Raw genomic sequence first — 120,985 nt, 5'->3', positions numbered from 1 at the left:
TAATGGTCTCAGAAAGACACGATTTATAATGTAACGAGCAAGAGAAACAGCTTCGATCCCGAAGTGGGATGGTGCTTTGCTTTCAATTAACATAGTTCTTGCTATTTCTTACAAAGATCTGTTTGTCCTTTCAACGACTCCATTTTGTGGATTGTAAGGAGAAGAAAAGTTATGTTGAAAACCATTTTGTTCACAAAATTCTGCAAAATATTTGTTTTCAAATTCCCCACTATGATCGGTTTTGATGCCAAAAATTGAGTATCCTTTTTCATTTTGAACTTTCTTTGAAAAACTTTCAAAATATGAGAATGGATCACTCTTATGTGCAAGAAAGAGAACCCAAGTATATCTAGTATAATCATCCATAATGACTAAACAATACCTTTTACCACCAATATTCTGAGTTTGAGTGGGTCCGAAAATATCCATATGTAATAGCTGCAGAGCATGGTTAGTACAAACTTCATTTATAGACTTGTAAGTATTTATTACTTGTTTTCCAAGTGTACATGCTTCACAATGCTTTGTCTGTTCAAACTTGGCATTTGGGAATCCTCGCACTAGCTTCTTTCTAGAAAGCTTTGTGATTTGTTTGAGGCTTATGTGTCCCAACTTTCTGTGCTAAAGTTCTAGATTATCTTTGACAGACAGAAGGCATTTCACATCCTCATATGATGTATCCAAAAGATACGTATTGCCATGTCTTCATCTAGTGAATGAGCACTTGTTATCTCAGCTTACACTCGAGCATTTATCTTCTATAAAATATATTTTATATCCAATGTTGCATAGCTAGCTTATACTAATGAGATTGAAATTCAAGCCCTTGACCAATGAGACACCATTGATAAGAAGGTTGTCAATCTTCATAGTTCCTTTGCTCGTAATTGCTCATTTGTTATTGCTACCAAAGGAAAAACTTCCTCCATCAAACATTTCAAGATTGATGAACATCGTAGTGTCTCTAGTCATGTGTCTAGAACAGCCACTATCGAGATATCACTTATTTCTTCTTTTCATTGGTACCTGCAATCATCTATGAAGCTCAAGTTTTCTTTGGTACCCAAATCTATTTGGGTCCTTTGGGGTTAGAGGAATTTTTAAATCTAAGAATATCTCGAGTTAGTCTCTTGATTTAGGATAGCAACTCCTTGAGTGCTTTATGTCACTATAATTTGAGCATGTAGAGAAAATTTGTCTTTTGCCCTGGAAATTCAACATCCGTAAAATAACGGAATTCAGTTTATGGAATGATTGTGGATTCCAGTTTGTTGCTTGAAATTGGATTTTGAGGAATTAAGTGTCAAAAATCGGATATTTTCTGGAATCGACGATTGAATTAGTTTAAGTTTCGATCGTTAGTCTTGCGCTTTAGGATCAAAACCTCGCGCCCGAAGACTAAATTACCCTCCGTTAGATAGCCTAATATCCAAATTGCCCTTAGTGATGAAATGACCAAAATGCCCCCGCCCAAAACGTAAAATTATCAAAATACCCTTAGGATTTATGTACATCAAGATAAGAAAATTTATTGCCATGGGCCCCACCTTATCACTTAAGCCCCCAAAATCAAAATTTCCAACTTTCTCTCTCTCTCTCTCTCCTTCCTCTCTTCTCCTTCCCCCATTGCCAACCGACTCCCTCTCCCTCTGCTTTTCATGTACGATACTCCTCACCGAAGCCACCACCTCTCCCCTCCTCCTTGTATAGCTACCCCACACGTACGCCTCCACACCGTCGCACTGTGCTGCCCCCATCGAACCGTCGGGCAAACCACCGCAAGTTCAACACCTTCCACGCTCTGTTCTTGCCCCTATTCTGCCGTTACAAGTTGCTGCTGCTGCCTTGCCTCGCCGTCGTTGCTCCAACAAGCTCCACATGTCACCAGCTACCTCTGCCATCTTGCCCCAACGCCGGCAGCTGCCGCATATTACCATCGGCCACTGTCGGGCTGCGATCAGGTTGTGCCGACCCCGAAAGCAGCCCGCGCCCCTACTTTCGCTCGAATTGTTGCTGTTACTACTCTCTATTGCCGCCCCTGCCACCGCTATTCCGACCACTTATCAACAGCTCCGTCCACTTCATACCCTCACCATTGACTCGAAAGTCGACCATCGCCCGTAGCCCGTCGAAACAGTCGCTCCTCTGTTTCGAAACCCGCTTCCTTATTTCGGTGCCATGTTTCTATTTTTGCTTCTGTTTGTGGCTGCAAGTCACTTTCCGCCCATCCGATGGATGTCTCGGCCACCTCCAACCACCATGTACCTCCATACAATTAGCTAACACCTCGAGATCCCGTGAACCAACCCCGGTACCCCTATTTTGTCTCGATTTAGCCTTTTTCTATTAGGAACAGCCCTACCCCTATCGTTGCCGCCGTTCACCGGAGCTTAGCTGCCATCGGGTCATATTACTATTAAAAAATTGAGGAACCCATGAGGAGCCGTGAGTTTCGAGAACCGTCGTCGCCGCCACCGTCGTCATTTCGAGATCATTCGAACCATGAGTTAATCTCTAATCCTTGGTTAGGAAGCTAATTGTGTTTGGAATTAGAGGAGGTGGTGGCTAACGCACAACTAGGGAGGAGGAGGAGGTTCGGTCGGGGGGCCGTGAGAATTGAGAAGGAAAGGGAGAGGGGAATAGAGAGGAAGGGAGAAGAGAGAAAAAAGAGAGGGAAAAGGTTGATGTCATGGGTTGGCGGGTGATGTGAAGGTTGGAAGATGGATTTGACTAGAGAATAGGGCCCACCAAGATTTGAATGTTTTTGTCATATATGTATAAAGGTAGGGGTAAAATGGTAATTTACCATTTCGATACTGGCCGGACATTTGCCTCAATTGACAGAGGACATTTTGATCTTTTCATAGCTCGGGCTCGGTCATGGTTAGGCTCGAGTACGTGATTTTCGAAGGTACTATGCGACGGCCGGAGTAACAAAGCCTAATCTATTTTGACCAACGTCTCGAAAATAATCCAACTATTAACACCTAAATCCTCAAAGTTCAATATTATGCAACAAGCGGGAATTCACGGTTGGATCTAAACCGAGTCTAGTTATCTTACGGATGTGGAAATTCCAGGGCATCACAAGTTTTGTCATGATATATCCATGGCATTACATTACATTACATTTGAGATAGTGAATGAAAGGATGAACGCATAAGATGCCAGGATGAGAGATGCCTAGGATGCCTTGTGGGAGTTGGTGAAAGAGAATGAATACCTCCGATGTGTGTATTCGGAGATGACTCGTGCCTTGCGAATATAGGGATGTATGTATATCTATGGACATGGTGATCCGCAGAAGTCCGGAGAGTATACAGGAATGCTTGAGAACATGGTGACCCCATAGATTTAGGGTGTGCACTAGAAATGACCCACACGAGCCGATTAGCAAATCGGCGGTGACTTTAGATGGGTGTGAAATTTTTTAGGCCGTAACTAACAAGACGACAGGCATAGCATAACTAGTTGGCATTTATGAATGGAAAACATCATTGAGATGTGATAAGTGATGATGGATGATTTGATTGACATATTAGACATTAATGAGTTCATTATGACGCCATTTGGATTGGCAAGTTGTGGCAACGAACTCGAGTCGTTCGTTGTGCTATAGTGTATCGATCATTGATTTTGTCCATGATGGCATTGGGGAAATGCCGAGTGGTCTTTGACGTGCTAGTTGTGACTTGGTGGTGCTGTAGTGTGTCGATGGAGTACGCCGAAGATGATAGTCGAAAGGGGAACAGTTATGTTTTTGTGTAGTTTCCCAGCTGTTATTATTTTTTGAAATGATTAATATACATATAACATTGTGTGTGTATGTGTGTGTATGTAAGTATTTTCACAATTTGATGAATGATCTTATTGATAACGTGAAATAGGTAGTGAACTTGTTGAAGCCATACCCTTTAGGCATGCTTATCCTTAAATGAACTTGTATGATGGCTTGATGTTTGTTTCGTCTTCCGCATGTGCTAATATATAAATAATATCATATTAAATAAAAGACAAGCCAGTAGGTGGCACCCTATGACGTCACAACAAAATAGTGAGACCAATTGTAAGTGTACATTTTCCAAGGGACCCATAAAATCTTAATTTGGAATTTATCACATTACTTATATGTGTCAAAAATGCTTAACTTATTTTCTTTTTTTTTAATAAATTACCTATATATATGTGTACTCCATTTGTTTCGTGAAAAAAGAATATTTTGGAAAAAAAATTCCAAAAATTGATCACTTGTTTTCTTTAAAATAATTAATTAATCAAAAATATTTTTCTTATCGACAATAATTTATGTCTAACTATTTTCGTGGGATAAAAAAAAAAATTCATACCTTCATTTTTGTGAGGTATATAAGTAATTATTTTTAGGTAAATATTTTTCAAATCATATATTTTTCTTGGAACGAATGGAAACTTGTTTCAACTTGTCAAATTATTCGATAAATCAATTCAATAGACAGTGACCGGTGCTTCCATATCCCTAATATGTTAGTGCTCAAATGAGTCCACTAGCCAAAATAGAAAAGTCCAAATGGCCCCTTTTTTGGCGGGGGCACGAGGAGCCTTGAACTGTTTAAAAGGCCATGGATGGACAGCTTAAAAGACCTTGACGCACATATACACCCTAAAAGTCCACATAGAGGAAGGAGACATCTCCCACAAATTTGCCCATTTTCTTCGTTGGACGAGCTAAGGATGTTGCATCTCCTACTTCCATTGCTGCTGTTCATCTCTAACATTGTACAATCACATTCAGCCATCATTGAGAGCCTGCTAGGTTTCCTCGGAGATCTTCCCTTGAAACTGGAAACCAGGTCGATCTGTATTATTAGTGTTGGAGTACGAAGCCCATTTTATCTAAACATTCAATTTGTGGAAGCATGCCCAATGGATCGCTTGAATCATTGATCGAAGTGGATATATCACAAGGACATACCTTAATTGTCACATATTAAGTGCCTCTATGCGATCTCGGTAGTTCCTTTGTGTTGAATGCCAATCAATAGTGAGTTGGGAGAAAGCGTACATCGTTTTTTGTCTTCTTGAAAGCGACAGACTAAACATGAGGAGAGAGAATAGCAGTTTTTTACGTCATTTGAAGAAACGTGACTTATCACGTTTCAAATAGCAGATAACTACTAGTGGCCAGGTGATTGCTTTCATGGGCGCACACCGTAAGTCCCGCGCACCAATATCTCCTACTCGCCCATATAGGGCAAATAGTTCCCACATGCCCACGAAGGACCAACAACTCTCACTTGTTCACAGAGGACCAAACACAAACAAATTTTATCTTCGCAAAGTTCATATTGGCAAATAACCCATGCGACTAATATATGCTGAGAGCTCATTGTCATACATCCATTGGGAGTATATGACATCTCAAAATAGACATATTCAAGGATAGATTTTCGTATGCTATACCTTAGATTGATCAGTCACATATATATTCTTCTCTCTTTATCTCATTTAAGTATGATATGTTATATTCACAGTTATGATCACACTAAATAATCATAACTGATCGGTCCGTGAATATAATCCATAATGTGACTTAAAAACTCCAAATTAATCTTCCTCCTCCATTATACCTCTCAATCTCGGTTCAACTCGCTTTTCTAGAAGTGTCCCTTTAGATCGAATCAATTTCATGACCATAGGCAACACTCTAAGATACTGAACATTAAAAAGAAATCTAAAAAATAATGAAGAGTCATGAGGGTATGAAAATGAGGGATTCTTATCCTCGAGAGTCTCACACGATTTAGAAAAATTGAGATCTAAACTTTTGCCTACTCTCATTGGTCAATTCATGCATATGTAATATGAAATACGTATTATGGTATTTTCTCCTTCTCCATGGAGCGTATGTCTTTCTATTTTAATATCGTACGGATGATAACTTAGACATACTCAATATCTAACTCGAGTTCACGTAACAACTCCGGCCAAGAGTTTCCATCAGAACTCCCATCCGACAATAAAGATAGATAAAGTGAAATATGTGAGTTATTTCACTTGCGAACTTTAGGAATAATAAGTCCTCATCTTAACATTCTGTTGAGGCGGCTTAAGTACTTTAAGCTTGAGCTCTCAATTATCAACTAGAAAATAAGCTTAAAATTGTCTCATCTCTATTCAACACGCAATAAATAGAGACGATTACCCATGCGAGTGGGCTAATCTCTAATATGTCCAACATACCTTCTCAATATAATGCACAAAGCATTAATATGCATAAATATTAGATAGACTTATAGACATCCATATTGATAAACAACATCATCAACTATAAATATTCAGGAAAAATACAAATATTCAATACATCAACCTCTACGCAGTCCTAGAGTCTTTACATGACTTACGAAAACATCTCTAGGAAACAGCTTTGTCATAGGATTTGCTAACATTCTATGTGTAAATATATATAGTAGCTTCACATCCTTTCGTGCTACCATATCCTTAACATAATTATACTTAATGTCTATGTGTTTGACCTTACTGTGGAATTTAGGATCCTTAATGTGAGTTATTGCTGCCTAACTATCACAATAAACTTTTACAGGATTTGCAATATTTCTAGTGGCACTTAAATGATCCAAAATCTTCTAAGCCAAACACACTTTTGTATAGTCGTTGATAATGCTACAAACTCGGCTTCCATGGTGGACAAGGCTATACACTATTGTTTCTTACTATTCCACGATATATGCCATTATTTAGTAAGAATAAATTTCCAGAAGTGGATTTCCTCTCATCCAAATCTCATCCCTAGTTAGTATCAGTATAGCCCTCAAGGTGTATATCACTCCCTTGATATGTCAGCAAATAATCATCGATTGCTTTTAGATACCTCGGGTTTCTCTTAATAGCAATCCAATGTGCTTGACCTAGATTAGATTGGTATCTACTCATTAGTCCTACTACATAACAAATATCGTGTCCGGTACATATCATAAGGTATATGAGACTTCCAACAAGACTGGTATATGGAACGTTTTTCATTTGCTCTTGCTCATGTAGAGTTTTAGGACACATTCTACGACTCAATCCTCTACCTTTTGCAATAGGAGTATCAATGGGTTTACAATCTTGTACACGAAATCGTTCAAGAACTTTATTAATGTACATTTCTTGTGAAAGAAACAACAACTTTTTCGAACGATCTCTCGAAATCTTAACTTCGAGAATGTATGTAGTTTCACCCATATTTTTCATTTGAAAATTAGAAGATAGCCAACTTTTGATTGTTTTGACAAGCTCCGTATTGCTTCCGGCAATCACTAGATCATCAACATATAATGATAAAATTATAAAATGACTTTTGGATCTTTTGATATACATGCAATTATCTTCATTAATCATGTCAAAATCATATGTCACTATGGCGTTATGGAAGCGTATATACCATTCCCTTGAAGACTGCTTAAGGCCGTATATAGATCTCAAAAGTCGACATACTTTTTGTTCTTGGCCTTTGGCAATAAAACCAATAGGTTGCTCCATATAAATTTCCTCTTCTAATCCTCCATTGAGAAAAACAGTCTTCACATCCATTTGATATAACTCTAGATCCAAACTGGTCACTATTGCCGAGATGGCACGAATCGAAGTAAATCTAACCACAAGGGAAAAAATTTCCTTATAATCAATTCCCTCCCGTTGGTTGTATCCTTTCCCAACAAGGTGAGCTTTATATCTCTCAATTGAGCCATCAGCTCTACGATTTATTTTGAGGACCCATTTATTCCCAATAGCCTTACGTCCTTTTAGGAGATCAACCAAATCCCAAACTTGATTGGACTCCATTGACTTCATTTCGTTTTTCATCGCATCCATCCATTTTTCCTTATTAGGACGAGTTAGAGCCTCATTTACATTCCTTGGCTCATCCTCCTTAGTGGGGCTATCATGAAAGCTTCCCCTTCAATCTCAAAGGGTCATCGGGGAATGCTTTTACGACAAGTTCGTCATGGAGAAGATTGTACCCCAGGTATTTCATTCTCCATTACGCTCCACTCGGAACAAATAATAGTATCGTTTCATCGAGTGGTTGTAATTGAAATTGGCTTGTACTCAACTCCCCACTTCTTACATTGCTCCCACTTGGATCATTATATCCAACTATCTCATTATCCTAATCTAAGGTGTCAAATAGGGAATAGTCTTTACCTATTTCGCCCTTTTTTGGAAATTCATTCTCTATGAATATGACTTCTCGTGATTCAAATTCAGTCACACTTCCACTTTCTTGCTCCCCAATGAACACATACCCTTTTGAGTGTTCCGAGTATCTCACGAAGACACTATTTTTGCCTTTTAGTCCTAGTTTTCTATATTTATGAGTGGACTCATGAGTATAGGCAGCATAATCCCAAGGTTTAAGAAAGCTAAAATCAAGTTTTCGGCCTGTCCACAATTCATATGGAGTGGAAGGGACTGGTTTGGAAGGCGCACGATGTCAATAAGGCATCACCCCAAAAGGCGATCGATAAATTAGCTTGCATCATCATAGACCTAACCATTTCAAGTAAGGTTCTATTTCTTCTCTCAGCTACTCCATTTTGTTGAGGAGTATATGAGATGGATAACTGTCTATCTATACCCTTTTCATCACATAAATCTCTAAACCGAGCAGATAGATACTCTCCACCTCAATCGGATCTCAAAGATTTTATTTTCTTGTCTAACTAATTTTCCACTAAGGTCATAAATTTCTTGAAGCAACTCAATGCTTCCGATTTATGAGAAATCAAATAGACATATCTAAATTGAGTATAATCATCAATAAATGTGATGAAATAAATAGTATCATGCCTTACTTTCACATTCATTAGACCACATATGTTTGTATAGATTAGTTGCAAAGAAAATTCAGCTCTCGTGCCCTTTCCAAATGACTTTCGAGTAGTTTTCCCAGCTAGGCAATGTTCACAAACAGGCAAATTGACATTTTCAATATTGCCTAATAAGCCATCTTTAGCTAATCTATTCATTCCCTATTGGCTAATACGACCAAGCCTAGCATGCCAAATATTCACATCATTTTCACTAGAATTGAAAGATGCAAATAGGGAATAACAAATACTCACGTTAGTATTTTCCACATCCAACACAATAAAGCCATCTACAAAATAACTCGAACCATAAAAAGTTATACCTAGCAACAAAAATGTACACCATTGTTATGGAAATTCATGCTAAAATCGAGTTTAACTAACATTAACACGTAAACAAGATTTCGATGAATCTCTGGAGCGTACGGGACATCATGCGGGAATAAAGTGCGTCCACCACGCATGATGAGTTAGCAGGTGCCAATTCCTTTAATTTTCACTCTGGAATTATTTCCTACATAGATCCATCTCACTCCACTTGGAATTCGTCGAAATTCCACAAAAGTCCTATCTCTATCTACATGGTCTATAGCGCTTAAGTCTATAGTCCACAAATGATGAGATTCAGTTAAAAATACAGAACTTGATGCAAAACTAACACTTTTAAGTGTATAAAGGGTTTGTACATTCTTTGGCTCGCCACGATCACGAATGACATGACCCGTCTTGCTACTGTTGTAACATGTCATCCTTGAAATGTTTTTCTTCACGGGATGCTTCCCTTTTTCATGTTTCTCAAACTTCGGTTTCTTGCCAGATGGTTCCGCTCCTTTACCTGTCTTCTTCATGAACCCGCCAGGATACTTGTGCTTGGAGCTCGAAGCTCAATGTGAGCTAGAGCTAGCAAATTATACATCAGATTGTATTTTAGCTACCGGAAGGTGGTCCTCCTCCAGCTCCAAGTGACGCATAGCATCCTCGAAGGTCTTGACATTCTCGGTATGAGTCGGGTTAACTTTAATGTGCTCCCGGTTATGGGGTAAAGAGCAGATCACTGCTTGCACATGTTGTTCATTAGATAGTATGTAACCAGCATCCTTCAACTCACTAATCATGTTTGACATTTTTCTCAAATACTACTTCATATTATGCCCATGTGGCATCTTATATGTGTTAAATCTAATTGTAAGCAGTATCGGCTTAGTGACGAAAGTCTGTCCAAATCTAGGCTTTAAGGCGTCCCACATATCTTTCGCATTCTCATGCTGCCCGAACTCTTGCATGATATCATTGTCCGTGCTGCTCAACAACGTAATGCGAGCAATTGAGTTCTTTTTCTTCCAAGCAACTAACACTTCCTTATCTCTCCTATGTAGTGCAGTAGTTCCATCAATCATGATTAAGTTAAGAGCTTCCAAGGCCTCTAACTCTTCCAACACATACTGGATTTTTATATTCCAGATCTCATAATTTTCATCATTTAACTTCTCGCCCTTATTGAGCTCATCTACGATGTTCTTTGAAACCGTTGCCATTGTATCTGAATATAAGGTAATTTAGACATTTTTCACGAATCATTAAGTCTATTTGGATGCAACAAATGCATCATATTTATGTATTTTAATTGTATTAACATACGGTCTCACAACAAACCCTATAATTAACAGTTCACTAAATTCCTCATCATTTTCTGGGAATTCTAATTTGAAACTAATATCAATACAATTATTCCATTTGTGTTCATGCAAAGTTACTAAAACTCATGAACACTCTCACACAAAAAATATATATATGCAGAGAAGATATTGCATTGAATAATCATATTCCATATTCCAAAACAGAATATCCAACAAATATAATATTCTCAAAGAACATTAATTCAACGACAAAAATTTCAAAAAAGTATCTCCTAGACATATTATGGAATGAGACTAACATAGGAACAAACTCATATGTAATAACAAGTTTTGATCCATTTTCCGGTTTCAACTTCGACCCATGTTATTTTGCTCCTACAAGGAAATGATGCTTCAAGATCTCGAAAGGGATGTTCTATTATATTGGGAACCCATATCGGTGCCCTCGGATAACCCTTCTGAGGACCTTTGTTGATACGCTAAGGCGTATACTGTTTGTGCAAAGATCTGTTCATCCCGAGCGATGATGTCTTCGCCACCCCGTTCCTCATGTATTCGTGCAAGAAATGTAACACGAAATTCTTGTATGTGTCGTGCTCAATTATTGCACGAGTGAGCAATTCATGCCATTCCTCGGGCATAGAGTTCCTTAGTACATAAAAGGCATCTATAGATGATACTTCATGTCCTTCCCATATGATCTATTGGAGCATGTTGTTGACCCTCTTTACATGGGTTATAATGTCACATACATTATCCCATCTATAATGGCTCAATTGCTCAACCTTTTCATTCGGGGCTTGTCCTTGCTCATCTGTTCTTGGCCTTCTAGGCATTATTGTACTTCGCCTCACCTATGTAGTCACGGGGCTTGGTCATGATGACATTAGTCATGCAAGAAGTGCATAATAAAGTGGATTACAAAAAATCATCAATCATGTAATTATTACAAACATATTGCAACCAAGAACATGCAAAATCAAGTATTAAACAAACCCCTATAGGTTGACCAAACCCTCCTCTCTTTTTTTTGTCAAGGGTCAACGGTCAACGACAAGTCAACGGTCGGGCAACGAGTCAATGGTCAAACTCGGGTCATGGCACGGACCGAGCGGGTCGGGGTAAACCCGACCCGCCGATGTCGGCTTGACGTCGCCCAAAGGGCAACAGCTCACATGCGTCACGCGCACTAACGTCCGCATGACGTCGGCCACGTGGGTGGCAATTCACCCACGTGTAGAGCATGTGGTGCGTAGGTGGCGCGTAGGTGGCAACCATAAGCGCGTATTGGAGCGTGAGCCGCCATTTGTCCTCCTCCGACGTCCATACACCCACCAAAATTCTCGTCTTGTTGATACGATTCTGATGGTATATATAAACCTAATTTTTTTTCAACTAAAAGTGACGAAAGATCAACGAAATGTCGCGGCCTCGAGGGACTCCACACCGTCGCGGCGTGTAACCTATTTGTGACGGCTGCCGGCGTTGCCTCGCGACGTACGACCACTTGAAAAGATCATCTCGGTAAGCCCGTTCCGTTAATATATCTAGAAACCATTTTTGATGAATATAACTCAAACAATTACACACAAACAGTAACATCACAATTATGGCTAAAATCATTCAATAATACGAAATCATCAGGAAAAACAATCAAGAAAGAAGTAATCATGCTCTAATACCAATGTTGGAATACGAAGCCCATTCTATCTAAACATTCAATTCACGAAAACATGCCCAATGGATCACTTGAATCACTGATTGAAGCCGGTATATCACGGGACATACCTTAATTGTCACAGATTAAGTGCTTCTTTGCGATCTTGGAAGTTCCTTCGTGTTGAATGCCAATCCACAGTGAGTTGGGAGAGAGCGTATGTCATTTTTTGTCTTCTTGAAAGCGACGGACTAAATAGGAGGAGAGAGAGCGATAGTTTTTTACGTCATTTGAAGAAACGTGACTTATCATGTTTCAAATAGCAGATAACTACTAGTGGGCGGGTGATTGCCTGCATTGGCACACACCGTAAGTCCCAAGCACCAACAATTGACTTATGAGCAATTGCAGCGTAGCAAATGACTTGACTTGCTAATTTCTTTCTTTATTCTCAACAGCTATATACATGTGTTTTCCCTTCTTGATATTTGCTTGAACGGTGGTGAAACAAAAGTGGTGCAGATACGTAGGGGCAGGAGAGTTGGAGGAAGTGCAGCTATTTTACTACTTCTTAGAGTCCGAAAGGAGCCCCGAGGATGACCCTTTGTTGCTTTGGCTCACCGGTAGTCCCGGTTGCTCCGCTTTGTCCGGCCTCCTCTTCCAAATAGGTCCATTTCTTGTCATCGTTGCCATCGTCGTCATCTTCTTCTTTCTTCTGCTTCCTTGTGCCATTATGTTTCTGGTGACACGGAGCTTTCTTAGGCTTCTTTATTCTCTGTTTTCTCGAAGATTATTTAGAATATAATATGTTATACAGTACACAAATGATTAATAAGCATTGTGGTTGAACCGAACTTCCCACGAATTTATGATAAGATATTAGTGAGCTCATAGCAACTTTTTACGATATGATGTATGTATTTATCAATTTAAATAAAAAACAATATCAAATATTTATCCGATATCTGCTGCAAAAAAATCTCAAAGCAAATGATGTATCTACAAAAATATAGTACCCGAGTAAACATTCCTTATGCAAACAGTAATCAAATGTTAAATACTAAGAGTCCCATTGTCTCTTCTCTAATTTTTCTCCCCTTCTTTTTGCCAGGATTCCCTACCGAAATCCCTGTCGGAAAAGTATATATGCGTATATACAATATGCTATTGAACCAAGCATGCACATGTCCACGATAAATTAAATCACGTGCAATTAAGTCATAAAACTTTTAAAAAGTGCAACTAAGTCCTAAAATTTGTTAAAATGTGCAGTCAAATACTAAAACTTGTCAGATTTGTGAAATCATATCTTTCCTTTGATTACATATTTTGAAAGTTTTAGGACTCGATTGCACTTTCGTGACAGGTTTTAGGACTTGATTGTACTTTTTGAAAGTTTTAAGACTCAATTGCACTTTCATGAGAAATTTGAAGACTTCCAGTACACTCATTCCTAAAAAAATTACAACCTCGAACCTGCTTAGTGGCTCGGAAGCAACTAAGCATACAAGTCCTTCTTTGTCGATAATATTTAGGCATCAATGCTAAACTTATATTGTACTAGCGATAAAATAATAGTTGCGCTCCATTGAAAATAAGAGGATTTTCAATTACAAAAGGGTCCTATTTCATTCCAGCACTTACAAGTTGGTCCCATCTCAACCAAAACGACATATTTTTTTTCTGGGTGCGCTACTCTATTCCATTAAAGAAAAACGGTGAAATTTGGTCTGAGAAGTATATAAAAATGCTGGTAGGACGATGTTGGCCACCAAACCGTATTATTCTAGTATTCTTGTTGGCGTTAGGTAAATAAAAGAGGATTGGTTTTTTATTTTTTATTCTTTTCTAAAATAGAAGATTGGTTGAGAAAACGTACGATTGATGTTGTCTTGTCGCTTCTCGTTTTCCCTTGGCAGAAGATAGAGAATCAATCTCAAAATCCCATCTTTTCTCTCGACGAGAACCAAGGCGCTTACTTTAGTGCTAAATTATTTTCAAACCACTTAAGAGCCAATTTTTTTAAATGATTATATGAGTGCCAACTCCAATTTGCTTAGCTGGAAATCGGCTTAAGTACACTCCAAGTGCCATAAGTTGTGTACGGCGCTCATTTTAGTGCCAAAACTTTCAAATTGATCACTTTAGTGCTAAGTTTTTATAACTTCGATCACTTCAGTACTAATTTCTTTTAAAAATGATCACTTTCGTGCCAGAGCTAACGTGGCTTGCCGAAAATTCGACACGTGGTATTTTTTATAAAATTTGAGATCACGTGGCTCGGTCAATTTGACACTAAAGTGATCATTTTTTTTTAAATATTGGCACTTAAATGATCGTTTTTAAAAAAAGTTGGCACTTAAGTGATCATTTTGAAAGTTTTGGCACTCAAGTGATCATTTTGAAAGTTTTGGCAATCAAGTGATCGAAGTTACAAAAACTTAGCACTAAAGTGATCGATTTGAAAGTTTTGGCACTAAAGTGAGCGCCGTACACAACTTATAGCACTTGGGGTATACTTAAGCCGCTGGAAATCCTATGTGACATTTTTTTTAATTAATAACTTCAAGCTTTGTGGCTCGTCGGAGATTGCAATCAGCAATAAAAGCGATAAAAATTAAAAATATATTGAAAAAATTAAAAAAATTAGAAAAATTAGCTAAAAAGAAAAAGAAAGGACTTGCAGTGGGGAGGGCTTGCACAATCCTATTCTTTAGCGGGGATTTATCATTTTCAATGGTCCAAATTTAGTATAGCATATATATGTCTAACATTCACAACAAAACTTCTTGCTCTTAGACCAACTCTATTCTTTATTCGTGTTGCACCTACACGTCACACTTTCGCTTTATCTATACATATCCTAGTACTGGCGTAAATCGTGCCGCGCTTATGTATTGTTGTTGTGTGTGCAACGTGATTTTAGTTGGCATGTAATAGCAGTGCAAAGTTAAATTGGAAAACAGTTTTCTTGGGACTTTCGTTTGGGAAAGAGTTTGCGCGCGAGATTTATTATGGAGGAAGGCCCCATATCAACTAAATATCCATAGAACGGTCCGAAGATAAAACCTTTTAAATGGTTTCGATCACCGATGATGTTGATATTTCTATGTTTTTGCACAGGTCTGTTGCGGTTTGATTATTCAAATTCCAGCGGAAATAAACCGTTATTGAAATTAAATCTCTATTCTTGGACGAAGGTGAATTGCCTTTATTTTTTTGAGGTTTAATATTGTTTACTTTATCAACATCAAAAGTTGTCCCTTTTTTCCTACAACAAATAGCCAACATTATATTTTTGGATGCACTCGTGGGTACGGAATTTTCATACGCAACGACGGGGAGAGCATACAATAGTAGTGACACTTCCTCGCTAGCACAAATGTATGAGTTCTTAAGAAAGGTAATAATTTTAATTAGGGTTAATATCAATAAAAATTACAAATTGGTACCCGACATATTTGTCCTAAACTATTTACATCTCGCCAAAATTCTCAAATTAGTACCCCGTCACCTATTTGCACAAAACTAATTTTTAGCTCATGAAAACTCTCAAACTAGTATATCATGACATATTTACCCCTAATTAATTTTTGTTCACGAAAATTCCAAAATTGGTATACCTAACCCAAATCTACCCTCTTCAATATCCCATTAAAATGCATACATGCCTGCACACGTGGCAAACGACTACAAGACGAATCCAACATGGAGAATGGCAGATTTGATGTAGAGAATCTCTATGTAGTTGACACGCATGCATTTTGACGACCTATTGGATGGATTGCAAGTGGAAAAATTACCAAAAAGTTCTCAACTTATTGTACGACGTCCAATTCATCATAAACCTTTCAGTTGTGATTAATTTCATTCTAAACAATTTAACAATTTGCTAATGTAGTCCTCGCTAAATTTGGCTAGATATCGCTAATGTGGAAGCCATCTGTCTTATGTGGCATGTCCAATACTGATGTTATGACTTTGTTTTATTAATTATTTCTTTAATTTTCTTTTTGTTTTCTTTTTTTCCTTTCATTTCTTTTTTTTGACGGATGATAGGTGAGAGCCAGTGAGGACCATGCTCGCCGGCCGCAGGCAAGAGTCACCCTCATCGGCAATAGGCAAGCCTAGGGGAGGATGTTGAGGCCCTCTTTGGTGCTCACCCTCTCTAGATGCTTCTACGAACTCAACATGATGCCTAGGAGACTATCACCCTCTCTAGCTCTGGTGAGGTCAAGGGTCACGAGGGGCGCCCTCACCTAAGTGACTATCGCTCTTGCTGGCTACCCCTCGCCTAGGCTCACCTCCGGCCTAGGAGAGTGACCCTTGCTTGTAGTCGGTGAGCATGACCCTCCCTTGTATGGCCACTCCCTTGTTTGGCCACTCGCTTGTGCAACCATAGGAAAACAAGAAAATAAAGGGAAACAAAAGGAAAGTAAGAAAAGAAAAGAAAATAATTTAAAAATAATTAAATTATGATACTAGTTTGAGATTTTTTGTGGTATATAAATTCTTTCAATAAAAATGAACAGTATGTCACATCCGAATAACTATATGACCCTAAGGTAATTACCATGCTAATTATCTATACAATTCCTCATTTGTTTTCGCTTTTTTCTGATGCAGTGGCTTTTGGCTCACCCCAAATCCCTCGCAAATCCGTTTTACATCACCGGTGATTCTTATTTGTTGACACCCGATTTTTAATCAATTTTCTTTTAGTTTTATTTTCTAAAAATTCTCAAAAATTCACAAAAAATCAAAAATTAAAAATATCAACATTGAAAGCCTTGGCCAAGCATAAGGAACCAATTTTGAACAAAAAATAATTTTTCATATTTTTCACATTTTTTAATATTTTTGAAAAATAGGAAAATATTAGAAAATTCATAAAAAATACTTTTCGAGGTCGCAAAAATATAGGAAAATGTCCAATAGTTTTCTTTTTATTCCCTTTTCATATTGACCTCAAGTAAAATTGAAAATTAAATCCAATTTTAGGTGTTTCTTCATAATGCCTAGGGTTGAATTTGCACAAAAAATACCAATTGAGTCTTTTTATTTGCAATTTTTGCACATTTTAGGTCTAGACATTCAATTGCAATCCTTTCAAACTTCAATTTGATCAATTGCACCCTCAATTGCACGAATTGCACGAATTGGGCGAAATTTCTAAGAATCTTGCAATTTAGTCCCTCAATTTCTGAAATTACTTTCAATTGAGGGACCTTCGTAGCGAAATTGGACCGTCCCCCTATGTTTTCATGATTTCCAAATCGATTGGCATAGGTCTCATGGCCCAATTTGATCAAATTGACATCCAATTGAACTTTTCCCCAAATTGGGAATTTTGAAAAATTTGGGGCTTTCATAGAAATTAAAGTGAACTTTTGGGCAAAAACACTTTTTTATATAATATTCAGGCCCTAAAGTCCAATTTTGAGGTTTAATTGCAAAAATTCCCCACCAATTTTGATTAATTTCAAAAATTTTACAAAGTACACTGTCTGAACCGGTTTAGACCGATCTGACCACCGGTCGGACCGGTCCAAACAGTGTCGTCTTCCCCAATTCATGCGCGCGAATTGCAGGTTTGAGAGTTGGATTTCAATGGCCAAATTGAAGGTCAATTCGTGTATAATTGAGCTAATTGGTGTGGGGGTTTCCATGTGCAGGTCATGCTCCGTCGATTGCCACCGGCGGCACGGCCAATGGCCGCCGGAGCACGGGGAAATTGCAGGTCAAAGCTCCGGTGGTGCAGAAAGTCAACATATTCAAGAACGTGAGCAATTAGCGCTCGTTTTGTGTTCAACGGAGGTTCGACGGACTTGGACGGAATCCTAATGATTCCGTCACCGTCCGGCGAGCCAAAAATCATGTGATTGCACGTGAAAACCTCTCGGCCAGCTCACACCCGACGCGCCAAAATTCGAAAACCAAGTATAAAAGGCCGAAGAAGATTCTCGATGGAGGGGGGTTTCATTCCGCTCGCTCACACACCAGAATAGAGAGAGAAAGAGAGAGAGGAAGAGAGAGAAGCTCTCGCGCGAGGCTTAAGCTCGAGTTGCGGACGGAGAATCAGCAACTTCGCCGCCGCTGATCCAAGCCAAATCAAGCCACCGGATCGTCACCGGAAGTCTGCCCGAGCAAGGAGGAGTCGATCGCACCAGCTCAATTGCCTTCGAACCTCTTAGATTGGTAAGTCGAGCTTTACATCCTCCTACCGTACACGCATGGCATCTTACTTCTGCGAGCATGATTTCTTCAATTAATGTGGGCGATTTCATCTTTGTACATCACTAATCACGTTCGCATATCATTTTTGCATTGATTTCTCCCTAATCGCCCGAGTCGAACCTTCCACTCACGCCGGTTTGGCCAAACATTGGCCAGGCCATTCCAGCCACTGCGAGCTCAATCGGAGCTCAAGGTAAGTCTTCTAAACCTCCTATGATGCTCTCGTATGTATTAATTGCTTTGGTTTGTCCTTGATCCGCTTGATTGAACTTCAAGTTGATGCTCTGTGCATAGTTCATAACTCGAGATTAGCTCGGTGAAATCGTTCGATTTTTGGATATGTTAAAGTAGAGGTTGAAACGAGTCGATAGGAGTTGGTTTCGTGAGTTTTAGTCGAAGGTTTCGCCGTTAGATCGTCGCCGGAGGCTCTCGGCCGTTCGTCTACGTCGTCGCGAGGTAGACGACGATGTTGACGTGTCTTGGTCAAGTGGTCAACGAGCTGAGTTGTCGCGTTCTAATAGGGCCAGTGGAGCCCGAGTTAGCTCATCCGTTGGCGCAAGCGAGCCGACTTGGCTCGGATCTAATGGTTGAGATAATTAGGTAGATTTGATTCTCGGCCGTTGGATCGTATTTTTGTATTTTCAGATATTAGGTTATTAGATAGAAAATAGAAAAAATCAAATGCTACGTTGTTTTAGTTGGTAGTACACGACGTCCTTTAGGGTATATAGAGTAGAAGCGGCGTCGTTTTAGGCTTTAGAGGGAATGAACGGTCCAGATTGGTTCTTAGTTTTAATCGCAGCTGTCCATCTTTTTAATTCATACGGTGCCGTTTAGGCTTATGTGAGGTGAACGGCTTGGATCAAGTCCAAGGCTAATCGTGGCCGTCCATTCAGCAACTAGAAGCGGCGTTGTTTAGAATACATACTCGGATGCGTCATCGTTTAGGCTTTAATAGGGGCGAGCGGCTCGGATCGAGTCTTAGTTTAGATTGTGGCCGTCCATTCAACATTTAGATGCGGCGTCGTTTTATAAAGCGAAACCGGCACGGCGTCGTTTTTTCTAGTAAGGGACAAACGGCCGAGATCGATTCTAGGACTAATCTCGCTCGTCCATTTCTTTTTTATATATTTGAATATTAGGAATTTGTTTTTTTGGGAAAATAAAAAAAATCAAATAAAAGAGGTGCGACGTCGTTTTTGTGTTGAGCGAGTCGGGGGCGGTCTGGACCGGTTTGACCGGCCGTTGACCGGTTTGACCCGATCCGGAATATTAATAAAAAAATAAATAAAAATTTACAAAAAATCCAAAAATTCATAGAAAATTCATAAAAATTCCCAGATTTTCCCAGAAAAATTTCTAAAAAATTTCTAGATCGATTTGGGACTCTTATAGTCTAGATTGAGAATTTTCGAGGTTTCGAGGGTCGATCCGCATCGATTCGAAAAATTCTCAATCTTTTTAGAAAATAAATAAAAAAATCCAAAAAAAATTAGAAAAATTAGAAAAATTCAAGAAAATCACAAAAAATAGGAAATTGCCACATTCATCTGGCCAAATCGTAATTTTGTGATTTTTGGGTCCCGAACCCCCAAAAATGACCATTCTACCCTTCCCGGGCCTTTCGCCCCAAATTTTCCCGAACCACCCCGAAACTCAAATTCAACTTTTACGTGGGTCGATAGGGCCGTGCTAGACACATGTACATGATTGATTTTTTGAATTGACCGAGATTATTTTGATTGCGCACATTAATTTTCCGATTGTGACTTCGTTAGGGTAGAAAAATCCCGCCCGCACGACACCCTATATTGATAGAGCCTACCTCACCCAAAATTTTATCTGCATGAATTCGTAGGTTAGAAAATCACTCGACATCGGTAACCGAAAGGGCGTCAATGTAAATCTTGGCGTAACCAAGTCCCCGAACCCAAATCTCTGGTTCTCGTAGAACCGAATGGTTTCTCCCGACCGTTCGGTAGGGTTTTTCGATCATAACCTCCAATAAATTTATCGGTGGCGACTCCAAAATATATGTACACTATGCACATGCCACCCGACCACGAGTAAGGTCGATCTCGATAAATTTTTCTCTACATCGCGATTCGAGTAATGGGTCTTGGGAGAGACCCGCGATCCAAAAATCCCGCTAACAATCGAGGTTTTGAAAAGGATCGGCTCGTTAACCCCGCTCGCCTTGGGAACCTCTCGAAGAAGTTTTCCGGAGGGTCGCGACAGACCGGCGACTCCATTGGGGATGGAATGGTTGCTAAACCATTAAGAGGACTTAAGCCGATAAAAATGTTGAATGTTTTCTAACCCCATTTTCTACAGATGCTCTTGAAGGTGAGGTACGTCCGCCAACAAAAGTGTTAAATGTTGATGCAAATGGGAGTTATAAGGGGTGGCGTCTTTGCTAACCTTTTTGATGCGGATATGGTGTTTCGGGTGGTGTGTTTATTTGTGCACATATTGAAGCGGTGTTTTGAATATAAATTGCTGTGCATGTCTTGCATATTTTGAGGATCACGACGCTGCACACACAAGCGCCTAAACCCGAGCCGCGAATCACCCTTATAGGTCGCCATAGATAGGGATTGGTATGCAAAGCTCCCGTGTTTGATTGCACTTGGGTTGACCATATTTAATCCCGCTCGCTATGCGAGATTGATGATCCTACCCACTTATTGTGACATTCCGAATTCCGACCCCATTTCGAAGTTATGAATGAAATGAGTATCGATGTATTCTAGTAACCTCACTCAGAATTGATCACTCTTGAGATAACTGACCAAAGGGGAATGGCTAAATAGGATAGTGCGCAGACCATAAAGGACTCGACCGCGGATCGGTATCCCGACCATAAGGGTCGCCGAGGGTACATTCTAGGTCATTGCGGGCCGATCCAGGGTTGACGTCAGAACTATTTGCTAGCGTCGTGCAATTGGTTCGCAGGTGATCCGCTACGCCAAAGCATGATTTGTGAATAACCCTGAACCGATTCCCGACAATCGCGTCCCGTCAAGATTGACCGTTTCCCTCGCGATTACATGACAACCAGGGTCGCCGTGGTCCGAATTCTTAAAACGTGGTAACTAAAATCACGGGTCGATACGCGTAGCTCCCGAAAGCCGCCCGTCGGTTCGAGGTGCACCGAAAATGCGATCGGCCGATTTTGAGCGCGAAGCGGACTTCGAAATTGACGGCCGGGTATTCGAGAATTCCAATACAAATAAACTTGGATGTCGCCTTGCAAATGTTATTAAGGATATTTGGAAGCCATATAAGTTGGAAAAATGAGGATCGGATTTGCGGAACAAAAAAATCCATTCCGGTCCCGAATTCGTTCAGCCCTTGAGCGACCGCGAAGGAATTTCGGTCAACCCTTGTACCGCACCCATCAGCCCCTAAATCCCCATGTGGATAATGGAGGGACATGACACTTGAAGGGATCAAGTCCCCATGCAAGTCAAACCCCAAAAACCCCACCACCTACTCTACTATTCATGTCCTACACCAACCCCACTATCTCCCACCCATCAAGTCACTCACTCAATCACTCAAACTCACCCTCTCCCTCTCTTACTCTTGGCTGATCACTCACCCTCTCTCTCACTCCCTCATTTCTTCATTTTGAGCTCAACTCTCTCCCAAGAACTCTCTCTTTTCCTCTCTTGGCCGAGCACCCCTTCGGCCTCCTCACACCGCCGGTCCAAGGAGGAGCTCCACCACGCCACCGCCACTTCATCTTCCTTTCTTGGCTGTGAGTTGTTGCCGCCGCCGTGCCGTCCGTTTTTCTCTCTCTCGGCGCCGAACAAACCCTAGGGTTTCACCGCCGGTTTTGCTCATCCAACTTCAAGGTCGAATCTGATCGTGCGCGAAGGAAACGCTTTCGCCGGGTTTTTCTTCATCAAAAAGCAAGGGTAAGTGTTTCCTAACCCTTCCTAGAGCCCTAGGTTACTAAGAGACACTTGGGTTTGGCTAGATGGTGTGCTAAATGCTTGGGATAGTGAGAAATGCTAGAGAGGACCAATCTGGAAATTTCTGTGCAATTGGTATCAATGCTGGTCCTAGGATGTTTATGTGATCATATGGGTGGACATGAATGACTTGATGTGTGGATAGCACGTGGTTTAAGAGTAGACCATGGTTGGGGGCGATCGGGACCTAAAATAACTCAATTGGAGCAATTGTGCACTAAAACGGTTAGTGGGTGCTAAACGTTGTAATTCGGATGTGGGGCACTTGAAAGGTGTTTTAGAATGACTTTTACATGCCTTGGCATGTGTGAAGCCTCTTGGGATTAAGTGTGTGGCTTTGTAAGAGAAAACGTGGAATTCGCTCGAATGGGACCGTTGGTATCAAAAGTAGTAATTCTGAATTGGGGGTGCTTTAAATGCATTTTATGTGATATTGTGATGTCTTGGCTAGTGTGAGACCCCTTGTAATTGCATGATTGGCCTTGTGAGGCGATACGTGGCAATAGGCCCGATTCGAGCTCGTGATGGTATTGACATGCTAAATAGCCCAAGTAATTGTGGAATTGCAATATTGTGATGTTAGGGCATGAGGCCCTTTGTGTATGACCTATACATGAGATTACAAAGTCGTGTTCAATTGAGGCGTCCGAGGCCGTATAGTATGCCGTGTTCGCCCAATTGTCCGAGACTTAATCCGGTCGTGTTCCTAAGTGTCCGAGACCGTTAAATAAATGGGGCGTATTCCTAAGTGTCCGAGACCCCATGGGGCGTATTCCTAAGTGTCCGAGACCCCGGTGTGCACACAAAAATATCTCGTATTTATACGTACAATGCCGTGTTCCTAAGAGTCCGAGGCTTGTACTTGATATATGAGATTATGATACTAAATTATGGAGGTGGTATGTGAGCCCTATGGCGAGGATCGACTTGTGTGATTTGGCATGTTCGGGTGGTTCTCGTACATGATTGCTTTATTCGTGCACTTTGAATTGACCACTGTCTGCTTTGTTTGGATTGGATTGTTTGCATGCCGAGTTTTGTCCGGAGGTACTAGGACCTTAGGATAGGTTAGGCTTCGCTTACGAGATGTCGATCTCACCCCTCCGTGGGACCAACATTTTCAGACCCTCGACCACGATCACCGCGATGCCGCTACTTTTTGGACTACCGACTCGGTTTGAGCCCGTGATTACCGAGTATAGAGTGGGACCGGATCGGACGTATTATCGGGAGGGTTAGCACCTTGTGGATCGACGACGCGATAGGATACTTGACCCCTTATTCCTTCCTCTCTTGGACTTATAAGGATGGGGACTATTTATCCGGACCTTTGAGGGAGGAGGTGATTCCCGAGCACGTCTTGGATGCCGCCGGACCTAGACTCCCGATAGCTTCACCTTCGAGACTCCCCGTCCTTGGACCCGTAGTTGGACCGATCCCCGAGCCTCGTTCCGAACGTAGTTCATGTCGTGGATCCAGCACATGACCGGGAGATGGAGGAACCCGAAGAGGAGTCCGAACCAAGAAGAGCCGATACCCGAGGAGGCGTCGATCTAGAGGAGGACCTGGAAGATGTGCCGGAGGAGGAGCCATGGGAGGAGCCTGAGCGGGCGTTTAGTGGAGCCATCGTGACGAGTTTCTCCCCGAGTACGCTCCCCGCCGAGTTTACTTCGATGATGACGCCCGACCCTTAGGTGTGTAGAGGTCCTTATCCCTACTTTTGGACCCTCGTGTGTCGACGAGTGGTTATGTTTAGGGAGTTTCCTTTTGTGTCCCCGTGCCGTATCCTTGAGTCGTAGTCATTTTATTTCTGGCGGTCCGTATGAACCTTGAACTTATCGGGCTATGTTATATGTATTTTGGTGTTATGTTCTAAGGTCATTCTATATTCATTGTCGGGTTTTGTTTTCATTGCTTCCGCTTGCATTTGCATCTCGCGTGTTTTACGTCCGTTTGCGATCCCGGTGAGTTGCGAGATTTCTTCGACAACGAGGGATGTTGGCGCGCTTGGAGGACACGGGGCGTGACATCCTCCTACCGTACACGCATGGCATCTTACTTCAGCGAGCATGATTTCTTCAATTAATGTGGGCGATTTCATCTTTGTACATCACTAATCACGTTCGCATATCATTTTTGCATTGATTTCTCCCTAATCGCCCGAGTCGAACCTTCCACTCACGCCGGTTTGGCCAAACATTGGCCAGGCCATTCCAGCCATTGCGAGCTCAATCGGAGCTCAAGGTAAGTCTTCTAAACCTCCTATGATGCTCTCGTATGTATTAATTGCTTTGGTTTGTCCTTGATCTGCTTGATTGAACTTCAAGTTGATGCTCTGTGCATAGTTCATAACTCGAGATTAGCTCGGTGAAATCGTTCGATTTTTGGATATGTTAAAGTAGAGGTTGAAACGAGTCGATAGGAGTTGGTTTCGTGAGTTTTAGTCGAAGGTTTCGCCGTTAGATCGTCGCCGGAGGCTCTCAGCCGTTCGTCTACGTCGTCGCGAGGTAGACGACGATGTTGACGTGTCTTGGTCAAGTGGTCAACGAGCTGAGTTGTCGCGTTCTAATAGGGCCAGCTGGAGCCCGGTTAGCTCATCCGTTGGCGCAAGCGAGCCGACTTGGCTCGGATCTAATGGTTGAGATAATTAGGTAGATTTGATTCTCAGCCGTTGGATCGTATTTTTGTATTTTCAGATATTAGGTTATTAGATAGAAAATAGAAAAAATCAAATGCTACGTTGTTTTAGTTGGTAGTACACGACGTCCTTTAGGGTATATAGAGTAGAAGCGGCGTCGTTTTAGGCTTTAGAGGGAATGAACGGTCCAGATTGGTTCTTAGTTTTAATCGCAGCTGTCCATCTTTTTAATTCATACGGTGCCGTTTAGGCTTATGTGAGGTGAACGGCTTGGATCAAGTCCAAGGCTAATCGTGGCCGTCCATTCAGCAACTAGAAGCGGCGTTGTTTAGAATACATACTCGGATGCGTCATCGTTTAGGCTTTAATAGGGGCGAGCGGCTCGGATCGAGTCTTAGTTTAGATTGTGGCCGTCCATTCAACATTTAGATGCGGCGTCGTTTTATAAAGCGAAACCGGCACGGCGTCGTTTTTTCTAGTAAGGGACAAACGGCCGAGATCGATTCTAGGACTAATCTCGATCGTCCATTTCTTTTTTATATATTCGAATATTAGGAATTTGTTTTTTTGGAAAATAAAAAAAAATCAAATAAAAGAGGTGCGACGTCGTTTTCGTGTTGAGCGAGTCGGGGGCGGTCTGGACCGGTTTGACCGGCCGTTGACCGGTTTGACCCGATCCGGAATATTAATAAAAAAATAAATAAAAATTTACAAAAAATCCAAAAATTCATAGAAAATTCATAAAAATTCCCAGATTTTCCCAGAAAATTTCTAAAAAATTTCTAGATCGATTTGGGACTCTTATAGTCTAGATTGAGAATTTTCGAGGTTTCGAGGGTCGATCCGCATCGATTCGAAAAATTCTCAATCTTTTTAGAAAATAAATAAAAAAATCCAAAAAAAATTAGAAAAATTAGAAAAATTCAAGAAAATCACAAAAAATAGGAAATTGCCACATTCATCTGGCCAAATCGTAATTTTGTGATTTTTGGGTCCCGAACCCCCAAAAATGACCATTCTACCCTTCCGGGCCTTTCGCCCCAAATTTTCCCGAACCACCCCGAAACTCAAATTCAACTTTTCAGTGGGTCGATAGGGCCGTGCTAGACACATGTACATGATTGATTTTTTGAATTGACTGAGATTATTTTGATTGCGCACATTAATTTTCTGATTGTGATTGTTAGGGTAGAAAAATCCCGCCCGCACGACACCCTATATTGATAGAGCCTACCTCACCCAAAATTTTATCTGCATGAATTCGTAGGTTAGAAAATCACTCGACATCGGTAACCGAAAGGGCGTCAATGTAAATCTTGGCGTAACCAAGTCCCCGAACCCAAATCTCTGGTTCTCGTAGAACCGAATGGTTTCTCCCGACCGTTCGGTAGGGTTTTTCGATCATAACCTCCAATAAATTTATCGGTGGCGACTCCAAAATATATGTACACTATGCACATGCCACCCGACCACAGTAAGGTCGATCTCGATAAATTTTTCTCTACATCGCGATTCGAGTAATGGGTCTTGGGAGAGACCCGCGATCCAAAAATCCCGCTAACAATCGAGGTTTTGAAAAGGATCGGCTCGTTAACCCCGCTCGCCTTGGGAACCTCTCGAAGAAGTTTTCCGGAGGGTCGCGACAGACCGGCGACTCCATTAGGGATGGAATGGTTGCTAAACCATTAAGAGGACTTAAGCCGATAAAAATGTTGAATGTTTTCTAACCCCATTTTCTACGGATGCTCTTGAAGGTGAGGTACGTCCGCCAACAAAAGTGTTAAATGTTGATGCAAATGGGAGTTATAAGGGGTGGCGTCTTTGCTAACCTTTTTGATGCAGATATGGTGTTTCGGGTGGTGTGTTTATTTGTGCACATATTGAAGCGGTGTTTTGAATATAAATTGCTGTGCATGTCTTGCATATTTTGAGGATCACGACGCTGCACACACAAGCGCCTAAACCCGAGCCGCGAATCACCCTTATAGGTCACCATAGATAGGGATTGGTATGCAAAGCTCCTGTGTTTGATTGCACTTGGGTTGACCATATTTAATCCCGCTCGCTATGCGAGATTGATGATCCTACCCACTTATTGTTTGATTGCGCTTGTGGGCGGCTCATCAATTCGTATAGGGGGAGCCTTTTTCGGTCCATACCCAAGCCTTTTTGATTTCTTTAGAGTTGAACCTCACTTGTCTCATGCGCATGCAAAATGGACGGTTGGTATACCTAAAACCAAAAATCAAAAAAAGAGTAACATCGGTTGGTAAGGCTTTTTACCCTCTTTATTTTGAACTTGTAAATTTAAATTTCGCATATCATGCATTTCACGAGCATATCATCACAATTTGTAAGATCGTTTAAGTGATCGGGGTTGAAGGTCAATTTTCCTTTTTAGGATAGATGGTGCCCCGAAGTCATATTGATGTTCCCGATGTATTCACATGGGAGCGGAGGACCATTCGACGCAAGGACCGAGTGCCCGCTACTTTTCGAGTCTTTGGATTTGTCCATGGACGGGAGTTCAATGGACGGAATCGCACTCGTAGCGAGGGTTGCGATTATACTCGTTGTGGACAACATTTGGAACTCAAGCGCGAAAAAGAGAGAATTTGGGAGTTATACATGAAATTGGCGAGGCGACTTCGTGCAATCAAGACGACCCCAAAGCACTCCCCGATTAAGAAGAAGGAAATCATCACCATATCCTCCGATGATGAAGAAGATGTCAAATTTCCTGAGATAGTGGAAATATCATCCGATGAGGACACTACTTCGACTATCTAGTTTAGTACGACTTTGGGGCATTTCTAGGGTACATTACATTTTGAGTCGATTATGTATGTCCCATTCACATGTATTGATCGAACATCTTTAGATGCTTTCATATCCCATCTCTTTGGGTTTTATTGTATTAAATTTGTGAATTTCGTGGGTTGTCAAATTTGGAGTTGTAAAAGCGACTTTCTATCCCGATTACACTTAAACGATCCTAATCAATTACATGCCATCTTTGGGTGAGATTTGGTCCATAATTACCCTATTTGGCTTATTTGGGTCAAATGGGAGTAGTTGACCCTCATGTTACCAAAAGATGACATGGAATTTGGTTAGTATATTTGCATCACATTTCATGCATATTCATATTAAATCCGTGGTAATTGACTTTAGGATCATCATTTTTCATTTTTAGATCATGGGGAATGGAGTTATCAAAGTCATCCCGATATCGCGCAAGGAGCTTTCTCTATGGTGGGATCGCCTCGATATAATCAATAAAGCATACATTGAAGGGCGTTTGGGACGATTGGTGGACTTGATCAAAGTTGAATATCAACCGGCCCTCATTCAAGCGTTGGCCAAGGCATGGGATATGCGCACGATGACATTTAATTTCAAAGGTCTTGAACCGACTCCTACGCTTGAGGAGTATTCCGCTATTATTGGGGCTAAGTTTGATGATCATATAGCTCAACCCCCTCTTGACATGGATTCTACTCGTTCTCTATCGAGCTTTCTTCGTCTCAAAACCTCTGAAATAGAGAAAGTCTATAAGTCCAACTTTGGCAAATTCACATTCTCATTCCTTTTTGACGACTATTCCTCCCTACCCGCCGAAACCGATCATAAATCGGGAAAGGTGTTCATTTTAGCCTTCTTTGCATTCGCCCTATTCCCAACCTCTAGAACCACTTTTGACCCTTCTATAGTCCATATAGCCAGACAAGCATGTTGTCGTTGGAATTATTCATACATGATTTTAGCTGAGACCTTTCTCTTCCTAAACCGTTCCAAAACTTCCAAAAATGCAATTTTCCAAGCATCCAATGGACTACTCCACATGTGGTTCACTTCTCATATAAAAACCTTCCAACTCTGAGTGGGGTGTTATGAGATCAATGAACACGTTCACCCTCTTAAATCCTTCCTCAAGTGTCAATCCCTCGTACCCAAACACTCGTTTAAAAAATGGGTTGAGCTATTAGATAACTTGAAGCCCGAACATATTCGATGGCGTTTAACTTGGCCTAAGATTTTGGAGGCTCGTATTACTGGTGTTGAAGATAGCCCTATTCCTCTATTGGGGTGTACTAGCGTCGTGGCATATTATCCCATTCGTGTGGTGAGGCAATTTGGGATTTTGTAAGAAGTGTCACCGGATGTTTGTCCCGGGATTTTCTCGTTTGACTTGACACGGGGAAAGCTAACTACGGAGGCGAAAAAGTTGTATCGGGCTCGGATCAAGTTAATTCTACATGCTTTGAAGAACTCCCCATTACAACAAGTTGAATGGCCCGATTACTTAGATGATGAGATGAATGTCCATAGGGCCTCCAAGGAGTATATTCAGAAGTTCAGGGAGTACCGACAATCATTGGTTGAGCCATACGTACCTGAGTGCGTATCTCCTCGCATTTAAGAGGTAGAATCCTATAAGCTCGAGTACATAGTGCCGTATGTCCCGGGAGTGGAGCCGTACATTCCCGAAGATCCAGAGTAGTGGGTGTCTGAAGAGGGAGAAGGCCCATACCCGTGGGATTCCGATGGCTCAGAAGAGCAAGAAGAGTGAAAGCGTCCTCGACTTGGATAGATCTATTCCCCATTTAGATACTTGTTATCTTTTAGATACTTTCGAACAAGCTGGTCTGTAATAAATGCATATTATTCCTTTTATGAGCATTTCATGCATATATATAGAAAACACAATTACCACGGATCAATCCTCTCAAATTTTTGAATACTTTTAATACTGATTCGATGCTATGAAAAAACAGGTGATTGATAAACACGAGGACTCGTAGCAAGACGCGCCAATTAAGAATGGAACAGGAAGAGCTCGCACCTCGTGTGGGTAACTTGGAGAACCAAATGAATATGATCGCCACAATGGTGGCGGAAATGAAGGCGATGATGATTGCAAGTCAGGGGAGATACCCTGTTGATCCTAATACTCAAGCCCCTTCGGGCTCGTCCGATGATACAAATGCTAATCCGGCACCCGCCGCTAATCCTACTTTGAATTCGGAGCGACCGCCTAATGATCCTCCAATTGTAATAGACCTGGAAAAGAAGGAGAAGCAAGTCCTCAAAATGGAAGAGGAAATTAAAAGACTTGCCAAGATCGAAGAATGCTTGGCAAGCCGGGGATATGAACTCTCGAGGTTTGACAAAGTAGCGCCATTTGAAAAGATTGAGGTTCCCGTTGATTACAAAGAATCAGACTTTGTGAGGAAGTATAATGGGACCGGGTGTCCCAAGGCGCATCTGAAGTATTATCTGCGCCGAATGTCTCGGTTCTCGGACAACATCCCACTACTAGTCAACACTTTCCAAGAAAGCCTATCCGGGGTAGCCTTGGTGTGGTTCATTGAGTTGGAGCCAGAGAGGCTCGCCGATTGGGACAAGTTAGGCGACGAGTTCCTTCGGCAATACAAGTTTAACACCCTTACTACCCTTACGAGGGAGGATCTCCCGAGGACGGTAAAAGGAAAGAATGAGGCCGTTCGCGCTTACGCCCAAAGATGGAGAGCATTGGCCGTGCAAGTAAAACCGTCCGTCCCCGAAGAAGAACCGATAAACCTCTTTCTCAAGGCATTGCCCTTTGAGTATTTCGACAAGCTGAACACCTCTGGATGTCGGACGTTCGCGCACTTGATCAAAGTGGCGAAACGTCACGAATAGGCACCGAGGGAAAAGAAGATACCCGAATCACCTTTCGGGCGCCAATACCCTTTGAGAAGGGATAATAGGGAGAAAATTAGAGAACCGGCCTTCGTCCCAAACCCGCCTAAGTCCAAAAATTTCTCATTTTCTACCCCTACCCAAGGAGCACCTTCTCGGACTACTTCCAAACCATCGTAACCAAAAAGAAGAAACCAACCTATTTTCTCCCCACTGCCTCGGCCACTGTCCAAATTACTAACCATGTTGTTGGAGAATCGACTAGTTGCAAAAGAGCCACCTATAGCTCATCCTCCAAGATTTCCCGGGTTTGATGAGACCTAGACATGTGTATACCATATGGGAGAAAGGGGGCACAACGTGGACAACTGTCTCGCTCTCAAGTACAAGGTACAAGCTTTGATCGATGGTAAAGTCTTAGAGTTTGATAGGACTGAACCGAATGTACAATAGAATCCACTACCGAAACATCGCGAGGTGAACGCGATATTTGAAGGTGAAGAGGAGCAAAATCTGGAATTCATAATGGATGTAAACCAAATGCGAGACATCCCGACCCTGGTTGCACAATATCGCGAAGGAGGGAATATTTCTCGGGAGTAAAAGAAGGCATGTCTGGACCGACTAATTGATCTAGGTGTCATCGGGAAAATGGAAGATCCCACCTTTAAGGGTACTTACGTGACCATAGATATGGTAGCAGATGAGTTTATGATGAAAGCTACAAGGGGGAAGACCTGGAGAGTCCCTTCAGGATACTTAATTAATGTCCAAGGTAACATGGAGACAGAGGAATTAGACAAGTATGAAATTCGGCTTGAGAAAGCTTGCCGAGGTGATAGAAGATTCATGCAGAAAGCCCTTGAGAGAGGCGAAATAGTTGATAATCTCGGAGAGGATAGTGGCGGTTATAACTTCAAAGTCCTGTATTCGGCGCCACCAAGCTTTTTCGTCGATTCTGGAGATATAGTTCCCGACGGTTGGGGTGGCATGGATGATCCCGAAAGCGAAGAATTCGTCGGAACAGTTGATGACGCTAAAAATCAAGAAATTCCTCATGATGAACAAGGAAGTTAGGAGGTCGATATGCAGCTTTCCAATTTGGAAACTCATATACGTCATTTAACAAACATGGTGGCCGATTTGTCGTAGTTGATGGCCAAAAACAATAGCACAGCTGTAGAGGAGAATATGCAGATTCTGGAGATACGGTGGGCCATGGAGATGCAAAACCGAAAGATCGCCCTACTGCAAGAGCAAGGTGATGACGTGTCAAAGAAGATGGATGAGTTGAAAGAGCTGATTACGCCAATTACTCACGCAAGAAATGTTCCGCCTCAAGGCGCGAACCCGAAAGTGATCTTCCGCACGAAGTATTATGGTGCTGGATGTCCTCCGGCGCATATCTCATATTATCTCCGCCAAATGGTTAGCCATTATGAAGATGACGAAATGCTAATCCGGAATTTCGGACATAGCTTGACGGGCCCCGCACTAGTATGGTTCCAATCAATTGACTTAGGCCGGGTCCCAAGTTGGGAGGATTTATCATAGCACTTTATACAGCACTTTGAAGCTGGGATCAAAGGGTACTTTACCAAGGCTAATTTGTTGAACATCGAAAAAAGTGAAAACGAGAGTTTTGAGCTATTTGCTAGGAGATGGAAGAAACATGATGTGATGGTGCAACCGCCACTATCAGAAAGAGAGATGCTAGAGTTCGTGCTCAAGTCACTTCCGGCAGAATATTTTGATCGCATGTATGCGTACACGTATTCTTCATTCCAACATCTGGTGGAGATCGGCATGAGGATTGAGGGAATAATCCCGAGAGTTAGAAGGGAAAGGTAAAGGCGTGCGGATGAAGAAAATGCCACGCCCGTAAGGCCATGTCCGGAACATAACCTCGATGAAGTTCATGAGGATGAGATGATCGGGATGGTAGATACCCCGATTCGTTTCGTGATTGATTTGAACAAAATAGATAACTAGGAGGTTGAAGCTTCTAGCTCGGAAAAGACGCCCACACTAGAATCACCTTAGGAGGAAATCGGACCGGTGAAGATTAAATTGCCGCTTGTGGAAGAGTATAACTCGAAGGCGGTTCACCGGGATTACGGAACATGCGAGATTAATGCTATTATGAGATCGGGAAGATGTTATCCACCAAGAGAGGCGGAGCTCGAAACGAAAGTGCTAATTGCAGAAGAAGTTGAGAAGTTGCAATTGATCGTGAGAACTAGTGAATATGAGGTCATTGACCAACTGCGGAAAATGCCTGCATAGATCTCCTTATTAGATCTCTTCAAGAATTTAGAAAAACACAAGAATGCCCTCCCGAAAGTACTAGATGAGGTCCATGTCCCGGAGACCATTAACGAAGTTCAACTAGGGGATTTCGTGGGGGCTATCCTCTTGAAAACCAGATATCCTTTTCGGATGAAGAGTTCCCAAGGGAAGGGCGTGTGCATAATAGAACTTTCTATATCGTCGTAAAGTGCCATGGAAAGGAGGTACCTCACGTTCTAATTGACAATGGTTCGGCCTTTAATCTCTGTTCTTTGTGCACTTTGAGAAGCTTGGGAATAAATGAAGATTTCGTCAAGACATCTAAGGCCACTATCCGGTCATTTGACGGAGTCTCCAAGAATGTAGTGGGAGAGATTGAACTGGACATGTCCATTGGACCGGTAACCTTCTCTGTATCGTTTCAAGTGCTAGACATTCCTAGTGCATTCACCTTGCTTCTTGGAAGACCGTGGATTCACGTGTTTGGGGGCGGTACCCTCCTCCTTGCATCAAAAGGTAAAATTCGTGGTTAGGGGCCAGCTGATCACCATCCATGGCAAGACAGGGCATCGCGCTTCGTTAAAAGGGATGGTCCCATACATCGAACCCTCAAAGGAGGAAGAGCTGAGTTATCATACTTTTGATATCGTATCTGTCATGCATGTACCATCCGACGTGAGAATGACCACTCCAAGATTGTCGAAACCTGCGACTATGGCGGGAAGGGTGCTACTCTCAAATGGTTTTATTCCGGGGGCCGGATTGGGGAAGCACGGTCGGGGGATCCGTAACCCTTTGAATTTGAGCTCTAATGACCATAAAGTAGGTCTAGGCTATAAAGAGATAGTAAGGTGCAACACGGGTCGAGGTCGAAGTCGAAATAATTGTTACGGAGACCGAGGAGGCTGTGGACACCAAGGTGGCCGTTTTGTAGGCACCGATGCGTGGAAAGCTAGAGGGAAGATGTTCCTAAACCCCTTATTTGAGGTGTTCTCTAAAGGAGGCAAATGGCTGGAAGATGAGGATATTTCTAAAGATGCGGAATCGGACTTGTTCAATCCGTTCCTGGATAATCGGGTGCACATGATCATTGAGTGGCTGGAAGATGATTTCCCCACCCCGGAGTAAAAGGCTCTTTCTAAACTTTACCTTTTAAATGCATTTTGATTTCTGAATTTGTTTTTAAAGCTTTTCGCTGTTTTAGCACCCTTTGGGTCTCGTGTTGTGATCCAAGAAGTGCGATCTTGTATTACCTTTAGTTGCATCTATTAATGAAAGTCATCTCAAGTTTTATTACGGACATGTGGGATAACGGATTGGTCCGATGATGACAATTGCTTATCTTGTGAAACTTGAGGCCCGATCCGCTATGTGGTCTTGAGTTTTAAAAATGGCTTTTTGAGAACAAGGATGTCCAAAAAATTGTGGACTAGTTCTCTTTCCTTTTTCTTCAAAAACTGAATTCGAAAAATGTTTTCATGTTAGAAAAGATCATGCATTCGTTAATTTTGTTATCTTTGAATACTAACCTTTCATGATGCATTTCGGGCATGTCATCCCACCCATGCATAACAGGTTAATATGTGACTCAGATCAGCTCGATGACTATTGTCGCGACCCTCTCCTCCGTCCGTCCCGTCCGGCGGAAGGTAGGGTTAACGAGCCGATCCCTCTTCTTTTTATAACCCCGGTTGTCGGCGGGGTAATTTTTTAGGATCGCGGGTCTCTCCCAAGACCCATTACTCAAATCGTGATGTCGGGTAGAATTTATCAAATATCGAAATTGACCTTGTGTGGTCGGGTGGCATGTGCAAGGTGTACATGCAATTTGGAGTTGCCACCGATCAATTTATTGGAGGGTATGATCGGAAAACCCTACCGAGCGGTCGGGAGAAACCGTTCGGTTCCGCGAAAACCAGAGATTTTTGGGTCCGGGGACTTGGTTACGCCAAATATTGACGCCCTTTCGGTTACCGATGTCGAGTGTTTTTCTAACCTAGGAATTCATGCAGATGCGATATCGGGTGAGGTAGGCTCTAACAGTTCTAAGTGTACATGCAGATGGGAATTTTCTATCATAACAATCACATTCAAAAAAATCAAAAGCGCAATCAAGACAAACAAAATCAATCAAATCAATCAATCAATGCTCGATATGTCTAAAAATGGTCCTATTGACCCATACAAAAGTCAAATTTGAGTTTCGGGATGATTTGGCGAAAGTTTGGGGCGGAAGGCCCAGAAGGGTGGGATAGTCATTTTTTGGAGTTCGGGACGCGAAAATCACAAAATTAGGGCCGGGCCAGTTGAATGTGACCATTTCCCATTTTTTTGTGATTTTATGGAATTTTTCTAATTTTCTCTATTTTTTGAATTTTTTTATTCATTTTTTATTTATTTTCTAAAAATGTGGGAATTTTCCGGATCGATGTAAATCGACCCTTGGAGTCTCAAAATTCTCGATCCAGATTTTATGAGTCCCGAATCGATCTATAAATTTTTAGAAATTTTTTGTGAAAATCAGGGAATTTTTATGAATTTTCTAAGTATTTTTTGCAATTTTTTGAATTTTTTGGAAATTTTTATCTATTTTTTTTGTTTTTTATTAATAAACCGGACCGGGTCAACCCGGTCAACGGCCGGTCAACCTGGTCCGACCACCCACAAACTCGCTCGACCTCCAATACGGTGCCGTATACGTATCTATACTATTTATTTTTGATTTTTCTAAAATATTTTCTAATATCCGAATATACAAAAATGAAACGAACGGCAGGAGATCAATTGCGATTTGATCTCAGCCATTGACTCGTGCCCTGGCAAAAACGACGACGTTTCAGCCCTCGCCTACAAAAACGACGTCGCACTTGACGTCGGATGAACGGTCACGATCTCCTCTAAAATTGATCCGAGTCGTCTGTTCACTCGGGCGTAAAACGACGCCGCATAACCTTAATGAACGAACGGTCGAGATCTAACCTAGATCTAATCTCGGCCATTCGTCCTATCCTTACTAAAACGACACCGTATGAACTAAAACCTTGAACGGCCGTGATTTATCCTAGACTTGATCTTCACCGTCCATTATGTCCTACGCTAAAACGACGTCGCCCAGGCTTAAGCTAAACGGCACCGTTTTGCATTTTTTGTATTATTAACTAATAAACGAAAAATCTAAAAAAATAAAAATAAGGATCCGACGACCGAGAATTAAATCCACCGATTTATCTCGGCCGTCGGATCAGATCTAGATCGGCTCGTTCGCGCCAACGGCCGAGCCGACTCGGATCCGAGCTGGACCTATGAAATAACGCCACATCAGCTCGTTTGACCCGCTGACCTGCCACGTCATCGTCTTCAACCTCGCGCCCGACGATGCAATGAACGGCCAGAAACGCTCCGGCGAGATCTAACGGCGAGATCTCGCTGGAATGACACCAAACCAAACCTAATCTACTCGCATCACTTAGCAGATCAACATAATCAAAAATCGCACAAATCTATCCACAGGATCATCACTAATCAAGCTTGAACAGGTTCAATATCTCAGAACTCGATTTCACAACATAGAGCATAACTATCTAATTCAAGCTTCAAAATCATTCAAATGAGGTTAAGAATACTTACCTCGGGTTCGGATCGAACCCGTAGTTGCTAGAATAGCCTGGCCGAAGATCGACCGGACCGCGAGATGTTGGAGGTTTGATTGAGGCGACTCGGGCAAAATCAATGCAGAGAAAGGTTGCGATCGTGATCGGAGATGGAATAGAAGTAAAAGGAACACATTAATTTCACAAATCATGCTCAAAATATGAGGATGCCATGATCGCACAGTGAGGAGAATCGAAGTTCAACTCACCTAGTTTGGAGATCGCAGGCTAATCCAAGTGGCTCGGTCACTTTCTGGAGCTGCTGTGAAGCTTCTGAAGTGGATCGCGAAGCTCGATTTGCTCTGGATTAGCTTGACGAGCAATCCACGATCGCCGCTCGAACTCTCGTCAATGGCGGACATCGAGAGCGTTCCTCTCTCTCTAACTCACTCTCTCTCTATTCTGTTTACTCTCGCGAGCCAAAATGAGCCTCCCCTGCGTCGAGAACCTTCCTTGGCTTTTATACTCGTTTTTTTGAAAAAAGGGCGCGTCGGGTGCTTGAGTCGGTGAGGCAATCACGTGTTAGCCACGTGATTTTTGGTCGCCGGACGGTAACGGAATCGGTTGTGATTCCGTCACCGTCCGTTAGACCCACCGTTGAGCCAAAACGGACGAGAATTGCACTCAAACTTGGAAATATTGACTTTCGGACGCCGGCGCCTTTGGCCGGCGATTCCGGCGTGCTCCGGCGGCGACCGGCCCCGCCGTCGGTGGTGATCGACGCATCTTGGTCTGCAAAACAAAAGCCCCACAAGAATTGCACCAATTAGGATAGAATTGCCCTTCAATTTGGTCGTCAAAATCCAATGTTCAATTCTGCAAATCGACCTGTGCTCGTGGAGAAGAAGACACAGTTTGGGCCGGTTCGACCGGTCCGACCGTCGATCAGACCGGTCCGAACCGGTTCAGACAGTGTTCTTTGTACAATTTTCAAAATTAACCACAATTGATGGGGAATTTCTGCAATTAAACCTCAAAATTAAACTTAGGACCCTGGATATTATCTAGAAAAGTGTTTTTACCCAAAATTTCACATCAATTTGCACAAAAGCCCCAAATTTTTCTAAATTCCCAATTTGGGGAAAAGTTCAATTGGATGCCAATTCGATCAAATTGGACTATGAGACCTATGCCAATTGATTCGGAATACATAAAAACATAGGGGGACAGTCCAATTTTATCAAGATAGTCCCTCAATTAAAAGTAATTTCAAAAATTGACAAATTGAAGGACTAAATTGCAAGATTCTTTGGGGATTTGGCCTAATTCGTGCAATTCATGCAATTGATGGTGTAATTGATCAAATTGAAGTTTAAAGGGACCACAATTGAATGTCAAGACACAAAATGTGCAAAAATTGCAAATAAAAAGACTCAATTGGTATTTTTTATGGAAATTCAACCCTAGGCGTTGTAAAGGAACTCCTAAAATTGAACTCAATTTTTGATTTTTCTTGAGGTCAATACGAAAATGGAATTAAAAGAAAAATATTGAACATTTTTGTGTATTTTTGTAACCTCGAAAAGTATTTTTCATGAATTTTCTAATATTTTCCTATTTTCTGAAAATATTAAAAAAAGGTGAAAAATATGAAAAATTATTTTTTGTTCCAAATTGGTTCCTTATGCTTGGCCAAGGCTTCCAATGTTGATTTTTTTAATTTTTGATTTTTTGTGAATTTTTGGAAATTTTGGAAAATAAAACTAAAGAAAAAATGATTAAAAATCAGGTGTCAACAACTGCCCCTCTTTGAAAGTGATCTCGGTTAGAGGTTGCTTTCAAAGACAAGGTGACACCTGGATCCTTAATCGACTCTGCTGGGGAAAAATCTAAAGAAAATAAGTCTTGACATCCAATTGCTTCACCTTTGCCGTTAAAGTTCTAACTCCGTGGGAATTGTTTCAGTTCATGCTCATTTATATGAAAGAGAGATAAGAAGAGAGAGAGAGACTTACCCGTAGCTCACCTGTCTATGGTTTGAGATCCGTCGATCCGAGGTTGAAAGATTCAGCGTATGGAATTACCTTCGAATGAATGGTGTGACGAGATTTGCAATGGTCGGCGTCCGTCCGGTGTCGAGCGGTGGTTTGAAGATTTGGAAGGAAGGTTCACCCTTGTAACAAAGGGGTTTCACCTATTTAAAATGGGTTTGACTATCCACTTGGGATTCATCATTTAAAAAGGGGCAGATCGGCTTTCATCTAGGAAGCTACTCACCGTCTGGAAGGGAGGTTCACCCTTGTAACAAAGGGGTTTCACCTATTTAAAAGAGATTGGCTATCCTCTATGCGGGGACTCACCATCTAAAACGCAGATCGGCTTTCATCTAAGAAGCTACTCACCGTCCGGAAGGGTGCCATCCGAGGACCTAGGTTGACTAGTGTACCTAAGGAAGCTCAAACCCTATTTCAAATTTTCTAAAAAGCAGATCGGCTTTCATCTAGGAAGCTACTCACCGTCCGAGAGGGTGCCATCCGAGGACCTAGGTTGACTAGTGTAGCTACAGAAGCTCAAACCTTATTTCAAATTTTCTAAAAAGCATATCGGCTTTCATCTAGAAAGCTACTCACCGTCTGAGAGGGTGCTATCTGAGGACCTAGGTTGACTAGTGTACCTACGGAAGCTCAAACCCTATTTCAAATTTTCTAAAAAGCATATCGGCTTTCATCTAGGAAGCTACTCACCGTCCGAGAGGGTGCCATCTGAGGACCTAGGTTGACTAGTGTACCTACAAAAGCTCAAACCCTATTTCAAATTTTCTAAAATGCAGATCGGCTTTCATCTAGGAAGCTACTCACCGTCCGAGAGGGTGCCATCCGAGGACCTAGGTTGACTAGTGTACCTACTGAAGCTCAAACCCTATTTCAAATTTTCTAAAAAGCAGATCGGCTTTCATCTAGGAACCTACCCACCGTCCGAGAGGGTGCCATCCGAGGATCTAGGTTGACTAGTGTACCTACAGAAGCTCAAATCCTATTTCAAATTTTCTAAAAAGCAGATCGGCTTTCATCTAGGAAGCTACCCACCGTCCGAGAGGGTGCCATCCGAGGACCTAGGTTGACTAGTGTACCTACAGAAGCTCAAACCCTATTTCAAATTTTCTAAAATGCAGATCGGCTTTCATCTAGGAAGCTACTCACCGTCCGAGAGGGTGCCATCCGAGGACCTAGGTTGACTAGTGTACCTACTGAAGCTCAAACCCTATTTCAAATTTTCTAAAAAGCAGATCGGCTTTCATCTAGGAAGCTACTCATTGTCCGAGAGGGTGCCATCCGAGGACCTAGGTTGACTAGTGTACCTACTGAAGCTCAAACCCTATTTCAAATTTTCTAAAAAGCGGATCGGTTTTCATCTATGAAGCTACTCACCGTCCCGAGAGGGTGCCATCCCGAGGACCTAGGTTGACTAGTGTACCTACTGAAGCTCAAACCCTATTTCAAATTTTCTAAAAAGCGAGATCGGCTTTCATCTAGGAAGCTACTCACCGTCCGAGAGGGTGCCATCCGAGGACCTAGGTTGACTAGTGTACCTACTGAAGCTCAAACCCTATTTCAAATTTTCTAAAAAGCAGATCGGCTTTCATCTAGGAAGCTACTCACCGTCCGAGAGGGTGCCATCCGAGGACCTAGGTTGACTAGTGTACCTACAGAAGCTCAAACCCTATTTCAAATTTTCTAAAATGCAGATCGGCTTTCATCTAGGAAGCTACTCACCGTCCGAGAGGGTGCCATCCGAGGACCTAGGTTGACTAGTGTACCTACTGAAGCTCAAACCCTATTTCAAATTTTCAAAGTTGAGGGTGCCATCCGAGGACCTAGGATTACTAGAGAACCTACAAAGAATCCAAGTTAATCAAATTTTTAAAATACAACTTTTCCGAGGATTTGGGATCACCAGGGAACTCGCAGAAAGTCCAAGTTAATCAAATTTTTAAAACGCAACTTTTCCGAGGATTTGAGGTCACCAGGGAACCTACAGAAAGTTCAATCAAATATCATTAGAATGACAATTCTAAGTCCTGGGGATAAACTTTAGAATTCCAGACAAATTTTTCAAAGTATATTTGCGAAGGAAATGTGTCCATTCACAATTTCAAATTTCCACCGAGGATGGATTTTGAATGACATATCCTGAGTGTTCTACAAAAAGGTTGTTTTAAAAGTTTTTCAAAAGGGTTTTCCTTCATCCAAGAGGGCTTCTCACCATTTGGGAAGGCTTTTCTTGAAATTCAAATCCGCTCACAGAAAACCTAATCTTGAGGTTTCGGGATCATTCGAGATGTATACAATCTGACTAATCGGAGAAGGCATTTTAAAAGGGACCGTAATTCAGGCCAGGTCAAAGGCTTATAAAAGGATATTCATTTTGAGGTTTAGAAACTGAATTCTGATCCGAAATAGCTTCTTTGGGTTTACAAATCAAGAACCCTTAAGACATGATAAGACAGGATTGTACTTACCTCTTTAAGCGGTAGCTTCCTGTGTGATTTCTTGCGTCAACCTGAAACACCTCTTAGATCGAAAAAGTTTTGGTGACAGGTTGTATCTTGGCTTAAGGTGGGCTCTTTAAGAAAGGCCATATTTTCAAAAGAGGGGTGAATTTTGGTGATCACCTTAACATTTTTCAGCATTCATTTGCTTTTGCAATAGATTCATGATCGTTCTTTCTTCAATTGACTTCGAGGATTTTCCTCTTTTCATCTTGATTGTTTTTCTTCAGAATTTGCCCCTTTTGGGGTGCTCTTTTCATGGGCTTTGGCCTTGCTTTTACCAGGCACTTTGCTTTTTCAAGCCCTTTTGTTCCTTGTTATTTTGCGTTGACTGGCTCTTTTGGAGACCAACATCAAAAATTCTTCCAATCATACTTTTTAACTCATTGCTGGTAATTCCTTTGTTTGCCCCGGTGTGGGGAGGTGATCACCATCAAGGGTTTAGAAATGAATATTCAAAGGCTCAAATTAGCTCTTCAAAGGGTAAGTGTTTGGGGGTATAGAAATGAAAATACTTTTCTTCACTTTGAGGTGTTCCAAGTCTCGGCCAGAAATCACCTAAAGCTATCACAAAAAGATTAATGCAGGTTAGCACAATAAAGTCTTACCCGATCTTTTCTCCAAGGAATCATCCAATGAACCTCCAAATATGCCCTAGTGTGGGGTGGTTCTCGACGGGGTTATATTCAGAAAATTCTCCCTTTTGGCGCAGATTGGTTGTCAAGGGATATAAATGTGTATGGATAATTTTGGAATGGAAATGCCTTTCATCATTTCAATCCATGTAATCGCCGCGAATGATCCCTACGTCCCAAAATTAAGCTCTTTCCCTCTATCACTCTCACTCATCTCTCAAGTGTATCAAGGACGTGTTTAAGGACAATGTTTGCCTCTTTTCATCCGAAGGATCATTCTTTTGAAAAACTTTCAAAACATGCCCTTTTTATAGAAACTCAGGGCGTTTTCATCAAAATTCATCGTTTGCGAAATGTTCTCATCAAAGGATATATTCAAAGATGTCTCTTTGAAAGGGCCTTGTGGCTCTATAAATCCAAGTTTTTTCAATTTCAAGCACGACGGTGTATGAAAATACTTTGTAAAGGAGGAGAACCTCAAACTTGTCTTCTTCAAATATTGACCTTTATCCCCCGTAAAAAACAAAAGGGAACAATCAGTTCAAGATATTCAAAGTTTCAAATTCGGAAGCGATTTCTTCTTGTCTCCTTCGGATGTTGACTCCCGTTTCCTGTAAAAATAAAAGGAATCAATTAGTTAAAGATATTCAAAATTCCAAGTTCCGAAACGACTTCTTCATGTCTCCTTCGGATGCTGGCTCCTGTTTCCTGCATAAACAAAGGAAACAATCGGTTAAAGATGTTCAAAATCTGTAATCCAAAATAACAAATAACTTCCATGTTTTGGTCGACCACTCTGCAAGGTTCTTCATGATTCCCAGTTCACCTACAAAATACAGACATATGCAAATGCATGTATGCAAGTGTCATGCGAATGCAAAACTCTATGTGACTCAGATCTGCTCATCAATTGTTTTGAAGCTCGATTTTATTTCAAGGATAGTATCTCTTTACGGCATCCGAATTCACTGGACTCGCCAATTCTTCTCCATCCATGTTTACAAGTATAAGAGCTCCCCCGGATAAGACTTTCCGAATCACGTAGGGGCCTTCATAATTTGGCATAAATTTGCCTCTTGGATGTTGGGCATTTGGGAGCATTTTCTTCACAACTAGCATCCCTGTTTCAAAATTTCTGGGTTTGACCTTCTTGTTAAAAGCCCCGGCTACTTTCTTCTGGTAGCTTTGACCATGGCAAATAGCTTTCAATCGTTTTTCATCAATCAAATTCAATTGTTCATGTCTCTGCCGGTTCCACTCATCTCCCGAGAGTTCAACTTGAGACAGGATCCTTAAAGAGGGGATTTCCACCTCTCTTGGTAGGACTGCTTCCATACCGTATACCAAGGAATAGGGAGTTGCCCCGGTCGAAGTACGTATTGAAGTTCGATAAGCCATGAAAGCATATGGCAACCTTTCGTGCCGGTCTCGATATTTCTCAACAGTTTTGACCAATATCTTCTTGATGTTCTTATTTGCCGCTTCCACAGCTCCATTCATTTGTGGGCGGTAAGGTGAAGAATTAAGGTGTCGTACCCTAAATTGTTCCAATAGTTGATCGACAACCTTGTTGTTCAGATTAGAGCTATTGTCCGTAATGATGGCTCTTGGCACTCCATATCTTGAAATGATATCTCTCTTGATGAATTTAGCCACGCTGTTCGCAGTGACATTGGCATAAGAGCTGGCTTCAATCCATTTGGTGAATCAATAGCCACCAGAATAAAGCGATGTCCGTTGGAGGCCTTTGGGTTGATAGGGCCAATCATATCAATTCCCCACATGCAGAATGGCCATGGTTCTGACATTTGATGTAACTCAGTTGGCGGCGCATTTATCCTATCACCGTATACCCGACATTGATGACGGGATCTAACATGCTGGTTGCAATCCGACTCGATAGTCATCCAAGAATATCCGAGTCTCATAATCTTCTTGGCGAGGAGGTGACCATTCATATGCGGCCCGCATTCCCCTTCATGAATCTCTTTCATAATGAGATTTGCTTCTTTTGAATTCACACACCTCGGTAGGACTGAGTCAAAAGACCTCTTGTATAGGATCCGTCCGCTAAGGAAAATTTTAGATGCCATCTTACTTATGTATTTCTTAACTTCTGGTTGACTGTCCCGTGGGAATTCGCCCTTCGGTAGGTAATTCTTAATGTCATGATACCATGGTTCTTCATCGGGTTCTTCTTCAACGACCATGCGGTATGCGGGTTGCTCCAATATGTCAATCCTTAACGGCTCTATCTCAAGGCCATCTTGCACTTGTAACATGGCTGATAACGTGGCCAGAGCATCTGCGAAGTGATTCCGAGTTCTTAGTAGATACTCGAAAGTGATCTCCTCAAAATGTTGGATCAACTCTTCAAGATACTTATGATAAGGGATAAGCTTGGGATCCTTTGTCTTCCATTCCCCTTGGGTTTGTAAGATAATCAGCATGGAATCTCCATATACCAGCAGCTTCTTCACTTTCAATGAGATGGCCAATTGTAACCCAAGGATCCAGGCTTCATATTCAGAAATGTTGTTGGTGCATGGAAACACCAACTTAGCTGAAACTGGATAATGTTGATCTTCAAGGGATATCGAACTGCCCCGATGCACGATCCGATGAGGTTCACTGCACCGTCAAAGTACATTGTCCATTTGTCTTCAGATATGTTTAGAATTTGACCTCCCTTGTTTTGCTCTGAAACATCTTTAGGAGGATTCTCAGCCAGCATGTCAGCAATTGCTCTTCCCTTGACAGACTTTTGGGGAGAGGTTTTGATATCAAACTCTGAAAGCAATATTTGCCATTTAGCCATCTTTCCTAGCAATGTTGGCTTCTCCAAAAGGTACTTGATGGGGTCATTTTCGGTGACCGGTTCTATATGATAATGCAGCGTATCTTGCCTTAATCCGTGGAGGACCCAAACCAATGCTACGCAAGTCCTTTCCACTACTGGGTATTTGGCTTCAGATGTTGTGAACTTTTTGCTCAAATAGTATATGGCTCGCTCTTTACGATCCTTGGGGTTAGTTTGAGCTAGTAAAGCTCCCAAGGATTCATCATTAAGCATCAGATATAGAGTTAAAGGAACGTTAGGGATAGGAAGCACCAACACTGGAGGTTGTACCAAATATTCCTTGATCTTTTCAAACGCTTGTTGGCATTCCGAATCCCATTTCACCTTCGCACCTTTCTTCAGCAGCTTGAAGAAGGGTTTTGCCGTTCCTGATAGTTGGGATATGAATCTGGATATATAATTCAATCTTCCAAGTAGGCCCCTTACTTCCTTAACAGTAGAAGGAGTCCCTATTTCCCATATGGCTTTGATTTTGGAAGGGTCAATTTCAATACCACGATTGCTCACTACAAATCCTAGTAGCTTTCCGGATCTTGCGCCAAGTACGCATTTCGCAGGATTCAGCTTGAGTTTGTACTTTCTCAATCGATCGAATAACTTCTTTAACACTTTAACATGGTCTTCTCCAGGCTTGGACTTGGCAATCATATCGTCCACATAGACCTCAATCTCCTTATGTATCATATCATGAAAAAGGGTTACCATAGCCCTTTGATACGTTGCCCCTGCATTTTTCAATCCAAAGGGCATTACCTTGTAAATGAAGGTTCCCCATTGTGTAGTGAATGAGGTCTTGATCTTATCTTCTTCCTTCAGCATGATCCGATTATATCCCGAGAATCCATCCATAAAGGAGAATAATTCAAAACCCGCGATACTGTCAACGAGTACATCAATGTGCGGTAGAGGAAAATCGTCTTTCGAACTGGCTTTGTTCAAGTCCCGATAATCCACACATATTCTAATTCTCCCGTCTTTCTTCTTTTTAGGTACGATGTTGGCGACCCAATCAAGATATGGGACAACCTCGATAAATCCAACTTTAAGGAACTTCATCACCTCTTCCTTGATCTTATCTCGCGATTCGGGATTCATTCTTCCGGGTGATTGATTTACGGGTGTGCAAGAAGGATTGGTGGGCAGAGCATGCTCCACAATTTCACGATCTAAACCCGGCATGTCAAGATATGACCAGGTGAAAATATCTTGATATTCCTTGAGCAATGCCGTCATTCTTAAAACATCTGCTGCGGGCAGGTGTCCTTCTATTTTCACTTCCTTGACGCAATCAGAATCTCCCAAATTAATAGTGATAGGTTCTTCAGAGATAGGGGGTTCAGATTCTTCAAAACAATCCCATTCTTTCTTGATATCGCTCACATCAACCTCGTCTTTATCAACTTCGCACGCATAGTTATCGAGCTGATCCGAGTCACATATTAACCTATTATGTATGGGTGGGATGACATGCCTGAAATGCACCATGAAAGGTTACTATTCAAAGATGATAAAATCGAAGAATGCTTGTTTTTTATCATGAAAACATGTTTTTTTTATCATGAAAACATTTTTCGAATTCCAATTTTTAGACAAAGAAAGGAGAACTAGTCCACGATCTTCCGAACATCCCGGTTCTCAAAAGTTATTTAAAACCTAAGATCATATGGCGGATCGGGCCTCAAGTTTCATGGTAGAATCAATTGTCATCATCGGACCAATCCGTTGCTCCATATGTACGTAATCAAATTTGAGATGATTTTCATTAATAGATGCAACTAAGGGCAATACAATACCGCACTTCTCGGATCACAACGTGCGACCCAAAGGGTGCTAAAACAGCAAAAAGCTTCAAAAACAAATGCAGTAATCAAAATGCATTAAAAGGTAAAGTTCGAAAAGAGCCTTTTACTCGGGGGTGGGGAAATCATCGTCCGGCCACTCAATTATCACGTTCACCCGATTATCCAGGAACGGGTTGAATAAGTCCGGCTCTGCATCCTCAGAGATGTCCTCATCTTCCAGCCATTTGCCTCCTTTAGAGAATACCTCGAATAAGGGGTTTAGGAACATTTTTCCTCTAGCTTTCCATGCATCGGTGCCTATGAAACGGCCACCTTGGTGTCCACGGCGTCCACGGTCTCCATAACACTTGTTTCGACCTCGGCCTCGACCTGTGTTATTCTTCACTATTCCATTATAACCCGGACCAACCTTGTGGTCATTTGAGCCCAAATTCAAAGGGTTACGGATCCCCTGTCCGTGTTTCCCTAATCCAGCACCCGGGATAAAACCGTTCGATAGTAACACTCTCCTTGCCATGGTCGCAGGTTTCGAAAGCTCCGGTGCAGCTATTTTTGCATCCGGTGATACATGTATGACAGACACAATGTCGAAGGTGTGATAACTCAGCTCTTCCTCCTTTGAAGGCTCGACGTATGGAACCATCCCTTTTAAAGTGGCTCGATGTCCCGGCTCGCCATGGACGGTGATCAACTGACCCTTAACCACAAATTTTAACTTTTGATGCGGGGAGGAAGGTACCGCTCCAGACACATGAATCCATGGTCTTCCCAGGAGCAAGGTGAAGGCGCTTGGAATGTCCAGTACTTGGAACGGTATAGGGAAAGTTACCGGTCCAATGTTAATGTCCAGCTCAATCTCTCCTACAACATTTTTGGAGACTCCGTCAAATGACCGGATGGTAGCTTTAGATGTCCGGACGAGGTCTTCATTTATCCCCAAGCTTCTCAAAGTGCTCAGAGGACATAGGTTGAAAGCGGAACCGTTATCAATCGGGACGTGAGGAACCTCCTTTCCATGGCACCTCACGGCGATGTAGAGAGCTCTATTATGTACATGCCCCTCTTTTGGGAAATCCTCATCTGAGAAAGATATCTGGTCTTTTAAGAGGATAGCACCTACGAAGTCCCCTAGTTGAACCTCGTTGATGGTCTCCGGGACATGGACCTCATCCAGCACTTTCAAGAGGGCATTCTTGTGCTTTTCAAAATTTTTAAAGAGATCCAAGAAGGAAATCCGTGCGGGCATCTTCCTCGGTTGATCAACGACCTCATATTCACCGGTCCTCACTACCGATTGCAACTTCTCAACCTCTTCCGCAGTTGGGACTCTCTTTTCGGAATCCGCCTCTCTTGGTGGATAACACCTTCCCGATCTCATTATGGCGTCGATCTCACTCGTTCCATAATCCCAATGAATTGCCTTTGAGTTATATTCCTCCACGGGCGGTAACTTAATCTTCACCGGTATGATTTTTTCCGGTGGTGATTCGGATGTTGATGGTTTTTCCGAACTAGAAGCTTCCAACTCCTAGCTATCAATTTTGTTCAAATCAATCACGAAACGAATCGGGGTATCTACCATCCCGATCATTTCATCCTCATGAACATCCTCAAGGTTATGTTACGGACCCGGCCTCACCAGCGTGGCATTTTCTTCATCCAGACACCTCTGCCTTTCCCTTCTAATTCTCGGGATAATCCCCTCAATTCTCATACCAATCTCTACCATATGTTGGAATGACGAGTACGTGTATGCATATATGCGGTCAAAGTATTCCGCCGGAAGTGACTTTAGCACGAACTCCAGCATTTCTCTCTCCGACAGCGGCGGTTGCACCATCACAGCATGTTTCTTCCACCTCCTAGCGAAGAGTTCAAAACTCTCATCTTCACCTTTCCGGATGTTCAACAAATTAGCTTTAGTGAAATAACCTCTGATTCCAGCTTCAAAGTGCCGTATAAAGTGCTCTGACAAATCCTCCCGGCTCGGGACCCGGTCCAAATCGATTGATTGGAACCACACCGGTGCGGGGCCCGCCAGACTACGTCCGAAATTCCGGATCGGTGTTTCATCATCCTCATGATGGCCAACCATTTGGCGAAGATAGTATGAGATATGCGCCGGTGGATACCCAGCGCTATTATACTTCATGCGGAAGGTCACTCTCGTGTTCACGCCTTGGGGCGGAACATTTCTTGCCTGAGTAAGTGGCGTAATCAGCTCTTTCGACTCATCCATCTTTCTCGACACGTCATCTCCTTGCTCTTGCGGTAAGGCGATCTTTCGATTTTGTGTCTCCATGGCCCGCCGCATTTCCAGAATCTGCATGTTTTCCTTCACTCTTGTGGCGTCATTCTTAGCCAACAACCGAGATAAGTCTGCTACCATAGTCGTCAAATGACGTATATGCGTCTCTAGATTAGAAAGTCGCATATCGATCTCTTGGTTCTCCCGTTCATTCCGAGGGACCGCCTGGTCTTTAACTTCATCGACCGTTCCGACAAATTCCTCACTTTCGGGGTCATCCACGCCACCCCACCCATCGGGGACTATATCTCCGGAATCAACAAAGAAACTTGGGGGTGCCGAATATAGCACTTTAAAGTTATAACCGCTACTATCCTCCCCAAGATTGTCCACTATTTCCCCTCTCTCAAGAGCTTTCCGCATAAATCTTCTATCACCTCTACGTGCTTTATCCAGACGGATCTCATATTCGTCTATCTCTTCAATTTCTTGGCCATCTTTAATGCTCATCAAATATCCTGAGGGTATTTTCAAAACAGCTCCCCTCGTAGGTTTCATCGCAAATTCCTCAGACAGCATGTCCACCGCCACGTAGGTCCCCTTGAAAGCGACATCTTCCATTTTTCCTATGACGCCCAAGTTAATAAGCTTTTCTAAGCAAGCTTCCTTTTGCTCCCGGGAAATACTTTCTCCTTCCGGGTATTGTGAGGCCAATGTCAATACATCCCGCATTTTACTCATGTCCACTATGAACTCCAGAACCTCTTCCTCTTCACTTCCAAAAATCGCGTTCACCTCGCGATGCTCGAGTAACGGGTTACATTGCACATTCGGTTCGGTTTTGTCAAACTCCAAAACCTTACCGTCGATCAACGCTTGTACTATGAACTTGAGAGCGAGACAGTTGTCCACGTTATATCCCATTTCTCCCATATGGTATATGCACGTCCGGGTCTCATCAAACCCGGGAAATCTTGGAGGATGAGCTCTAGGTAGCTCTTTTGAAACTAGGCGGTTCTCCAAGAGCATGGGTAATAATTTGGATAAGGGCCGGGGTAATGGGGTGAAAACAATTTGGTTCTTTTTTCTGAATTCCGATGGTTTGGAAGCGGTCCAAGAGGACGTTCCTTGGGTAAGGATTGAAGGTGAGAAATTTCTAGGCTTTGGCGGGTTAGGGACAAAGGCTACTTCTCCAGTTTGCTCCCTATTATCCCTTCTCAAAGGGTATTGGCGTTTGAAAGGCGCCTCGGGTATCTTCTTCTCCCTTAGTGCCCACTCATGGCGTTACGCTACCTTGATCGGGTGCGCAAACGTCCGACACCCAGAGGTGTTCGGTTTGTCGAAAAACTCAAAGGGAAGGGCCTTGAGAAACAGGTCTATCAGTTCTTCTTCCGGGACGGGCGGCTTTACCTGCACAGCCAATGCTCTCCATCTCTGGGCGTAGGCGCGAACGGCCTCGCTCTTTCCCTTTACGGTTCTCAGAAGGTCCTCTCTAGTGAGGGCGGTGAAAGTGTTAAATTTGTATTGCCGAAGAAACTCGTGCGCCGGTTTGTCCCAATCGGCGAGCCTCTCTGGCTCCAATTCAATGAACCACGCCAGAGCTGCGCCAGATAGGCTTTCTTGGAAGGTGTTGACCGGTAGTGGGATGTTGTCGGAGAACCGGGACATTCGGCGCAAATAATACTTCAAGTGCGCCTTGGTACACCCGGTCCCATTATATTTCCTCACAAAGTCCGGTTCCTTGTAGTCTACAGGAACCTCTATCTTTTCGAATGGTGCTACCTTATCGAACCTTGAAAGTTCATATCCCCGACTTGCCAAACACTCTTTGATCTTAGCAAGCCTCTTAATTTCCTCCTCCATTTTAAGGACCTGTTTCTCCTTCTTTTCCAAATCTATCACAACAGGAGGATCCTTAGGCGGTCGCTCCCGGGTTCGAGTGGGATTAGCGGCGGGCGCCGGATTAGCGTTCGCTCCATCGGATGACCCCGCAGGGGCTTGAGAATTAAGGTCAACGGGGTATCTCTCCTGGCTAGCGATCAACATCGCCTTCATCTCCGCCACCATTGTGGCGATCATATTCATTTGGTTCTCCGGATTACCCACACGAGGTGCGAGCTCTTCTTGTTCCATCCTTAATCTGCGCGTTTTGCTACGAGTCCTCGTATTTATCACTCACCTGTTTTCAGAACATCGAATCGGTATGGGAAATATTAAAGGATTTGGAGACATTGATCCGTGGTAATTGACTTCTCTATATGTATGCATGGAGTGCTCATAAAAGAAATAATATGTATCAATTACAAACCAAATTGTTCAAAAGTATCTAAAAGATAACAAATATGCAAAAATCTAAATGGGGGAATGAATCTATCCAAGTCTAAGACGCTTCCACTCTTCTTGTTCTTCTGACCCATCGGAATCCCATTGGTATGGATCTTCTCCCTCTTCTGACATCCACCGCTCCGGATCTTCGGGAATGTACGGCTCTACTCCCGGTACGTATAGTACTATGTACTCTGGCTCGTAGGACTCCACTTCTTCAATCCGAGGAGATACGCACTCGGGTACATATAGCTCGACCCTTGATTGGCGATACTCTTTAAATTTCTAGATATACTCCTTGGAAGCTCTATGAATGTTCATCTCGTCATCCAAATAATCCGACCATTCAACTTGTTGCAACGGGGAATTCTTCAAAGCGTGAAGAATGAGTTTGATTCGGGCCCGATACAACTCCTTTGCTTCCTTAGTGAGCTTTCCTCGTGTCATATCAAACGAGAAGATCCCGGGACGGACATCCGGTGGTATCTCTTGTAAAACTCCAAATTGCCTCACTACTCGAATGGGGTAATACGCCACAGCGCCAAGACATCCCAATAAGGGGATAGGGCTATCTTCAACACCTGTAATGCGAGCCTCCACAATCTTAGGCCAAGTCGGACGCCATCTAATATGCTCGGGTTTCAAATTGTCTAATAGCTCAACCCACTTTTTGAATGAGTATTTGGGTACAAGGGATTGACACTTGAGGAAGGATCTAAGAGGGTGGACGTGCTCATTGATCTCATAGCAACCCACTCGAAGTTGAAAAGTCTTTATATGAGAGGTGAACCACAAGTGGAGTAATCCGTTGGACGCTTGGAAAACAGCCTTTTTTGAAGTTTTGGAACGGTTTAGGGAGAGAAAGGTCTCAGCTAAGATCATGTAGGAATAATCCCAGCGACAACATGCTTGTCTGGCTATATGGGCTATGGAAGGGTCAAAAGTGGTCCTTGAGGTCGGGAATAGGACAAATGCAAAGAAGGCCAAAATGAACACCTTTCCCGATTTATGACCGGTTTCGGTGGGTAGAGAGGAATAATTGTCGAAAAGGAATGAGAAGGTGAACTTATTAGAATTGGATTTATAAACTTTTTCAATCTCGGAAGTTTTAAGACGGAGAAAACTTGATAACGAACGAGTGGAGTCCATGTCTAAAGGGGGTTGAGCTATACGTTCTTCAAACTTGGCCCCGATAATAGCGGTGTATTCCTCGAGAGTAGGGGTCAATTCTAATCCTTGGAAGTTAAATGTCATTGTGCGTGCGTCCCATGTCTTGGCTAGTGCTTGGATGAGAGCCGGTTGGTATTCCACTTTGATCAAATCTACAAGTCGTCCCAAACGTCCTTCCACATAGGCTTTGTTGATGACGTCGAGGCGATCCCACCATATAGAAAGCTCCTTGCGCGGTACCGGGATGACTTTGATGTCTCCATTCCCCATGATCTAAAAATGCAAAAAATGATGATCCTAAAGTCAATTACCACGGTTTTAATATGCATATGCATGAAATGTGATGCAAATGTGCTAACCAAATTCCATGTCATCTTTTGGTAACATGAGGGTCAACTACTCCCACTTGACCCAAATAAGCCAAATAGGGTAGTTACGGACCTAATCTCACCCAAAGATGGCATGTAGTTTGATTAGGATCGTTTAAGAGAAATCGGGGTAGAAAGTCGCTCACAATTTGACAACTCATGGAATTTACAAGTCTAATACAATAAAGTCGAAAAGGATAGGACATGATAGCATCTAAAGATGTTCGGACAATAAATGTCGATGAAAATACATAATCGACTCAAAATATAATGAAACCTAGAGAATGCCCCGAAGCCGCACTAAACTAGACAATCGGAATGGTATCCTCATCGGATGAAATCTCCACTATCTCGGGAAGCTTGACATCTTCTTCATCATCGGAGGATATGGTGATGACTTCTTTCTTCTTGATCGGGGAGTGCTTTGGGGCCGTCTTGGTCGCACGAGGCTTCTTTGCCAATTTCATGTACAACTCCCAAATTCTCTCCTTTTCGCGCTTGATTTCCAAATGTCGTCCACAACGGGTATAATCGCAACTCTCGCTACGGATGCGGTTTCGTCCATTGAGCTCCCGTCCATGGACAAATCCAAAAACCCGAAATGTAGCGGGTACTCGGTCCTCGCGTCGAACGGTCCTCCGCTCCCATGTGAATACGTCGGGTACATCAACATGACTTTGGGGCGCCATCTATCCTAAAAAGGAAAATTGACTTTCAACCCCGACCACTTAAATGATCTTACAAATTGTGATGATATGTTGTGAAAATGCATGATATGCAAAATTTAAATTTACAAGTTCAAAATAAAGAGGGTAGAAAGCCTTACCAACCGATGTTACTCTCTTTTTTTGGGTTTTTGGTTTTAGGTATACCAACCGTCCATTTCACATGCGCATGAGACAAGTGAGGTTCAACTCTAAAGAAATCAAAAAGGCTCGGGTATGGACCTAAAAAGGCTCCCGCTATACAAATCGATGGGCCGCCCACAAGCGCAATCAAACAACAAGTGGGTAGGACCATCAATCTTGCATAGCGAGCGGGATCAAATATGGTCAACCCAAGTGCAATCAAACACAAGAGCTTCGCATACCGATCCCTATCTATAGCGACCTATAAGGGTGATTCGCGGCTCGGGTTTAGGCGCTTGTGTGTGCGGTGTCGTGATCCTCAAAATATGCAAGACATGTACAGCAATTTATATTCAAAACACCGCTTCAATGTTTGCATAAATAAACAAACAACCCGAAACTTCATATCTGCATCAAAAAGGGTTAGCATAGACATCCCCCCTTATAACTCCCATCTGCATCAACATTTAACACTTTTTGTTAGTGGACATACCTCATGTTCAAGAGCATCTGCAGGAAACTAGATTAGAAAACAATCAACATTTTTATCGGCTTAAGTCCTCTTACGAAATTTTCCCCGGTGGAGTCGCTAGTCTGCCGCAAGCCTCTCCTCCGTCCGTCCCGTCCGGCGGAAGGTAGGGTTAACGAGCCGATCCCTCTTCTTTTTATAACCCCGGTTGTCGGCGGGGTAATTTTTTAGGATCGCGGGTCTCTCCCAAGACCCATTACTCGAATCGCGATGTCGGGTAGAATTTATCAAATATCGAAATTGACCTTGTGTGGTCGGGTGGCATGTGCGAGGTGTACATGCAATTTGGAGTCGCCACCGATCAATTTATTGGAGGGTATGATCGGAAAACCCTACCGAGCGGTCGGGAGAAACCGTTCGGTTTCGCGAAAACCAGAGATTTTTGGGTTCGGGGACTTGGTTACGCCAAATATTGACGCCCTTTCGGTTACCGATGTCGAGTGTTTTTCTAACCTAGGAATTCATGCAGATGCGATATCGGGTGAGGTAGGCTCTAACGATTCTAAGTGTACATGCAGATGGGAATTTTCTATCCTAACAATCACATTCGAAAAAATCAAAAGCGCAATCAAGACAAACAAAATCAATCAAATCAATCAATCAAGGCTCGATATGTCTAAAAATGGTCCTATTGACCCACACAAAAGTCAAATTTGAGTTTCGGGATGATTTGGCGAAAGTTTGGGGCGGAAGGCCCAGAAGGGTAGGATGGTCATTTTTTGGAGTTCGGGACCCGAAAATCACAAAATTAGGGCCGACCCAGTTGAATGTGACCATTTCCCATTTTTTTGTGATTTTATGGAATTTTTCTAATTTTCTCTATTTTTTGAATTTTTTATTCATTTTTATTTATTTTCTAAAAATGTGGGAATTTTCCGGATCGATGTAAATCGACCCTTGGAGTCTCAAAATTCTCGATCCAGACTTTATGAGTCCCGAATGGATCTAGAAATTTTTAGAAATTTTGTGTAAAAATCTGGGAATTTTTATGAATTTTCTAAGTATTTTTTGCAATTTTTTGAATTTTTTGGAAATTTTTATCTATTTTTATTTGTTTTTTATTAATAAACCGGATCGGGTCAACCAGGTCAACGGCCGGTCAACCCGGTCCGACCACCCACGAACTCGCTCGACCTCCAATACGGTGCCGTATACGTATCTATACTATTTATTTTTTATTTTTCTAAAATATTTTTTAATATCCGAATATACAAAAATGAAACGAACGGTCGAGATCAATTGCAGATTTGATCTCGGTCATTGACTCGTGCCCTGGTAAAAACGACGACGTCTCGGACCTCGCCTACAAAAACGACGTCGCACTTGACGTCGGATGAACGGTCACGATCTCCTCTAAAATTGATCCGAGTTATCTGTTCACTCGGGCGTAAAACGACGCCGCATAACCTTAATGAACGAACGGTCGAGATCTAACCTAGATCTAATCTCGGCCGTTCGTCCTATCCTTACTAAAACGACACCGTATGAACTAAAACCTTGAACGGCCGTGATTTATCCTAGACTTGATCTTCACCGTCCATTATGTCCTACGCTAAAACGACGTCGCCCGGGCTTAAGCTAAACGGCACCGTTTTGCATTTTTTGTATTATTAACTAATAAACGAAAAATCTAAAAAAATAAAAATAAGGATCCGACGGCTGAGAATTAAATCCACCGATTTATCTCGGCCGTCGGATCAGATCTGAGTCGGCTCGTTCGCGCCAACGGCCGAGCGGACTCGGATCCGAGCTGGACCTATGAAATAACGCTACATCAGCTCGTTTGACCCGCCGACCTGCCACGTCATCGTCTTCAACCTCGCGCCCGACGATGCAATGAACGGCCAGAAACGCTCCGGCGAGATCTAACGGCGAGATCTCGCCGGAATGACACCAAACCAAACCTAATCTACTCGCATCACTTAGCAGATCAACATAATCAAAAATCGCACAAATCTATCCACGGGATCATCACTAATCAAGCTTGAACAGGTTCGATATCTCAGAACTCGATTTCATAACACAGAGCATAACTATCTAATTCAAGCTTCAAAATCATTCAAATGAGGTTAAGAATACTTACCTCGGGTTCGGATCGAACCCGCAGTTGCTAGAATAGCCTAGCCGAAGATCGACTAGACCGCGAGATGTTGGAGGTTTGATTGAGGCGACTCGGGCAAAATCAATGCAGAGAAAGGTTACGATCGTGATCAGAGATGGAATAGAAGTAAAAGGCACACATTAATTTCACAAATCATGCTCAAAATATGAGGATGCCATGATCGCATAGTGAGGAGAATCGAAGTTCAACTCACCTGGTTTGGAGATCGCAGGCTAATCCAAGTGGCTCGGTCACTTTCTGGAGCCGCTTGTGAAGCTTCTGAAGTGGATCGCGAAGCTCGATTTGCTCGGGATTAGCTTGACGAGCAATCCACGGTCGCCATTCGAACTCTCGTCATTGGCGGACATCGAGAGCGTTCCTCTCTCTCTAACTCACTCTCTCTCTATTCTGTTTACTCTCGCGAGCCAAAATGAACCTCCCCTGCGTCGAGAACCTTCCTTGGCTTTTATACTCATTTTTTTGAAAAAAGGGCGCGTCGGGTGCTTGAATCGGTGATGCAATCACGTGTTAGCCACGTGATTTTTGGTCGCCAGACGGTGACGGAATCGGTTGTGATTCCGTCACCGTCCGTTAGACCCACCGTTGAGCCAAAACGGATGAGAATTGCACTCAAACTTGGAAATATTGACTTTCGGACGCCGGTGCCTTTGACCGGCGATTCCGGCGTGCTCCGGCGGCGACTAGCCCCGCCGTCGGTGGCGATCGACGCATCTTGGTCTGCAAAACAAAAGCCCCACAAGAATTGCACCAATTAGGATAGAATTGCCCTTCAATTGGTCGTCAAAATCCAATGTTCAATTCTGCAAATCGACCCGTGCTCGTGGAGAAGAAGACATTGTTTGGACCGGTTCGACCGGTCCGACCGGCGTTCAGACCGGTCCGAACCGGTTCAGATAGTGTTCTTTGTACAATTTTCAAAATTAACCACAATTGAAGGGGAATTTCTGCAATTAAACCTCAAAATTGGACTTAGGACCCTGGATATTATCTAGAAAAGTGTTTTTACCCAAAATTTCACATCAATTTGCACAAAAGCCCCAAATTTTTCTAAATTCCCAATTTGGGGAAAAGTTCAATTGGATGCCAATTCGATCAAATTGGACTATGAGACCTATGCCAATTGATTCGGAATGCATAAAAACATAGGGGGACAGTCCAATTTTATCAAGATAGTCCCTCAATTAAAAGTAATTTCAAAAATTGACAAATTGAAGGACTAAATTGCAAGATTCTTTGGGGATTTGGCCTAATTCGTGCAATTCATGTAATTGATGGTGTAATTGATCAAATTGAAGTTCAAAGGGACCACAATTGAATGTCAAGACACAAAATGTGCAAAAATTACAAATAAAAAGACTCAATTGGTATTTTTTATGGAAATTCAACCCTAGGCGTTGTGAAGGAACTCCTAAAATTGAACTCAATTTTTGATTTTTCTTGAGGTCAATATGAAAATGGAATTAAAAGAAAAATATTGAACATTTTTGTGTATGTTTTTGACCTCGAAATGTATTTTTCATGAATTTTCTAATATTTTCCTAATTTCTGAAAATATTAAAAAAAGGTGAAAAATATGAAAAATTATTTTTTGTTCCAAATTGGTTCCTTATGCTTGGCCAAGGCTTCCAATGTTGATTTTTTTAATTTTTGATTTTTTGTGAATTTTTGGGAATTTTGGAAAATAAAACTAAAGAAAAAATGATTAAAAATCGGGTGTCAACAACTATGCATATGAAATCAATATAGAAGAGGCTGATGTGAGCGATATTAAGAGGGAATGGGATTGTTTTAAAGAATCCAAGCCTCCTATCTCTGAAGAACCCATCACTATCAACTTGGGAGACTACGCTTGTGTCAAAGAAGTGAAAATAGGAGGACACTTATCCAGAACGGATGTTTTAAGAATGACGGCATTGCTCAAAGAATATCAAGATATTTTCGCCTGGTCATATGCTGACATGCCAGGTTTAGATCGTGAAATAGTGGAGCATGCTCTGCCCATCAATCTTGCTTGCACACCCGTTAATCAGCCATCTAGAAAAATGAATCCCGAACTGGAAGATAAGATCAAAGAAGAGGTTATGAAGCTCCTTAAAGTTGGATTTATCGAGGCTGTCCCATATGCTGATTGGGTCGCCAACATCGTGCCGATTAAGAAGAAAGACGGAAGGATTAGAATATGCGTGGATTATCGAGACTTGAACAAAGCCACTCCAAAAGATGATTTTCCCCTACCGCATATTGATGTGCTCGTCGATAGCACCGCAGGCTTTGAATTATTCTCCTTCATGGATGGTTTCTCGAGATATAACCAGATCATGTTAAAAGAAGAAGATAAGATCAAGACCTCATTCACTACACAATGGGGGATCTTCCGTTATAAAGTCATGCCCTTTAGACTGAAAAACGCAGGGGCAAATTATCAAAGGGCTATGGTAACCCTCTTTCATGACATGATACATAAGGAGATGGAGGTTTATGTGGATGATATGATCGCCAAGTCCAGACCTGGAGAAGATCATGTTCAGGTGCTGAGAAAATTATTTGATCGATTGAGAAAGTACAAGCTCAAGCTGAATCCCGCGAAATGCGTATTTGGCGCAAGATCCGGAAAACCGCTTGGATTTGTCGTAACAGGTCATGGAATCGAAATCGACCCCTCCAAGATCAAAGCCATACGGGAAATAGGGACTCATTCCACTGTTAAAGAAGTGAGGGGTCTACTTGGAAGATTGAATTATATATCCAGATTTATATCGCAGTTGTCGAAAACGGTGAAACCCTTCTTCAAACTTTTAAAGAAAGGCGCGAAAGTGAAATGGGATTTCGAATGTCAACAAGCGTTTGAAAAGATCAAGGAATACTTGGTACAACCGCCGATCTTGGTACCTCCTATCCCTAACGTTCCTTTAACTCTATATCTGACAGTTCATGATGAGTCCTTGAGAGCTTTATTAGCCCAAACCGATCCCAAAGATCAAAAGGAACGGGCCATCTATTATCCGAGCAAAAAGTTCACAACATCTCAAGCCAAATACTCGTTAGTGGAAAGAACTTGCGTGGCATTGGTTTGGGTTCTCCACAGATTGAGGCAGTATACTCTGCATTATCATATCCAACCGGTCACCGAGAATGACCCTATCAAATATCTCTTGGAAAAACCAGCATTATTGGGAAAGATGGCCAAATGGCAAGTGCTTCTTTTAGAATTTGACATTAAAACTTCCCCTCAAAAATCTGTCAAAGGGAGAGCGATTGCTGATATGCTAGCTGAAAATCCTCCTAAAGACGTTTCAGAGCAAAACAAGAGAGGTCAAATTTTGAACATATCCCAAGACAAGTGGACAATGTACTTTGACGGCGCAGTGAATCTCGCTGGATTAGGTACCAAGGCGATTCTGATATCCCCCGAAGATCAACATTATCCAGTCTCTGCTAAGTTGGTATTCCCTTGCACCGATAACATTTCTGAATATGAGGCTTGCATACTGGGGTTACAATTAGCTATCTCATTAAAAGTAAAGAAGCTATTGGTATATGGAGATTCCATGCTAATCATCTTACAAACTCAAGGAGAGTGGAAGACAAAGGATCCCAAACTTATCCCTTATCATAAATTCCTCGAAGAGCTGATCCAACACTTTGAGGAGATCACTTTCAAATATCTACAGAGAACTCAAAATCATTTTGCTGATGCTTTGGCCACACTATCAGCCATGTTACAAGTGCAAGATGGCCTTGAGATAGAACCGTTAAGGATTGACATCCTTGATCAACCCGCATACTGCATGGTCATCGAAGAAGAACCCGATGAAGAACCATGGTATCATGACATCAAAAATTACTTGCTGAAGGGCGAATTCCCACAAGACAGTCAACCAAAAGATAAGAAGTATATTAGCAAGATCGCTTCTAAATTCTTCCTTAGTGGACAGATCCTATACAAGAGATCTTTTGATTCGATCCTACTGAGATGCGTAAACTCCAAAGAAGCAAATCTCATCATGAAAGAAATTCATGAAGGAGAATGCGGGCCACATATGAATGGTCACCTCCTCGCCAAGAAAATCATGAGACTCGGATATTCTTGGATGACTATCGAGTCGGATTGCAATCAACATGTCGGATCTTGTCATCATTGCCGGGTATACGGCGACAAGATAAATGCACCTCCAAATGAGCTACATCAAATGTTAGAACCATGGCCATTCTCAATGTGAGGGATTGATATGATTGGCCCTATCAATCCAAAGGCCTCCAACGGACATTGTTTTATTTTGGTAGCTATTGACTATTTCACCAAGTGGATCGAGGCCAGCTCATATGCCAACGTCACTGCAAACAACGTGGCTAAATTCATCAAGCGAGATATCATATCAAGATATGGAGTTCCAAGAGCCATCATTACCGACAATGGCTCTAATCCGAACAACAAGGTAGCCGATCACTTATTAGACCAATTTAAGGTACGACATCTTAATTCTTCACCTTACCGCCCACAAATGAATGGAGCCGTGGAAGCGGCAAACAAGAATATCAAGAAGATATTGGCCAAAACTGCTGAGAAATATCGAGACCGGCACGAGAGATTGCCATATGCACTTATGGCCTATCGAACTTCGATTCGCACTTCAACCGGGGCAACTCCCTACTCTTTGGTATACGTTATGGAAGCAATCCTACCAGTAGAGGTGGAAATCCCCTCTTTAAGGGTTTTATCTCAAGTTAAACTCTCGGAGGATGAGTGGAACCGGCGGAGACACGAACAGTTAAATCCGACCGATAAAAAGCGATTAAAGGCCATCTGCCATGGTTAGAATTACCGGAAGAAAGTGGCCAGAGCTTTTAACAGGAAAGTCAAACCCAGAAATTTTGAAGCGGGGATGCTGGTTGTGAAGAAAATGTTCCCAAATGCTCAACACCTAGGAGGCAAGTTTATGCCAAATTATGAAGGCCCCTACGTGATTCGGAAAGTCTTATCCGGGAGAGCTCTTATACTTGTAAACATGGATGGAGAAGAATTGGCAAGTCCAAGAAATGCAGATGCCATGAAGAGATACTATCCTTGAAATAAAATCAAGCTTCAAAGTGATTGATAAGCGGATCTGAGTCACATAAAATTTTGCATTTGCATAACATTTGCATATATGCATTTGCATATGTTTGTATTTTACAGGTAGACCTGGAGTCATGAAGAATCCTGAAGAACAACGAATCAAACGAGGGAGTCATTCCCGATTCGAAATTTTGAACGTCTTTAATTAATCGATTCCTTTTGTTTATATAGGAAACAGGAATCAACATCCGAAGGAGATAGGAGGAAGTCGCTTTGGGATTTAAAATTTTGAATAGCTTTAACTAATTGGTTCCCCTTGTATATGCGGGCAATGGAAATTGATATCCGAAGAAGACAGCAGGAAGTCACTTTGGGATTTAAAACTTTGAACATCTTTGAACCGATTGTTTCCTTTTATTTACGCAGGAGACAGAAGCCAACATTTGAAGAAGACAGGTTTGAGGTTCTCCTCTTTTATGAAGTATGTTCATACATTGTCGTGTTTGAAATTAAAAAAACTTGGATTTGTAAAGCCATAAGGCCCTTTCAAAGAAACATTCCTTTCAAGTTTCAGAAACATCTTTTGAATACACCTTTTGATGAAAACTTTTGGCAAATGATGAATTTTGATGGAAACGCCCCGAGGGTTCTAAAAAGGGCATGTTTTGAAAGCTTTTCAAGAGAATGATCCTTCAGATGAAAAGAGGCAAACATTATTCTCAAACACGTCCCCGATACACTTGAGCGATGAGCGAGAATGACAGAGAGAAAAAAGCTTAATTTTGGGACGTAGGGATCATTCGCGGTGATTACATGAATTGAAATGATGAAAGGCATTTCCATTTCAAAATTATCCATACACATTTATATCCCTTGATAACCACTCTGAACCAAAAAAGAGAGAATTTTTCTGGATAAAACCCTGTCAAGAACCACCCCACACTGGGGCATATTTAGAGGTTCATTGGATGATTCCTTTGAGAAAAGATCAAGGTAAGATTTTTTTTTTTTTTTGGTAAGGAGGGTAAGATTTTATTGTGCTAACCTGCATCAATCTTTTTGTGATAGCTTCAGGTGATTTTTGGCAGAGACTTGGAACACCTCAAAGTGAAAAAAAGCACTTTATTTCAATATCCCCAAACACCTTATCCTTTGTTAAGCTAATTTGAGCCTTCGTAATATTCATTTCAAAACCATTGTTGGTGATCACCTCCCTAAACCGGGGCAAGGCAAAAGGAGTTACCAGCAATAAATCAAAATGCATGATTAGAATAATTTTCGATCCTGGTTTCCAAAAGAGCCACTCAATGTAAAAATGGCAAGAAATCAAAGGGCTAGAAAAAGCAAAGTGCCTGGTAAAAGCAAGGCCAAAGCCCATGAAAAAAAAAATGCAAAAGCGTCCCGAAAAAGGGACAAAGTTTGAAAATTATGATGAAAAGAGGAAATTCCTCGAAGTCGGCAGAAGGAAAGAATGATCATGAATCTTTTTCAAAAACAAATGATTGCTGGTTAGAATATTAAGGTGATCACCCAAGTTCACCCCTTTTTTGGAAAATATGGCCTTTCTCAAAAAGCCTACCTTAAACTAAGTTACAACCTGTCACCAAAAACTTTTTTGATCTAAGAGGTGTCTCGGGTTGATGCAAGAGATCACACAGGAAGCTACCGCTTAAAGAGGTAAGTACAATCCTGTCTTATCATGTCTGCATGGTTCTTGACTTGTAGACCCGAAGAAGCTATTTTTGATCAAAATTCGTTTCTTAGCCTTGAAATGAATATCCCTTGACGGACCTTTGACCCGGCCAGAATTACGGTCCCTTTTAAAATGCCTTCTCTGATTAGTCGGATTATATGCATCTCGAATGATCCCGAAACCTCAAGGTTAGGTTTCCTGTGAGTGGATTCGAGTTTTGAGAAAAACCTTTCCAAATGGTGAGAAGCCCTCTTGGATGAAGGAAAATCCTTTTGAAAAACTTTTAAAACAACCTTTTTATAGAACACTCGGGATGTGTCATTCAAAATCCGTCCCCAGTGAAAAGTTGAACTTGTGTTTAGACATGTTTCCTTCACAAATACACTTTGGAAAATTTGCTTGGGATTCTTAAGCTTCTCCCCAGAACTTAGAATTATCATTCTTTTATATGACATTCAAGGGTCTCAACCCATTGAATTATTCTAAAAGCCATTCTAATGATATTTGATTGGATTTTCTGCAGGTTCGTTGGTGACCCCAAATCCTCAAAACAGTTACATTTTAAAGATTTGACTAACTTTGATTCTCTGCAGGTCTTCTGGCATCCACAAGTCCTCAGAACCTCACTTTTGAAATTTAAAAATCGGGTTTGAGCTTCTGTGGTACACTAGTAAACCTAGATCCTCAGATGGCACCCTCTCATTTGAAATTTGAAAATCGGGTTTGAGTTCTATAGGTACACTAGTAAACCTAGGTCCTCGGGTGGCATCCTTTCCTCCGAAATTTGAAAATCAGGTTTGAGCTTTTGCAGGCACCTTAGTAAACCTAGGTCCTCAGATGGCACCCTCTTCTTTTAATAGGTGAATCCCCAGTGGATAGCCAACCCATTTTAATCAACGAGTCCCTTCCTAGAGGATAGCTGACCCATTTTAATCAACGAGTCCCTTCCTAGAGGATAGCCAATTTCATTTTAATAGGTGAAACCCCTTTGTTACAAGGGTGAACCTTTCTTCTAGACGGTGAATCCCTTCATACAAGATAACCGGTCTGTATTTCAAATGGTGAATTCCTTTTTACAGGATAACCAATTTCTCCAGATGGTAAGTCCCTCCCTAGAGGATAGTCAATCTCATTTTTAATAGGTGAAACCCCTTTGTTACAAGGGTGAACCTTTCTTCCGAATGGTGAATCCCTTCCTAGAGGATAAACGGTCCGTATTTCAAATGGTGAATTCCTTCTTACAAGATAACCAATTTCTCCAGATGGTGAGTCCCTTCCTAAAGGATAGCCAATCTCATTTTTAATAGGTGAAACCCCTTTGTTACAAGGGTGAACCTCTCTTCCAGACGGTGAGTCCCTTCCTAGAGGATAACCGATCTGTATTTCACATGGTGAATTCCTTCTTACAGGATAACCAATTTCTCCAGATGGTGAGTCCCTTCCTAGAGGATAGGCAATCTCATTTTTATTAGGTGAAACCCCATTATTACAAGGGTGAACCTCTCTTCCAGACGGTGAGTCTCTTCCTAGAGGATAACCGATCCGTATTTCAAATGGTGAATTCCTTCTTACAGGATAACCAATTTCTCCAAATGGTGAGTCCCTCCCTAGAGGAAAGCCAATCTCATTTTTAATAGGTGAAACCCTTTTGTTACAAGGGTGAACCTCTCTTCCGGATGGTGAGTCCCTTCCTAGAGGATAACCGATCTGTATTTCAAATGGTGAATTCCTTCTTACAGGATAACCAATTTCTCCATATGGTGAGTCCCTTCCTAGAGGATAGCCAATCTCATTTTAATAGGTGAAACCCCTTTGTTACAAGGGTGAACCTTTCTTCCAGACGGTGAATCCCTTCCTAGAGGATAACCGGTCTGTATTTCAAATGGTGAATTCCTTCTTACGGGATAACCAATTTCTCCGGATGGTGAGTCCCTTCATAGAGGATAGACAATCTCATTTTTAATAGGTGAAACCCCTTTGTTACAAGGGTGAACCTTTCTTCCAGACGGTGAATCCCTTCCTAGAGGATAACCGGTCCGTATTTCAAATGGTGAATTCCTTCTTACAAGATAACCAATTTCTCCAGATGGTGAGTTCCTTCCTAAAGGATAGCCAATCTCATTTTAATAGGTGAAACCCCTTTGTTACAAGGGTGAACCTCTCTTCCAGACGGTGAGTCCCTTCCTAGAGGATAACCGATCCGTATTTCAATTGGTGAATTCCTTCTTACAGGATAACCAATTTCTCCAGATGGCGAGTCCCTTCCTAGAGGATAGGCAATCTCATTTTTAATAGGTGAAACCCCTTTGTTACAAGGGTGAACCTCTCTTCCAGACGGTGAGTCCCTTCTTAGAGGATAACCAATCTGTATTTCAAATGGTGAATTCCTTCTTACGGGATAACCAATTTCTCCAAATGGTGAGTCCCTCCCTAGAGGAAAGCCAATCTCATTTTTAATAGGTGAAACCCTTTTGTTACAAGGGTGAACCTCTCTTCCAGACGGTGAGTCCCTTCCTAGAGGATAACCGATCTGTATTTCAAATGGTGAATTCCTTCTTACAGGATAACCAATTTCTCCAAATGGTGAGTCCCTCCCTAGAGGAAAGCCAATCTCATTTTTAATAGGTGAAACCCTTTTGTTACAAGGGTGAACCTCTCTTCCAGATGGTGAGTCCCTTCCTAGAGGATAACCGATCCGTATTTCAAATGGTGAATTCCTTCTTACAGGATAACCAATTTCTCCATATGGTGAGTCCCTTCCTAGAGGATAGCCAATCTCATTTTAATAGGTGAAACCCCTTTGTTACAAGGGTGAACCTTTCTTCCAGACGGTGAATCCCTTCCTAGAGGATAACCGGTCTGTATTTCAAATGGTGAATTCCTTCTTACGGGATAACCAATTTCTCCGGATGGTGAGTCCCTTCATAGAGGATAGACAATCTCATTTTTAATAGGTGAAACCCCTTTGTTACAAGGGTGAACCTTTCTTCCAGACGGTGAATCCCTTCCTAGAGGATAACCGGTCCCGTATTTCAAATGGTGAATTCCTTCTTACAAGATAACCAATTTCTCCAGGATGGTGAGTTCCTTCCTAAAGGATAGCCAATCTCATTTTAATAGGTGAAACCCCTTTGTTACAAGGGTGAACCTCTCTTCCAGACGGTGAGTCCCTTCCTAGAGGATAACCGATCCGTATTTCAATTGGTGAATTCCTTCTTACAGGATAACCAATTTCTCCAGATGGCGAGTCCCTTCCTAGAGGATAGGCAATCTCATTTTTAATAGGTGAAACCCCTTTGTTACAAGGGTGAACCTCTCTTCCAGACGGTGAGTCCCTTCTTAGAGGATAACCAATCTGTATTTCAAATGGTGAATTCCTTCTTACGGGATAACCAATTTCTCCAAATGGTGAGTCCCTCCCTAGAGGAAAGCCAATCTCATTTTTAATAGGTGAAACCCTTTTGTTACAAGGGTGAACCTCTCTTCCAGATGGTGAGTCCCTTCCTAGAGGATAACCGATCTGTATTTCAAATGGTGAATTCCTTCTTACAGGATAACCAATTTCTCCATATGGTGAGTCCCTTCCTAGAGGATAGCCAATCTCATTTTAATAGGTGAAACCCCTTTGTTACAAGGGTGAACCTTTCTTCCAGACGGTGAATCCCTTCCTAGAGGATAACCGGTCCGTATTTCAAATGGTGAATTCCTTCTTACAGGATAACCAATTTCTCCAGATGGTGAGTCCCTTCATAGAGGATAGACAATCTCATTTTTAATAGGTGAAACCCCTTTGTTACAAGGGTGAACCTTTCTTCCAGACGGTGAATCCCTTCCTAGAGGATAACCGGTCTGTATTTCAAATGGTGAATTCCTTCTTACAAGATAACCAATTTCTCCAGATGGTGAGTTCCTTCCTAAAGGATAGCCAATCTCATTTTAATAGGTGAAACCCCTTTGTTACAAGGGTGAACCTCTCTTCCGGGACGGTGAGTCCCTTCCTAGAGGATAACCGATCCGTATTTCAATTGGTGAATTCCTTCTTACGGGATAACCAATTTCTCCGGATGGTGAGTCCCTTCCTAGAGGATAGGCAATCTCATTTTTAATAGGTGAAACCCCTTTGTTACAAGGGTGAACCTCTCTTCCAGACGGTGAGTCCCTTCTTAGAGGATAACCGATCTGTATTTCAAATGGTGAATTCCTTCTTACGGGATAACCAATTTCTCCAAATGGTGAGTCCCTCCCTAGAGGATAGCCAATCTCATTTTTAATAGGTGAAACCCCTTTGTTACAAGGGTGAACCTCTCTTCCAGACGGTGAGTCCTTTCCTAGAGAATAACCGATCTGTATTTCAAATGGTGAATTCCTTCTTACGGGATAACCAATTTCTCCATATGGTGAGTTCCTTCCTAGAGGATAGCCAATCTCATTTTAATAGGTGAAACCCCTTTGTTACAAGGGTGAACCTTTCTTCCAGACGGTGAATCCCTTCCTAGAGGATAACCGATCTGCATTTTTAAATGGTGAATTCCTTCTTACAAGATAGCCAATTTGTCACGCCCCGTGTCCTTCGGGCGCGCCAACATCGCTCATCTTACGCTTATTTCTCCCCGGATCAACACGACGATAAACTTAACGTAATGCGATATGCACATGCGGAAGTGATACAACACCCAACCAATAAAACTCAACAGAATGACTTAAGAAACCGGAGATTCAATAATATAAAAGCATAACATCCATACATAGAATAACATAGCAATGCATCAAAGAGTTCGGGAGAGGGGTTAGTTACATCAAAAGGGGACGACCCAACTAGAAACTACACCTAGTCTATAGGTGCCCAAAAGACCCACAGTCACCTAAACCTAAAGGTCGGGTCCATTGCCATTTGACGGATCCTCCGCCTCGGGCTCTGACTCGGAATCCAGTGGCTCGTTGAACTCGTCCATCAATGCCTGCTCGGACTCGGTGGGCTCCTCCGACTCTGCATCGCCATCTACAACCTCTACTGCTTGAGCCTCCTCTATCGGCTCCGGGTCGGACTCCATTGGTTCTTCAGCGTCCTCCTCCTCCATCGATTCGGTGTCCGGGTTCTCGACTTCTCCATTCCAGGGCAAGCACTCGGTAGGGTCCAACTCCATGGGATCTCCTTGCTCGTCCTCGTCGTAGGGCACGCCATAAATTTGAAGGGGTCTACCCATTCCTTCTTCTGCTCCCTTAGTCCAGGCCAAAAAGGTAGACTCTTCCCAAGCTCCACCTCCTACGTCTATCCACACGGTGCTAAGGTTCCTATAGTACACCCTACCATCACCTAATACATATTTCGTCACTATGCGATCGATCCGTCTCGGTATCCCAAAAAGCGGCGGCGGCATCTTCGTGGTCGGTGGTCCGAAAAGTGGGTCCCACGAAGGGGTGAGATGAAAATCCCGAGTAAGGTGGATCTAAGCCGACCCTAGGGTATAGTACCTCCGAGCTAATCAAACCAAGATAAATAACCCAAGACACACAAACAACCCAAATCAATATGAAATCAATTCAAAACCGACGACACACACTCTCTTAATCCCGCAACAAACTTCTATACTATGGCACTTTAGACTTCAAGCATTACCGCAATTCGGTCACACGTGGTATCAACATCAAGTAGTCCATTTTCGGGCCCGCGTGTCAACGCTTCGGGCTCATAACACATCCTCTCAAACATCTAGCTCGCGTAACCACGCATCGGGCTTAAAATACGCACTTTCATAATCGGCCCGCGTAATAACGCATCGGGCTTAAAATATATTCTCGGTATGTATATATATACGTGTGCACACGGGTCTCGAGACACTTAGGAATACGCCCCATTAAGTCTCGGTCTCGGACAATCGACGAATACGGCATCACTATGGCCTCGACTGACTTGATTGAATACGACCTTTATATCTCCTCGGTCTCGGACAATCGGACGAATACGGCATCACTATGGCCTCGGACGACTTGATTGAATACGACCATTTATGTCATAGTATAATATAATCGACTATAAACCCCGCGTTTAACGCATCGGGGTACCAATACTCATAATTCACAACCAGAGGCTTTCATTAATAAATTTTATGATCGAGTATAACCAATAAGGCCCAATAGCACAACGTTCAATCGCGCTACCTAACACATGGTTCGCGCATCACAAATTTAGCCGATTCTCACCTTGACACTTTTAAAGGTTCGCATATCAATTTAGAACACTATGACACACCCACAATGCACCAATTCCATTCGGCCCCATCTAAGCCACATAACATCTCATTTTGCTCCAATCAAGTTCCCACCGATCCGGTACATACTCCAACATGTAACCTCACATTTCACTCACATGGCCAAACATATCATGGTCCCAACTCAAAAATTTTCCCTAATTTTCACAACAATTTCGGCAACAACAAACAACATCACAACGTGCAACAACTCACATCCAATTCACGCCTAAGGCCGAATCTATCATTCTCAACCCATAACCCTTATCTTAGACCATCATTTAACACCCAAATCAACCAAGAACATGCTCATTTATCAACCCAATTTTCGGATCAATAGCAGGTCAGAATTTCCAGAACCGGCCTCCCCATTATCACGCCCAAATAGCCCATAAATCCTCCTAATCCATAAACTACCAAGCTCCTTAGTAACCCATAGTCCTAAGGAAGGATTAGAGCCACTTACAAGTCCTTTTTGGCGAAGAAAATCCGGCGGATGAGCGGCGACTTCGCGTGACTAGATTTGAACCCAAGATGTCCCCTTTGGTTCAAACAAGAGAGCAACACTTTTAGTCCATGAAATCCTCCCAAAATCCACCAATGAACCTCACTTAAACTACCCTAGATGGTTGTGGCAAGATTTTAGCTCCTTACCTTCAAATGAGGAGCAAAACCGGCGAGCAACCTTTCCCGAACCTTGCTGCACCGGTGTCCAAAGAGGGGGAGAAGGGCGGTTCGTTGGTGGCGGCGGCGGCTCACGGCCTCTAGGGGAAGGTGAGGTGGTGGAGGTGGTGGTTGCAGCGCCTTGGGGTCGCCGGAGATGGGGTTTGCCGAGAGGGAGTGAGAGGGAGAGATGAGAGTGAGTTTGGGGAGTGAGTGAAAATGAGAGTGAGGGAATGAGAGGGAAGGTAGCTTCAGCCCATAAGAGAAGAGAGAGTGAGTGATTTGAGGTGACCCAATTTCAATCAAGAGTGACTAGTGAGTGGGGTGGGTGAAGGACATGAATAGTAGAGGTAGGTAGTGGGATTTTTGGGGAAAATGGGGTTTTTGGGGTTTTAAATGGGCTTTGGGAATTGAACTTCAAGAACACTTTTCCCTCTTCATTTCTTTGATATAATTTGGCTGAAGTGATGGGATAATGAAGTGGCCAAAATTTTTCTTCGCGGTTTCTCAAGATGCTGAACAAAATCCGAGACCGGGGTGCACTTCTCGCTTCGCGATTTGATCTCCACTTTTTCTGACTCATACTGCGATATAAAATCCTTATTAACTCTGGTGAGGCGACGTCCAATTTATTTGCAATGGAATTCTCAAATACCCAGCCGCCGATTTCGAAGTTCACTTCGCGCTAAGAAATTAGCCGATCGCGATTTCGGTGCATCTCGGGATCGACGGGCGGCTCTCGGGAGCTACGTGTATCGACCCGTGATTTTTCTCACGTTTAAGAATTATTCGGACCACGGCGATCCTAGTTGTCATGTAATCGCGAGGGAAACTATCAATCCTAGCGGGACGCGATCGTCAGGAATCGGTTCGGGGTTATTCGCAAATCATGCTATGGCATAGCGGAACCACCCGCGGTCCATTTGCACGACGCTAGCATATTGTTCTGATACTAATCCTAGATTGACCTACATGGTCTAGAACGTACCCTCGCGATCCTTATGGTCGGGATACTAGTCCGCGGCCGAGTTCTTTAGTCCGCGTACTATCCTATTTAGCCATTCCCCTTCGGTCGATCGTCTCTAGAGTGATCAATTCCGAGTGAGATTACCGAAATGCATCAATGCTCATTTTAATCATAAACTTCGAAATGGGGTCGAAATTCAGAATGTCACAACTCTTCCTCCTTACAGAAATTTCGTCCTCGAAATTTACAAGACTTAACTACTCGAACAGGTGGGGGTGTTGACGCCTCATTGCTTCCTCGCTTTCCTAGGTGGCTCCTTCGGTTCCGTGGTGCTCCCAGATTACCTTCACCAACGGGATCGTCTTGTTTCTCAAGACTTGCTCCTTCCCGTCCTCAATCCTCACTGGCCTTTCCATGTACGTCACTCGATCGTCTACTTCTATAGCTTCATAATCCAAGACGTGGGTCGGATCTGGTTCGTACTTCCGCAGCATTGACACGTGAAAGACGTTGTGGACTTGCGACAGGTTTGGCGGTAAGGCAAGCCGATAGGCCAGGGTTCCGATTCGTTCTAGTATCTCAAAAGGTCCCACGTATCTCGGGCTCAGCTTCCCTTTCTTTCCAAACCGAGATAGTCCTCGCATCGGCGATACCTTGAGAAATACATGGTCTCCTACTTGGAATTCCAAAGGCTTACGCCGTCTATCCGCGTAGCTTTTTCGGCGACTTTGGGCGCTCTTAAGTCTTTCTCTAATCACTTTCACCGCCTCAACCGATCGCTCTACCAACTCCGGACCCGTTATACTCCTCTCACCGACTTTGTCCCAACATATTGGCGTTCTGCACGCTCTACCATATAGTGCTTCGAATGGTGCCATCCCAATACTCTGCTGATAGCTGTTATTATAAACGAATTCCACAAGGTGCAACTGTTCCTCCCAACCTCCTTTGAAATCTATGACACATGCCCTTAGCATGTCTTCTAATGTCCGAATAGTCCTCTCGGATTGTCCGTTCGTCCGGGGATGATAGGCGGTACTGTCTTGTAACTTTGTCCCCATTGCCTCTTGCGGGCTCTTCCCGAATGAAGTGGTAAACTTGGGGTCTCTGTCCGATGTAATTGTGACTAGAACTCCATGAAGTCTGACTATCCGCCGCATATACAATTCGGCGTATCTGTCCATGGCGAAATCCTTTCGCACTGCTAAGAAATGTGCAGACTTGGTCAACCGATCTACGATCACCCAAATCGAGTCATGACCTCTCTGACTCCTTGGTAAAGCCATAACAAAATCCATCGTAATGTGTTCCCACTTCCATTCGGGAATCTCTAACGGCTGGAGTAGGTCTCCCGGTTTACAGATCTGTGCCTTCACTTGCTGGCACGTTAGACATTTTGCCACGTGCTTCGCGACATCCACTTTCATTCCGTTCCACCAGTAATGCTGTCGTAAATTTTGGTACATCTTCGTGCTACCCGGATGGATACTATAATTACTTCTGTGAGCTTCTGACAGGATCCTTTCCCTTAACTCCTCATCCTTGGGCACACACAACCCGCGAAACATCGTGGTCCCATCCTCCGACACTTGGAAATCAGGCTTCCTTCTCTCCTTATCCATCTCCAGGATTTTCCGAACTTCATCGTCCGTAGATTGCAAGACCTTGACTCTTTCTCGAATCTCCGGTTCTACTCTCAATGTGGCCATCAAACTGGACAGTTGACACACTTCAAGCTTAAATCTGGAATCTCTTATTCCTTCCAACAGAGTCCACTCCTTGACCAGCAAGTGCGCCATGCTTGACTTCCTACTAAGCGCATCGGCAACCTTATTCGCCTTCCCGGGGTGGTATAGAATGTCGCAGTCGTAGTCCTTAAGTAGTTCCATCCACCGACGTTGCCTCATATTCAATTCACGTTGGGAGAACAGATACTTCAAACTTTGGTGGTCCGTGTAAATTTGGAACCTTTCTCCGCACAAGTAATGCCTCCAAATTTTTAATGCGAATACAATCGCTGCTAGCTCCAGATCATGTGTCGGGTAGTTCATTTCATGAGGCCTTAAGCTGTCTCGACGCATAAGCAACGACCCTTCCATGTTGCATCGTAACACATCCTAGCCCTTTCAACGATGCGTCGCTATATATCTCATAGCCTCCTGGGCCGGAAGGAATCGTCAATACCGGTGCGGTCGTAAGTCTATGCTTGAGTTCTTGAAAACTTCTTTCACACTTGTCCGTCCATTCAAACCGCGTATCCTTTACGGTAGGCTTCTTCAAAGGAGTTGCTATCGACGAGAACTTTTCCACAAATCTCCTATAATAGCCGGCCGGTCCTAAGAAACTCCGAACTTCGGTAACCGACGTCGGCCTCGGCCAATTCATAACCGCCTCGATCTTTGTAGGGTCCACTTGAAATCCCATTTCCGAAATGACGTGTCCGAGGAATGCCACTTCGTTAAGCCGAACTCGCATTTACCGAACTTGGCATAAAGCGAGTGCTCTCTTAATGTCCGTAGAACCACACTTAGATGTTGTTCATGTTCCTCAGAGTTCTTCGAATAAACTAGGATGTCGTCTATAAAGACAATGACGAACTGATCCAAATATCCCTTAAACACCCTATGCATTAGATCCATGAAAGCGGCTGGAGCGTTCATCAATCCAAACGGCATAACCGTGAATTCATAGTGACCATACCGTGTCCGAAACGCCGTCTTTGGTATGTCCTCCTTCTTTATCCTCAACCGATGGTACCCGGTTCTCAAGTCTATCTTAGAGAACACTGCAGCTCCTTGCGGTTGATCGAACAGATCATCTATTCTAGGCAACGGGTATTTATTCTTAACCGTGATCCGGTTCGGTTGCCTATAGTCAATGCATAAGCGCAAAGACCCGTCCTTCTTCTTTACGAATAGTACTAGCGCTCCCCACGGTGACGCACTTGGACGAATAAAGCTCTTATCCAATAGCTCTTGCATTTGAACCTTTAGTTCCTTCAATTCCGACAAGGACATCCGATACGGTGCTTTCGAGATCGGTTCCGTTCCCGGGGCTAACTCGATCACGAACTCTATTTCTCTTTCTGGTGGTAGTCCCGGCAATTCCCGAGGAAAGACATCGGGAAATTCGCGCACCACCGCTATATCTTCCAGCCTTGGTCCTTCGACCGTTGGGTCCACTACGGTAGCTAGATAGGCTTGACATCCTCCGTTCAACAACTTAGTCACCTCTAGTGACGAGATCAAAGGAATCGAGGTGCCTCCTCGACTCCCTACAAATTCGAATCTAGGGCGACCGGTCGGGTTGAACCTAATCACCCCGCTACTACAATCCATAACAGCCCCTTGTCTACCCAACTAATCCATTCCAATTATAACGTCAAAATCAAACATGGTTAGCACAACCAGGTCTATCCTCTCCTCACTACCCCCGACGACTATCTTACGGTCCTTGCGACCCTAACGAAATCAATACTCTATCCTTTAACGGGGTAGTTACATGCAACTCAACATCCAACGGTTTCAATGCCATTTCGGTCAATTCATGAACTGGCGGATACAAATGAGTGCGATGCTCCAGGGTCAAACAATGCATAGGCAGCATGATTGCATAATGTAACCGTACACGTGACCACACCAAGTGCATTTTCCGCTTTCTTGCGAGCTACGACATACACTCGTCCTTGAGTCGGCGGTCTATTCAGGTTGTTCTGCATGGCGGCTCCCGCCGGCGGTCCATATTGGGGTCGCTGTCCTTGCGATCGCGGTCCCGGGAACTTGACTCGGGCGGTTTCTTGCATGGTGACCCGGTTGGCCACACTTGAAGCACGCGCCCGTTACGCTTGGGCGGGGTCCATTCCCGTGCCTTCGCGCGCACATGCGACAATTCCAATTGGCCCGATGGTTGGGCTTCCCAATGTTTTTCCGGATCGGGGAGGGATAAAGCGTCTATTACCCGCCATTGGCCTCTTGCCGCCTTGACGATTATCCCCGACGGGAGCAAACCGCGAACCGGATGCGGCAGCCCTCTCCTTCATGTCTCTTTCAATCATCCGACCTCGCTCATACATTTCTTCATAAGTCCTCGGGTTCATCGCAATCATCTGATTGCGAAGGTCGAGTCTCGATCCATCTCTAAATCTTCGCGCCTTATATATTGGGTTCTCCACCATCCTCGGCGCGTACCTTGACAATCTAGCGAACTCCGCCTCATATTGGTCGATCGTTAACCGGTTCTCGCGAAGTTGTTGGAACTCTACCAACTTCCGCTCTTGAACGGTCTCCGAGAAATACTTCCCGTTAAATGCCTCGGTAAAGGCGGTCCAAGTGAGGGCAACGCCCTCGGGAAATACCCTTCCTCCGGTGGCCTTCCACCAATCATCTCCAGTACCCTCTAGTTGGTAAGCCGCCGGGGTCACCTTCTCCTCATCGGTGCACCCAAGAACCTCAAAGGCCTTCTCCAATTTCTCAATCCAACGAGGTGCCATCTCCGGATCTCCAGCACCATCAAACCGAGCTGGTTTCGGTTTCAGAAATTGTTCCACCAGGCGACTCATCGGGCGATTCCCGTTCCCGTTTCCTCCTCCATGGTTACTCCCATTTGCCACATTGGCGGCGGCTACAGCAGCCTCTGCAGCTTGAGCCACGGCAGCAGCTCTTTCCCGAGCTTGTCCGCCCATCAAATTACCAATTTCCTCCAGGGCCCTAAGAACTCCATCAATTCTTGGGTCCTCTATCACAGGCGCTCTCGAGCTAGAAGCTCCCATCGTCCCTCTAGTTCTGTCGCTCATCTTCGTTAATCCTCACAACACCCGAACAACCCATAACCCCACGCGGAAGTCAAAGACCTAAGTTAACAACTAGCATACCAGGTCTATGACACACCCACGGTGACAGCCACAACAAGATACACGCTTCACACAACAAGCAATCAGACAACCAAGGGGTTCACATTCAAGGGGTCGGGCTCTTACCTCGAGTCCAGACGCATCCGCAACTCAAGAAAATCACAACAATCACCCACATGATTCACAAACAAGACACTAAGCCATAGCAATCAACGCCACGCACGAAGCTCCCATAGATTTATAATCACAATAGTGATGCCAATCCAATACGCCGGTCGCAAGCGCCAATTCATATGTCATGCAATTTGTGCCTAACTCTAGCGAATCTCCTAAGGTCTCACTACCCGGGCGTCTCTAAGTCATTCCTCCTTATTACTCCAAACCTCAATCGTCTTGAATCGAGCTGACCTTGCTCTGATACCACTTCGACGGTGATGTCACGCCCCGTGTCCTTCCGGCGCGCCAACATCCCTCATCTTACGCTTATGTCTCCCGGGATCAACGCGGCGATAAACTTAACGTAATGTGATATGCACATGCGGAAGCGATACAACACCCAACCAATAAAACTCAATAGAATGACTTAAGAAACCGGAGATTCAATAATATAAAAGCATAACATCCATACATAGAATAACATAGCAATGCATCAAAGAGTTCGGGAGAGGGGTCGGTTACATCAAAAGGGGACGACCCAACTAGAAACTACACCTAGTCTATAGGTGCCCAAAAGACCCACAATCACCTAAACCTAAAGGTCGGGTCCACTGCCATCCGACGGATCCTCCGCCTCGGGCTTTGACTCGGAATCCGGTGGCTCGTTGAACTCGTCCATCAATGCCTGCTCGGACTCGGTGGGCTCCTCCGACTCTACATCGCCATCTACAACCTCTCTTGCTTGAGCCTCCTCTATCGGCTCCGGGTCGGACTCCATTGGTTCTTCAGCGTCCTCCTCCTCCATCGATTCGGTGTCCGGGTTCTCGACTTCTCCATTCCATGGCAAGCACTCAGTAGGGTCCAACTCCATGGGGTCTCCTTGCTCGTCCTCGTCGTAGGGTACGCCATAAATTTGAAGGGGTCCACCCATTCCTTCTTCCGCTCCCTTAGTCCGGGCCAAAAAGGTAGACTCTTCTCAAGCTCCACCTCCTACATCTATCCACACGGTGCTAAGGTTCCTATAGTACACCCTACCATCACCTAATACATATTTCGTCACTATGCGATCGATCCGTCTCGGTATCCCAAAAAGCGGCGGCGGCATCTTCGGGGTCGGTGGTCCGAAAAGTGGGTCCCACGAAGGGGTGAGATGAAAATCCCAATAAGGTGGATCTAAGCCGACCCTAGGGTATAGTACCTCCGAGCTAATCAAACCAAGATAAATAACCCAAAGACACACAAACAACCCAAATCAATATGAAATCAATTCAAAACCGACGACACACACTCTCTTAATCCCGCAGTCAACTTCTATACTATGGCACTTTAGACTTCGGGCATTACCGCAATTCGATCACACGTAGTATCAACATCAAGTAGTCCATTTTCGTGCCCGCGTGTCAACGCTTCGGGCTCATAACACATCCTCTCAAACATCTAGCCCGCGTAACCACGCATCGGGCTTAAAATACGCACTTTCATAATCTGGCCCACGTAATAACGCATCGGGCTTAAAATATATTCTCGGTATGTATATATATATGTGTGCACACCGGGGTCTCAGACACTTAGGAATACGCCCCATTAAGTCTCGGTCTCGGACAATCAGACGAATACGGCATCACTATGGCCTCGGGCGACTTGATTGAATACGACCTTTATATCTCCTCGGTCTCGGACAATCAGACGAATACGGCATCACTATGGCCTTAGACGACTTGATTGAATATGACCATTTATGTCATAGTATAATATAATCGACTATAAACCCCGCGTTTAACGCATCAAGGTACCAATACTCATAATTCACAACCAGAGGCTTTCATTAATAAATTTTATGATCGAGTATAACCAATAAGGCCCAATAGCACAACATTCAATCGCGCTACCTAACACATGGTTCGCGCATCACAAATTTAGCCGATTCTCACCTTGACACTTTTAAAGGTTCGCATATCAATTTAGAACACTATGATACACCCACAATGCACCAATTCCATTCGGCCCCATCTAAGCCACATAACATCTCATTTTGCTCCAATCAAGTTCCCACCGATCCGGTACATACTCCAACATGTAACCTCACATTTCACTCACATGGCCAAACATATCGTGGTCCCAACTCAAAAATTTTTCCTAATTTTCACAACAATTTCGGCAACAACAAATAAGATCACAACGTGCAACAACTCACATCCAATTCACGCCTAAGGCCGAATCTATCATGCTCAACCCATAACCCTCATCTTAGACCATCATTTAACACCCAAATCAACCAAGAACATGCTCATTTATCAACCCAATTTTCGGATCAATAGCAGGTCAGAATTTCCAGAACCGGCCTCCCCATTATCACGCCCAAACAGCCTATAAATCCTCCTAATCCATAAACTACCAAGCTCCTTAGTAACCCATAGTCCTAAGGAAGGATTAGAGCCACTTACAAGTCCTTTTTGGCGAAGAAACTCCGGCGGATGAGCGGCGACTTCGCGTGACCAGATTTGAACCCAAGCTGTCCCCTTTGGTTCAAACAAGAGAGCAACACTTTTAGTCCATGAAATCCTCCCAAAATCCACCAATGAACCTCACTTAAACTGCCCTAGATGGTTGTGGCAAGATTTTAGCTCCTTACCTTCAAATGAGGAGCAAAACCGGTGAGCAACCTTTCCCGAACCTTGCTGCACCGGTGTCTAAATAGGGGGAGAAGGGCGGTTCGTTGGTGGCGGCGGCGGCTCACGGCCTCTAGGGGAAGGTGAGGTGGTGGAGGTGGTGGTTACAGCGCCTTGGGGTAACCGGAGATGGGGTTTGCCGAGAGAGAGTGAGAGGGAGAGATGAGAGTGAGTTTGGGGAGTGAGTGAAAATGAGAGTGAGGGAATGAGAGGGAAGGTAGCTTCAGCCCATAAGAGAAGAGAGAGTGAGTGATTTGAGGTGACCCAATTTCAATCAAGAGTGACTAGTGAGTGGGGTGGGTGAAGGACATGAATAGTAGAGGTAGGTAGTGGGATTTTTGGGGAAAATGGGGTTTTTGGAGTTTTAAATGGGCTTTGGGAATTGAACTTCAAGAACACTTTTCCCTCTTCATTTCTTTGATATAATTTGGCTGAAGTGATGGGATGATGAAGTGGCCAAAATTTTTCTTCGCGGTTTCTCAAGATGCTGAACAAAATCCGGGACCGGGGTGCACTTCTCGCTTCGCGATTTGATCTCCACTTTTTCTGACTCATACTGCGATATAAAATCCTTATTAACTCTGGTGAGGCGACGTCGAATTTATTTGCAATGGAATTCTCAAATACCCGGCCGCCGATTTCGAAGTTCACTTCGCGCTAAGAAATTAGCCGATTGCGATTTCGGTGCATCTCGGATCGACGGGCGGCTCTCGGGAGCTACGTGTATCGACCCGTGATTTTTCTCACGTTTAAGAATTATTCGGACCACGGCGATCCTGGTTGTCATGTAATCGCGAGGGAAACTATCAATCCTAGCGGGACGTGATCGTCAGGAATCGGATCGGGGTTATCCGCAAATCATGCTATGGCATAGCGGAACCACCCGCGGTCCATTTGCACGACACTAGCAGATTGTTACGATACTAATCATAGATCGACCTACATGGTCTAGAACGTACCCTCGCGATCCTTATGGTCGGGATACTAGTCCGCGGCCGAGTTCTTTAGTCCGCGTACTATCCTATTTAGCCATTCCCCTTCGGTCGATCGTCTCTAGAGTGATCAATTCCGAGTGAGATTACTGAAACGCATCAATGCTCATTTTAATCATAAACTTCGAAATGGGGTCGGAATTCAGAATGTCACACAATTTCTCCAGATGGTGAATCCTTTCCTAGAGGATTGCCAATCTACATTTTAATAGGTAAAACCCTTTTGTTACAAGGGTGAACCTTTCTTCCAAATCTTCAAACCGCAACTCGACACCGGATGGACGCCGACCATCACAAAATCTCGCGAACCATTCAAAGGTAATTCCACACATTCACTTTGTCAACCTCATATCAACAAATCTCTGACCACAAACAGGTAAGCTACAGGTAAGTCTCTCTCTTCTCAACTCTCTTTCACATAAAATGAGCATGAATTTCAAATAATTCCCCACGGAGTCAGAGCTTTAACGACAAATATAAGGCAATTGAATGTCAAAACTTGTTGTCTTTAGATTTTTCCCCAGCAGAATCGATTAAGGATCTAGGTGTTACCTTGTCTTTGAAAGCAACCTCTAACGGAGATTACTTTCAAAGAGGGGCAACTGTTGACACTCGATTTTTAATTAATTTTCCTTTAGTTTTATTTTCTAAAAATTCTCAAAAATTCACAAAAAAATCAAAAAATTAAAAAAAATCAACATTGGAAGCCTTGGCCAAGCATAAGGAACCAATTTTGAACAAAAAATAATTTTTCATATTTTTCACATTTTTTAATATTTTCAGAAAATAGGAAAATATTAGAAAATTCATAAAAAATACTTTTCGAGGTCGTAAAAATATCGGAAAATGTCCAATATTTTTATTTTTATTCCCTTTTCATATTGACCTCAAGTAAACTTGAAAATTAAATCCAATTTTAGGTGTTTCTTCATAATGCCTAGGGTTGAATTTGCACAAAAAATACCAATTGAGTCTTTTTATTTGCAATTTTTACACATTTTAGGTCTAGACATTCAATTGCAGTCATTTCAAACTTCAATTTGATCAATTGCACCCTCAATTGCACGAATTGCGCGAATTGGGCGAAATTTCTAAGAATCTTGCAATTTAGTCCCTCAATTTCTCAATTTCTGAAATTACTTTCAATTGAGGGACCATCATAGTGAAATTGGACCATCCCCCTATGTTTTCATGCATTCCAAATCGATTGGCATAGGTCTCATGGACCAATTTGATCAAATTGACATCCAATTGAACTTTTCCCCAAATTGGGAATTTTGAAAATTTTGGGGTTTTCATAGAAATTGAAGTGAACTTTTGGGCAAAAGCACTTTTTTATATAATATTCAGGCCCTAAAGTCTAATTTGGAGGTTTAATTGCAAAAATTCCCCACCAATTTTGATTAATTTCGAAAATTTTACAAAGTACACTGTCTGAACCGGTTCGGACCGGTGCTCCCGCCGGCCGGACCGGTCGAACCCGTCCAAACAATGTCGTCTTCCCCAATTCATGCGCGCAAATTGTAGGTATGAGAGTTGGATTTCAATGGCCAAATTGAAGGTCAATTGGTGTATAATTGAGCTAATTGGTGTGGGGGTTTTCATGTGGAGGTCATGCTCAGTCGATTGCCACCGGCGGCATGGCCAAAGGCCGCCGGAGCACGGTGGAATTGCAGGTCAAAGCTCCGATGGTGCAGAAAGTCAACATATTCAAGAACGTGAGCAATTGGCGCTCGTTACGTGATCAACGGAGGTTCGACGAACTTGGACGGAATCCTAATGATTCCGTTCTTGTCCGGCGAACCAAAAATCACGTGATTGCACGTGAAAACCTCTCGGCCAGCTCACACCTGACGCGCAAAAATTCGAAAACCAAGTATAAAAGGCCGAAGAAGATTCTCGATGGAGGGGGCTTTCATTCTGCTCACTCACACACTAGAATAGAGAGAGAAAGAGAGAGAGGAAGAGAGAGAAGCTCTCGCGCAAGGCTTGAGCTCAAGTTGCGGACCGAGATTCAGAATCTTCGCCGCCGCTGATCCAAGCCAAATCAAGCCACCGAATCGTCACCGGAAGTCTACCCGAGCAAGGAGGAGTCGATCGCACCAGCTCAATCGCCTTCGAACCTCCTAGATTGGTAAGTCGAGCTTTACATCCTCCTACTGCACACGCATGGCATCTTACTTCTGCGAGCATGATTTCTTCAATTAATGTGGGCGTTTTCATCTTTGTACATCACTAATCACGTTCGCATATCATTTTTGCATTGATTTCTCCCTAATCGCCCGAGTTGAACCTTCCACTCACGCCGGTCTGGCCGAACATTGGCCGGGCCATTCCAGCCATTGCGAGCTCAATCGGAGCTCAAGGTAAGTCTTCTAAACCTCCTATGATGCTCTCGTATGTGTTAATTGCTTTGGTTTGGCCTTGATCTGCTTGATTGAACTTCGAGTTGATGCTCAGTGCGTAGTTCATAACTCGAGATTAGCTTGGTGAAATCGTTCGACTTTTGGATATGTTAAAGTAGAGGTTGAGACGAGTCGATAGGAATTGGTTTCGTAAGTTTTGGTCGAGGTTTCACCGTTAGATCGTCGCCGGAGGCTCTCGGCCGTTCGTGCGCTTCGTCGCGAGGTAGACGACGATACCGACGTGTCTTGGTCAAGTGGTCAACGAGCTGAGTTGTCGCGTTCTGATAGGGCCAGTTGGAGCCTAGTCGGCTCGCCCGTTGGCGCGAGCGAGCCGACTTGGCTCGGATCCAACGGCTAAGATAATTAGGTAGATTTGATTCTCAGCCGTTGGATCGTATTTTTGTATTTTCGGATATTAGGTTATTAGATAGAAAATAGAAAAAATCAAATGCTACGTCATTTTAGTTAGTTGTACACGACGTCATTTAGGGTATATAGAGCGTAAGCGGCGTCGTTTTAGGCTTTAGAGGGAATGAACGGTCCAGATTGGTTCTTAGTTTTAATCGCAGCTGTCCATCTTTTTAATTCATATGGTGCCGTTTAGGCTTAGGTGAGGTGAACGGCTTGGATCAAGTCCAAGGCTAATCGTGGCCGTCCATTCAAGCAACTGAAGCGGCGTCGTTTAGAATACATACTCGGATGTGTCGTCGTTTAGGTTTTAATAGGGACGAGCGGCTCGGATCGAGTCTTAGTTTAGATCGTGGCCGTCCATTCAACATTTAGATGCGGCGTCGTTTTATAAAGCGAGTCCGGCACGGCGTCATTTTGTCTAGTAAGGGACGAACGGCCGAGATCGATTCTAGGACTAATCTCAGCCGTCCATTTCTTTTTTATATATTCGAATATTAAGATTTTGTTTTTTCAGAAAATAAAAAAAATCAAATAAAAGAGGTGCGACGTCTTTTTTGTGCTAAGCGAGTCGGGGGCGGTATGTATCGGTTTGACCCGGTCCGGAATATTAATAAAAAAATAAAAAAATAAATAAAAATTTCCAAAAAATCCCAAAATTCATAGAAAATTCATAAAAATTCCCAGATTTTCCCGGAAAATTTCTAAAAAATTTCTAGATCGATTCGGGACTCTTATAATTTGGATCGAGAATTTTTGAGGTTTCGAGGGTTGATCCGCATCGATCCGGAAAATTCCCAATCTTTTTAGAAAATAAATAAAAAATTAGAAAAATTAGAAAAATTGAAGAAAATCACAAAAAATAGGAAATGACCACATTCAACTGGCCGGATCGTAATTTTTTTATTTTTGGGTCCCGAACCCCCAAAAATGACCATTCTACCCTTCCTGGACCTTCGGCCCAAATTTTCCCGAATCACCCCGGAACTCAAATTCAACTTTTCTGTGGGTCGATAGGGCTGTGCTAGACACATGTACATGATTGATTTTTTGAATTGATCGAGATTATTTTGATTGCGCACATTAATTTTCTAATTGTGACTGTTAGGGTAGACAAATCCCATCCGCATGACACCCTATATTGATAGAGCCTACCTCACCTAAAATTTCATCTGCATGAATTCGTAGGTTAGAAAATCACTCGACATCGGTAACCGAAAGGGCGTCAATGTAAATCTTGGAGTAACCAAGTCCCCGGACCCAAATCTCTGGTTCTCGTAGAACCGAACGGTTTCTCCCGACCGCTCGGTAGGGTTTTCCGATCATACCCTCCAATAAATTGATCGGTGGCGACTCCAAAATGCATGTACACTATGCACATGCCACCCAACCACACTAAGGTCGATCTCGATAAATTTTTCTCTACATCGCGATTCGAGTAATGGGTCTTGGGAGAGACCCGCGATCCAAAAATCCCGCCGACAACCGGGGTTTTGAAAATGATCGGCTTGTTAACCCTGCTCGCCCCGGGAAACTCTCGAAGAAATTTTCCGGAGGGTCGCGACATTATTCCGGTATTGTCGTTCCCATCATCGTTCAAGAAGTATACGATGGTGCGCATCCTTGGTTTTTGTTATTTTTTTTGTCCGACTCCTTTTCTCATAAAGCTATTTCTCTTCATGAATGGAAAATCTGTTTGCTTCTCTATATAGGAAATGAAGCTGGACACGAGCCCCTACTGAACCTCAAAGTACGTAATAATATTGCGATTTCTTTCTTTTATGTAATATTCTTTCTCGACCTTGAATAACGTTAGGACATCAAATCTGCTAGTACCATGCCATATACATAAGGGAAGCATTATAGTTTTGGTTATATGAACAGGGTTATGTGCAAGGTAATCCAGTGACTTGCAAAGAAAAGGACATTGGTCAAAGAATTCGATACGGTCACAAAATGGCTCTTATATCAGATGAACTTTATGAGGTGAATTTACAATGTTATTCTTTATCAGAGAAAATGGTAATAATAGTAGTAGTCGAATCGATGTTTTTTCTGATTATGTCTTCGGGTTCACGTTTTCAAGTCAACGAAAACAGACTGCAAAGGAGATTATATGAATGTAGATCCCACCAATGGAGCATGTCTAGCTGACCTTGAAATGGTATCAAGGGTAAGTGCTATTGCTAGAATATCCACCTCTCTCATATTTTCTTGTAATGTGAATGTCTGTTTTGAATCACTGAAATATGTTTCTCTTTGAAATTTTCTTGTGCCTTGAGACGATACGTTGGCCTCATATATTGGTACCGAGATGTAATGTCATGTCTCGTGACCACACTAGGCTAAAATGGAGCAGGAATATACTCGAAGAGAATATCGTCGACATCATTTCAATGTCTCAACAATCCAGGCTGTGGTGTGGGGTACATGCTAGATTAAAACACTCAAAATGCGTGAACACAATATCTAAAAGTATAGTATCCATCTATATGTGTAAGATAATATATGATGAAACATATGAATCTGGATAAATTGCTAATGTGTTGTTTCACTTACATCAATTCTCCGTCTACAGGACTATAATTATTTGTACTCCTACATTTGGGCCAACGATATGAAAGTCCGTGAAGGCCGTCACATACGAGAGGTACGAGGAAACATTCTCTTCGCGGGCATGGCCGACATTCATATGTTGATATTGATTACTAAAAATGACGTTCAGAGCACGAAGAAAGAGTGGAACAGATGCAACTACAGCCTATCTTACACAAAGGACGTTCTTAATAGTGCAGTTTATCATAGATACCTCTCTAAGAAATCCCTCCGTGCCCTAATTTACAGGTGACGCAACATTAGCTAAATGAATAACTTTCTCATCCTGCTTCAATTTCTATATAGTCGACTTGCTCTTTGTATAGATCAACTATTTTTCTTTCTTATTGTTGACAAAAAGAATTCTTGGTATAGTGGTGATCATGACTTGGGCATCCCGTACGTGGCTACACTGGATTGGATAAGATCACTCAACTTAACTTTACTTGCTTCGTGGTCACCTTGGTTTGTCGAAGGTCAAGTAGCTGGGTAATATATTCTCCCTTATCCACTATGATAAATATACTTCATTTTTTTTTTCTGGAATTTAGTTTACTTGATCCTCGTCCTCTCATGAATGTTTAGCTTTGTACTTAGCTCGCACTACAAAAAAACATGGATTTAGCCACGAAAAATTTGCCACGAAAAAAATTCGTCGCTAATTTCCGATGAAAATAGTGACAAAATAAATATTCGTCGCTATTTGCGACGAAAAGATTCGTCGCCCATTAGCGACGAAAATAGCCACGAAAAATTTTTCGTGGCTAATTAGCGACGAAAATAGCCACGAAATTTTTTTCGTGGCTAATTAGCGACGAAAATAGCGACGAAAAATTTTTTGTGGCTAATTAGCGACGAAAATGGCCACGAAAAATTTTTCGTGGCTAATTAGCTACGAAAATGGCCATGAAATAATTATTCGTCGCTATCTCCTTTGCGACGAAAATGGGTTTCGTCGCCGATTAGCGACGAACGTCCTTTTTCGTCACAAATTCTTTTATTAAAAGTTAGCGACGAAAATCGACGTTTGTCGCTAATTAGCGACGAAAATAAACGTTAGTCGCGAATTAGCGACGAACTTTTTTTTCGTCACAAAATTAGCACTATGAATAAAAATAACAAAGAAAATATTAAAATTAACGACGATTCATTATTTTCGTGGCTAATTTAGCGACGAAATGTATTATTCGTCGCTAACATGAAGGAAATAAAAAAAAAAGAAAATGTTCAATTTATTTAATTTGAGACGAAAAAATAGTGTTAGTCGCTAAATTTGCGACGAAATGTTATTTCGTCGCAAATTTATTTAATTTATTCTGGAAATTAGTGACGAAATTATTTTTTCGTCGCTAATTTTTTTTCTTTTTTATTTAATTTATATCAGCAATTTGCGACGAAATGAGAATTTGTCGCAAATTTTGCGACGAATTTCATCTTTCGTCGCAAATTTTTTTTTTTAAATTAGCGACGAAATTATGTGTTTTGTCGCTAATTAGCGACGAAGGACTTTATTTCGTCGCTAAATTTTTGAGGGAGCTTTTGAAATTTTAAGATTCCCACTCTCTCCTCCCGCCTAATCCCATTCTATAAACTCTTCCGCCCCTTTCTATCATTCCACTCTCCACAACATTCAATTTCCCCCACCGAATCCCACTCACCTTCTCTCTCTTCATCCTTCTCTCTCTTCCCCCCACTCACCTTCTCTCTCTTCGTCCTCTTGGTGCGAACAGGCCCCCCTTCCCCCTTGTTCATCATCTTCTTCTTCGTCGTCTTCTTCTTCTTCTTCTTCTTCTTCTTCATTCGGCAGCCTACCCCTCACCTTCTCTCTCTTCGTCCTTCTCTCTCTTCCCCCCACTCACCTTCTCTCTTCCTCCTCCCGGTGCGAACAAACCTTCCTTCCCCCTTGTTCATCATCTTCTTCTTTGTCTTCTTCTTCTTCTTCTTCTTTCGGCAGCCTCCCCAACCAACGCCAGCCTCCAGCTGACCACCACCCGCCTTCGTCGTCACCCCGCCATTGCGGCCATCGCCGCTCGCCCACCAGCCCCGCGTAGCCGTCGTCGACCTCTACCCCACCGCCTCTCTATTCCCCACAACTCAGGCCACGACGCCCACAGCCTGCAGCCATCCCTCCAGCCGTCCGCCCCAAGCCCGAGCCCCCGACCTCCATCTCCATCTCTCGGTCTCTCTCCCTCTCCTTGTCCCGGCACCCCGACTACCCTCCCGCTCTACTCCTTGCTCCAGTCGAGACCCACCCCCTCCGCCACCGTCCAGCTCGCCGGCCCGTCGCCATCCACCTCGGCCCGGGGACTCCCTCGACCCGCTGCCATCCAAGACTCCCTCACCCCCTATGCCATTGAATAAAAAGGAACACTAAAAAAAGAAACGTGCTTTTTGCGACAAACATTTGCGACGAATAAAAATTCGTAGCAAATTTGTGACGAATTTTGTGACGAATAAAAATTCGTAGCAAATTTTGCCACGAAAAATTCGGTAAAATTCGTCGCTAATTGGGTTTTGCGATGAATTTTGCCACGAAAAAAAATTCATGGCTAATCTAGCGTCGCAAAATTTAGCAACGAAAAATTATTTTTTCGTCGCTAAATTTAGCGACGAACAGAAAATTCGTCGCTAAATTCGTTGCTAAATTTAGTGACGACATTTTGTTTTTGTGGCTAATTAGCGACGAATAAGTTTCGTCGCTAATTTGCCACGGAGAGTAATTAGTCGCAAAATTCGTGGCTAATTTGCGACGAAACTTATTCGTCGCTAATTAGCCACGGATAAATAGTCGTCGCAAAATTCATCGCTAATTAGCGACGAACTTTATTTTTTCGTCGCTAAATTTTGCGACGCCGAATTGGCGACGAATATTTTTTCGTCGCTAATTTTCGTCGCAAATCGGTTTAGCGACGAATTTTGGTCAATTTTTCGTGGCAAAATCCGTGGCTAAATCCTTGTTTTTTTGTAGTGTCGATGACAAACTAAGTAGAAAAAAATTCTTTCTTATCTCAGTTTCTCATTACTAATAGAACATAAAATAAAGATAATAAGTTCACTTAATCTATTGCTATTATTTTGTTCTATACACTAGTAGAAATAGAATTCATTATCTTTAATGATGCCTTGAGCATTCATGATCTGCTTTTATATCTATCTATCCGTGCTGCGCAACTAAACCTTCCTCATGCAAATTTCTCATTCGACTAACTGTTAACTCTGTGTACTCCGAACACCACAACAAGAAAGTCCCCATAGGGTGGATTTTTGCACTCCCACCCCCTTCCACGAACCCCCAAGTCAATTTGATACACTCTTTTAAGAATTTGTGACTGACAACATACTGTTATTCTCATAATCATTCAAAGACTGTTATGCTAGCAAAGTCCTTAAAATACCACGTCAAAGGGCTTATCTATTATTGCTACCGATCTTTGTACAAAACTGGTGTTATCACTTACTTCACTTGTCAACCATTACATATGAAGAAGTCATGACCATTTTGTTGCTCAAAAGCCTCATATGGCTATTTTGGTGAATTTGAGTTTGAAAAATTCAACCTTCTTGCAAATTGTCTCATTTATGGTTTGAGTACTTATTTGTTCTGATTTTTGGGTTAACTTCTTCCGCCCTCGAATTTCCTTTTGAGGACCTGTAGAAAAGGGGCAAATGCATATGTATACATGTATGCATGAAATGCATGAAATGAGTTCAAAGTGACTCGGATCCGCTTGGGGAAAAGAGCGCCATTTTTGGCCTTCGATTTCATTTCAAGGATAATACTTCTTGACTGTGTCTGCATTTATAGAACTTGTTAATTCTTCCTCATCCATGTTTACAAGTATGAGAGCTCCCCCGAGTAAGATCTTCTTTACTACGTAGGGTCCTTCATAGTTCGGAGTAAACTTGCCTCCATGGTGTTGGGCATTTGGAAGCATCTCTTTTACAACAAGATTTCCCACTTCAGAACTTATGGGTTTAACCTTATTGGTAAACGACTTAGCCACCTTTTTCTGATAACTCTGACCATGACAAATAACCCTTAGTCCCTTCTCATCAATCAAATTCAACTGTTCATACCTCTATTGGATCCATTCGGTCTACGAAAGTTTAATTTGGGACAGAATCCTCAATGACGGGATTTCAACCCCCACAAGTAGGACTGCTTCCATACCATATACCTAGGGTGTTGCTCCAATTGAAGTCCGGATTGAGGTGTAGCAAGCCATTAATGCGTATGGTAAACTTTTCATGCTAGTCTCGGTACTTCTCAATTATTTTGGACAATATCTTCTTGATATTTTTATTTGCCACCTCCACAACTCCATTCATTTGCGGATGGTAAGGAGAAGAATTAAGATGTTGTATCTTAAAGTGATTCAGTAGATCATCAACCACCTTATTGTTTGGATTTGATCCATTATTAGTAATGATCACCCGAGGAACTCCATAACTTGAGATGATGTCCCGCTTGATAAACTTTGCCACACTATTCGAAGTGACATTATCATATGAATTGGCCTTAATCCACTTGGTAAAGTAGTCGATTGCCACTAGAATAAAATGAAGTCCATTCGAAGCCTTTGGTTTAATCGAACCAATCATGTCGATGCCTCACATAGAGAATGGCCAAGCCTCGGACATTTGATGTAGCTCGTTAGAAGGTGCATTAATCCTATCACCATATATTTGGCATGGTGACAAGACCTCACATGTTGATTGCGGTTTAACTCCATGGTCATCTAGTAATAACCAAGTCTCATGATCTTCTTGCGAGAAGGTAACCATTTATGTGTGGTTCACATTCTAATTTGATAGGTTAGCTCCCACATTCTTCGGACCGAAAGGCATGACTTTGTAACAAAAGGTGCCCCATGGTGTAACAAACGAGGTTTTGGCTTTATCCTCCTTCTTTAGAAGAATCTAATTATATCCAAAGAATCCATCCATAAATGAGAATAATTCGAAGCATGCGGTACTATCTACCAAGATATCGTTGTGTGGTAAAGGAAAGTCATCCTTTGGACTTACATTGTTCAAATCCCGATAATCCACGAATACTCTGACTCTCCCGTCTTTTTTCATCAGGGGGACCATGGTAGCAACCCATTCAGGATATGAGATAACGTCTATAAATCCCATAGGAGCTTTATCACGTATTCCTTAATTTTCTTTGAGAGCTCTCGTTTAGTCCATCTAAACTTCTGTTTCTTATGAGGAATATTCAGATCTACTAGCATCGAATGTTCCACAATACTTGGATCATGTCCCGGCATATCAGACTAAGACCAAGCAAAAACATCCTAATATTCTCTTAAAAGATCAACCATCCTAGCTTCTTTAGATGAGGATAAGCACTCTCTAATTTTTACTTCTCTAACATTTTCAGAGTCTCCTAGGTTAACCGTGATAGCATTCTCTATAGTAAGTGGCTTATATTTCTCATTTCGATTCCAATCCCGCCCGATATCACTCAGATCAGCCTCTTCTTCATCAATTTCATATGCATAATCATCCAGTTGATCAAGTCACATAATAAACTATTATGATTGGGAGGAATGACATGCCCGAAACATGACATGTATGGTTAGTACATCATTATAATTTCTATAAAATGCATGGTTTTTTACAAAAACATTTTCGAATCCTTTTCACAAAGAGGAAGAGTAAAAGAGAACTAATCCTCATCTCATCGAACATTCCGGTTCTCAAAACCATTTTGGAAAATAGGAGTCATACGGCAAATCAAGCCTCAAGTTTCATAATTTCGGAAGACGGGTATCATCATTGGACTGATTTGTTGTTCCATATATCCTTAACAAAACTTAAAATGTTTTCATTGATGGATAAAACTAGTGGCATTACAATAATGCACTTCTTGGATCAACAATCAAAGATATAAGGGTACTTAAAAGGAAATGCAATGATAGAATCTTAAATTGCAAGAAAGCAAATGCAACAACTAAATGTATTAAAGGAAAAAGTTGAGAAGGAGCCTTTTTACTCGGGAATAGGAGCATCGTCCTCAAGCCACTCAATGATCACGTTAACCCAATCATCCACGGAGGGGTTAAATAGATCTAGTTCAGCTATAGCATGGACATCTTCATCATTGACCACTTAGTTCTTCTGCAAAATACCTCACTCGGTGGATTATCGAACATCTTTACTATCGCCTTCCAAGTGCTAGATCTAATGGTCCGATCATTTTAGCCTCCATAGCTTCCATATTTTTATCTCAGCCTCCATAATGATCAATATTTCCTTTAACCCATACCCACATTATGGTCATTTGATTCCAAACTCAGAGGGTTACGAATTCCTTGGCTATGTTTTCCCAATCCAGCTCTAGAGACAAAGTCATTCATCAATAGCACTCTCCTAGCCATTATAGAGGACTTAGAGAAATCCAAAGAAACAACCTTAGCGCCGGATAGTACATACATGGCAGATACAATATCGAAGGTATGGTAGCTTAATTCTTCCTCCTCTTGAGGTTCAACGTAGGGAATCAACCCCTTAAATATGCTCGATGTCCCTTTTTACCATGAACGGTGACTTGCCTACCATTCACCACAAATTTGACTTTTTGATGGAGATCGGAAGGTACCACTCCTAATACGTGGATGTAGGGTCTTCCCAGCAACATAGTGAATGCACTTGGGATATCCAATATTTGGAATGGAATGGAAAACTTAACGGGTCTAACGACAACATCGTGCTTGATCTGTCCCACCACATGCTTCGAAAACTCCATCAAATGAATGAATAGTTGATTTGGACTTCTTGATGAGATCTTCACTTATTCCCAAACTCCTTATAGTGCTTAAGAGACATAGGTTGAAAGTAGAACCATTTTCAATTAGAACATAAGGCACCTCCTTCCCGTGACACCTTACCAAAATATAGAGAGCCTTGTTGTGGATCCGACCTTCTATGGGGAAATCTTCATCCGAGAACGAGATCTGATCCTTCAATAGAATAGCGCCAATAAAGTCATCCAACCGAACTTCATTTATTATCTCCGGAACATGTATCTCCTTTAATACTTTCATCGGGGCATTCTTATGCTTCTAAGGATTTATGAATAGGTCTAGGAGAGAGATATATACGGGCATCTTCTGGAATTGCCCTATGACTTCATATTTGCTTGTCTTAACAACGGATTGGAGTTGTTCAACGTTCTCCTTAGTTGGTGTTCTTTTCTCCGGTTCGCCTTCTCTAGGCGCATAACATCTCCCCGACCTCATAACAGCGTCAATCTCACTAGTCCCATAATCTCAATGTACAACGGCTTTTGGGTTGTACACATCAATCGGCAAGATCTTGATTGCCACTAGTCTAATTTGTTACGCCCCAATCCTCAAATACTATCAATATACCTTAGGTCATTAAGGACGACGTCATAAGCATATCATCGACCCACTCATTTTTATCTTCTTATTAAGCACATGCGGAAACGATTAACTCCCAAACAACCAACACTAATCGGGGATAGGAAAGCGGGGTACACATGAATCATCAACAATAAAAGTTTATGTTATTTATAGATTTTCGTTAACCTAGGGAAGTGCATTTGTCCACACAGGCCCTACTTCAGGTCTACTTCCTATAACCCTAAAAAATACTAGGTCGGGGTTCACGGTACTCCCCAAACTACTCTAATAAGATTCACGTTTACTTCTAGATCTTCATAACTAAAGGCCCGAAAAATGGTTAAGAACAATAGGGTTAGATATAAAATCTCAGTGAGTTAACGCCTAAGCCCAGCTAGGGCACTAATTCACTTAGGATGGCCTAAACATGCAGCACAAGTCGATAATGTTGAGAAAAAATCCCTAAACGGTTTTGAAGTTGACAAAACAATCCTAGTACTCTTGTATTTTGAGATAATGCTATGATTTACTTGTTTTGCAGATTATCTTTTGGTACGGGGATGCATAGGATTGAATCTAGCAAAAGAATTTAGCTCGGATGTTGTTTCTGAGAGTCTCAGATGCTGGTTCGAGCTCGGACATTGAGTGGGGATAGCTCGGATGTTGGAATGACGCTCAAGCTCTGAGAGAAGTACTTCACTAGCGTGAATCAGAATTTCAAGAGGAATACAAATTGAGCTTAATTGATGCATATCAACGGACGCTATCGAGCTGGATCATCCTTGAAGATTCTCATTGATTGAGATCAATCAAGAATGCGAAACCGAGAAGACAAATCATGACTTTCTAAATGGAAGAAACCATCTATGGAAACCCGGGATCATAATTGTATGGGTGATTTGATCCAAACGGGAAAGACTTTCCTTTGGCGATCCCCAACGGCTAAGAGATCTTCTTTTTGCAAACATCTCATCCAAAAGGGTAGATTTGGAGAGATCTCTTCCGGATGGCTTGCAACGACTAGATTGGAGGCGGAAGAGTATAAAAGACATCTCGAAGACGAAGGGAATAGAGATCGGCGTAAAGAGGGAAAAATGTTCATAATTCCTAGATAGAGTGTACTCCATTTCAAACACACTTTTTGATCCATCCATTGTAATTGTGAGGAGGTGTACACAAGAGTGTTGAACGCTAGGTGTGAAGTCCCGCATGTCAAGAAGATCACCGATCCGTAACCTCCGAGCAGATTAATAGTAGAATCCAGCCGATTGGCTGTCAATCGAAGAAGTGGATGTAGGCTTAACCAAAGCCGAACCACTATAATCCCTCTGTGCAGTTTTTCTTATCTCTTACTCTGATCATTCTAAATACTTTGTGATAGCTAAACTGCACATGAACAATATGCATCGATCCTATTACATATCTTGCATCAATTGAATTGCTTTAGCATATGAGATTTCTATTTTACACCGTGTGATTTGAATTCCGCAATAAAATCTTAAAATCACACGTTATCACCTATTCACCCCCCTCTAGGTGAATGCACTAGCCACCAACACTTGGTATCAAAGCAAAGTGCTCATATTTTGTGAAGTATTTTTTTTACTTCTGAGCTAACGATCTTTATGGCTAGCAATTTCTCTCCTTCTTGGATCGAAGTTGGAAGCAACAACAGGCCACCATACTTTGAAGGAAAAGATTATAGCAACTGGTAGAACAAATTTAAAGCATTTCTCGGATGCTAGGATCCTCAAATCTAGGATGTCCTACAAAGAGGAGTAAATCCAACGACAGAGACTACAAGTGCAGAGGATAACACGATGGCTGCTCTAATCGTAATGTAGATAACCAAGATAGATGCTCTTGATGCAAAGGCCATTTATTCATTTTATAGTGCACTATCTCCTACCGAATATAGACGTATTGCAGATTGCTCTTCATCAAAAGAAATTTGGGATAAGCTTCACGTCACCTACGAAGGAACAGACAGAGTAAAGGAGACAAAAGTCAACTTTCTATTCGGACAATATGAAGCATTCAAAATGAAACCCGATGAGACAATGAAAGAGATGTTTGACAGGTTCACCGAAATAGTGAATGGTCTCGCATATCACGGGCAACCAGTTTCTGGACCTATGAGAATCAACAAGCTACTACGAGCTCTTACAAAGGAATGGGACAACATTAAAACTTCCATTCGAGAGACTCAAAGAATATCTCCCTTGTTAATGGATGAGCTCATTGGAACTCTTTAATCTTATGAAGAAAAAAGGATCAATGATGAAACCACAACTAGAGGTAAGCAATCAATTGCATAAAATCTAATGTTGATTATGATGTTTCAGATTCCCAAGTCAAAGATGATGAAGAGTTAGCGCTCATGATCAAAAGATTCGGACGAATGGCCAAACAAGGCGGGAACTTCAAAAACAGAAAGGATCTCGGACGATTCAATCAGAGAAGATCATCCGAGACCAAAAATGAAGGCCAAGAAGTCATTTGCTTCGAATGTAAGAAAAAAGGCGACATCAAACCCAATTGCCCTCTGTTAAAGAAGAAAGACAAGGATGAAAAATCCAAGAAAGCTTTGAAAGTAGAAACTTGGAGCGACACCGATTGTGAAAGTGATGAAGAATACGCAAACATTTGTCTAATGGCGGATTCGGATGATGATATCGAGGTAACTCACCTAAACATCTCTCCCGAAATATCTACGTATATAGATGAGTTATGTTTAGAATACAAGGTTACTCTTAAGAGACTTTCCGAATTGAAGAAGGAAGTTGCCGTTTTTAGACGTAAGGATATTTCGCAAAAAGATAAAATTAGCTTTCTTGAAAAGGAATTTTATCAACTAAATGAGAAATCCGATTCTATATCTTGCGAAAATTCACAATTGAAATCAAGGATAGAATTTCTCGAAAAAGAAAACGATTTCTTGAAAAATGGAAGAAATCATTTTGAAAAGGAGAACATTTCTCCGAAAAAGGAAAAAGATATTTTCGCAAAAGAGAATTCTGTTTTGAGAAAGGAAGTTTTAGAGATACACAAAAAATTCTTATCCGGTTCAAAAACTTTGCAACATATACTTTCTATACAAGTTTCGTACTATAACAAGTCTGGACTTGGTTTTCAAAAAGAAAGTGATGAGAAAAATTATTTTCCAATCGTAAAAGAAAAACTCAAGCGGCGTCCTTCCAAACGCGCTTATCAAAGTCATTTTAGGAAACAATTTGTAAGATTTGAAGGACAACATGCCTCGGGATGTTCAAATTGTGGTGATCCGAAACACTCCAGGAGCTACTACTTAAAGATCAATCAATGAACTCGTGACATTCTTAGATACACTTCTACGACTAACCTCAAAGGACCCAAACAAATTTGGGTACCAAAGAAAAAGTGAGAATCTTTAATCATTGCAGGTACCAAACAAAAGAAGAAACAAATGGTACCTTGATAGCGGGTGCTCTAGACATATGATTGGCGACTCATCCATGTTCATTGATCTCGAAAAGTTTGATGGAGGAAACGTGTCCTTTGGAGGCAACAACAAAGGAACAATTATCGGCAAAGGAACTGTGAAGATTGGCAATCTACTCATCAAAGATGTTTCATTAGTCAAGGGTTTGAACTTCAATCTTGTTAGCATTAGCCAATTATGCGATATTGGATACAAAGTTTCTTTTGCAGAAAATAAGTGCTCAGGTACAAGCCAAGACAACAAGTCATCATTTACCGGAGGAAGATATGGGAACATGTACCTTCTAGATGCATCATTTGAAAATGAAAAATGTCTTCTATCCGTCAAAGACGATCTAGAACTATGGCACGTAAAGCTGGGACATATAAGCTTCAAGCAAATAAATAAGCTCTCCAAAAAGAAGCTAGTGAGAGGACTTCCAAATGCTAGATTTGAAAAGACAAAACTTTGCGAAGCATGTACACTCGGAAAGCAAGTAAGAAATTCTTACAAACCCATTAATGAAGTTATCATTACCCATGCTCTGCAACTATTGCACATGGATATCTTCGGACCCACTCGAACACGTAGTATTGGAGGTAAAAAGTATTGTTTTGTTATTGTGGATGACTATACAAGATTCACTTGGGTATTCTTTCTTACTCATAAGAGTGATGCATTCTCATTCTTTAAAACCTTTTCTAGAAAAGTCCAAAATGAAAAAGGATATTCAATTACAAGTATCAAACCTGATTACGGAGGAGAATTTGAAAATAACTACTTGGCTAATTTATGTGATCAAAATGGTTTTCAACACAATTTTTCTTCTCCATATACTCCTCAACAAAATGGAGTTGTTGAAAGAAAAAATAGATCTTTGCAAGAAATGGCACGAACTTTTTTAATTGAAAGCAAAGCTCTACCTCATTTCAGGTCTGAAGTCGTTTCGATTGCCTGTTATGTAATCAATCGTGTTTTCCTCAAACCATTGATTGAGAAAACTCCCTATGAACTCTACAAGGGAAGAAAACCAAATATTTCATATTTTCATGTGTTTGGTAGTAAATGTTATATTCTTAAGATTGCAAGTGATAGGACTGGTAAGTTTGATGAAAGATCAGATGAAGGTGTATTCTTGGGCTACTCCACTACTAGTAAAGCATACCGGGTCTTCAACAAGAACTCTCGGACAGTTGAAGAATCAATGAATGTGAAATTTGAAGAGAAGCGGATTACTCGGACGATGGATTCTCAAGAAACAACAAAATCTGAAATTCAGAACGCATCATCCGAAAAAAGAAAACCCTCATCTGAAGACGCAGAACTAGTCGAAACGTTTTAGAACATGGAAAACACCTTGCAAGGCACATCATCCGAAGGATCAAATGATGAAGACCTCACCGAGATTGAACATGACAAATCAAATAGAAGATGGAAATACAGATCAAGTCATCCCACAAATCGGGTTATTGGGAATATAGATGAAGGAGTCAGAACTAGATCTAGACTCAAGAATATAATAAATGCATTTGCTCTAGTTTCTGAAGTTGAACCCAAAAGAATTGAAGAAGCTCTTGAAGATGAAAGCAGTATCGAAGCTATACAACAAGAGTTACAACAATTCGGATCGAATGAAGTTTGGGAACTTGGACCCAAACCAAAGAATCATCCTATCATTGGAACCAAATGGGTTTTCCGGAATAAGCTGGATGACAAAGGAAAAGTAGTCAAAAACAAAGCAAGGCTTGTTGCACAAGGTTACTCATAGGAAGAAGGGATTGATTATGATGAAACCTATGCACTAGTGGCAAGATTGGAAGCTATCGGGTTGCTACTTGCTTACGCTTGCCATCATGACTTCAAGTTGTACCGGATGGATGTTAAAAGCGCATTTCTCAATGGGTATATCAAGGAGGAAGTTTATGTCAAACAACCTCCAGGTTTTGAAGATCCAAAGAACTCGGATCATGTGTACAAACCGAAAAAGGCTCTTTACGGGCTGAAGTAAGCACCTCGAGCTTGGTATGAAAGGTTGAGTAATTTTCTAACTAAAAAAGGTTTCGAAAAAGGTAAAGTCGATACAACCCTTTTTATCAGAAGGGAAGGTAAAGACATTCTGTTTATCTAGATATATGTTGATAATATTATTTTTGGCTCATCTAACCAACATCTTTGTGAGAACTTTTCTCGGAACATGCGTAATGAGTTCGAGATGAGCATGATGGGAGAACTTAAATTCTTCCTAGGGCTACAAGTAAATCAGACTAATTAGGGCACATTCATACATCAAGAAAAATATGCCTTGGAACTAGTGAAGAAGTTTGGTCTAAATAATTGCAAGAAAACAGAATCACCAATGTCTACCTCATCCAAACTAGATAAGGATGAACAGGGCAAACAAAGTTGATCGAAGCTATACAGGAGCATGATTGGTTCTTTGTTATATCTTACTGCATCTCGACCTGATATTATATTCAGTGTATGCATGTGTGAGAGATTTCAATCTGATCCTAAAGAATCTCATATGTCTCGTGTCAAAAGAATCATCAAGTATATAGGAACTAATCCAAACCTAGGATTATGGTATCCCAAAACATCAGATCTTATATTACATGGCTGTTCAGATGCTGATCTTGCAGATTGTAAGTCGGATAGAAAAAGTACTTCAGGTACATGTTAACTTCTGGGATCAATGCTGGTGTCTTGGTTCTCCAAGAAACAGAACACCGTAGCTCTATCAACTACGTAAGCTGATATGTAGCATTAGGAAGCTGTTGCGCCCAAATACTATGGATGAAGCAACAACCGAACGACTTTGGTGTTGAAGCTCACAATGTGGAAATCAAATGTGACTATACAAGTGCTATCAACCTCACAAAGAATCCCGTTCTGCACTCACGAGCTAAGCATATTGAAATCAAGCATCATTTTATTCGTGATCATGTGCATAACTGTGATGTTAACATTAAATTTGTTGATTCTAAACATTAATTAGCTGACATATTCACTAAGGCACTCGATAAAAATACATTTGAGTACATTAGACAAGAGTTGGGTATCACCATGATTCTTGTTTGAGTTGAGATCTAGACAGGAGAAATTCCCTCAAAACTTGGAAAGTATCATCTAAAGACCTTCAGCAGCTCCAGAGCTTGAAAGCATCTTCCGAAGGAACTTATGGATCTCAGAACGTGGAAAATCATCTGTAGACAACATCTTTTGAGCAGATACGACAAAAGATTTGATCATTCGAAATCTTGGCGCGTAAGTCGTTTTTATTTTTGGCAACAAATAAGGTACGCATCAACACAATCTTCCTAAATATTCGGCAAATATTATGTGATTGTGTTGATTGCTCTGATTGAATATTTGATTGCCTTGATTGAATTTAAATTGATTGAGTTAAAATATTCTCAAAATATTATCAAAAGAATTTCCTATTAGGATCATCTTTTACGGAATCCTTCTTTCTAAATCGAAGTCATTTCCTCATATTTAAAAGGAGTGGTCTTCACACTTGTTTTTCCCAAAACCTTCTTTCTTAATCTCAGTCTCCTAAAACTATCAACGCCCTACAATCCTCATGGAGCCCAAAAACATCCCTTCCTCAACAAACTACCCCGATCTTTCTCAAAGTGATCTAGAGATTGATGATCATCTTTCCCTTAATGAGTTCATTGAAAAAGTCAGAAAGGAAAGAACAAGAATCATAAAAGCAAAACATGGAATTCTGGAAGAAGAAGACATCTATCATAAAGAGATGTTGGCAGAATACCATGACACTGCGGTTGAGAACCGCGAAGAAGAAACTGCTGACCCAACACAGTTGTTCGTAAGCCAAGGAGAAAAATCTCAGGGGTAGGACATGGAAACAGAACCAAGCATTGAAGAAGAAGAAGTGAATCAGAATAATGACTCTGGCCTGTTGGAGGATGTATTGTACTACCGGATCGAAATGAAGTACCAAATCACCGGAATGTACAATTTGCTTTTTCAGGAGACAGGAGAAATGAGAGAAAGGCTGATGGAAGAGTTCAATGCACTGACACAGGCACTCTCGGAGAAAGCAAGGTAAATTCTCTTCAAAACCGATAGATTAATCAAGACAGTGGATACACTTCAGGAATCCATCAACCAAAGGTTGGAAGAATTCTCAAAACTGGTGCTGATGAAATTCCCACAAGACTTCATACTATCCACAACACCACGTAGCTCCTTACAACCAACAAGGAAGGAAACTAACTAGCATTCTAAACCGGTAAAGTCTCTCACTCCCAAAAGAGCTGCCTTTTATCTTGAAAGGAAAATAAGATTGGCCAAAGTTGTTAGAAAGACAATTCTTATAGCTCGACGTAAAGAAGATGAAGAGGAATCTGTGAAAGCCTTGATAAGGCATAATGGGTTCGTCTTTGAGCAAGAAGTAATCGAATATGCAACCAAGCCAACCGAGGAAGAATTGAAGAAGGCTTCACTACAAGGAGTTCAAACCGACAACGAGTTGAATCCGAACGATTTCCACATTCATGATCTTCTTTGCTTTTGCAAGGAAAATGAGCAAGACTTTGCTCGAGCGGAATGTGCAAGAGCAGTGGTGGAAGAACGGAAATTGGATCCAAGCTACATCCCGACTAGAATACGTGCTCTTGAAAAGCTATCTACGGAGATAAACGGGGATATCGTCCGGAAGATTCAATAAGATAAAAATGATCACACTCGGGGAGATTGGTGTCACTATTGGGACACAAAGAAACCAGAAATCTCCGACACGAACAAGCTATGGGATATTCTGTTTAAGCGGGGTAAATGCAAAGATAACCCGAGGAAGTTCAGCATAGAATTCAACATTGAAATGTCTGCAATCAAAGATTAGCTGAGTTTGAAGGGACAAACCCTCAAAGAAAATATGAACAACAAATACCATCTCACAGGCTTCGAGCTAGAACAGGCTGAAAAGAATCTGCACAAGCTAGCGATTGCGATCAATGAAAAGTTGTCTCACATGACACGAGCTATTGTGTTTCAAATCTACTAAAGATTTCTTCCAAATTCTTTCAGTCTTAACCTCGTTGCACTAAATAAGAACCTCATCTATCATACTCTACTCTATTCTTCTTTTATTGAATGATTGACAAATTGAATGCCAGCATGATTTGATTGAATGATTCATTATTTTCTAAATGCTAGTATGTTTTGAGTACATTGCATAAATGACCCGAATAGGCATTGAATTCAGGTGGAGCAATGTTTTATCACTATCCGACTATGCAAGATACTCCCTTTTGCTGATGACAAAAAGGGGGAGAAAATTAATGTTTTGATGGTGTTATGATTCAATTGAGATATATTTGTGATAATATTTTGATGATGTTATGATATACACTTCATAATTGTATATGATTGTATGAATGGATCGTGTGAGATCAATCAGTTATATGCGTGTGTATTTTGGCAAGTATCCTTTAAATACAGGATTTCAGCATGTTCTCAGGAATACAAAAGCATGAACTTTGGAGATATCATATGAGAAGGAACATCTTCTCTTAAACAGAAACAGTGAACAAGTTCCACTTTTTCAAAATCACACGTTTGAAAGCTCTGACTAAACAGGATAAGTTCCGAGCATTAACAAAGCGTGATGATTTGAGAAGTTACAATCTTCATACTTGTTCGTATTTGAAACCGTTTAATATCTCAAAACACTTAGAATACAAACTTATAGATTGAGATAATACAAGTTCTGAAGATTGCTATTCTTGCTAAAAGTACAAGGAATGACACTCCAAAATTTTTACTTAGCAAGATTATCACTAGAGTAACTTTGTTGAAGTTGCTCATCCTTTTCTAAACTCAATTTTTCATTCCTATAGTGGATCGTTTTGTCATCATCAAAAAAGGGGAGATTGTTGAGAAAAAATCCCTAGACAATTTTGAAGTTGACAAAACAATCCTAGTACTCTTGTATTTTGAGATAATGTTGTGATTTACTTGTTTTGCAGATTATCCTTTGGTGCGGGGATGCACAGGGTTGAATTTAGCAACAGAATTTGGCTCAGATGTTGTATGGGCAATTTGATCCAAACAGGGGAAAACTTTCCTTTAGCGATCCACAACGGCTAAGAGATCTTCTTGTTGCAAACATCTCGTCGAAAAGGGTAGATTTGGAAAGATCTCTTCTGGATGCCTTGCAACGGCTAGATTGGAGGCGGAAGAGTATAAAAGACATCTCGAAGACAAAGGGAATAGAGATCGGCGTAAAGAGGGAAAAGTGTTCATAATTCCTAGATAGAGTGTACTCCATTTCAAACACACTTCTTGATCCATCCATTGTAATTGTGAGGAGGTGTACACAAGAGTTTTGAATGCTAGATGTGAAGTCCTACGTGTCAAGAAGATCACCGATCCGTAACCTCCGAGCAGATTAATAGTGGAATCCAGCCGATTGGGTGTCAGCCGAAGAAGTGGACGTAGGCTTAACCAAAGCTGAACCACTATAATCCCTCTTTGCGCTTTTCCTTATCTCTTACTCTGATCACTCTAAATACTTTGTGATAGCTAAACCGCACACGGACAATACGCATCGATCCTATTACATATCTTGCATCAATTGAATTGCTTGAGCATCCGAGATTTCTGTTTTACACCGTGTGATTTGAATTCCGCAATAAAATCTTAAAATCACACGTTATCACCTATTTACCCCCTCTAGGTGAATTCACTAGCCACCAATAGATAACGGACCTCTAGCATGCGGTCTACGCCACGTTCTAGCTATCACGGGAAAAGGCACAACCCAAGAATATACCGCAACCACATGCAAACTTACCACACCTTAGTTCACACGTAATGCAACACTCGACTCAATTCGACAATCACATCAACCAAGGCAAACAACCGTAACACCCAAACAGCTTGCATATATAGAATACCACACGTGTTTCGGTTATTAATGGCCATTCGGCCTGGCACACTAAGCGCTTAATGCATAGCATACTAGGCAATTAGTGCTCTACTAGGATAACCAGGCATTATCCCTTACTTTCGGTGATGGTATCCGATAGTCCGTGTGATTTTGATCAGCTCGGCACGGAACTACCAGGAATTCCTATAGGGGCTTCGGTCCATCACAAGCTGCGATCGGCAACCATTTAACCCGACATCATGGATTGACGTGCATCCAACAAGTCATGTGATTCCGATCAATATGACACGAGCTTATTAGGAAGCCTATTATATGACCACACAAGCATATCGCACAACCAATCAATTCTTATCTTTCCCATTTAGTCAAATGCTCACACGGTCATGCTTAAAAACCCGACCCTAGGCCATTTTCATGGTTAAATATGTAATTTGTTTTATACGTGGTCATATGAATGCACAGTTTATCCACAAGACGTTGCAACCGATATAGGGTGATCGCACCTCATATATATACATGTATACACCTATAACATTCGGCAATCAATCAACCCCAATAGCCATTCGATAGTAATAACTAATTAATTAATAATTAACTATCATGATTGCAATTATTTAGTTCCACTATAATTATTTAATCTAATTACACACGGTTGAGCCTATATTACCCAATCGGTTCAACAATCTATCGTCCACTCGGCTCTAGCCAATCACTCGCTCGCGTTCAAACAATCACAATCAACCACCAAATTCAGTATAATCATCAATTAGCTACAGTCCACCTAGCTAACCTGGCTAATGTATTTAATTGTGGTCATTTAACTTAATTCGAGTCATTAAGTAAACCCGACCATAATTAACTACCTAAATCACAATTTATACTAACTAAACTATCCATAATCGTAATTAACGACCTGACCAAGAAGGATGAGGAGTTAACTCACATATTAATGGCTCGGTGACAATAATATTGGCGGTGACGACAAAACTTAGAGTCGGGGGCAAGACGACGAGGCATAGTAGCCCTCGGGGTTTCTCGAGTCCGGCGGTTTGAACTCGGGTGGTCGTGGGTCACGGCTAGGGCAACTACGGGTGGCAGCTCACGACGAGGATTTCGGTGAGGTCCTGGCTACTTAAGGGGAGATTGTGGGGTGGCTAAGGAGTGCCGGGGCTAATTGAGTACTAAGGAACGACAATGATAGCGAGCAACGTCGGTAATGGAAAGAGAGGGAAGTTGGAAGTAATGGGAAGAAGCAAAACCAAGAGGGATAGGCGTCGGGTCAGCGGGATTCCTCGGCTTGTGAGAGAGGCACGGTGGTTCTCGGGTGACCCGAGCTCGGTAACCACGGACTGCAGTGAGCGGCTAAAAGCGGCCAAGTGGTGGCCGTAGTGGTGGCGATATGATGATGGCGGAATCGAGGGGGAGAGAGAGAGAGAGAGAGTAGGGGTTGCTGGGGCTGGTTGGTTCGAGTGGGTTAAGCGGCTAATGGGGTCAGAAACCGTGGGTAACCGGAAGATGGGCAGAAACGGATGGAGGAGGTGGCGGTGGTAAGGGTGGCCGGCGCAAAAGAGAGGGAGGAGGAGACGTGGTCGGGTGGGCATGAGGAAGGAAGAAAGAGAGAAAAGGTGATGTGAATCGTTGAGGAATTAATCGTTCTATGAAGATCCGGGAGATGCGACTTGCGAACCTCGATCCCTAATCGAACCCGTGATTAGTAACCTCGGTATAAACGTGACCTATTGACGATTCCGTCCCTACCAACCAACGATAGAGACCGCACGAATAAGAGAACTTACTATCTTGCTCGATAAGTCGAATTGACCGCCACAAGAAAGCCTTGATAAGGTTAAGTCCTTAAAGAACTCAAATAAGAGAAAATCCTCTCATTATATTAAAAAGTTTGAAAATTCATGTCCCCTAGTCTCGAAACCCTAAGCACCCTTATATATGGTGTTAACTCTAGAAAATGCAATATCACAAAATATCATTAAATCACGAAATTTGGCTAAAATAGAAAAATGCCCAAAAAACCCATCTAAACGACTCCAAAACGCGAAAAAACATCGCCAACCCTTCTCCTTCAATCAACGGCTCTAGTCAATAGCTCGATTAACGCCACTCCAAATGATCGTGTTGAGCCAAGAAGTCCAAGATTCTTCAAGTCTCGAACCAAGATCACCTCCTCTCCAAAGATCACGAGCCGGGATACCAACAGCTTGCTGGGATTGCTTCGCCCTCACTCAAGTGATCGGACTAAATGGATAGGATATCGGGTCCCTAGCACCTCTTCCTCGATATGGCTTGATGTCCACATCAGAAGGGAAGAGAGAAAAAAGAGAGAAGAGAGAGAAAGAGGGGGAAAAAGTTGGGAGTTGACTTGATGGAACAAGTGGGTGGTAAAGTGATGGTTGTAAGAGAGAAAAGACTTGTGGGGCCCACTAGATTAGACTTATTTTGGCTTTTGTGCATGAATTCAAGGGCAAAAGGATCATTTGGAATTTTAGGACTAGTTAGACATTTGGCTCAACCGATAGAGGGTATTTTGGTATTTTTGTGGCTAGGGTTCGGTTAGGGTCGGGTCGGGTGTGCGGGGTTCTAAACCTATTGCACAACGACTAAATTATTGGAGCCTAAACTACTCTAACAGACGTCCGAAGCAAAATTCCAATTATCGTCACTTAAGTCCTTGAAATCTAATTTTCATAAAACATATCGAAATTCAAATTTAAAACTTATATTGAATCCAATTATCTTACGGACGTTCAAATTTTAGGGTGTCACAACTCTCCCATCCTTAGAAAATTTCGTCCCGGAAATTAAACCACTATTATAATCTTTCAAAAAGAAAAGGATAACTACGTTTTATGACCTCTTGACTTTCCCACGTCGTTCCTTCAGTCCCATGATGTTGCCAAATCACCTTAACCAACAAGATTGTCTTGTTCCAAAGCACTTGCTTTTTCCAGTCCATGATCTTCACTTGGCACTCTACCTATGAAGCTCACTTAATTAACTTAATTTCCTCGAAACTCTACACATGAGCTAAGGTAGGTTCATACTTCCTTCACATTAACATGTGAAAAACATCGTGCACTTAAGCAAGTTTCAATGGCAACGCCATACGATACGCCCGATTTCCAATGCGTTCCAAAATCTCAAACGGTACCACACATCTCGGACTTAGTTTTCCTTTCTTACCAAATCGAGATGTCCCTCGCTTGGGCGACACTATCAGAGATATATGATCTCCCACCTGAAACTCCAAAGTTTGCACCGCTTGTTGGCATAACTTTTTTGGCAGCCCTGAGCTATTTTGAGTCTCTCTCTATTGACCTTGACGGCGTCCATCAACTATTGCACCAACTCGGGATTAGTGATTTTTCTTCTCACAATTTCACTCCATTGTACCGGCATCTTGTAGGGCTTACCACACAATACTTCAAAAGGTGCTATCTTAATACTCTGCTGAAAACTATTGTTATAAACGAACTCGACCAATGAAGTTGTTCTCCCAACTTCCTTGAAATCCAAAACACCAATTCACAGCATAACATCGAGTGTCTGAATTATCCTTTCAAATTGGTCATCCGTTTGCGAATGATATGTCGTACTAAACTGCAGCTTTGTTCCCAATGCAGTCTACAAGCTTTTCCAAAAGGTAGCAGTGGTCTTAGGATCGGGATCCGAAGTGATCGTCATCGACACTTCACAAAGTCACACAAGAAGGTGCATGAACAACTTTGCTTATCTCCCCAAAGCAAAATTCTTTCGCACCGCAATAAAACGTGCTGACTTTATCTATCTATCCATCATAACCCAAAGTTAAACATTGCCTCTCTAACTTCTTGGCACTTCCATCCTAAAGCCCATTATGACAAACTCCCACTTCCATTTTGAAATTCCCAATAGTTGCAGCAATCCATTAGGCTTATAGTGATGCGCCTTAACTTGCTGGCATGTCGAACACTTCGCTACATGCTAGATGCGTCGACCTTCAAACTAATCCACCAAAAGTGCTGCCTCAAATTCTAGAATGTCCTTGTGCTAACTGGATTAGTACTATAGCTAACACGATGGGTTTCATATAAGCTTTCGCTGCGTAGTCTGATCACTTGTACTCCCTAATTGCCGTATCTCGCAATCTTAACCTTGTTCTAGGTCATAACTAACTTTAGCAACTCATAAATTTTGTTTGGCAAACCCTATTATGTCATCTACTCATATCTCGCCCTTACCATCTTTCCTTGTTCGTTTCCATAATTCTCTATCCCACATGCCTGCCCGTGGTTCCGTTGGTTATAGTCCTCAAATAGTATAAACTCCACCACAACATCGTTGGGACGCTGGTCAGCTAGCTCGAATGGGTTTCAATTCATTTCAAGGCTATCCTAGTCATACAAAGAGGGATCTCTCTATGACTACATTGGGGGGCGCAAACCGACCTTCACTAACACCACAAGGCATAGAAATATTACTTAACCGCGGCATCTCAATCCCCTCACAATCTTTCATCTACCACTCAAAATGCAATACCATGCATTAACGAAAGTATTTTCACTTTGAGAATCAACTTCAATGCCATGAACATGTGTAATGCATGATCGCCCTCACTACTTGTTACACACCGCTTAACTTCACTTCGACCCTTCTCAATCCGAACTTTTTAACTCCACAGGCAATCCTTGCACCTTAAAGACTAATTGCCTAAGATCAATCTATAACTTCATGTTTGATCGCTGTAACTTCATGTTTGATCGTTGTCCATATAAAACTCTTATGCATTCAATCCTATTGGCCTTTAGTTCAAAAGTTTATCATTCACCTTCTTGCCATCCTTTTTTCTCATCGATCAAGGGCGTTAGTAAAAAATCAATAACTTAAATCATCAAAGTGCCACACAAATTCAGAACTATAATCCGCAATTATCAATCACCACAATTCCATATCTATAATCACTCCAATAGGCTAACCACAAATCTCCAACTATTTAAAGATAAATCTTCACCTTCCGAACTTATCATCCAATCCACATGTCGTTGACTACACTATATCTTCAAGTTTGGTCGTTCACAATCCAAAATCACAATCATGTAATCCAACTAGTCCTTCATTCATAAGTAAATCAGTAAGCCTCAAGCACATTCACCAGTTCAAGTCCATGCTTAAAACTTCATGATTCTCATTAACTTCCTTGCGAATTTCAATCACATCACCACTCAAGACCATTAATAAAAGTCGATAACTAAAGCCTTTAGAATACAACACAAGTTCGGACTTATATATTCCACAAATACTAGTCATCTCATTGCAATTCCATATCATAAGTCAATCCTATCTATCGGTTTTTTCCATCTCGACTAGCTATAGCTAACTTATAACTAGGACCTCCTATCGCGAATGTTACACTATCCTTAGCGATGTCATTCTAGGTTGTCCCGCAGAACATCTCCTCGCAGTTGTCCTTGTGGTGGCAGTGCTTGAATTGTTCTCCGCTTTTGCGGATAATCCCCCACATGGTGGCCATACTATCTACACTTAAAACAAGCTCCTCCTATAAAAGGACAAGAAGCTATTCCACGCTTCTACATACGTAGTCGGCATTTACCTTTAAGGTTATATGCCGACTTCTCCACAGCGTTCCTTCCGTTGGGTGAAATAGAGTGTTCTCCTCCTATCATCGGCCTCTTCCTAAACCAACAGCTATCCCTAACAAGAGGTGCTAAACGTGACCCAAATGCGACTGTTTTCCTTTCTAACAATTGGGCCTTGGCATACAACTCATTGTAATCCTTGAGATTCAACAAGTACCGGTGATCCTTAATCTCGAATTTCAATCCATCCCGAAACCTCCTTGCCCTACTTACCAGGTCTTCGATCATTCTTGGTGCATACTTCGACAACTCGACGAACCTCGCTTCACACTAATTCACCGACATCCGATTTTCTTGAAGATGCAAGAACTCGGTTATCTTCTACTCTCGCACACGGTCCAAAAAGTACTTCCCACAAAAGGCTTCGACTAAGGCATCTCACACTGAGACCGTACCTTCGGGAAAGATCTTTACTCGCTTGACTTCCCACCATGTGCTAGCATTACCTTGCAGTTACTAAACCGTTAGTGTCATTCTATTCTCTTCCGAGCATTTCAGCAAGGCAAAGGCTTTCTCCAACTCCTTGATCCACATGGTAGCAGCTTCAAGGTCTCCATCTCCTACGAACTTTGCCGGCTTCAGCTTTAGAAATCGCTCCACCAACCGATGCATCCGAAGCCCACCATTGCCTTTTCCTGCTAACGAGCCTTCACGCAAGGCAACAACAACTGCGGCAACAAAAGTTTGGTCTCTCATCTATTGCCTAACCAAACCTCCTAGGGCTTCAAGCGCCCGTAAGATCCCATCCGCACACGGATTCCCTCTAGTAGGTCTACCTCGAGGCGCTCTTCCACCACGGTTGTTCATTATGTAAGTATCGTACGAAGTCCCGCTCACCCCAAAGTAACATGCGATGAGAATTCGACCTTACTACCCGAAGCTTACGCAACAACCACATGCACAGATTTTTTAGTCCTACTAACTATACCAATTCATAGTGCTCCTTATCACTCCAAGCCATGACCGGATGGATCAGGCTGACCTTGCTTTGATACCACCTTGGGCGGAGATGTCACGCCTTGATCCTCGAGTACACAATATCCTTACCAATACGCCTCGGGTCATTAAGGACGACGTTCCGGGTATGTCGTCGACCCATTTATTTTTATCTTCTTATTAAGCACATGCGAAAACCATTAACTCCCAAACAACCAATACTAATTAGGGATAGGAAAGCGGGATATACATAGATCATTAACAATGAAAGTCTACTTCATTTATAAATATTCGTTAACCCCGAAAAGTGCATTTGTACACACAAGCCCCACTTCAGGGTTACTTCTACAACCCTTAAAAATACCAATTCGGGGTTCACGGTACTCCCCAAATTACTTCAATAAGATTCACGTCCACTTTCAGCTCTCCACAGCTAAGGGTCCGAAAAATGGTTAACAATAATGGCATGACATATAAAATCTCAGTAAGTCAATACCTAAGCTCGCTTAGGGTATTAATTCGCTTAGAGCGGCCTAAACATGCACCACAAGTTAATGGGAAAAGTACATTAGAAGTGCCATAACTTTTGTACGGCGTTCACTTGAGTGCCATAACTTTCAAAACGTTCACTTAAGTGCCATAACTTTTAAAAATCGTTCACTTGATTGCCATGTTGACTTGCCGGCCGAAAAAGCCGACGTAGCAGCCGGAAAAGTTACTTGTAGATGCCAAAAAGTTACTATAGCATGCTAGAAAAGTTACTGTAGACGCCATAAAGCCGACGTGGTACGCCGAAAAAGTTATTATAGCACCCAAGTGAACGATTTTGCTCTGACGTAGCACTCAAATGAATGATTTTGAAATTTATGGCACTTAAGTGAACATTTTGAAAGTTATGGCATTCAAGTGAACGTCGTAGACAGGTTGTGGCACTTCTAGTGTACTTTTCCCCAAGTCGATAACGGATCACTAGCATACGATCTACGCCACGCTCTAGCTATGACAGGAAAAGGAACAACCCAGCAATATATCTCAACCACATCCAAGCTTATTACGCCTTAATTCACACATAATGTAACACTCGACTCAATTCAACAATCACATAAGCCAAGCAAACAACTAGAACACCCAAATAGCTTGCATGCATTGAATACCACACATGTTTCGATTATTAATGGACATTCGATTTGGCACACTAGGCAATTGGTGCCCGTACACTAGGCAATTGGTGCTCTACCGGCATGACCAGGCATCGTCCCTTACTTCCAGCGATGGCGTCCAATAGTACGTGTGATTATGATCAACCCGACATTAAACTACCAAGAATCCTTATAGGGGCTTCGGTCCATTACAAGCTAAAACCAACAACCATTCAACTCGACGTCACGTATTGACGTGCATTCGACAAGTCATGTGATTCCGATCGGTATGACATGAGCTTGTCAAGAAATCCATTATATGACCACACAAGTATACCGTATAACTAGTCAATCCTTATCTTTGGCATTTAGTCAGATGTTCACACGATGATGCTTAAAAACCCCGCCCAATGCCATTTTCATGCTCAAATATGCAATTTGATTCACACGTGATCACATAAATGCACGCTTTATCCACAAGACTTTGCAAATGATACAAAGTGATCGCACCTCATATACATACATATATATACACCCATAACACTCGGCAGTCAATCACCAACACCTAATTACCACTCAATAGTAGTAACTAATTAATTAATAATTAACTATCCCGATTGTTATTATTTAGTTCGGTTGTAAGTATTTAATCCTATTACACATGATTGAGCCTATATTACCCAATCAGTCAAACAAACCATCGTCCACTCGGCTCTAGCCAATCACTCGCTCGTGATCGAAGAATCACGATCAATTGCCAAATTCAGTTTAATCATGAATTAGCCACAGTTCACCTAGCTAACCGAGCTAACTTATTTAATTGTGATCATTTAACCTAATCCAAGTCACTAACTAAATCCGACCACAATTAACTACCTAAATCGCAATTTATACTAACTAAACTATCCTTAAACATAATTAACTCACAAATTAAAGGCTTGACGATGGCAACACGGGTGGCAACAGCAAAACTCGACTATGGCGGGGGGACAATGAGGCACGGCGGCGATGCGGCAGCCCTCAAGGCTTCTCGAGTCCGGCGGCATAATGGGTCCGATGACTCGAGATCGGGTGGTCATGGGTCGTAGCGGGGGAGGCTATGAGTAGCAACTCATGGCGGGGGTGTTGGTGAGGTCTTCGCGGCTTGAGGGGTGGCCGCGGGGTAGTTGAAGATCGCCGGGGCTAATTGAGTATCGAGGAACGAAGGCGACGGCGAGCAACGCCGGCGATGGAACTAGAGGGAAGTTGGAGGTGGTCAGAAGAGGCGAAACATAGAGGGATGGGTATTGAGTCGGCGGGATTCCTTAGCTCATGAAGGAGGGACGATGGTTCTCGGATGGCCCGAGCTTAGTAACCACGGGCAGCAGCGAGCCGATGAGGGCAGCGGAGTGGTGGCTACGATGGTGGCGATGGGATGAGGGAGGGACAGAGAAGGAGGGAGAGAAGGGGTCATCGTGGCTGGTTGGTTCGGATGGGGTAAGCGGCCAACGGGCGACGGCCGGGACCATTAGTGCGGGGTCGACGATGCCAAGTGATCCGACGATGGACAGAGATGAACAGAGGAGGTGGCAGTGGTAAGGGTGGCCAGCGCAAAAGAGAATGGAGGTGGAGAAGTGGTTGGGTAAGCGTGAGGGAGAAAGAAGGAGAGAGAAGGGAAAAGAGAAAAGAGAGAGAAAGAGGGGAAAAAAGTTGGGAGTTGACTTGATGGGACAAGTGGGTGGTGAAGTGATGGTTGCAAGAGATAAAAGACTTGTGGGGCCCGCTAGATTTGAATTATTTTGGCTTTTATGTTTGAATTCAAGGGGAAAATGATCATTTGGCCTTTTAGGACTTGTTGGACGTTTGGCTCAATCGGCGAAGGATATTTTTGGTATTTTCATGGCTAGGTTCGATCGGGGTTGGCTCGGGCGCTAAGGATTCTAAACGTATTGCGTGATGACTAAATTATCGGAGCCTAAACTACTCTAATCGACGCCTTAGGCAAAAATCCAATTATTGTCACTCAAATACTTGAAATCCAATTTTCATAAAATAGACCGGAATTCAAATTTAAAACTTATATTGAATGCGGTTATCTTATACATGTCATAATTTTAGGACGTCACATAATCTCCTTATGTTGGCCCTTTAGGATTTCACCCATTTCATCTCCCGATAATTTCATAACTAGTAGTTTGTGGGGATCATCTCCATCTTTGTCCCAAGTATCCAACTTATTTAGGTCAATCATAAAGGGAATTGGTAAGTCAACCATTCCAATCAGCTCATCTTCTTGGACGCCTTCAAAATTGTATCTACAATACGGTTCAACGTATGTTGAGATTTTTTACTTTCTTTCATCTGCTTCTCTTCTCCTTCTTAACTCTTATCATTATGCCTTCCACTCTTGCATGTATATTTACCAAGTGCTCGAACGAGTCGTAGCCATATGTGCACATGCAATCAAAATACTCCTCGGGAAGTATAGTCAAAATACTCCGCAAGGAGTGACTTCAATATGCATTCCACCATTTCCTTTTCTGATAGTGGAAGTTGCACATGTGTAGCTTGTTTCTTCCATCTATGTTTAAAGAATATGAAATTCTTGTCTTCACCTTTCCCGACATTCAACAAGTCGGTTCTACTAACGTGTCCTCTCAACTCGGTTTCGAATTATTGCACAAACTGTTCCAATAGATCCTCCCAATTAGGGACCCGATCCAAATCAACTAACCGAAACCAAAGTAATGCTAGTCCTGTTAAACTAAACGTGAAGTTCTGGACGAGGGCTTCATCATTCTCATGATATCCAATCAAATTGCAAAGATAATATGAAATATGGGCTAAGGGACACCCAATACCATCATACTTCTCATGGAACATCACCTTCGGGCTTGGTCCTTGAGGTGGAACATTCCTACTTTGAGTGAATAGGATTAGAAGTTCCCTTAACTCAGATATCTTCCTTGATAATTCATTACAACGCTCCTCTAAATTTGCCATCCGGTGGTTCCGCACTTCAATTGCTTTTCGAGTTTCCAGTGCTTGCATATTGTCCTCAACTTTTGAGCCATTGAATTGTGTCGCCAATCACGACAATTTTTATACCATACTAACTAGGTGATGCATATGCATTTCCATGTTGTAGAGTTGGATATGAACATATTGATTTTGTTGCTCATTCGAAGTATCAATCTTTTCAGGTGCATCATTAACGACACCTATTAGTTCTTCATTGATCAAATCATTCATACCTCTCCAACTATCTAAGACTATATCTTTTGAATCGACGTAGAAACTTGGAAGAGCAGAATATAGAAATTTGAAGATATATCCACCACTATCTTGTCCCAGATTATCAACCACTTCGTCTCTATTGAGGGCTTATTGCATGAACTCTCTATTCCCCGACAAGCCTTCTCTAGACGGATCTCATATTCATCTAGTTCTTTAGCTTCTTCATCATCTTTAATATCCATTAGATATCCGAAAGGAATCCTCTATGACTCTCCTCTTGTAGCTTTCATCATGAATTGGCTCAAAGCTATGTCAATCGTCACATATGTTCATCTAAAGATGCGATCTTCGAGCCTCCCAATAACACATAAGCTAATCAAGTTGGCTAAACACGGCATCGTCTGCTCCATCGAGATGTCCCCATCTTCTAGGTAATGAGAAACTATCACCAGTACTTCCCATAACTTTGCTATATTTACAATAAATTCGAGTTTATCTTCCTAATCATCCTCGAATATCACGTTCACCTTGCGATGCTCCAAGAGAGGGTTTTGCTGTACATTTGGTTGTAACTTATCAAACTCGGGAATCTCGCCATCTATTAGAGCTTGGACCTTGTACTTAAGAGGAAGATAGTTGTCCACGTTGTGTCCCTTTTCACCTATATGATACACACAAGATTGGATCTCATCAAACCCGAGAAATTTGGGTGGATTCGCTGTAGGTGGTTCTTTGCCGACCAAACGCCCTTCTAGGAGCATTGGTAGTGGTGTAAAAACACGTAGAGTTTTCTTTCTCGGTTCCGGTGTTCTCGTTGTGGACCATGAGGAACCTCCTAAGGTTGTTGTAGAGTTCGAAAGTTTCTTCAGCCTAGGTGGATTAGGCACGGTTGCTACTTCTCCGATTTATTCCCTTTCTCTTCTAGCGGGATATTAACATTTAAACGTTGTATCGGGTATCTTCTTTTCCCGAAGGGCCTATTCATAATTCTTTGCAACTTTGATCAAGTGAGCGAATGACTAACCACCATAGGTGTTCAACTTCTCAAAGAACTCAAGTGATAAGGCTTTCAAGAAGATGTCCAAGAGCTCCTCCTTAGGAATAGGCGGTTTCACTTGAACGCGTAGGCTCGAATGGCCTCATTATTTCCCTTTGCGGTTCTCGGTAAATCCTCTCTAGTGAGGACAGTCAGTGTATTGAACTTGTATTGTCAAAGGAACTCATTAGTTAACTTGTCCCAATCGATGAGACTCTCGAGCTCTAATTCAACAAACCAAGCTAAAGCCACGCCACCCAAACTTTCTTGGAACGTATTAACTAGTAAGGAAACACTATCGAAAAATTGCGACATGTGATGCAAATAGTACTTGAGGTACGCCTTGGAACATTCGATCCCATTATACTTCCTCATAAAGTCTTGCTCCTTGTAATCAGCTGGAACCTCAATCTTAGCAAATGGTATCACCTTATCAAACCTCGAAAGCTCATAACCCCGACTTGCCAAACACTCTACTATCTTAGATGGCCTCTTAATGTCATCATTCATCTTGGGGACTTATTTTTCCTTCTTTTCTAGATCAATTACCACTGTAAGAGCCTTAGGCGGTATTTCAACATTCAGAATAGGATCAACATGATGAGTTTGGTCATAGTCGTTTGAGGAACTTGGTTGTGCATTAGCATTCGGACCAATTGGGTATTTCCCTTGGCTTGAAATCAACATAGCCTTCAATTCCGCAACCATAGTAGCCACAACATTCATGTATGTTTCCAGACCTGTCACATGAGGACTGAGTTCTTCCCGCTCCATTCTCAATAATTGCGCCTTGCTACGATTCCTCGTAGCTATATATCACCTATTTTTCAAAACATGAGTTAGAATTGAAAGAATTTATATTTGAGACTTAGAACTTTAAAATCTTTCCAATATTGTGTTTACTTGAGAATGATGAAGGAAAAGACCAATTGGCTGGTCTTAGCCTCGCCAGATAGTCTTTTCTTCCATTCATCACAAATAATCATGATATTGAAAAAAATTTAATTTGTGATAATTTCTTTTCACGAGGATTGTGATGAATGTATTAGGTTTGCATAAACGGAATCCAAATGGGTTTATAACAATCTAGAGGGAAAAGTACAATAGAAGTGCTATAACTTTTGTACGGCGTTCACTTAAGTGCCATAACTTTTAAAAATCATTTACTTGAGTGCCATGTTGACGTGGCAGCTGGAAAAGTTACTATAGCATGCCGGAAAAGTTACTATAAACGCCGGAAAGATGTCGTGGCATGTCGAAACGCCGACGTGGCATGCCAGAAAAGTTACTATAGCACTCAAGTGAATAATTTTACTCCGATATAGCACTCAAGTGAACGATTTTTGAAAGTTATGGCACTTAAGTAAACGTTTTGAAAGTTATTGCACTCAAGTGAACGCCATACACAAGTTATGGCACTTCTAGTGTACTTTTCCCTTATCTAGAAAATTGTCAAAAGTGTTTAGAATGATATGAAATGCAACATCCACATATTAAGACTAATGGGGAATTTTTCTATCCCAGCCGGGGGTATTTAAGATCCAAAACATGCTCAAAATCCTCCGATCCATCCGAGTTCCACATATAAGAATATTCATGCTCTTCAAGAGATAGCGACTCCAAATCCTCTAGAATGTAAGGCTCCACACATGGTACGTATAGTACGATGTATTCTGGTACATATGGCTCATCGTCTTCGGGATCTCGAGAGGTTACATACTCCGAAACATTTAGCTCCACTAGAGATTGACGATACTCCCTAAACTTCTTGATGTACTCCTTGGAAGCTCGGTGGATGTTCTTTTCGTCATCTAAGTGATCCGGCCCTTCCACCTCTTGTAATGGGGAGTTCTTCAAAGCATGAATAATAAGTTTGATTTTAGCTTGATAAAGCGTCTTGGTCTCTTTGGTGATTTCACCACGTAATAAATCAAATGAGAAGATTCCGGGACATACTTCCGGTTGGACTTCTTGCAGCACCCCAAATTGCCTCACAACTCGGATCCGATAATATACTACTCCGCCCGTGCATTCCAGAAAGGAATAGGGTTTCTATCTATGCCGGTAATATGGGCCTCCAATATCTTGGGCCAAGTTAATCGCTATCGGAGTTGATTTAGTTCTAAATCTGCAAGCAACTTAAACCACTTCTTAAAAGAGAGCTTGGGGACAAGGGATTAACACTTTAAGAAAGACCTAAGTGGATAGACATGTTCGCTACTCTCATAACATCCTACACGTAGTCAAAAAGGTCTTGACATAAGAAACAAACCACATGTAAAGAAGTCCATTGGATGCTTGGAAAGTGTCCTTTTTAGTGAATTGAAAACAATTTAAGAAAAGAAATGTCTCAGCTAGGATTATGTAGGTGTAATTCTAGCGACAACAATGCTTGTTGGGCGATATGGACCGTAGAAGGATAAAAAATAGTCCTAGAGGTAGGAAAGAGGACGAATGCAAAGAATGTTAAGATAAAGACTTTACCGCTCTATGACTAGTATCGGTTGGGAGTGAGGAGTAATTATTAAAAAGGAAGGAGAGGGTAAACTTACCGGAATTGGATTTTTAGACCTCTTATATTTTGGAAATCTTAAGACGGAGGCAAGGAATAAGTGGGATCCATACCCAAAGAGGCTTGTGCTATGTGTTTGTCAAACTCAACCCCAATGACGGCGGTACACTTCTCAAGAGTTGGTATAATCTCCATTCCTCAAAAGTTGAAAGTCATGGTGCCCGAATCCTAGAATCTCGGTAAGGCCTAAATAAGCGTAAGGCGATACTCTACTTTGATAAGATTCACCAATTTTGTGATGTCCTGGAATTTCAACGTCTCTAAGAAAAAGGCATTCAATGAATTTTAGTCTTGAATTCTAGCTTGGCAATTACATTTGAGTATTCTCGGGACATCGGTCCGTTCGTATTAGGTTGTAAAAATCTTAGTCATCGCGTTTTAGGATTTAATTCATCGCGTTCGAGCCTAATCTTGATCGAGCCTAGCCTATGAAAATGACCAAAATGCATTCGGATATTTTGCACTACAAGATAACATTCAAAATTGATTTGATTTGTGGTGGGGCCCCCTTCTTTTGGTCCCATCAGCCAACCCCTCCTTTCATTTATGTCACCATCACCCATCTTCTCTCTCTCTCTCTCTCTTTCTCTCTCTCTCCCTCTTTATGCAACAGACCCCTTTCCCCCTCATGTTCATCGTCTTCTTCTTCTTTTTTTTTTTGGCTGAGCAACTCCCCCTTCTCCTACACCGTAGCCACCACCACTAAGCCACTCGTCGTCGTCGCCGTTTGCCGTCGCTTCGCTCTATCAACGCGTCGTCCACCTAGCGTGCCGAGGCCGAGGCCGAGCTCTCGCAACACCGACGCCCTTCTACCCGATCTCCGCTCCCAGCCACCACCGCTATCACCACCTTACCTCGCTGACTTGTTGTTTCACCGTCAATGCCCCCGAAGCCACTCGAGCTCGTCCCGAGATCCAACTACCCACGATTCGTCGGTCGTCCGAGATTCCCCGGCCGTGGCTCCCCTGTTGTTTCGAGCTTGATCTATCATCCCGAGCTGTTGTTCGGCCCCGACACCCGAACCTTCAACCGCTACCACCTCAGCCCCGCGTGTCCCATGAGACCCCAACCGTAACCGATCGGTCCCGAACTCCAACTGCCACCTGCTGGACCCAACCACCCGAACCACTAGGCACCGGTCGTCGCCGGCCGTGGGCTAGTCGGAGTTGCTCGCCATCCTCCGTGTCGCCAGCCGTAGCTCCCTTAGCTCAACCTCCTTTGTTCCTTGCCCGAGATCCACTAGATCCGGGTGTCCCAGCGATCGGAATGACAGCCCCGCCGTCGTCCCGAGAGTGTGCCTTCAAAATTTTCGTTCGGGTGAACAGTGTTCGTAAATAGTGCCGATGAGTAGTACCGGTGAACGTATTCGTGAACGAAGATCGGTGAACATTGTTCGATGAACAGTACCTCGTGAACAGTGCCGGTAAACAATGCCGTGAACAATATCGGCTCAATCCGAAAGTCTAGTGCCCGAGCTAATTTTAATTGTGAGTTAAACCCCTAAACCCCGATTAGGACACTAATTGCGCTTATTTAGTGTAATTAGCAGTAATTAGTTATTGTAATTAGAGTAATTAGCCTAATATGGTGTTTAGGTAGCCTAATCGTGGTCGGTTAAATAAAGACCGGGTTTAAGTCAAATGGCCACAATTAATTAAGTTAGTTGATTCGCTAGGTCGTCTGCAGCTAATTGGTGATTAGAATTAATTGTGTTGTTTGATCACGAGCGAGCGATAGGACAGAGCCGAGTGAATGCTGGATTGCTAGTTGGATTATACCGTTGATAGTTCAATTTTATGAAATTGGATCAGTATGTATCGTCGAGTTTGTGGAGCATGTCTAGCAATTTATCCCGATCGTTGCTTGCCCGAATGTTGTGATTGGATTGTTGGATGTTATAGGTAAAAATTGTGGGTGTCGGTCCCACGTTTGCTAGATGCAAAGTCTGGTGGATAATTTGAACATTCATGCGAACCGAGTGAAATCAAACCGCATACTTTAGCATGAAAATGGCATGGTGCCGAGTCTTTGATCATGACTGCATGAGCATCGGGCTAAGTGTAAAGATAAGAATTTGACTGATTGTTGTCGGATGCGCTTGAGTGGTTACTTAATGGTTGTTCCCGACATGATCGTGCTATATCGATCGAAAGTACACGACTTGTCGGATGCACGTCAATTCGTGTCACCGTGTTGATCGGATGCCGGTCGCAGCTTGTGACGGACCAACGCTCCTTTTGGAATGTCTGTTATGTCATGCCATGTCGATCGGAATTACACTGAAATAGTAGTCGCCGTCGCCGAGTAATAGGACGATGCCTGGTCCCGCCAGCAGAGCACCAATTATCTAGTGTGCTAGGCACCAACCGCCTAGTGTGCCGAGCCATGTGGCCTCATCTGTTAATAATTGGACTTCGTGTGGTGTCCCATGTGTGCAAGTTGATGTGATGCCTTGCTAGTTGTTTGTCTATCGTGATTGTTGACTTGAGTCAAACATTGCATTATGCATGGCTGAAGACCGGTAAGTTTGCATGTGGTTGAGATATCTGCTCTTGGATGATACGATTGTTTGCTAGGAAATCCGAGCGAATCAACGCCCTAGCCGGGCTTAGGCGTTGACTCACCGAGATTTACTTCTCACCCCGTCATTGTTAACCCTTTTTCGGATCCCGAGTGATGGAGCCCGTGGATGTTAGGGTAGTTTTTGGGAGTAGATGATGGTTTAACATTACCCAACCATATTTCTTTTTGAGGTCTTAGAGAGCCACCCCGAAGAATGGGGTTGTATAAGTCTTTTGTAGCTTAGTAGGGTTAAAACTCATTTGCTTTGACTTATGAAATGAAATGGTCTTTTGTGAGAATGATTGAGTTGATTTCCTACTTTACTATCCCTTGTTGATTTCCGATTGGAGAGTTCACGTTTTTGCGTGTGCTGTAAATGCGAAGGTCGATAGCCTGCCTAGAACGCTATCATTCACGACTCGTGGTGAATTAGTAGGGATGTCGTAAGCTTGAGTCGGGGCGTGACAAATTTCCCCAAACATCCCTCAATATATGCTTGATTGATCGAATTGAGGCGATTCCACCATCGTGTGAGCTCCTTATGCGAGACTATGATGACTTTGATATCTCCATTCTCCATATCCACAATATGTGAAAGAATGATCCTAGAATCAATTATCACATATTATGATGTTTAATGCATGGAATGTGATGCAAATGCCATGAATATATAGTAATTCAATTCCATGTCGTCTTTTGGTGAAATAAGGGTTAAACACTCTCATTTGACCAAGAGCAATCAAGTATAGGGTCCAGATTTCACTCAAAAGGCCAATGGAATTGATCAAAATCATTTAAATGATTGGAGAGAAAGCCAATATCACATCTATAGACTAAAGTTCTAAAAATAGTTCAAATAATGTGAATACAACTCAAAAGATCCCTAATACAACCAGACCTAGGGGACGAAGATAACGGGATTCCCAAGGAGAGTAATATAATACACGGTATCTAGAAATGAAATACAAGTCAAATAGATGTGATGGACTCTAAAGATGCCTCAAGTCGGATCATATGCTCAATGAAGAGACATATAGTCTTGAATTGAACTTTTGAGATTTTGTGAGTTCAATATGAAGAGGATATTAAATGAAAAATATTGATTATTTTTGTATACTTTTGCTACCTCAAATGCTATTTTTCCTGATTTTCAAAGCATTTTACTATTCAGAAAAAATTTAAGAATGCAAAAAATATGAAAATTTATTTTTTGATTCAAAAATGGTTCCTTGGGCTTGGCCAAGGTTCCCAAAGTTGATTTTGTAATTTTTTTTTTACATTTTATGAATATTCTAAAAATAAGCTGATTAAAAATTAGGTGTTAACACTAATCGAACGACTAAATTGTCTAATCACCATTCAATCATGTAGAAATTGACAAGTAAATGACCCGACTTCA

The 120,985-nt window shown here is 42.2% G+C and overlaps 1 protein-coding gene across 1 annotated transcript; it reads left to right on the top strand.

Moving 5' to 3' along the window:
- Positions 1-4,710: 4,710 nt before the first annotated feature.
- On the top strand, positions 4,711-85,230 carry LOC125314746 (serine carboxypeptidase-like 18). Its single transcript, XM_048277706.1, has 13 exons — positions 4,711-4,829; positions 12,669-12,814; positions 15,270-15,344; positions 15,425-15,549; positions 16,773-16,828; positions 83,694-83,740; positions 83,840-83,877; positions 84,012-84,113; positions 84,214-84,296; positions 84,397-84,553; positions 84,706-84,777; positions 84,853-84,971; positions 85,098-85,230. Exons 1-13 carry the CDS (start codon positions 4,711-4,713, stop codon positions 85,213-85,215), a joined length of 1,257 nt encoding a protein of 418 aa, XP_048133663.1. The 3' UTR covers positions 85,216-85,230.
- Positions 85,231-120,985: the final 35,755 nt, after the last annotated feature.

This window comes from Rhodamnia argentea, chromosome 4 (assembly GCF_020921035.1).
Source record: "Rhodamnia argentea isolate NSW1041297 chromosome 4, ASM2092103v1, whole genome shotgun sequence".
Lineage (NCBI taxonomy): Eukaryota > Viridiplantae > Streptophyta > Magnoliopsida > Myrtales > Myrtaceae > Rhodamnia > Rhodamnia argentea.
This window is presented reverse-complemented; position numbering and strand designations above follow the sequence as displayed.

Coding starts and splice junctions, on each gene's coding strand:
- LOC125314746 (XM_048277706.1), top strand. CDS start 4,711: ATGTTGCATCTCCTACTTCCATTGCTGCTGTTCATCTCTAACATTGTA. Junction 84,297..84,396: donor GCTGACCTTGAAATGGTATC/AAGGGTAAGTGC, acceptor CTTTGAAATTTT/CTTGTGCCTTGAGACGATAC. Junction 84,778..84,852: donor AAGGCCGTCACATACGAGAG/GTACGAGGAAAC, acceptor AATGACGTTCAG/AGCACGAAGAAAGAGTGGAA.